The 143067-nt window shown below is 39.1% G+C and overlaps 9 protein-coding genes across 17 annotated transcripts in view; 3 read left to right on the top strand and 6 right to left on the bottom strand.

Annotated features, from left to right (window-relative positions):
* Nucleotides 1–1583, top strand: part of pdp1 (pyruvate dehydrogenase phosphatase catalytic subunit 1) — a 10932-nt gene extending 9349 nt beyond the window's left edge. For both annotated transcript variants that reach the window (XM_042490450.2, XM_088084540.1), the window contains exon 9: nt 1–1583. This exon is cut by the window's left edge and continues 605 nt beyond it. The gene's annotated coding sequence lies outside the window, so the exon portion shown is untranslated.
* Nucleotides 1584–36886: 35303 nt separating this feature from the next.
* cdh17 (cadherin 17, LI cadherin (liver-intestine)) lies at nt 36887–54782 on the bottom strand. The gene is made up of 19 exons (XM_088084539.1): nt 54686–54782; nt 52370–52426; nt 50957–51052; nt 50074–50211; nt 49749–49884; nt 48873–49031; nt 48395–48547; nt 46912–47117; nt 46661–46792; nt 46409–46559; nt 44973–45182; nt 44821–44897; nt 44551–44739; nt 43955–44199; nt 42377–42507; nt 41396–41620; nt 41191–41301; nt 39612–39728; nt 36887–37740 (listed from the first exon to the last, which is right to left on the bottom strand). The coding sequence occupies exons 2-19, from the start codon at nt 52415–52417 to the stop codon at nt 37655–37657; spliced, it is 2610 nt and encodes an 869-aa protein (XP_087940665.1). The 5' UTR covers nt 52418–52426; nt 54686–54782; the 3' UTR covers nt 36887–37654.
* On the bottom strand, nt 54713–65050 carry gem (GTP binding protein overexpressed in skeletal muscle). Its single transcript, XM_042490743.2, has 5 exons — nt 59514–65050; nt 58721–58797; nt 58226–58430; nt 56085–57784; nt 54713–54851 (listed from the first exon to the last, which is right to left on the bottom strand). The coding sequence occupies exons 1-4, from the start codon at nt 59866–59868 to the stop codon at nt 57501–57503; spliced, it is 921 nt and encodes a 306-aa protein (XP_042346677.1). The 5' UTR covers nt 59869–65050; the 3' UTR covers nt 54713–54851; nt 56085–57500.
* A 6872-nt stretch (nt 65051–71922) lies between these two features.
* On the bottom strand, nt 71923–88360 carry rad54b (RAD54 homolog B). The gene is made up of 16 exons (XM_042490443.2): nt 88223–88360; nt 87244–87415; nt 86968–87163; nt 79134–79358; nt 78018–78317; nt 77716–77878; nt 76745–76970; nt 76382–76468; nt 76159–76279; nt 75930–76069; nt 75549–75839; nt 74174–74337; nt 73812–74073; nt 73381–73447; nt 73086–73283; nt 71923–72371 (listed from the first exon to the last, which is right to left on the bottom strand). The coding sequence occupies exons 2-16, from the start codon at nt 87388–87390 to the stop codon at nt 72151–72153; spliced, it is 2808 nt and encodes a 935-aa protein (XP_042346377.2). The 5' UTR covers nt 87391–87415; nt 88223–88360; the 3' UTR covers nt 71923–72150.
* LOC121946037 (fibrinogen silencer binding protein) lies at nt 79535–86041 on the bottom strand. Its single transcript, XM_042490444.2, has 2 exons — nt 84132–86041; nt 79535–82554 (listed from the first exon to the last, which is right to left on the bottom strand). Exons 1-2 carry the CDS (start codon nt 84536–84538, stop codon nt 81999–82001), a joined length of 963 nt encoding a protein of 320 aa, XP_042346378.1. The 5' UTR covers nt 84539–86041; the 3' UTR covers nt 79535–81998.
* A 1273-nt stretch (nt 88361–89633) lies between the features above and the next one.
* rnf41l (ring finger protein 41, like) lies at nt 89634–95482 on the top strand. 2 transcript variants are annotated; one of them, XM_088084538.1, is made up of 7 exons: nt 89634–89690; nt 89796–90051; nt 90173–90379; nt 91206–91345; nt 93033–93195; nt 93290–93410; nt 94737–95482. In XM_088084538.1, exons 3-7 carry the CDS (start codon nt 90174–90176, stop codon nt 95130–95132), a joined length of 1026 nt encoding a protein of 341 aa, XP_087940664.1. In that variant the 5' UTR covers nt 89634–89690; nt 89796–90051; nt 90173; the 3' UTR covers nt 95133–95482. The 2 variants fall into 2 exon arrangements, with proteins under 2 accessions (XP_087940664.1, XP_042346750.2); XM_042490816.2 differs by lacking the exon at nt 89634–89690 and having other exon boundaries at nt 89699–90051.
* Nucleotides 95483–96791: 1309 nt separating this feature from the next.
* virma (vir like m6A methyltransferase associated) lies at nt 96792–119519 on the bottom strand. Of its 2 annotated transcripts, none has more exons than XM_088084535.1 (27): nt 119392–119519; nt 118793–118905; nt 116304–116390; nt 114369–114417; nt 114124–114286; nt 113878–113997; nt 111297–111545; nt 110065–110795; nt 109707–109844; nt 109389–109615; nt 108315–108842; nt 108052–108206; nt 107025–107107; nt 106283–106376; nt 104846–105234; nt 104598–104753; nt 103449–103684; nt 103115–103364; nt 102272–102489; nt 102057–102189; nt 101259–101399; nt 101025–101179; nt 99777–99873; nt 99062–99228; nt 98609–98958; nt 97277–97423; nt 96792–97186 (listed from the first exon to the last, which is right to left on the bottom strand). In XM_088084535.1, exons 1-27 carry the CDS (start codon nt 119452–119454, stop codon nt 96972–96974), a joined length of 5454 nt encoding a protein of 1817 aa, XP_087940661.1. In that variant the 5' UTR covers nt 119455–119519; the 3' UTR covers nt 96792–96971. The 2 variants fall into 2 exon arrangements, with proteins under 2 accessions (XP_087940661.1, XP_087940662.1); XM_088084536.1 differs by having other exon boundaries at nt 111327–111545.
* Nucleotides 119520–120567: 1048 nt separating this feature from the next.
* On the top strand, nt 120568–137974 carry esrp1 (epithelial splicing regulatory protein 1). Of its 4 annotated transcripts, none has more exons than XM_042489821.2 (16): nt 120568–120938; nt 122579–122737; nt 122831–122947; nt 123314–123425; nt 125105–125248; nt 125833–125887; nt 126019–126129; nt 126262–126394; nt 127090–127132; nt 127720–128039; nt 128996–129220; nt 129306–129546; nt 130564–130744; nt 132222–132363; nt 132818–132907; nt 136393–137974. In XM_042489821.2, exons 1-16 carry the CDS (start codon nt 120807–120809, stop codon nt 136525–136527), a joined length of 2340 nt encoding a protein of 779 aa, XP_042345755.2. In that variant the 5' UTR covers nt 120568–120806; the 3' UTR covers nt 136528–137974. The 4 variants fall into 4 exon arrangements, with proteins under 4 accessions (XP_042345755.2, XP_042345754.2, XP_042345757.2 ...); XM_042489820.2 differs by having other exon boundaries at nt 129306–129558; XM_042489823.2 differs by having other exon boundaries at nt 129306–129558; nt 132818–132940; nt 136393–136536.
* Nucleotides 137975–139800: 1826 nt separating this feature from the next.
* Nucleotides 139801–143067, bottom strand: part of epb41l4b (erythrocyte membrane protein band 4.1 like 4B) — a 33761-nt gene continuing 30494 nt past the window's right edge. Inside the window, exons 21-23 of one of the 3 annotated variants that reach the window (XM_088084533.1) lie at nt 142866–142986; nt 142555–142688; nt 139801–140824 (exon numbers count right to left, since the gene is read on the bottom strand). In XM_088084533.1, coding sequence (XP_087940659.1) covers nt 140761–140824; nt 142555–142688; nt 142866–142986 — 319 coding nt within the window. In that variant the 3' untranslated portion in view covers nt 139801–140760. The remainder of the gene's footprint in view (nt 140825–142554; nt 142689–142865; nt 142987–143067) is intronic. The other 2 variants (XM_042489724.2, XM_088084534.1) reach the window with 2 other exon arrangements.

The following is a 143067-nucleotide window of genomic DNA, read 5'->3' as shown; positions in this document are numbered from 1 at the left end:
TATAACATGCAGCCGATATCCGGTGGCAAGCTTTTCATACTCACTTCTCTGCGTGGCTGAAAAGGCGCTGTTACAAACTGATTTTTGTGCCAAAAGATTCAACCTTTTCGTCTGCTGAAAGACTCAGCGCCGGGGCTGAAATTAAAGAGATTCCAAAGAGCGTGAAGATTGTGACTTTACAAGTAAAGAGCCCGTGGTTGATGCGGCACTGAGTCGACCTGCTCTCTCTGACCCCCTTTACAACTCGCACTAAAATGCATTTTGGATGATCGGATTGCAAATGGATAGTGTTTGCCAACAAGTACAGGTATAAATGCACCCAAAAAGCACTGAGGACGGATTTTGATCCGATCGGCCAAACCACCTCTGGTGGAGGTCGTCAGGAACGCAATGTAACAACGATGTTTCTCACAGCAGTAGAATTTTAAGTGTGGCGGTAGCTAAGGCCGGGGCGGCACCTGCAAATTTTTTTGAGATTTTTTTCGTGTGTGTGTCCCTTTTTTTTATCGTTTGGTGTCCCCCTTTTAAATCAGGTAAGCCTGTTTCATTGTTGTTGACGTTGCTGATGCCTTCTAAATTTTCCTGACTGACAGGATAACAAAGAAAACTAAAAATGAGCAAAGATATATATATTTTTTAATTTGTCTCATTATTACGCCAATATTGGCTATTAAATATGCAGACAATATCATGACATGCACCTTATATAATTTTAATTAAAAAAAAACATTTTAAATTCTTATAATAGTTATTGACAAGTGGGGGCGGGTCTTGTCGGTTGTTTATGCTATTGGATCTCAATGTGGACACTCACTGGAGACGCATATTAACACCAGGTGTAAACATAATCAGGCACACTTTAATGCCAGGTATAAAGGGGGTCTTTGATATGGACTCTAACATTTTAACACTCTTTCTCCGTTTGTCAGATTTTCATGTTTGCATCCCAGGCACAATCTTTCTCACTTTCGAGGCTGCTCCTGCATTTGTTACGACACAGGACTGTTGCATCTGTTTGTTTTTACACCTTTGTGGAAGTCATTTTATGAAAAACTCTTAGTACTGTCCAGACATACACGTTTTGTTCTGCATTTACACTTCATCCTGTGAGTATTTGATGTTTACTCCAGCACACTGAGTTTTAGGTGAAACAGTGACTATCAGGGTTAAGTGAGTAAAATGAAAGTTTGTAGTTCTGTTCCACGTTTTGTGGGTATAAAAGGGACGTGTTAAAAGTTTGTTTTGCCTCATGTTGTTTATTTCTGACAGGTTATTAGCAGTTTGAGTAAAAGTTTGTAAAAGTTTGTAATTTAATTACTCATGACAGTCATGGTAAAAGCAGAAGCAGTCCTGATACTCTCCAGTTTAACACTTACGATGGGTCGTGGCTGTGTGTTCAAGCGTATTTAAGCCCAAATGAATGAGCAGAATGTAAAAAGAAGCTGTTTGAATATGAAGGATTATTTATTCAGCTTTTGCAGTATGTTACACATCTTTATCTACAGTTTTATGTATAAATTGTAACTTAAGTGGGTATAAGTTTTGTATATGGAATGGTTTAATAAAACACTAAATACACATAATTTTTACAGTTGTAGTTTTTGTTGTTGTCATGTATTTTAGTTGATACAGGTGAGGTGGTGAACAAGCTGTCACATCCCTGAGAACAACAGGATGTTCTGCGGACCTACAACCACCTGGACAGTCAGTGCATCTCGGGCTGCAACTGTGACGTCGGCTGGTGAGTCAGTCGTACTACTAAGTGTTCAATATTACTGTTTGTCAAATGTGGAAATGTCAAATTTTGTCAAATTTTGTGTGGAAAAAAATGACCTATTGTAGCTAGTAGAGACCTGTCACAGAATACAAAGTGGAAATTAAGGTCAGAAGAGGCCAGAAACTTCATAATTTAACATGTCAAAAAAATAGCCAAAAAGCCCATAGCAGTCAAAATGTCAAATTGTGTCAAATTTTGTGTGGAAAAAAACGATGATTTGCACAGCTGATTCTGTCTATCCACTAATACATCCATTTATACATCCATCCATGTTTTTTTAATTAGTGTTGTATTGCTACTTTAACTTCCTTTACCACTGACAGACAGTTGTTTGATCCATGAAGTTATTTTCGTGAAATAGTCAGATAACAGCCACTAGATGATGCTGCAGTATCAGAAAGTCTTAAACAGAGGTTGAACTTTTATGATAGAGCTCTGGAAAAATACTGTCAGTACTGGATATTTTCTGTAACAGCTGTATTTTATAACTTAACTGAATGAATCATTATACATTGTATGTTGTTATAAATGATGTATAAAATGTTCATATAGTAATTATAATAGCTAAATATTGAATATTAAAATACTGTTTCTTGGAAAGGCAAATTTATTTTATGCTTTCACTTTAACCACTTCTTCATCTTATTTTTTGGGATGTTGGCACACATTTGATCCCTTACTTACTGTTTTTTTTAATTTGTTAAGTTAAAGTTAAAACCAACACAGACAAAGTATCTCGGTTCTGATATCTTAATAATAGTAATCATGATGTGTATTATTTGTACTGACTATTGCGCTGTTTATTTTAGACAAATTCCTTGAATGGTCATTTTTTTTACATTGTATGCTATGATAGTATAGTATGGCGAAAAATGTTAAATTTTGACATGTCCGAAAAAATGGATGGAAACGACATATTATAGCTTGTAGAGTCGCGTCATGGCATACAATGTCAAAAAACAGGCCAAAAACTTCATAATTGAGCATGTGGGAAAAAATGGCCTAAAACTGCATAGTATAGTATGGTGAAAAATGTAAAATTTTGACATGTCAAAAAATGGCTGAAAACAACATATTATGCAAATGTTGGAAAAAACGGTAAAAAATGCCATAGTATGGTATGTCGAAAAATATCAAATTTTGACACATCATGAAAATGGCTGAAAATGACCTATTGTAGCTAGTAGAGACCCGTCACAGTATACAAAGTGGAAATTAATTTAGTATGTCAAAAACATGGCCTAAAAGGCAATAGTGTAGTATTTCGAAAAAAGTCAAATTTTGACTGCTCCAAAAGTGGCTAAAAACAGCATAGAATAGCTTGAAGAGGTGCGTATAAGTATAAAAAGAGGAAAAGTCCAAAGTCCAAAAAAGACAAAAACTTAAAAATTACTAAGCATAATTTAGCATTTCAAAAAAATGGCCAACAAGGCAATAGTATGTCATTTTTTTGACATTTTAGCCATACTATAGCCTTACTTTTTGGGCCATTTTTTCAACATGCTATGTCACAGTGTTTTTGGCCAGTTTTGCAGGTTTTAATACTATGGCATTTCTCATCACTCTATTTTATGCTGTTTTGAGGTGTTTGAAGCACTTTTTAGGACATGTCATTTTTTCACATTTTTGCCATACTATAGCCTTGCTTTTTGGGTCATTTTTCAATATGCCATATTATGGTGTTTTGGGCGTTTTTTTGCAGGTTTTAATACTATGGCGTTTCTCAGCACGCTATTTTATGCTGTTTTGAGGTGTTTTTAGCTGTTTTGGAGACATGTCATTTTTTTCACATTTTTTTCCATACTATAGCCTTGCTTTTTGGGCCATTTTATAAACATGCTATATTATGGTGTTTTGGGCGTTTTTTGCAGGTTTTAATACTATGGTGTTTCTCAGCACGCTTTTTTATGCTGCTTTGAGGTTCTTTTTAGTTGTTTTGGAGACATGCCATTTTTGACATTTTTGCCATACTATAGCCTTGCTTTTTGGGCCATTTTATAAACATGCTATATTATGGTGTTTTGGGTGTTTTTTGCAGGTTTTAATGCTATGGCGTTTCTCAGCACGCTATTTAATGCTGTTTTGAAGTGTTTAAAGCACTTTTTAGGACATGTCATTTTTTCACATTTTTGCCATACTATAGCCTTGCTTTTTGGGTCATTTTTCAATATGCCATATTATGGTGTTTTGGGCGTTTTTTTGCAGGTTTTAATACTATGGCGTTTCTCAGCACGCTATTTTATGCTGTTTTGAGGTGTTTTTAGCTGTTTTGGAGACATGTCATTTTTTTCACATTTTTTTCCATACTATAGCCTTGCTTTTTGGGCCATTTTATAAACATGCTATATTATGGTGTTTTGGGCGTTTTTTGCAGGTTTTAATACTATGGTGTTTCTCAGCACGCTTTTTTATGCTGCTTTGAGGTTCTTTTTAGTTGTTTTGGAGACATGCCATTTTTGACATTTTTGCCATACTATAGCCTTGCTTTTTGGGCCATTTTATAAACATGCTATATTATGGTGTTTTGGGTGTTTTTTGCAGGTTTTAATGCTATGGCGTTTCTCAGCACGCTATTTAATGCTGTTTTGAAGTGTTTAAAGCACTTTTTAGGACATGTCATTTTTTCACATTTTTGCCATACTATAGCCTTGCTTTTTGGGTCATTTTTCAATATGCCATATTATGGTGTTTTGGGCGTTTTTTTGCAGGTTTTAATACTATGGCGTTTCTCAGCACGCTATTTCATGCTGTTTTGAGGTGTTTTTAGCTGTTTTGGAGACATGTCATTTTTTTCACATTTTTTTCCATACTATAGCCTTGCTTTTTGGGCCATTTTATAAACATGCTATATTATGGTGTTTTGGGCGTTTTTTGCAGGTTTTAATGCTATGGCATTTCTCAGCACGCCATTTAATGCTGTTTTGAAGTGTTTAAAGCACTTTTTAGGACATGTCATTTTTTCACATTTTTGCCATACTATAGCCTTGCTTTTTGGGTCATTTTATAAACATGCTATGTTAAGGTGTTTTGGGCGTTTTTTGCAGGTTTTAATGCTATGGCGTTTCTCAGCACGCTATTTAATGCTGTTTTGAAGTGTTTAAAGCACTTTTTAGGACATGCCATTTTTTCACATTTTTGCCATACTATAGCCTTGCTTTTTGGGTCATTTTTTCAATATGCTATATTATGGTGTTATGGGTGTTTTTTTGCACGGTTTAATGCTATGGCGTTTCTCAGCACGCTATTTAATGCTGTTTTGAGGTGTTTAAAGCACTTTTTAGGACATGTCATTTTTTGACATTTTTGCTATACTATAGCCTTGCTTTTTGGGTCATTTTTTCCAACATGCTATATTATGGTGTTCTTGACCGTTGTTGCAGGTTTTAATGCTATGGCGTTTCTCAGCACTCTATTTTATGCTGCTTTGAAGTGTTTTTAGCTGTTTTGGAGACATGTCATTTTTTCACATTTTTGCCATACTATAGCCTTGCTTTTTGGGTCATTTTATAAACATGCTGTGTTATGGTGTTTTGGGTGTTTTTTGCAGGTTTTATACGATGGCGTTTCTCAGCACGCTATTTTATGCTGTTTTTAGGTGTTTTTAGCTGTTTTGGGGACATGCCATTTTTTCACATTTTTGCCATACTATAGCCTTGCTTTTTGGGTCATTTTTTCCAACATGCTATATTATGGTGTTCTTGACCGTTATTGCAGGTTTTAATGCTATGGCGTTTCTCAGCACGCTATTTTATGCTGTTTTGAGGTGTTTTTAGCTCTTTTGGAGACATGCCATTTTTTCACATTTTTGCCATACTATAGCCTTGCTTTTTGGCCATTTTATAAACATGCTATATTATGGTGTTATGGGTGTTTTTTGTATGTTTTAATGCTATGGTGTTTCTCATCATTCTATTTTATGCTGTTTTGAGGTGTTTGAAGCACTTTTTAGGACATGTCATTTTTTCACATTTTTGCCATACTATAGCCTTGCTTTTTGGGTCATTTTATAAAAATGCTATATTATGGTGTTATGGGCCATTTTTGCAGGTTTTAATGCTATGGCGTTTCTCAGCACTCTATTTTATGCTGCTTTGAAGTGTTTTTAGCTGTTTTGGAGACATGTCATTTTTTGACATTTTTGCCATACTATAGCCTTGCTTTTTGGGTCATTTTATAAACATGCTGTGTTATGGTGTTTTGGGTGTTTTTTGCAGGTTTTATACTATGGCGTTTCTCAGCACGCTATTTTATGCTGTTTTTAGGTGTTTTTAGCTGTTTTGGAGACATGCCATTTTTTCACATTTTTGCCATACTATAGCCTTGCTTTTTGGGTCATTTTATAAACATGCTATATTATGGTGTTATGGGCCATTTTTGCAGGTTTTAATGCTATGGCGTTTCTCAGCACACTATTTAATGCTGTTTTGAGGTATTTAAAGCACTTTTTAGGACATGTCATTTTTTCACATTTTTGCCATACTATAGCCTTGCTTTTTGGGTCATTTTATAAACATGCTATATTATGGTGTTTTGGGTGTTTTTTGCACCTTTTAATGCTATGGTGTTTCTCAGCACGCTATTTTATGCTGTTTTGAAGTGTTTAAAGCACTTTTTAGGACATGTCATTTATTGACATTTTTGCCATACTATAGCCTTGCTTTTTGGGGCATTTTTTTCAACATGCTATATTATGGTGTTTTGGGCGGTTTTTGCAGGTTTTAATGCTATGGCGTTTCTCAGCACTCTATTTTATGCTGCTTTGAAGTGTTTTTAGCTGTTTTGGAGACATGTCATTTTTTGACATTTTTGCCATACTATAGCCTTGCTTTTTGGGTCATTTTATAAACATGCTGTGTTATGGTGTTTTGGGTGTTTTTTGCAGGTTTTATACGATGGCGTTTCTCAGCACGCTATTTTATGCTGTTTTGAAGTGTTTAAAGCACTTTACAGGACATGTCATTTATTGACATTTTTGCCATACTAAAGCCTTGCTTTTTAGGGCATTTTTTGAACATGCTATATTATGGTGTTTTGGGTGTTTTTTGTATGTTTTAATGCTATGGCGTTTCTCATCACTCTATTTTATGCTGTTTTGAGGTGTTTGAAGCACTTTTTAGGACATGTTATTTTTTCACATTTTTGCCATACTATAGCCTTGCTTTTTGGGTCATTTTATAAACATGCTATATTATGGTGTTATGGGCCATTTTTGCAGGTTTTAATGCTATGGCGTTTCTCAGCACGCTATTTTATGCTGTTTTGAAGTGTTTAAAGCACTTTTTAGGACATGTCATTGTTTGACATTTTTGCCATACTATAGCCTTGCTTTTTGGGCCATTTTATAAACATGCTATATTAAGGTGTTTTTGGCGTTTTTTGCAGGTTTTAATGCTATGGTGTTTCTCAGCACGCTATTTTATGCTGTTTTGAGGTGTTTAAAGCACTGTTTAGGACATGTCATTTATTGACATTTTTGCCATACTATAGCCTTGCTTTTTGGGGCATTTTTTCAACATGCTATATTATGGTGTTTTGGGTGTTTTTTGTATGTTTTAATGCTATGGCGTTTCTCATCACTCTATTTTATGCTGTTTTGAGGTGTTTGAAGCACTTTTTAGGACATGTCATTTTTTCACATTTTTGCCATACTATAGCCTTGCTTTTTGGGCCATTTTATAAACATGCTATATTATGGTGTTTTGGGCGTTTTTTGCAGGTTTTAATGCTATGGCGTTTCTCAGCACGCTATTTTATGCTGTTTTGAAGTGTTTAAAGCACTGTTTAGGACATGTCATTTTTTTACATTTTTGCCATACTATAGCCTTGCTTTTTGGGCCATTTATTCAACATGCTGTGTTATGGTGTTTTATGTGTTTCTTGCAGGTTTTAATACTATGGCGTTTCTAAGCACGCTATTTTATGCTGTTTTGAGGTGTTTTTAGCTGTTTTGGAGACATGCCATTTTGACATTTTTGCCATACTATAGCCTTGCTTTTTGGGGCATTTTTTCAACATGCTATATTATGGTGTTATGGGCATTTTTTGCAGGTTTTAATGCTATGGCGTTTCTCAGCACGCTATTTTATGCTGTTTTGAGGTGTTTAAAGCACTGTTTAGGACATGTCATTTTTTCACATTTTTGCCATACTATAGCCCTGCTTTTTGGAGCATTTTTTGAACATGCTATATTATGGTGTTTTGGGCCATTGTTGCAGGTTTTAATGCTATGGCATTTCTCAGCACGCTATTTTATGCTGTTTTGAGGTGTTTAAAGCACTTTTTAGGACATGTCATTTTTTCACATTTTTGCCATACTATAGCCTTGCTTTTTGGGCCATTTTTTGAACATGCTATATTATGGTGTTTTGGGTGTTTTTTGCAGGTTTTAATGCTATGGCGTTTCTCAGCACGCTATTTTATGCTGCTTTGAAGTGTTTAAAGCACTGTTTAGGACATGTCATTTTTTGACATTTTTGCCATACTATAGCCTTGCTTTTTGGGCCATTTATTCAACATGCTGTGTTATGGTGTTTTATGTGTTTCTTGCAGGTTTTAATACTATGGCGTTTCTAAGCACGCTATTTTATGCTGTTTTGAGGTGTTTTTAGCTGTTTTGGAGACATGCCATTTTTGACATTTTTGCCATACTATAGCCTTGCTTTTTGGGCCATTTTATAAACATGCTATATTATGGTGTTTTGGGCGTTTCTTTGCAGGTTTTAATGCTATGGCGTTTCTTATCACGCTATTTTATGCTGTTTTGAGGTGTTTAAAGCACTTTTTAGGACATGTCATTTTTTCACATTTTTGCCATACTATAGCCTTGCTTTTTGGCCCATTTTTTCAACATGCTATATTATGGTGTTATGGGTGTTTTTTGCAGGTTTTAATGCTATGGCGTTTCTCATCACTCTGTTTTATGCTGTTTTGAGGTGTTTGAAGCACGTTTTAGGACATGTCATTTTTGACATTTTTGCCATACTATAGCCTTGCTTTTTGGGGCATTTTTTCAACATGCTATATTATGGTATTTTGGGCCATTGTTGCAGGTTTTAATGCTATGGCGTTTCTCAGCACGCTATTTAATGCTGTTTTGAAGTGTTTAAAGCACTTTTTAGGACATGTCATTTTTTGACATTTTTGCCATACTATAGCCTTGCTTTTTGGGTCATTTTATAAACATGCTATATTATGGTGTTTTGGGTGTTTTTTGCAGGTTTTAATGCTATGGCGTTTCTCAGCACGCTATTTAATGCTGTTTTGAAGTGTTTAAAGCACTTTTTAGGACATGTCATTTTTTGACATTTTTGCCATACTATAGCCTTGCTTTTTGGGGCATTTTTTGAACATGCTATATTATGGTGTTATGGGTGTTTCTTTGCAGGTTTTAATGCTATGGCGTTTCTCATCACGCTATTTTATGCTGTTTTGAGGTGTTTTTAGCTGTTTTGGAGACATGTCATTTTTTGACATTTTTGCCATACTATAGCCTTGCTTTTTGGGCCATTTTATAAACATGCTATATTAAGGTGTTTTGGGCGTTTTTTGCAGGTTTTAATGCTATGGCGTTTCTCATCACTCTATTTTATGCTGTTTTGAGGTGTTTGAAGCACTTTTTAGGACATGTCATTTTTTCACATTTTTGCCATACTATAGCCTTGCTTTTTGGGGCATTTTTTGAACATGCTATATTATGGTGTTATGGGTGTTTCTTTGCAGGTTTTAATGCTATGGCGTTTCTCAGCACGCTATTTCATGCTGTTTTGAGGTGTTTAAAGCACTTTTTAGGACATGTCATTTTTTGACATTTTTGCCATACTATAGCCTTGCTTTTTGGGTCATTTTTTCAATATGCTATATTATGGTGTTATGGGTGTTTCTTTGCAGGTTTTAATGCTATGGCGTTTCTCAGCACGCTATTTAATGCTGTTTTGAGGTGTTTAAAGCACATTTTAGGACATGTCGTTTTTTGACATTTTTGCCATACTATAGCCTTGCTTTTTGGGTCATTTTTTCCAACATGCTATATTATGGTGTTCTTGACCGTTGTTGCAGGTTTTAATGCTATGGTGTTTCTCAGCACGCTATTTTATGCTGTTTTAAAGTGTTTGAAGCACTTTTTAGGACATGTCATTGTTTGACATTTTTGCCATACTATAGCCTTGCTTTTTGGGCCATTTTATAAACATGCTATATTAAGGTGTTTTGGGCGTTTTTTGCAGGTTTTAATGCTATGGCGTTTCTCAGCACGCTATTTTATGCTGTTTTGAGGTGTTTAAAGCACTGTTTAGGACATGTCATTTATTGACATTTTTGCCATACTATAGCCTTGCTTTTTGGGGCATTTTTTCAACATGCTATATTATGGTGTTTTGGGTGTTTTTTGTATGTTTTAATGCTATGGCGTTTCTCATCACTCTATTTTATGCTGTTTTGAGGTGTTTGAAGCACTTTTTAGGACATGTCATTTTTTCACATTTTTGCCATACTATAGCCTTGCTTTTTGGGTCATTTTTTCAATATGCTATATTATGGTGTTTTGGGCGTTTTTTGCACGGTTTAATGCTATGGCGTTTCTCAGCACGCTATTTAATGCTGTTTTGAGGTGTTTAAAGCACATTTTAGGACATGTCGTTTTTTGACATTTTTGCCATACTATAGCCTTGCTTTTTGGGCCATTTTATAAACATGCTATATTATGGTGTTTTGGGCGTTTTTTGCAGGTTTTAATGCTATGGCGTTTCTCAGCACGCTATTTTATGCTGTTTTGAAGTGTTTGACATTTTTGCCATACTATAGCCTTGCTTTTTGGGCCATTTATTCAACATGCTGTGTTATGGTGTTTTATGTGTTTTTTGCAGGTTTTAATGCTATGGCGTTTCTCAGCACGCTATTTCATGCTGTTTTGAGGTGTTTAAAGCACTTTTTAGGACATGTCATTTTTTGACATTTTTGCCATACTATAGCCTTGCTTTTTGGGTCATTTTTTCAATATGCTATATTATGGTGTTTTGGGTGTTTTTTGCACGGTTTAATGCTATGGCGTTTCTCAGCACGCTATTTAATGCTGTTTTGAGGTGTTTAAAGCACATTTTAGGACATGTCGTTTTTTGACATTTTTGCCATACTATAGCCTTGCTTTTTGGGTCATTTTTTCCAACATGCTATATTATGGTGTTCTTGACCGTTGTTGCAGGTTTTAATGCTATGGTGTTTCTCAGCACGCTATTTTATGCTGTTTTGAAGTGTTTAAAGCACTTTTTAGGACATGTCATTTTTTGACATTTTTGCCATACTATAGCCTTGCTTTTTGGGCCATTTTATAAACATGCTATATTATGGTGTTTTGGGCGTTTTTTGCAGGTTTTAATGCTATGGCGTTTCTCAGCATGCTATTTTATGCTGTTTTGAGGTGTTTAAAGCACTGTTTAGGACATGTCATTTATTGACATTTTTGCCATACTATAGCCTTGCTTTTTGGGGCATTTTTTCAACATGCTATATTATGGTGTTATGCGTGTTTTTTGTATGTTTTAATGCTATGGCGTTTCTCATCACTCTATTTTATGCTGTTTTGAGGTGTTTGAAGCACTTTTTAGGACATGTCATTTTTTCACATTTTTGCCATACTATAGCCTTGCTTTTTGGGTCATTTTTTCAATATGCTATATTATGGTGTTTTGGGCGTTTTTTGCACGGTTTAATGCTATGGCGTTTCTCAGCACGCTATTTAATGCTGTTTTGAGGTGTTTAAAGCACATTTTAGGACATATCGTTTTTTGACTATATTGCCATACTATAGCCTTGCTTTTTGGGCCATTTTATAAACATGCTATATTATGGTGTTATGGGCGTTTTTTGCAGGTTTTAATGCTATGGCGTTTCTCAGCACGCTATTTTATGCTGTTTTGAGGTGTTTAAAGCACTGTTTAGGACATGTCATTTTTTCACATTTTTGCCATACTATAGCCTTGCTTTTTGGGTCATTTTTCAATATGCCATATTATGGTGTTTTGGGCGTTTTTTTGCAGGTTTTAATACTATGGCGTTTCTCAGCACGCTATTTCATGCTGTTTTGAGGTGTTTTTAGCTGTTTTGGAGACATGTCATTTTTTTCACATTTTTTTCCATACTATAGCCTTGCTTTTTGGGCCATTTTATAAACATGCTATATTATGGTGTTTTGGGCGTTTTTTGCAGGTTTTAATGCTATGGCATTTCTCAGCACGCCATTTAATGCTGTTTTGAAGTGTTTAAAGCACTTTTTAGGACATGTCATTTTTTCACATTTTTGCCATACTATAGCCTTGCTTTTTGGGTCATTTTATAAACATGCTATGTTAAGGTGTTTTGGGCGTTTTTTGCAGGTTTTAATGCTATGGCGTTTCTCAGCACGCTATTTAATGCTGTTTTGAAGTGTTTAAAGCACTTTTTAGGACATGCCATTTTTTCACATTTTTGCCATACTATAGCCTTGCTTTTTGGGTCATTTTTTCAATATGCTATATTATGGTGTTATGGGTGTTTTTTTGCACGGTTTAATGCTATGGCGTTTCTCAGCACGCTATTTAATGCTGTTTTGAGGTGTTTAAAGCACTTTTTAGGACATGTCATTTTTTGACATTTTTGCTATACTATAGCCTTGCTTTTTGGGTCATTTTTTCCAACATGCTATATTATGGTGTTCTTGACCGTTGTTGCAGGTTTTAATGCTATGGCGTTTCTCAGCACTCTATTTTATGCTGCTTTGAAGTGTTTTTAGCTGTTTTGGAGACATGTCATTTTTTCACATTTTTGCCATACTATAGCCTTGCTTTTTGGGTCATTTTATAAACATGCTGTGTTATGGTGTTTTGGGTGTTTTTTGCAGGTTTTATACTATGGCGTTTCTCAGCACGCTATTTTATGCTGTTTTTAGGTGTTTTTAGCTGTTTTGGAGACATGCCATTTTTTCACATTTTTGCCATACTATAGCCTTGCTTTTTGGGTCATTTTTTCCAACATGCTATATTATGGTGTTCTTGACCGTTATTGCAGGTTTTAATGCTATGGCGTTTCTCAGCACGCTATTTTATGCTGTTTTGAGGTGTTTTTAGCTCTTTTGGAGACATGCCATTTTTTCACATTTTTGCCATACTATAGCCTTGCTTTTTGGCCATTTTATAAACATGCTATATTATGGTGTTATGGGTGTTTTTTGTATGTTTTAATGCTATGGTGTTTCTCATCATTCTATTTTATGCTGTTTTGAGGTGTTTGAAGCACTTTTTAGGACATGTCATTTTTTCACATTTTTGCCATACTATAGCCTTGCTTTTTGGGTCATTTTATAAAAATGCTATATTATGGTGTTATGGGCCATTTTTGCAGGTTTTAATGCTATGGCGTTTCTCAGCACTCTATTTTATGCTGCTTTGAAGTGTTTTTAGCTGTTTTGGAGACATGTCATTTTTTCACATTTTTGCCATACTATAGCCTTGCTTTTTGGGTCATTTTATAAACATGCTGTGTTATGGTGTTTTGGGTGTTTTTTGCAGGTTTTATACTATGGCGTTTCTCAGCACGCTATTTTATGCTGTTTTTAGGTGTTTTAGCTGTTTTGGAGACATGCCATTTTTTCACATTTTTGCCATACTATAGCCTTGCTTTTTGGGTCATTTTATAAACATGCTATATTATGGTGTTATGGGCCATTTTTGCAGGTTTTAATGCTATGGCGTTTCTCAGCACACTATTTAATGCTGTTTTGAGGTATTTAAAGCACTTTTAGGACATGTCATTTTTCACATTTTGCCATACTATAGCCTTGCTTTTTGGGTCATTTTATAAACATGCTATATTATGGTGTTTTGGGTGTTTTTTGCACCTTTTAATGCTATGGTGTTTCTCAGCACGCTATTTTATGCTGTTTTGAAGTGTTTAAAGCACTTTTTAGGACATGTCATTTATTGACATTTTTGCCATACTATAGCCTTGCTTTTTGGGGCATTTTTTTCAACATGCTATATTATGGTGTTTTGGGCGGTTTTTGCAGGTTTTAATGCTATGGCGTTTCTCAGCACTCTATTTTATGCTGCTTTGAAGTGTTTTTAGCTGTTTTGGAGACATGTCATTTTTTGACATTTTTGCCATACTATAGCCTTGCTTTTTGGGTCATTTTATAAACATGCTGTGTTATGGTGTTTTGGGTGTTTTTTGCAGGTTTTATACACTGGCGTTTCTCAGCACGCTATTTTATGCTGTTTTGAAGTGTTTAAAGCACTTTACAGGACATGTCATTTATTGACATTTTTGCCATACTAAAGCCTTGCTTTTTAGGGCATTTTTTGAACATGCTATATTATGGTGTTTTGGGTGTTTTTTGTATGTTTTAATGCTATGGCGTTTCTCATCACTCTATTTTATGCTGTTTTGAGGTGTTTGAAGCACTTTTTAGGACATGTCATTTTTTCACATTTTGCCATACTATAGCCTTGCTTTTTGGGTCATTTTATAAACATGCTATATTATGGTGTTATGGGCCATTTTTGCAGGTTTTAATGCTATGGCGTTTCTCAGCACGCTATTTTATGCTGTTTTGAAGTGTTTAAAGCACTTTTTAGGACATGTCATTGTTTGACATTTTTGCCATACTATAGCCTTGCTTTTTGGGCCATTTTATAAACATGCTATATTAAGGTGTTTTTGGCGTTTTTTGCAGGTTTTAATGCTATGGTGTTTCTCAGCACGCTATTTTATGCTGTTTTGAGGTGTTTAAAGCACTGTTTAGGACATGTCATTTATTGACATTTTTGCCATACTATAGCCTTGCTTTTTGGGGCATTTTTTCAACATGCTATATTATGGTGTTTTGGGTGTTTTTTGTATGTTTTAATGCTATGGCGTTTCTCATCACTCTATTTTATGCTGTTTTGAGGTGTTTGAAGCACTTTTTAGGACATGTCATTTTTTCACATTTTTGCCATACTATAGCCTTGCTTTTTGGGCCATTTTATAAACATGCTATATTATGGTGTTTTGGGCGTTTTTTGCAGGTTTTAATGCTATGGCGTTTCTCAGCACGCTATTTTATGCTGTTTTGAAGTGTTTAAAGCACATTTTAGGACATGTCATTTTTTTACATTCTTGCCATACTATAGCCTTGCTTTTTGGGCCATTTATTCAACATGCTGTGTTATGGTGTTTTATGTGTTTCTTGCAGGTTTTAATACTATGGCGTTTCTAAGCACGCTATTTTATGCTGTTTTGAGGTGTTTTTAGCTGTTTTGGAGACATGCCATTTTTGACATTTTTGCCATACTATAGCCTTGCTTTTTGGGGCATTTTTTCAACATGCTATATTATGGTGTTTTGGGCATTTTTTGCAGGTTTTAATGCTATGGCGTTTCTCAGCACGCTATTTTATGCTGTTTTGAGGTGTTTAAAGCACTGTTTAGGACATGTCATTTTTTCACATTTTTGCCATACTATAGCCTTGCTTTTTGGAGCATTTTTTGAACATGCTATATTATGGTGTTTTGGGCCATTGTTGCAGGTTTTAATGCTATGGCATTTCTCAGCACGCTATTTTATGCTGTTTTGAGGTGTTTAAAGCACTTTTTAGGACATGTCATTTTTTCACATTTTTGCCATACTATAGCCTTGCTTTTTGGGCCATTTTTTGAACATGCTATATTATGGTGTTTTGGGTGTTTTTTGCAGGTTTTAATGCTATGGCGTTTCTCAGCACGCTATTTTATGCTGCTTTGAAGTGTTTAAAGCACTGTTTAGGACATGTCATTTTTTGACATTTTTGCCATACTATAGCCTTGCTTTTTGGGCCATTTATTCAACATGCTGTGTTATGGTGTTTTATGTGTTTCTTGCAGGTTTTAATACTATGGCGTTTCTAAGCACGCTATTTTATGCTGTTTTGAGGTGTTTTTAGCTGTTTTGGAGACATGCCATTTTTGACATTTTTGCCATACTATAGCCTTGCTTTTTGGGCCATTTTATAAACATGCTATATTATGGTGTTTTGGGCGTTTCTTTGCAGGTTTTAATGCTATGGCGTTTCTTATCACGCTATTTTATGCTGTTTTGAGGTGTTTAAAGCACTTTTTAGGACATGTCATTTTTTCACATTTTTGCCATACTATAGCCTTGCTTTTTGGCCCATTTTCAACATGCTATATTATGGTGTTATGGGTGTTTTTGCAGTTTTTATTGCTATGGCGTTTCTCATCACTCTTTTTTATGCTGTTTTGAGTTGTTTGAAGCACGTTTTAGGACATGTCATTTTTGACATTTTTGCCATACTATAGCCTTGCTTTGTGGGGCATTTTTTCAACATGCTATATTATGGTATTTTGGGCCATTGTTGCAGGTTTTAATGCTATGGCGTTTCTCAGCACGCTATTTAATGCTGTTTTGAAGTGTTTAAAGCACTTTTTAGGACATGTCATTTTTTGACATTTTTGCCATACTATAGCCTTGCTTTTTGGGTCATTTATAAACATGTTATATTATGGTGTTATGGGTGTTTTTTGCAGGTTTTAATGCTATGGCGTTTCTCAGCACGCTATTTAATGCTGTTTTGAAGTGTTTAAAGCACTTTTTAGAACATGTCATTTTTTCACATTTTTGCCATACTATAGCCTTGCTTTTTGGGCCATTTTTTGAACATGCTATATTATGGTGTTATGGGTGTTTCTTTGCAGGTTTTAATGCTATGGCGTTTCTCATCACGCTATTTTATGCTGTTTTGAGGTGTTTTTAGCTGTTTTGGAGACATGTCATTTTTTGACATTTTGCCATACTATAGCCTTGCTTTTTTGGGCCATTTTATAAACATGCTATATTAAGGTGTTTTGGGCGTTTTTGCAGGTTTTAATGCTATGGCGTTTCTCATCACTCTATTTTATGCTGTTTTGAGGTGTTTGAAGCACTTTTTAGGACATGTCATTTTTTCACATTTTTGCCATACTATAGCCTTGCTTTTTGGGGCATTTTTTGAACATGCTATATTATGGTGTTATGGGCGTTTTTTGCAGGTTTTAATGCTATGGCGTTTCTCAGCACGCTATTTCATGCTGTTTTGAGGTGTTTAAAGCACTTTTTAGGACATGTCATTTTTTGACATTTTTGCCATACTATAGCCTTGCTTTTTGGGTCATTTTTTCAATATGCTATATTATGGTGTTATGGGTGTTTCTTTGCAGGTTTTAATGCTATGGCGTTTCTCAGCACGCTATTTAATGCTGTTTTGAGGTGTTTAAAGCACATTTTAGGACATGTCATTTTTTCACATTTTTGCCATACTATAGCCTTGCTTTTTGGGTCATTTTTTCCAACATGCTATATTATGGTGTTCTTGACCGTTGTTGCAGGTTTTAATGCTATGGTGTTTCTCAGCACGCTATTTTATGCTGTTTTAAAGTGTTTGAAGCACTTTTAGGACATGTCATTGTTTGACATTTTTGCCATACTATAGCCTTGCTTTTTGGGCCATTTTATAAACATGCTATATTAAGGTGTTTTGGGCGTTTTTTGCAGGTTTTAATGCTATGGCGTTTCTCAGCACGCTATTTTATGCTGTTTTGAGGTGTTTAAAGCACTGTTTAGGACATGTCATTTATTGACATTTTTGCCATACTATAGCCTTGCTTTTTGGGGCATTTTGTCAACATGCTGTATTATGGTGTTTTGGGTGTTTTTGTATGTTTTAATGCTATGGCGTTTCTCATCACTCTATTTTATGCTGTTTTGAGGTGTTTGAAGCACTTTTTAGGACATGTCATTTTTTCACATTTTTGCCATACTATAGCCTTGCTTTTTGGGTCATTTTTTAATATTCCATTTTATGGGGTTTTGGGCGGTTTTTTGCAGGTTTTAATGCTATGGCGTTTCTCAGCACGCTATTTAATGCTGTTTTGAGGTGTTTAAAGCACATTTTAGGACATGTCGTTTTTTGACATTTTTGCCATACTATAGCCTTGCTTTTTGGGCCATTTTATAAACATGCTATATTATGGTGTTTTGGGCGTTTTTTGCAGGTTTTAATGCTATGGCGTTTCTCAGCACGCTATTTTATGCTGTTTTGAAGTGTTTAAAGCACTGTTTAGGACATGTCATTTTTTGACATTTTTGCCATACTATAGCCTTGCTTTTTGGGCCATTTATTCAACATGCTGTGTTATGGTGTTTTATGTGTTTTTTGCAGGTTTTAATGCTATGGCGTTTCTCAGCACGCTATTTCATGCTGTTTTGAGGTGTTTAAAGCACTTTTTAGGACATGTCATTTTTTGACATTTTTGCCATACTATAGCCTTGCTTTTTGGGTCATTTTTCAACATGCTATATTATGGTGTTTTGGGTGTTTTTTGCACGGTTTAATGCTATGGCGTTTCTCAGCACGCTATTTAATGCTGTTTTGAGGTGTTTAAAGCACTTTTTAGGACATGTCATTTTTTGACATTTTTGCTATACTATAGCCTTGCTTTTTGGGTCATTTTTTCCAACATGCTATATTATGGTGTTCTTGACCGTTGTTGCAGGTTTTAATGCTATGGTGTTTCTCAGCACGCTATTTTATGCTGTTTTGAAGTGTTTAAAGCACTTTTTAGGACATGTCATTTTTTCACATTTTTGCCATACTATAGCCTTGCTTTTTGGGCCATTTTATAAACATGCTATATTATGGTGTTTTGGGCGTTTTTTGCAGGTTTTAATGCTATGGCGTTTCTCAGCATGCTATTTTATGCTGTTTTGAGGTGTTTAAAGCACTGTTTAGGACATGTCATTTATTGACATTTTTGCCATACTATAGCCTTGCTTTTTGGGGCATTTTTTCAACATGCTATATTATGGTGTTATGCGTGTTTTTTGTATGTTTTAATGCTATGGCGTTTCTCATCACTCTATTTTATGCTGTTTTGAGGTGTTTGAAGCACTTTTTAGGACATGTCATTTTTTCACATTTTTGCCATACTATAGCCTTGCTTTTTGGGTCATTTTTTCAATATGCTATATTATGGTGTTTTGGGCGTTTTTTGCACGGTTTAATGCTATGGCGTTTCTCAGCACGCTATTTAATGCTGTTTTGAGGTGTTTAAAGCACATTTTAGGACATATCGTTTTTTGACTATATTGCCATACTATAGCCTTGCTTTTTGGGCCATTTTATAAACATGCTATATTATGGTGTTTTGGGTGTTTTTTGCAGGTTTTAATGCTATGGCGTTTCTCAGCACGCTATTTTATGCTGTTTTGAGGTGTTTAAAGCACTGTTTAGGACATGTCATTTTTTCACATTTTTGCCATACTATAGCCTTGCTTTTTGGGGCATTTTTTCAACATGCTATATTATGGTGTTATGGGCGTTTTTTGCAGGTTTTAATGCTATGGCGTTTCTCAGCACGCTATTTTATGCTGTTTTGAGGTGTTTAAAGCACTGTTTAGGACATGTCATTTTTTCACATTTTTGCCATACTATAGCCTTGCTTTTTGGGGCATTTTTTGAACATGCTATATTATGGTGTTATGGGTGTTTCTTTGCAGGTTTTAATGCTATGGCGTTTCTCAGCACGCTATTTCATGCTGTTTTGAGGTGTTTGAAGCACTTTTTAGGACATGTCATTTTTTCACATTTTTGCCATACTATAGCCTTGCTTTTTGGGTCATTTTTTCAATATGCTATATTATGGTGTTCTGGGCGTTTTTTGCACGGTTTAATGCTATGGCGTTTCTCAGCACGCTATTTAATGCTGTTTTGAGGTGTTTAAAGCACATTTTAGGACATGTCGTTTTTTGACATTTTTGCCATACTATAGCCTTGCTTTTTGGGCCATTTTTTCAACATGCTATATTATGGTGTTATGGGCGTTTTTTGCAGGTTTTAATGCTATGGCGTTTCTCAGCACGCTATTTTATGCTGTTTTGAGGTGTTTAAAGCACTGTTTAGGACATGTCATTTTTTCACATTTTTGCCATACTATAGCCTTGCTTTTTGGGGCATTTTTTGAACATGCTATATTATGGTGTTATGGGTGTTTCTTTGCAGGTTTTAATGCTATGGCGTTTCTCAGCACGCTATTTCATGCTGTTTTGAGGTGTTTGAAGCACTTTTTAGGACATGTCATTTTTTCACATTTTTGCCATACTATAGCCTTGCTTTTTGGGCCATTTTATAAACATGCTATATTAAGGTGTTTTGGGCGTTTTTTGCAGGTTTTAATGCTATGGCGTTTCTCAGCACGCTATTTTATGCTGTTTTGAGGTGTTTAAAGCACTGTTTAGGACATGTCATTTTTTGACATTTTTGCCATACTATAGCCTTGCTTTTTGGGCCATTTATTCAACATGCTGTGTTATGGTGTTTTATGTGTTTTTTGCAGGTTTTAATACTATGGCGTTTCTCAGCACGCTATTTTATGCTGTTTTGAGGTGTTTTTAGCTGTTTTGGAGACATGCCATTTTTGACATTTTTGCCATACTATAGCCTTGCTTTTTGGGGCATTTTTTCAACATGCTATATTATGGTGTTATGGGCATTTTTTGCAGGTTTTAATGCTATGGCGTTTCTCAGCACGCTATTTTATGCTGTTTTGAGGTGTTTAAAGCACTGTTTAGGACATGTCATTTTTTCACATTTTTGCCATACTATAGCCTTGCTTTTTGGAGCATTTTTTGAACATGCTATATTATGGTGTTTTGGGCCATTGTTGCAGGTTTTAATGCTATGGCATTTCTCAGCATGCTATTTAATGCTGTTTTGAGGTGTTTAAAGCACTTTTTAGGACATGTCATTTTTTCACATTTTTGCCATACTATAGCCTTGCTTTTTGGGGCATTTTTTGAACATGCTATATTATGGTGTTATGGGTGTTTCTTTGCAGGTTTTAATGCTATGGCGTTTCTCAGCACGCTATTTCATGCTGTTTTGAGGTGTTTGAAGCACTTTTTAGGACATGTCATTTTTTCACATTTTTGCCATACTATAGCCTTGCTTTTTGGGCCATTTTTTGAACATGCTATATTATGGTGTTTTGGGTGTTTTTTGCAGGTTTTAATACTATGGCGTTTCTCAGCACGCTATTTTATGCTGCTTTGAGGTTCTTTTTAGTTGTTTTGGAGACATGCCATTTTTGACATTTTTGCCATACTATAGCCTTGCTTTTTGGGCCATTTTATAAACATGCTATATTATGGTGTTTTGGGCGTTTCTTTGCAGGTTTTAATGCTATGGCGTTTCTTATCACGCTATTTTATGCTGTTTTGAGGTGTTTTTAGCTGTTTTCGGGACACGTCATTTTTTCACATTTTTGCCATACTATAGCCTTGCTTTTTGGCCCATTTTTTCAACATGCTATATTATGGTGTTATGGGTGTTTTTTGCAGGTTTTAATGCTATGGCGTTTCTCATCACTCTGTTTTATGCTGTTTTGAGGTGTTTGAAGCACGTTTTAGGACATGTCATTTTTGACATTTTTGCCATACTATAGCCTTGCTTTTTGGGGCATTTTTTCAACATGCTATATTATGGTATTTTGGGCCATTGTTGCAGGTTTTAATGCTATGGCGTTTCTCAGCACGCTATTTTATGCTGCTTTTAAGTGTTTTTAGCTGTTTTAGGGTCATTTTTTGACATTTTTGCCTTACTATAGCCTTGCTTTTGGGTAATTTTTAGTTAGTTATAAACATCCGAACACCACTCATTCAAATGGAAAGGTAAGCTCATTTTGCCTTATTAATCAATCTAGTCTCATAATTTGAAGTTTGCTACAGAGTAATTTTTCCAGGTGAAGAGGGACTCAACATTACACACATACACACACACACACACACACACACACACACACACACACACACACACACACACACACATCACAAGATCAAGTGTCTTTATAATTGAAAATTTTATTAAACTACTCATTGCACAGCAAAATTACTCCTTAAAGACTACAGATTAATGAGTTCAGGAATAAGTACGTATAAATGATGAAACAGTGAATACAGCAAGTCACAAAGCGAATAAAATAACTTAATGAACAACAAACTCATATATGAAGCAACAATAAAAATGAGAGGATGAAAAACAGTGAGGACCTGAATTAGATGTGACATTTGGACTTGATCAGGTGCACTGAAATAGAGCAAGATGATCAGGCAGATAAAAATGACGATGTCAAGGATCAATCAACAGCAGAGAGGCAACCTATCCCATAAAACATACTGGAAAAAGATCAGAAAATAACCCCAATTCATTAATGGGAGATCCTAACCGAGGTCTAACACTTTCTGTGTGTCCTTTAAGAGCATCAACACCATGAAACACAGGAAAGATCGTGTCACCTTCCTCAGACGTCGCTGTGACAGGAAAAAGGTTCACACCGGAAAGTTGCAGTGTGGTCTTTGTGAGGATCCTGGACGGGCAGCTCGGTTACACTGGTGCGGTTCTGGTGGCTGGCATCGGTTGGTTTAAATGTTGAAAATTCAGCTTGATTTTGTTCCCTCGATGTTTCTCTCATTCATTGTCCATTCATTGGCTCTTTTTGGCTATTTTTGGACGTTTTAATGCTGGTTTTAGGAAATGTCATTTTTTGACATTTTTGCCATACTATAGCCTTGCTTTTTGGGCCGTTTTTTGAACATGCTATATTATGGTGTTTTGGGCGTTTTTTGCAGGTTTTAATACTATGGCATTTCTCAGCACGCCATTTAATGCTGTTTTGAAGTGTTTAAAGCACTTTTTAGGACATGTCATTTTTTCACATTTTTGCCATACTATAGCCTTGCTTTTTGGGGCATTTTTTGAACATGCTATATCATGTTGTTTTGGGCGTTTTTTGCAGGTTTTAATACTATGGCGTTTCTCAGCACAGTATTCTATGCTGTTTTGAGGTGTTTTTAGCTGTTTTGGAGACATGCCATTTTTTGACATTTTTGCCATACTATAGCCTTGCTTTTTGGGCCATTTTTTGAACATGCTATATTATGGTGTCATGGGCGTTTTTTGCAGGTTTTAATGCTATGGCGTTTCTCAGCACGCTATTTTATGCTGTTTTGAGGTGTTTGAAGCACGTTTTAGGACATGTCATTTTTTCACGTTTTTGCCATACTATAGCCTTGCTTTTTCGGTCATATTATAAACATTCTATATTATGGTGTTTTGGGTGTTTTTTTTACAGGTTTTAATGCTATGGCATTTCTCAGCACGCTATTTAATGCTGTTTTGAAGTGTTTAAAGCACTTTTTAGGACATGTCATTTTTTCACATTTTTGCCATACTATAGCCTTGCTTTTTGGGCCGTTTTTTGAACATGCTATATTATGGTGTTTTGGGCGTTTTTTGCAGGTTTTAATGCTATGGCGTTTCTCAGCACAGTATTGTATGCTGTTTTGAGGTGTTTTTAGCTGTTTTGGAGACATGCCATTTTTTGACATTTTTTCCATACTATAGCCTTGCTTTTTGGGCCATTTTTTGAACATGCTATATTAAAGTGTTTTGGGCGTTTTTTGCAGGTTTTAATACTATGGCATTTCTCAGCACGCCATTTAATGCTGTTTTGAAGTGTTTAAAGCACTGTTTAGGACATGTCATTTTTTCACATTTTTGCCATACTATAGCCTTGCTTTTTGGGTCATTTTATAAACATGCTATGTTAAGGTGTTTGGGGTGTTTTTTGCAGGTTTCAATGCTATGGCGTTTCTCAGCACACTATTTTATGCTGTTTTGAGGTGTTTTTAGCTGTTTTGGAGACATGCCATTTTTTGACATTTTTGCCATACTATAGCCTTGCTTTTTGGGGCATTTTTTCAACATGCTATATTATGGTGTTTTGGGCGGTTTTTGCACGTTTTAATGCTATGGCGTTTCTCAGCACAGTATTTTATGCTGTTTTGAAGTGTTTAAAGCACTTTTTAAGACATGTCATTTTTTGACATTTTTGCCATACTATAGCCTTGCTTTTTGGGCCATTTTTTGAACATGCTAAATTATGGTGTTTTGGGCGTTTTTTGCAGGTTTTAATGCTATGGCGTTTCTCATTACGCTATTTTATGCTGTTTTGAGGTGTTTTTAGCTGTTTTGGAGACATGTCATTTTTTCACATTTTTGCCATACTATAGCCTTGCTTTTTGGGCCATTTTTTCAATATGCTATATTATGGTGTTCTTGACCGTTGTTGCAGGTTTTAATGCTATGGCGTTTCTCAGCACGCTATTTAATGCTGTTTTGAGGTGTTTAAAGCACTTTTTAGGACGTCATTTTTTCACATTTTTGCCATACTATAGCCTTGCTTTTTCGGTCATATTATAAACATTCTATATTATGGTGTTTTGGGTGTTTTTTTTACAGGTTTTAATGCTATGGCGTTTCTCATTACGCTATTTTATGCTGTTTTGAGGTGTTTAAAGCACTGTTTAGGACATGTCATTTTTTCACATTTTTGCCATACTATAGCCTTGCTTTTTGGGTCATTTTATAAACATGCTATGTTAAGGTGTTTGGGGTGTTTTTTGCAGGTTTTAATGCTATGGCATTTCTCAGCACGCTATTTCATGCTGCTTTGAGGTGTTTAAAGCACTTTTTAGGACATATCATTTTTTCACATTTTTGCCATACTATAGCCTTGCTTTTTGGGCCATTTTTTGAACATGCTATATTAAGGTGTTTTGGGTGTTTTTTGCAGGTTTTAATGCTATGGCGTTTCTCAGCACGCTATTTTATGCTGCTTTTAAGTGTTTTTAGCTGTTTTGGAGACATGCCATTTTTGACATTTTTGCCATACTATAGCCTTGCTTTTTGGGCCATTTTTTGAACATGCTATATTATGGTGTCATGGGCGTTTTTTGCAGGTTTTAATGCTATGGCGTTTCTCAGCACGCTATTTAATGCTGTTTTGAGGTGTTTAAAGCACTTTTCAGGACATGTCATTTTTTCACATTTTTGCCATACTATAGCCTTGCTTTTTGGGCCATTTTTTGAACATGCTATATTAAGGTGTTTTGGGTGTTTTTTGCAGGTTTTAATGCTATGGCGTTTCTCAGCACAGTATTCTATGCTGTTTTGAGGTGTTTTTAGCTGTTTTGGAGACATGCCATTTTTTCACATTTTTGCCATACTATAGCCTTGCTTTTTGGGCCATTTTTTGAACATGCTATATTAAGGTGTTTTGGGTGTTTTTTGCAGGTTTTAATGCTATGGCGTTTCTCAGCACGCTATTTTATGCTGTTTTGAGGTGTTTTAGCTGTTTAGGACATGCCATTTTTTGACATTTTGCCATACTATAGCCTTGCTTTTTGGGTCATTTTATAAACATGCTATGTTAAGGTGTTTTGGGTGTTTTTTGCAGGTTTTAATGCTATGGCGTTTCTCAGCACACTATTTTATGCTGTTTTGAGGTGTTTTTAGCTGTTTTGGAGACATGCCATTTTTTCACATTTTTGCCATACTATAGCCTTGCTTTTTTCGGTCATATTATAAACATTCTATATTATGGTGTTTTGGGCGTTTTTTGCAGGTTTTAATACTATGGCGTTTCTCAGCACAGTATTCTATGCTGTTTTGAGGTGTTTTTAGCTGTTTTGGAGACATGCCATTTTTTCACATTTTTGCCATACTATAGCCTTGCTTTTTGGGCCATTTTTTGAACATGCTATATTAAGGTGTTTTGGGTGTTTTTTGCAGGTTTTAATGCTATGGCGTTTCTCAGCACGCTATTTTATGCTGTTTTGAGGTGTTTGAAGCATGTTTTAGGACATGTCATTTTTTCACATTTTTGCCATACTATAGCCTTGCTTTTTGGGTCATTTTTTGAACATGCTATATTATGGTGTTTTGGGCCATTGTTGCAGGTTTTAATGCTATGGCGTTTCTCAGCACGCTATTTCATGCTGCTTTGAAGTGTTTTAGCTGTTTAAGGGTCATTTTGACATTTTGCCTTACTATAGCCTTGCTTTTGGGTAATTTTTAGTTAGTTATAAACATCCGAACACCACTCATTCAAATGGAAAGGTAAGCTCATTTTGCCTCATTAATCAATCTAGTCTCATAATTTGAAGTTTGCTACAGAGACAGACATGTCATTTTTTCACATTTTTGCCATACTATAGCCTTGCTTTTTGGGTCATTTTATAAACATGCTATGTTAAGGTGTTTGGGGTGTTTTTTGCAGGTTTCAATGCTATGGCGTTTCTCAGCACACTATTTAATGCTGTTTTGAGGTGTTTTTAGCTGTTTTGGAGACATGCCATTTTTTCACATTTTTGCCATACTATAGCCTTGCTTTTTGGGTCATTTTATAAACATGCTATATTATGGTTTTTTGGGCGTGTTTTGCAGGTTTTAATGCTATGGCATTTCTCATTACGCTATTTTATGCTGTTTTGAGGTGTTTTAGCTGTTTTAGAGACATGTCATTTTTCACATTTTGCCATACTATAGCCTTGCTTTTTGGGCCATTTTATAAACATGCTATATTATGGTGTTATGGTGTTTTTGCAGGTTTTAATACTATGGCATTTCTCAGCACGCTATTTAATGCTGTTTTGAGGTGTTTAAAGCGCTTTTCAGGACATGTCATTTTTTCACATTTTTGCCATACTATAGCCTTGCTTTTTGGGTCATTTTATAAACATGCTATGTTAAGGTGTTTTGGGTGTTTTTTGCAGGTTTTAATGCTATGGCGTTTCTCAGCATGCTATTTTATGCTGTTTTGAGGTGTTTAAAGCACTTTTTAGGACATGTCATTTTTTCACATTTTTGCCATACTATGGCCTTGCTTTTTTCAGTCATATTATAAACATGCTATATTATGGTGTTTTGGGCGTTTTTTGCAGGTTTTAATACTATGGCGTTTCTCAGCACAGTATTCTATGCTGTTTTGAGGTGTTTTTAGCTGTTTTGGAGACATGCCATTTTTTCACATTTTTGCCATACTATAGCCTTGCTTTTTGGGTCATTTTATAAACATGCTATATTATGGTTTTTTGGGTGTTTTTTTGCAGGTTTTAATGCTATGGCATTTCTCAGCACGCTATTTAATGCTGTTTTGAGGTGTTTAAAGCACTTTTTAGGACATGTCATTTTTTGACATTTTTGCCATACTATAGCCTTGCTTTTTGGGTCATTTTTTGAACATGCTATATTATGGTGTTTTGGGCCATTGTTGCAGGTTTTAATGCTATGGCGTTTCTCAGCACGCTATTTCATGCTGCTTTGAAGTGTTTTTAGCTGTTTAAGGGTCATTTTTTGACATTTTTGCCTTACTATAGCCTTGCTTTTGGGTAATTTTTAGTGAGTTATAAACATCCGAACACCACTCATTCAAATGGAAAGGTAAGCTCATTTTGCCTCATTAATCAATCTAGTCTCATAATTTGAAGTTTGCTACAGAGACAGACATGTCATTTTTTCACATTTTTGCCATACTATAGCCTTGCTTTTTGGGTCATTTTATAAACATGCTATGTTAAGGTGTTTGGGGTGTTTTTTGCAGGTTTCAATGCTATGGCGTTTCTCAGCACACTATTTAATGCTGTTTTGAGGTGTTTTTAGCTGTTTTGGAGACATGTCATTTTTTGACATTTTTGCCATACTATAGCCTTGCTTTTTGGGCCATGTTTTGAACATGCTAAATTATGGTGTTTTGGGCGTTTTTTGCAGGTTTTAATGCTATGGCGTTTCTCAGCACGCTATTTCATGCTGTTTTGAGGTGTTTAAAGCACTTTTTAGGACATGTCATTTTTTTACATTTTTGCCATACTATAGCCTTGCTTTTTGGGCCATTTTTTGAACATGCTATATTATGGTGTTATGGGCGTGTTTTGCAGGTTTTAATGCTATGGCGTTTCTCATTACGCTATTTTATGCTGTTTTGAGGTGTTTTTAGCTGTTTTGGAGACATGCCATTTTTTGACATTTTTGCCATACTATAGCCTTGCTTTTTGGGGCATTTTATAAACATGCTATATTATGGTTTTTTGGGTGTTTTTTTGCAGGTTTTAATGCTATGGCATTTCTCAGCACGCTATTTAATGCTGTTTTGAGGTGTTTAAAGCACTTTTTAGGACATGTCATTTTTTCACATTTTTGCCATACTATAGCCTTGCTTTTTGGGTCATTTTATAAACATGCTATGTTAAGGTGTTTGGGGTGTTTTTTGCAGGTTTCAATGCTATGGCGTTTCTCAGCACACTATTTTATGCTGTTTTGAGGTGTTTTTAGCTGTTTTGGAGACATGCCATTTTTTCACATTTTTGCCATACTATAGCCTTGCTTTTTGGGCCATTTTTTGAACATGCTAATTTATGGTGTTATGGGCGTTTTTTGCAGGTTTTAATGCTATGGCGTTTCTCATTACGCTATTTTATGCTGTTTTGAGGTGTTTTTAGCTGTTTTGGAGACATGTCATTTTTTGACATTTTTGCCATACTATAGCCTTGCTTTTTGGGTCATTTTATAAACATGCTATATTATGGTTTTTTGGGCGGTTTTTGCACATTTTAATGCTATGGCGTTTCTCAGCACGCTATTTAATGCTGTTTTGAGGTGTTTAAAGCACTTTTTAGGACATGTCATTTTTTGACATTTTTGCCATACTATAGCCTTGCTTTTTGGGCCATTTTTTGAACATGCTATATTATGGTGTCATGGGCGTTTTTTGCAGGTTTTAATGCTATGGCGTTTCTCAGCACGCTATTTTATGCTGTTTTGAGGTGTTTGAAGCACGTTTTAGGACATGTCATTTTTTCACGTTTTTGCCATACTATAGCCTTGCTTTTTCGGTCATATTATAAACATTCTATATTATGGTGTTTTGGGTGTTTTTTTTACAGGTTTTAATGCTATGGCATTTCTCAGCACGCTATTTAATGCTGTTTTGAGGTGTTTAAAGCACTTTTTAGGACATGTCATTTTTTCACATTTTTGCCATACTATAGCCTTGCTTTTTGGGCCGTTTTTTGAACATGCTATATTATGGTGTTTTGGGCGTTTTTTGCAGGTTTTAATGCTATGGCGTTTCTCAGCACAGTATTGTATGCTGTTTTGAGGTGTTTTTAGCTGTTTTGGAGACATGCCATTTTTTGACATTTTTTCCATACTATAGCCTTGCTTTTTGGGCCATTTTTTGAACATGCTATATTAAAGTGTTTTGGGCGTTTTTTGCAGGTTTTAATACTATGGCATTTCTCAGCACGCCATTTAATGCTGTTTTGAAGTGTTTAAAGCACTTTTTAGGACATGTCATTTTTTCACATTTTTGCCATACTATAGCCTTGCTTTTTGGGTCATTTTATAAACATGCTATGTTAAGGTGTTTGGGGTGTTTTTTGCAGGTTTCAATGCTATGGCGTTTCTCAGCACACTATTTTATGCTGTTTTGAGGTGTTTTTAGCTGTTTTGGAGACATGCCATTTTTTGACATTTTTGCCATACTATAGCCTTGCTTTTTGGGGCATTTTTTCAACATACTATATTATGGTGTTTTGGGCGGTTTTTGCACGTTTTAATGCTATGGCGTTTCTCAGCACAGTATTTTATGCTGTTTTGAAGTGTTTAAAGCACTTTTTAGGACATGTCATTTTTTGACATTTTTGCCATACTATAGCCTTGCTTTTTGGGCCATTTTTTGAACATGCTAAATTATGGTGTTTTGGGCGTTTTTTGCAGGTTTTAATGCTATGGCGTTTCTCATTACGCTATTTTATGCTGTTTTGAGGTGTTTTTAGCTGTTTTGGAGACATGTCATTTTTTCACATTTTTGCCATACTATAGCCTTGCTTTTTGGGCCATTTTTTGAACATGCTATATTATGGTGTCATGGGCGTTTTTTGCAGGTTTTAATGCTATAGCGTTTCTCAGCATGCTATTTAATGCTGTTTTGAGGTGTTTAAAGCACTTTTTAGGACGTCATTTTTTCACATTTTTGCCATACTATAGCCTTGCTTTTTCGGTCATATTATAAACATTCTATATTATGGTGTTTTGGGTGTTTTTTTTACAGGTTTTAATGCTATGGCGTTTCTCATTACGCTATTTTATGCTGTTTTGAGGTGTTTAAAGCACTGTTTAGGACATGTCATTTTTTCACATTTTTGCCATACTATAGCCTTGCTTTTTGGGTCATTTTATAAACATGCTATGTTAAGGTGTTTGGGGTGTTTTTTGCAGGTTTTAATGCTATGGCATTTCTCAGCACGCTATTTCATGCTGTTTTGAGGTGTTTAAAGCACTTTTTAGGACATATCATTTTTTTTACATTTTTGCAATACTATAGCCTTGCTTTTTGGGCCATTTTTTGAACATGCTATATTAAGGTGTTTTGGGTGTTTTTTGCAGGTTTTAATGCTATGGCGTTTCTCAGCACGCTATTTTATGCTGTTTTGAGGTGTTTTTAGCTGTTTTGGAGACATGCCATTTTTTGACATTTTTGCCATACTATAGCCTTGCTTTTTGGGGCATTTTTTGAACATGCTATATTATGGTGTCATGGGCGTTTTTTGCAGGTTTTAATGCTATGGCGTTTCTCAGCACGCTATTTAATGCTGTTTTGAGGTGTTTAAAGCACTTTTCAGGACATGTCATTTTTTCACATTTTTGCCATACTATAGCCTTGCTTTTTGGGCCATTTTTTGAACATGCTATATTAAGGTGTTTTGGGTGTTTTTTGCAGGTTTTAATGCTATGGCGTTTCTCAGCACGCTATTTTATGCTGTTTTGAGGTGTTTTTAGCTGTTTTGGAGACATGCCATTTTTTGACATTTTTGCCATACTATAGCCTTGCTTTTTGGGTCATTTTATAAACATGCTATGTTAAGGTGTTTTGGGTGTTTTTTGCAGGTTTTAATGCTATGACGTTTCTCAGCACGCTATTTTATGCTGTTTTGAGGTGTTTAAAGCACTGTTTAGGACATGTCATTTTTTCACATTTTTGCCATACTATAGCCTTGCTTTTTTCGGTCATATTATAAACATTCTATATTATGGTGTTTTGGGCGTTTTTTGCAGGTTTTAATACTATGGCGTTTCTCAGCACGCTATTTAATGCTGTTTTGAGGTGTTTAAAGCACTTTTTAGGACATGTCATTTTTTCACATTTTTGCCATACTATAGCCTTGCTTTTTGGGTCATTTTATAAACATGCTATATTATGGTGTTTTGGGTGTTTTTTGCAGGTTTTAATGCTATGGCGTTTCTCAGCACGCTATTTTATGCTGTTTTGAGGTGTTTGAAGCACGTTTTAGGACATGTCATTTTTTCACATTTTTGCCATACTATAGCCTTGCTTTTTGGGTCATTTTTTTGAACATGCTATATTATGGTGTTTTGGGCCATTGTTGCAGGTTTTAATGCTATGGCGTTTCTCAGCACACTATTTCATGCTGCTTTGAAGTGTTTTTAGCTGTTTAAGGGTCATTTTTTGACATTTTTGCCTTACTATAGCCTTGCTTTTGGGTAATTTTTAGTTAGTTATAAACATCCGAACACCACTCATTCAAATGGAAAGGTAAGCTCATTTTGCCTCATTAATCAATCTAGTCTCATAATTTGAAGTTTGCTACAGAGACAGACATGTCATTTTTTCACATTTTTGCCATACTATAGCCTTGCTTTTTGGGCCATTTTATAAACATGCTATATTATGGTGTTTTGGGCGTTTTTTGCAGGTTTTAATACTATGGCGTTTCTCAGCACACTATTTAATGCTGTTTTGAAGTGTTTAAAGCACTTTTTAGGACATGTCATTTTTTGACATTTTTGCCATACTATAGCCTTGCTTTTTGGGCCTTTTTTTTAACATGCTATATCATGTTGTTTTGGGTGTTTTTTGCAGGTTTTAATGCTATGGCATTTCTCAGCACAGTATTTTATGCTGTTTTGTCGTGTTTAAAGCACTTTTCAGGACATGTCATTTTTTCACATTTTTGCCATACTATAGCCTTGCTTTTTGGGCCATTTTTTGAACATGCTATGTTATGGTGTTATGGGCCATTTTTGCAGGTTTTAATACTATGGCGTTTCTCAGCACGCTATTTAATGCTGTTTTGACGTGTTTAAAGCGCTTTACAGGACATGTCATTTTTTCACATTTTTGCCATACTATAGCCTTGCTTTTTGGGTCATTTTTTGAACATGCTATATTATGGTGTTTTGGGCCATTGTTGCAGGTTTTAATGCTATGGCGTTTCTCAGCACGCTATTTCATGCTGCTTTGAAGTGTTTTTAGCTGTTTAAGGGTCATTTTTTGACATTTTTGCCTTACTATAGCCTTGCTTTTGGGTAATTTTTAGTTAGTTATAAACATCCGAACACCACTCATTCAAATGGAAAGGTAAGCTCATTTTGCCTCATTAATCAATCTAGTCTCATAATTTGAAGTTTGCTACAGAGACAGACATGTCATTTTTTCACATTTTTGCCATACTATAGCCTTGCTTTTTGGGCCATTTTTTGAACATGCTAATTTATGGTGTTATGGGCGTTTTTTGCAGGTTTTAATGCTATGGCGTTTCTCATTACGCTATTTTATGCTGTTTTGAGGTGTTTTTAGCTGTTTTGGAGACATGTCATTTTTTGACATTTTTGCCATACTATAGCCTTGCTTTTTGGGCCATTTTTTGAACATGCTAAATTATGGTGTTATGGGCGTTTTTTGCAGGTTTTAATGCTATGGCGTTTCTCAGCACGCTATTTCATGCTGTTTTGAGGTGTTTAAAGCACTTTTTAGGACATGTCATTTTTTTACATTTTTGCCATACTATAGCCTTGCTTTTTGGGCCATTTTTTGAACATGCTAATTTATGGTGTTATGGGCGTGTTTTGCAGGTTTTAATGCTATGGCGTTTCTCATTACGCTATTTTATGCTGTTTTGAGGTGTTTTTAGCTGTTTTGGAGACATGCCATTTTTTGACATTTTTGCCATACTATAGCCTTGCTTTTTGGGTCATTTTATAAACATGCTATATTATGGTTTTTTGGGTGTTTTTTTGCAGGTTTTAATGCTATGGCATTTCTCAGCACGCTATTTAATGCTGTTTTGAGGTGTTTAAAGCACTTTTTAGGACATGTCATTTTTTCACATTTTTGCCATACTATAGCCTTGCTTTTTGGGTCATTTTATAAACATGCTATGTTAAGGTGTTTGGGGTGTTTTTTGCAGGTTTCAATGCTATGGCGTTTCTCAGCACACTATTTAATGCTGTTTTGAGGTGTTTTTAGCTGTTTTGGAGACATGCCATTTTTTCACATTTTTGCCATACTATAGCCTTGCTTTTTGGGCCATTTTTTGAACATGCTAATTTATGGTGTTATGGGCGTTTTTTGCAGGTTTTAATGCTATGGCGTTTCTCATTACGCTATTTTATGCTGTTTTGAGGTGTTTTTAGCTGTTTTGGAGACATGTCATTTTTTGACATTTTTGCCATACTATAGCCTTGCTTTTTGGGCCATTTTTTGAACATGCTAAATTATGGTGTTATGGGCGTTTTTTGCAGGTTTTAATGTTATGGCGTTTCTCAGCACGCTATTTCATGCTGTTTTGAGGTGTTTAAAGCACTTTTTAGGACATGTCATTTTTTTACATTTTTGCCATACTATAGCCTTGCTTTTTGGGCCATTTTTTGAACATGCTAATTTATGGTGTTATGGGCGTTTTTTGCAGGTTTTAATGCTATGGCGTTTCTCATTACGCTATTTTATGCTGTTTTGAGGTGTTTTTAGCTGTTTTGGAGACATGTCATTTTTTGACATTTTTGCCATACTATAGCCTTGCTTTTTGGGTCATTTTATAAACATGCTATATTATGGTTTTTTGGGCGGTTTTTGCACATTTTAATGCTATGGCGTTTCTCAGCACGCTATTTAATGCTGTTTTGAGGTGTTTAAAGCACTTTTTAGGACATGTCATTTTTTGACATTTTTGCCATACTATAGCCTTGCTTTTTGGGCCATTTTTTGAACATGCTAATTTATGGTGTTTTGGGCGTTTTTTTGCAGGTTTTAATAGTATGGCGTTTCTCAGCACACTATTTAATGCTGTTTTGAAGTGTTTAAAGCACTTTTTAGGACATGTCATTTTTTGACATTTTTGTCATACTATAGCCTTGCTTTTTGGGCCTTTTTTTTAACATGCTATATCATGTTGTTTTGGGTGTTTTTTGCAGGTTCTAATGCTATGGCGTTTCTCAGCACAGTATTTTATGCTGTTTTGTCGTGTTTAAAGCACTTTTCAGGACATGTCATTTTTTCACATTTTTGCCATACTATAGCCTTGCTTTTTGGGCCATTTTTTGAACATGCTATGTTATGGTGTTATGGGCCATTTTTGCAGGTTTTAATACTATGGCGTTTCTCAGCACGCTATTTAATGCTGTTTTGACGTGTTTAAAGCGCTTTACAGGACATGTCATTTTTTCACATTTTTGCCATACTATAGCCTTGCTTTTTGGGTCATTTCATAAACATGCTATGTTAAGGTGTTTTGGGTGTTTTTTGCAGGTTTTAATGCTATGGCGTTTCTCAGCTTGCTATTTAATGCTGTTTTGAGGTGTTTGAAGCACTTTTTAGGACATGTCATTTTTTCACATTTTTGCCATACTATAGCCTTGCTTTTTGGGCCATTTTATAAACATGCTATATTATGGTGTTATGGGCATTTTTTGCAGGTTTTAATGCTATGGCGTTTCTCAGCACACTATTTCATGCTGTTTTGAGGTGTTTAAAGCCGTTTTTGGGACACGTCATTTTTTGACATTTTTGCCATACTATAGCCTTGCTTTTTGGGTCATTTTTTGGCATGCTATAATATGGTGCTTTTGGCCATTTTATCAGGTTTTAATGCTATGGCGTTTCTCAGCACGCTATTTTATGCTGTTTTGAAGTGTTTTCAGATGGTTTTGGGGTCAAAAGTCAAATTTTGACTGCTACCAAAAATTGTTGAAAATGACATATAATAGCTTGTAGAGGCGCATCATAATATACATTGTGGGAATAAAGGCCAAAAAGGACAAACAAATCATAATTTAGCATGTCAAAAAAAAAAAATCTCCAAAAAGGCAACAGTATAGTATGTCAAAAAAAAGTCAAATTTTGACTTCTCCAAAAAACTGCTGAAAACGACATAGGATAGCTTGTAGAGACGTGTAATAGTATTCAAAGTGGGAATAAAGGCCAAAAAAGGCAAAAAATCTCATAATTTAGCATTTTTAAAAAATCACCAAAAAGGCAATAGTGTAGTATGTCGGAAAAAGTCAAATTTTGACTTCTCCAAAACTGCCGAAAACAATATAGTATACCTATAGTATACCTTGTAGAGATGCATAATAGTATTCAAAGTTGCAATAAAGGCTAAAAAAAGGCAAAAACACAAATAATTTAGCATGTTAAAAACATGGCCCAAACAGCAATAGTACAGTATGTCGAAAAACAGTAAATGTTGACTGCTCCAAAAGTTGCTGAAAACAGCATAGAATAGCTTTTAGAGACGTGTCATAGTAAACAAAGTGGGAATAAAGGGCCAAAAAAGGGGGAAAAAACCCCTCATAATTTAGCATGTCAAAAAAATGGCGAAAAAGGCAATAGTATAGTCAGTCAGTCAGTCATTTTCTGTAACCACTTGCCCTTGTAAGGGCCGCGGGGGCAATAGTATAGTATGTCGAAAAAAGTTAAATTTTTACTTGTCCCAAAAATTGCTGAAAACGACATAGAATAGCTTGAAGACGCGCATTACAGTATGCAAAGTGGGAATTAAGGCCAAAAAAGGCAAAAACTCTCATAATTTAGCATGGCCAAAAAATGGCCAAAAACGCAATAGTGTAGTTTATATAATATAATGTTATTGTGTGATTTTTGTTGGACGACATTACTATGATGTTTTTTACTATGATCTATTTTCACAATTCGGATAACAAAGTATAATATGACATTTTTTTATGATTTTCTACGACCAGCTATCATGTGATGTTTTTTTCATTATTTTTGATGACATATTAGACTGTGACTTTTATTTGAATGATTTGATTTAGACAACATATATATAATGATGCTTTTTTGTGATTTTGGACGACATACTACATTATGACTTTTTTATGCCATTTTTGGTGTCATACTGTACTATGACATTTTTGTACCATTTTGAACAACATGCCATACTATAAGTTTTTTAGGCCAATTTGGACAACATATTATGGTGTTACATTGACATTTTTATGCCACATTTACCACCAAGTATTTCTATATTAGGATAAAATAGTTCCCCAGAACATCTGGGAGGGGGGCGGGGACAGTGGGGACAAAAACAATCACATGTGACTGTGTGGTGATGGTGAGGACTGAAGTCATTCATCACACAGTTTACTCTCCCTGTCTTTCCTCCACCTCTTTCCTTCTGTTCTTCAACCTTTAAACTTATCTAACCAGCTATCCAAGACTGTGTGTGTGTGTGTGTGTGTTGTTGTGGAAAGTGTTGCCGGGATACAGGTGTGGAGATGGTGCAGACATAAACACCGGAGAGGCTCCATGTTGAGTTTGTCATTACGAGGCTGCAGCACAGTCCACTCTGACACTGTTCTCTGTTTGGCTACGGCAGGCTGTTATATGACTCATCTCTCACACACACGCGCACACACACACACAAATGTGGCACATGGATAGGAAGGTTTCCACGGCCACGGCTGCACATGTGGCACCCAGATTCAACTTGCCGTGTGTGTGAGAGTGTGATTTCGTTGTGTGTGTTGTGGCCTCTTTGTGCTTCCTGAAAGCCCGCAATCATGCCAATTCTTCCTTTCAGCACAGCTCACAGTCTGCAGCTTGTCTCACACTGTTAAAGAGATGACTCAGAGCATCGCTGTCTGCAGCAGCACCGTGGCCTCGACTGCTCATCGACAGACCGGCGGGGAAGGGTGGAGAAAAAGACGGATGCAACAGTACTCACTGTAAGCACAGAGTAAACGTTAGTCAGACATCTGAGCGCAGAGAACAGAGAGAAAGTTGTTTGTATGGAGCTGAGGCGTGAACACTTACGTCACCTGTCACCTGGTACACCACGAGTCTGCTCCGACAAGCACCGCAAACACATGTTCTGCACACACACTCACACAGGCAGATACACACGGAGGTGAAAAGATCCCGGTTTCTTTGTTTATTGCCAAACAGAGCAGTGAAAACACAGTTATGATTTATCATAACACACTGTGATGTTCTGGGTTTCAGATGTTTTTCTTTACATTAAAGATATTTCCTGTCTTAACACAACATTCAACAGTTATCCGTCTCATTCAACACAAAAGCTCAGGGCTATAAACTAATGGAATTATGTGAGACAATTAAACTGCTAATGAAACAACCTGAGTCTGCGAGCGAAACTCAAATAAAATACGTTAACAAGCGTTAGAAATGCATGATTAGCACGGGGCCACCTGACAGCGATTATGTATGCACAGCACGTATTTATCAACTCTCTCTTGTAAATAAAAATAATCTTATGTAAATGCTTGTGTCTATCTTTGTGAGAATTAATTCAACACTCAGACCTTGAGAGAAAGGACACTGTTGGAAAATGAAGTCCTCACTTCTGCTGTTACACTGGTGAGGATAATTCTTTTATTTCATTTGTTTATTCAGCAAGAAAAATGCTCTGTGATCAACAGAAAAAAGTTTGTAAATGAGCCTAGAGGTCTGATTTCCATCTGTTGTTTTTGGTCAGACGTGAAAAAGGAACCATAAACAAACAATAAGGGGCATGACTTGGTTTGATGATTGAGGTTAGAATCAGGTTCAGATTAGGCATGAAGATGTGACGTTTAAAGTCCCAACAAGTATAAAAGTACAAATATGCATGTTTATGTTTGTGTGTGTGTGTGTGTGTGTGTGTGTATGTGCGTGTGTGAAGTCTCTACATCATGGCGTTCCTCTCTTCCTCTTCATTCTTCTTCTTGCCCCCTTTATTTACACGTTTGATCACTACAATGAAGACAATAACTGCAACAAGAAAAAATAAATAAAATAAATAAATAACAGCAACATAAAACTATATAATAACATGAGACAGTAAATTTGGAGCATGTCCTAGCTGACACTGGGTGAAAGGCGAGGGACGCCCAGGACACGTCACCAGACTATCACAAGGCCGACAGATACAGACAACCACTGACGCTCACATTCACACCTTACAGCTGATTTAAAGTCAATACTGAGTATCTCCCTGTACAGAGTGTCCATCTGACACTTTGGTTGTTCTAGATAAAACAGCTGCACAATGCACATTTTAAGAAGGCTTCTTAAAAGTTATTGAAACCAATCCAATGTCTGTTAGATAATATGAATAAATTAACTCTTAGTTCATCAGCTATTTTATTATTATTTATTCATCGTAAAAAATTAAGTAGAAAATGAAAAAACCTACTGTGAATCTTTGTTCTTGTCTGTTAACTTAAGTGTTTATTTTTGTCATTCTCACATCTTTTTTGGGGGGAAGATACACTTCATTAATGCGTAAACCATGTTGGCTTTTTGCTTGCGTAGCTCGCATACTTGCAGGGATGAGTGTTTTTGTAGTAAGCTTTGCACTGCTCCGCTCCTCTCTCCTTGGAGCAGGGCGGAGAAACGCGCTATACTTGAAGGCAAAACCCGAGACTCTAACACTGAGCTGAAATAAAAAGAGGATTCATACCTTCTGTAAATAACGTAAACACTGTAATACTGTGTTTTCGTTTATGGTGTGTGGTGCTCTTAAACACACACGAGTGCTGACGAACATTGTGCTCCCTGTTGCGTGCGTTAAAGTAAACCACCTCTGCGACAGCTGACATAAAACAAAGGATCGGATCGGGCTCTATAAGTTAAATATGCCCGATCATTCAAAAAATGCCTTAATTGGCCCAAATCCCAATGTTTGAGATCAGATCGGGACATCCTTACCAATTTAGCAAGCAATGTTTATTTGTATAGCACTTTTAGCAGACACCAGTCACAAAGTGCTTCACAAGCAAAACAAAATAAAACAAAAAAATCAAAATAAAACCCTGATAAAACATACAATAAGAGCAGATAAAAACACAGGATAAAAACTTAAACACTATATGCTGCCCAACTGCCTGTCTGAACAGGAAGGTTTTTACTTGCTTTTGAAAAGAGTCCAGTGAGCTCAAGCTAGCTGGGAGACTTTTCCAAAGCTTAGGAGCCGCTAATTAGAAGGAGCAATCTCCTAAAGTCTTGAGGTATGTCTGAGGAACACATAGAAAGCCCTGAGAGGAGGATCTAAGGGCTCAGCTGGTAGTATGGCGAAATAGACGGTCAGTTATATATTGTGGTGCATGGCCATGTAGGGCTCTTTACGTGAGTGACACGTTTCAAATATTGATTTTGAAATTAACTGGTAGCCAGTGCAACAAAGTTAAAATTGGAGTTATATATGACCACCTATAGGATTGAGCCAGGAGCCGAGCAGCAGCATTTTGGACGGTTTGTAAGTGGTGTAATGAGGATTTGTTGAGGCTGATGAAAAGAGAATTACGAATGCATGTATCAGCATCTCCATTTCGTTTGTTGATGCTTCGGACCTAAGTTTAGCTACATTCCTGCGATGAAAGAACCATGATCGAGTCAGCGTCATAATTTACATAACCTGTATGTCTTTAAACTGAAGCCGGAGAACACGCAGAAAACCCATGCTGACACGGGTTAGGTAGGTTTGACCCGTAATTTCGAGCACCAAAATTTTGTTGACATGTAAACAAACACACGTTTGACCTTGATCACTTTTGCTCACCTTGATAATTACCATGACAGACCTAATAAAGAGTTGATTTAATCAAATAACAGACTTTTATATGAAAGTTTGTCAAACTTACCGCAGAATCCCAGAACACCAGCCAGGATCCCGATGGTGGGTCCCAGCCCGTAACTGAAGGCACGATCCTCTGGTGCGATGTAGCAGTAGCCCAGCTCTGTGCAGTTACACACTCTCACTGGTGAGAGGAGAGAAGAAGACACGTGAGCCATTAAATGTTTATCAGAACATGATGTGCTATTTGTCTGTAAAGGACGCAGCTGAGGTTTTTTCTGTATATATAAATCACATGAAAAGAAACAAACCAACAATGCTTTATTTCATTGTTTTCAGGGTGTAGAGTGGTCGTCTTCTAATTGTAAAGTCTGCAATTTGATCCCTGGCTGCTGCAGTTCATGTTGAAGAGTCCTTGGGCGAGATTCTGGTTTCATGGTCGCCTTGGCTACCAGTGCATTAATGTGTGTGTGTGAATAGGTGAATGGTGCTTGTGTTGCATTGCTCTTTGAGTGCTTGCTGTGACTTAAATGGTGTGATGTAAATGCAGATTTACGATTTATCTCAGCCCTGGACATGCAAGGCAACCTGCATTTTACTGCTAAAAAATAAGAAATAAAATGCAGTCTCTAAACACTTACTAAACACCACTTCACTGTCTGTGGAAGAAAGCCACACACACAGAAGATAGAAATCTTTTTATAAACTGGTCACAGACAGTTGTGTTGGAGAGGTTCATGATTGTTTCTTTCGTCTTGTCTTTTAGTGACTGCTGGAGGGTGACCTTACAGATGGTCATGTGTTTTATTAGTTTTTATGTTATTCTGCTGATTGTTTGGAGCGTGTGCAATAAGATGCATAACAAATCTCTGTGTGAATGGACAATAAATGTAATCTTATGTTTAACTATTGTATTGACGGTGTGTGATATCCTTTTTTTTGAATTTCTTTTTTTTTTAGCTTCGTAGCTTTTTGCTTACTGTCTGGATAATTAAAAAAAAAAGAACAATCAAAAACATGAATAAAAGGGTATAAAAGAAAAGGTCACAAAATAAATTTTATGTTTTGCAAAAATGCTCAACAATTTCCTTAAACAGCTGGGCATCGTAATTTTTTGTAAATCTTACTTAAATAGGAAGAAAACAGAACATTTGTTAGGGATTATTTTCAGCAGCAGATTTATACGCATTTTGAGCTCTAGTGAGTATTTACAAAAGCAAGGAGGTGAATGGGGGATTAACTTCAAATAAATAAGAGAATATGTTCATGTTGGGAAAATATTACACATTGTAACAGTTTGGCTAAATTTTTTTAATTTTTTGTAAATATTTATTTCTACTTCTATATGCTTTGACTGTATGGATCACAATTTCCTCCTGGGCATCACTGACGTATTTTTGACTAATGTGTTTTAAATGTTTTAAAGACAAAATGGAGGTCAATGGCACACACAGCAATCGCCTATTATATTAGTGATGTACCTAATCTAGCCTCCTTAAGTAGAGAAATTTAAAAACACCTTTCTCATAGCAAACTTTGCAAAGAAACAACTCAATATAGTCAAGGTCAGACATTTTAGGGGACGTAAACATTACAAAAACATATTTTTGAGTGAAGGTAATTTTTAACTTAAAGAATGAACTCACCCTCAAACGTATGTGTGACTCCCATGCCTGCATTGTCTTTAACGTTAATGAGGAGTTTGAAAGTCCTGTCTTCAGTCGGTGTTTTCTTCAGCGTCAGCCTAGCTGATGTACCTGCACGACATGCAAAGGAAACAAGAAGAATGAAACGATTTGTACAACAACATCCTGTGATACTTCACTTAAATAGTGCGGGGTGTCGGCGTACCGTCGATACTCCTCAGATCCCAGTTGGGAGATTTCTTGCCGTGCTCAAAAGTGAAGGTGAAGGGCTCAGAGAAGGGGGCGCTGTCTTTGTCCTGGGCCTTGATGATGACAGGTTCGGGTTTCTTCACGCAGATGAAGGCCTGCTTCTCCTTCAGGGTGGGGATGTTGTCGTTGACGTCCAGCAGCCTCACAGACAGGACACGCTCAGCGGACATGTCAGGGTTCGCTTTACAGGGAAAGCAGAAAATTAATTCTTAATTAAACACTACTTTGTTATGATACTACAATGGAAAAAAAATATAAATAAGACCAAGTATTGGTAAACTGTAAAGGAACCGTCTGCATATATGTCCTTATTAACTTATTCTCATAATAGAAAACATTAAATATTCAGAAAATATGGGATCCTTTTCTTAGTGTCTTGAACATACAAATTTTGGAAAGTTTGACAGTTGTTACATTGGAAAATATACCAGATGAGCTGAGTTTATTTGGAGATGATGATTTGTTCCTCTGCTAGGATCAGGATGGAAGCCTTGCATAACCTTTTTTATGTCGATCAATAGTAAGATGAGGTTGGACATTGGTGATTACTAATGGCTGATGAAACATTTTTCCTATTATATTTCTTTTTTTCAAATTTCAATTTAATTATTTATTTTTCATATTTTTTTAAAATTTAAATGGACCTGATTTTTCCATGTTTTTGTGTCTAAGTGACAAATCAGAATAGTGCAGCCAGCAGCAATAAAACAGGCCGCAGTGTAATCCCTGCAGGCAACTGAGCATCTTCAATTAACTTCCACTTTAAGTGCTCACTTTTTTTCACTGACAGGTTCAGATTATTATGAGTGTTTGACAACATTATGGAAAGGATCCTAGTTGCTGAAAATTGTTTATACCTTTAAACCTAAAAAGTATTTTAAATTATTTTATAAACACCAAAAAAAAAAAACCCTGTGATATAAATATATTATCTCACCCTTCTCAAATGCAACTACGGTGACTTCGAAAGTGTCCACTGTTTCTCTGTCCAGCTTGTCTTTGGTTTTGATCTCTCCTGTGGCAGTATCGATCTCCAGCCAGCCCCGAGTGTCACCGTCCAACTTAAAACTGCGCACAAACACACATCAGGATTCACACAAAAAGACACACACACAGAGCGAGCAGATATTTGAAATAATGCACGACACATCAGGCTCTGAACGGGAGGCCGGAGGGAATAATGCTAGGCAAAACAAATCAATAGTCTCGTTTGGGTACACGTGATTGTCCTAACTTCATCCTGACATTTAAAAATAAAGCCAGTGCAGATCTAGTGGAACAATTCATAAGCTATGAAAGCTATGCGTGTGTGTGTTTGTTCTTCTATCATGCAGAATCTCGTTAAAGCTCGTAAACCGCACAAGAATGTGGACATAGCGTCAGCGTTGTTTCCCTCTGGTTCTAAGATGATGCTTTGAATACCATATTTGGGGATACGATTTGAAGCTTTTTGGATAGATGTGACATCAGGAAACAAATAAAACGAATTTAAGACCTTTAAGATTTAAGAAATGTTACAATTTTGTGTTTTGAGAGTAAAATAGCTTCAACTTTGTAGAGGTTTTTGGGGGTTTTAGGGGTTCTGCACTTTACAGCATGAGGCTGATGTTATTCTGTATTTCTAATGTTGTCAACAAATCTCATGGAAACACCAAAATTAACAATACATTAGTGCATCTGTGACTCTCGGCTGAAGACCTAAATCTCAAAACAAAAGGGATACTTTTTTTTAAAAAAAAAATCTCAAAGCTCTAGTTGGTAAATTATAAAAAAATATCTTTTTGTCATATTTGCTGAAACTGTCACTACATCCACACAGCTGTACGTGAGACAGCGTCAGAGTCAGTGAGATAAAATGTCCTCCTCCTCCTCCTCCTGCTTCTAAAGGCATTTGCAAGAATTTACCACAGCTTAACGAAAACAACCAATTAGGTACAAGGAGCCTAATCAAAGATAAATCAAGATCTTGTTACTGCATTGCCTCTTTCAACAACTTAACTTTCCATAAGATAGCCCTTTCTAATCGCTCACCACCAGATTCCTTTGACAAAAACAGTAATTTTACCTCGCAGAAGACGGGAGTCACTGGTCTACTGCTGCCAGGATCAGTTAGCTAGCTTGTGTTATTGTGTGATTTTCATATCTGAACTATCATGGCGTCCACAGCAGTACATTGCTTAGTTTCTGTGCCGGTGAGGGAAATAGAGGACTATGGGTAACACTGATAACAAAATTCTCAAAGATGGCTGATGGTGCATTAGTCACAATGTCATCATGCAGAGACCTATGTCAGGTCATGTAGAAAAACTTTTTAAGTAGGCTTGGGAAAAAAGCCATTTTGGCACTAAAGACTAAAATTATTATTGCTGGATCTGAAGACATAAAGAACCCTTTCAGTAATATATATCAGGCTCTGGGTGAACATACAACACAGTGCATGTTTAGAAGGATCAATGCATTGTTAATTACATTTTGTCTCATGAGATTTGTCTTCGTCTTATTTCTGTGTGTTTACCCGATCTCTTTGCCCTCTGGATCCTTCGCCTCCACAGTGAGCAGCACTGATCCCTTGGTGGTGTTTTCAGGCACAGTCACATCCAGGATGTCCAGACTGAACTCTGGAACCTCGTCCACGTCGGTGAGAGACACGGAGACGAAGGCTGTGGATTCGCTGCCGTACTCCAGACCCTTCATCAGCGGCTCTGGGTTACGAGCGTCTATCTGGAGCTTGAGGGTAGGAGAGGACTCAAAGTCCAAAGGCTGTTAGGAGACAAGAGGGTTAGTTAGAACAAGGAGACAAAGATTATTTTACGCAGTTGTAACTCTGCTTCCTGCTTATCCAAGGCATACTGGATTACAATAAAAGGCACATTACATTATTAATTCCTAACACAAGTCGGAAGAAGTCAGATCCAGCAGCTATAGATAAGCTCACACCCATGTGAACAGCAACAGTCAGGGAGAGTTTCAAACTTGTTGTATTATATAAGATTAGACAGTTTGTATTAAACTCCTATCCTATGAATAAATAGGACTTTTTCCTAAAAGTGAGTTGAATTAAATCATCTGTGTGTGTTTGTGTGGGAGACATGCAGAATGGAGATATCATACCTTAGCTACAACCAGATGGCCGATGCCTTTGCCGTCGGTCTCCACAGTGAAAAGTTCATCATCGTTGCCAGCAGTGATGTGAAACTCGATAAGAGAGCTGCCGCTGTCTGGATCATCAGCGTCTGTTGCTCTGATGGTGAGCACTGTGTGTCCCACAGGAGTGTCCTCTGCCAGAGTTTGACTGCCGTACTGAACACCGACACAGAAACATAAAGAAAATCAGCCAAGCACAGCGAGGAGTAAGAGACAGGAAGTGGTTCACATACTTACATCTGTCTTCTCAAACAGAGGCATCTCGTTGTTGACGTCAATGACCTTAACGACGACCTTACATTCTGTGCTGAAAGCTGTAAAACAAAGGGGTTAAAAGTGCCTCACCTGTTCATACAGGTGAGTCACATCATGCACGGAGTGTGTGTTACCTGGGTCGTTCACTCTGACATTGAGGTTATACATCTGATGGTCTTTTCGCTGCAGCGAGCGCAAAGCCTGGATCCTTCCAGAATCAGCGTCGATGGAGAAGGCTTCGGGTGTGGTGGAGGGATTTTGGGACAGGATGGTGAAAGTCAGATGAGAGTTCAGTGTCCCTTCTTGATCGTCATCGTGGGCCAACAGCTGTCCAATCAGGCTGCCTGCAACCACAAGAACCAATAATTGTTCTTAAAATTAAGGTCTCTTTTTACAGTAAGAGTTAATCCTACAGAAAAGATACAATCTTTAACCCAACTCCAAAATCTGTTAACATAACCCCCAAATGACCTGATCCAATACCTTCATATAAGGCACTACATTAAAAGTTACACAGAGTGGGAAAAGATTAAAAGAGACGCAACAACCTGGTTGTTTTTGTCTGGACTGCAGCAGGCAAGGAGAGCCCAGGTCCCACGGAAATACGCAGGATTACTTTTCATAGTGGCCAAACAATGTAATTAAACTGTTATATGACATGGCCAAGCCCAAAAAGACTTTTTCGTGTTGACTTGCATTATGAAAGAAAAGTCTGTCAATCAGTGGATACTTGTTTCACCATCAGGATTTTATCCATTCAGTCTGATAACATTTCTATAGTCTAAAGGGGCCACAAGATTATATTATTTGATCCTCACTGAAGTTAGCAGGGGGCTAAACTGGAAGTTAACACAAGTCTCTGATGCACATGCTGTATGGGACACACAGTCCCCGTCATCCCCAGATCATCCAGGTAATTTAATACGCAGCATTTGAACCACTTTTGCTTCACACACCACTAAGCAACTCCCTTCGGAATGAACTAGGCCCTACATTAAATGCAGTATCCAGTTCTCATAACATATCGACGCCTCCACCAGTCACACAGGGACGCACATCCCCAAACGGAGCCGAAGTGGGGAGGGTAATGTGAAATGATCTGTGTGTACAGCTTCAGAGAAATCAGGCCCCTTCCTCTTTGTGAGTTTGTCTAAGTGTACTGATTTCCATTTTAAAATGTATTTAAGTACATTTTGGGCTGGACCACAGCAGCAGGGCAAAGTCGTGAGTGAATGCCATCACTTTGTGTTTCAAATTGAGCAGTAGCCATCTTGTGTTTCATACATGGTGCAGCTATATATTAGGTTTTGACCCAGTGTTGTTATGTAAGTAATGGATCTGATCACTTCTCCTCAAAGCACTATTAAGTATAAATCTCGGAAATGTGGTAAATATGGACCCAAAAACACAAAACATAGTACAAATCAAACAGAAAAAGAATTATGAAGATGCAATTTAAAGCAGGAGAAAAGAAGTTAAGGAAATACTTTTGTTGAATGAGGCGTAAACTTCGAGCATATACAGCACTTGAATATAAATAGGTTATATGATAACCGAACACACATCTTACCTACAGGCTCGTCCTCCTGCACCTCAAACACACTCTCCTCGTTTGCACACGCAGGTGCGTTGTCATTCACATCCTCCACCAAAATTTGAATCTCCATGGGCGGATCCACCTGTTTGTTATTGTCATCCACTGCGAACACCACCAGGATGTACTGAAACAGAACCAACACAAAATCAGGAGTCAACTCCAGAGGAAAGGTATCATTTTTACACGACTTAAAACACGTTTATAGAGAAAAACTGTGTTGTGTACCATGTCCTTGTCTTCTCTGTCCAGCTCCTCTATCAGAAGTATTTTTCCTTCTTCTGTGATCTGGAAGGGGAATTTCAGCTCTCGCTCTTTCTGCACTAACTTGTAGATGGCGTTGGGATCATTAGACTGAACCTGGATCCAAAAAAGGAGAAAAGAGGCCACATTTGCATGGTCAGTTACTGGATATAGAGTTGGTATAGTAAGCGTACTTTAACTTGTCTGCATTTGTGCGAGTTGGTTTCCCACCACACCTTTGCGATATCCAGAGGGTACGTTTCCTTCAAGTGCTCTCTAACAGTTATAGGTCCAGGATTGACCCAAAGGTTTTGCTGTACGACGATGCGCACTCTGGCGCTTCCACTCAGCGCGGTCTCCGACGCTCCTCCGAGATCCTGCACGCGCACAGACAGGGTGTAGTCTGGGTCCTCCAGGGGGTCCACGTTCCTCCTCCTAATTTCTGACAAAACAGAGAAGGATGAAAGCTTCACTTAAAGACTTTTCTTTCTTTTTTTTTTGTCAGCCGGACATTGTATAAACTGGACAAATGAGGCTGACATGATAAATAGACACTGCACATTCGTTACCTTACTGAAGCTTCTATTTTCCTTTGTATTTATTACGAACAAAACAACTGAGCTAACAAACAATAATAATAATAATAGTAAACAATAATTAAAAGTAGTTTATGAAAATTACTGACATATTAATAACTGTGACCAGAGATATGCAGGTATGTGTGAGGAGGACAAACAAATAAATGACAAATTAATAACAAATAATAAATTAATAAATAAGAATCAATTGTAACAATAATGATATTGATAAATTGTTCAAAACTATTATTAGCAATAATAATAATAATACTGTTAAGATGAAACTAATAATTAAGAACAATCTAAAAATATTTTAATATGATTGAAAAATAAAATATTTTAATAATACACATATAATTATATTGTGTGAATAATCTTGTGTCTCTTAAATTAATTTCTGATTCTTTTTTTTCTCTCTTTGTCTCCCCCTCCCAATGCCATTTTGCTTCATTTTCACTATCTATTAGGTGTAATTGCTCATTTTGTACAATTTTGTACAGTTATGGTAACAGACTTTCTCTTCACCTCCCTGCACTCTTAATTTGAGTTCAATTCACTTGCCAAGAAAAAGACATGATGCACAATGAATTAAATATTAAATTTTTATAGATATTGTAATAAGATCCTTACCATGATGTCTTTTGGCCATGATAATCGTGCGGTGAAGGTCTGATATTGTGGCAGTCATAATGATAATAATATAAAAGTAAAAATAAATATGTAAATGGTGGTTGAACATCACAAAAACCTTTTAGCAGATCTCTAATTTCTGAGTGCTGAGTCACATGGATTCAATCTTAGTGATTGGTGATGGCTTAACCACTCTCCCCGGCTGAACTCATCAACTCGGCACCCAATAAATCACAGCAGCAGCACTAATCGCTGTCGTTTCCTCACTGCAGTCTGTGTTTATCTGCATTGACACCACCCGTCACTCTCACACACTCTGGCTTTTACACAGCACAAATCCCACGGCTGGGATCACTCATGACTTTTAAGATTTTAGAAACACACGTGTGAAACTGAACAAAGTATGTGGATGCAGCAGTTGTACGCTGCAGGATTAGTTCTTAACTTTTCATGAGATTTTTTTTTTTATAATTTTTTAATCATGAGATTTTTTATTCTGCTGGATACAAACCTGCTCTCTCCACGCAGGTGAAGAAGGGGTTTTCTTCATAGGGGATCTTCTGCACGGGACAGTAGTCGTTAAACTTTGTCTTCAGAGCGTCGATGCTCTGGTCTTCTCCTCTGCCATATCTGATGCCTTCTCTGGCTTTAAGCATCTGTTCTCCTGTTAAAAAGCAAACACATCAAATATTGTTCAGTTCAAACAGCTCACAGACGTAAACAGGCGTCTTCAAACACAGACTCATTCACATGCTCACACACACACACACACTCAAAGTAATCAGCGATCAACATCACGCGACACATTTAGGCAATCTGCCTCCAATCAGCGTTAATCTTGAGCACACAAGATGAGCTGTTTAATCTGGATTTGCAGTGGCACTATACTGCCAGATTACAGGCAGAGAAGGGCAGATTACAGACTTTCTCACCGACGGCGCACCTAGTTCTGTGCGCTGATGTCTGGGTTCGTGTCTGTGCGCCGTTACCTGCTTCTGTGGTGGAGATCTCTCCGGTGTTGGGGTCGATCTGGAACAGATGGATGTTTTGTTTGTTGGGGATCTGGCTGACCAGGCTGTAGCTCAGATGAGCGTTGGGAGTCTGCGGGTCGTCCCGATCCAACGCAAACACCTGGGCAAAAGGGACGCCTGGAAGGAGAAACAAAACTGATGCTTAAGTCTTATCCTACACAGAGACGAAGAGAAAAGAGCGTTTGAAAAAGAGAGAAATGACCGCATGCCAGTGAACAAAAAAAATACTACTTTAACCCATACGCATGCCAGAAAAACTACCCTGTAAAGGATTTTAACCTTTTGAAACCTGAGCAAACTGGCTTGATTTCTGTCAAAAACATGAAAAAAACAATACAATACTGTGTATATTGAAAACAATTCATATTTGTGTTTTTTCCATCTAAAAATATAGCTGGACATCACAAAAAATTTAATTTAAAGGGCTAAAATTCTGAAAATGAATGAATATTTGATATTTATAATTACGACTGATGTTGTTTAAAAAAATTAACTAAATAAAAGTAGAACATTGTATTCATGTATAATATTTTTTATAGCCTGATTTTGAAAAGCACGTTTTGTGCACAGAGCAATACAAGTGTGTGTGATATTAAAGCAGGCCCAAAGGGTTAATGACACTTACTATTTATTTTTAAAAAATTCCATTATTGTCACCTGCAGTGGTTTGTATGCTCTAGATTTTTACAGTTTTAAATGTGAAAAACCAGTATAGCTGTGCTAACTATTCTAAGGCCACTGTAGACATTTATATCAACCACTGTTAGTTTTAACATTTTTCTTTTTGGCATTAGGGATTTAGGGGTATCCCCTCCTTTTATTCATAATACACACCTGCTGGGTTGTTTTCTCTGACTAAAGCTGTGTAGTCGCTCTGATTGAAGTATGGAGCGTTGTTGTTGACATCCAACACATTTACTGTCACATGAACTGGACCATCAACAACTCTATCATCTGCCAGTGCCTCCACCTGGATAAAGACACACACACACACACACACACACACACACACACACACACACACACACACACACACACACACACACACACACACACACACACAAGTGTGTTTCAATGGTTTTAATACATGTTTTCTTGCAACTACAATCCACTACTTTAAATTTCTGTGTGCTTTTAAGAAGAGAGAGGAAAACGTTACCGCGATCACGTAATGGTCCTGTTGAGACCAGTCCAGAGGCGTCTCCAGGTACAGCCACCCTTCCTTTGAAATCTTAAAGTAGCCTTTACCTTCTCCACTCAGTCTGAAGCTGTCAACACCTGGATGGGTCACCCGAAACTGTCGAGGGAAAGATGGGAAGAAAGTAGGAAAAAAGGAGACTCGTAAAAACAATAATGGATTCAGTCATAGCCTTTTGACACTTCATTTGGTCACACACAAAAGGAAACAAAACATTTCCTCTTTGGGACTCAAACATTTATCAAAAAAAAAAACCACGTCAGACAGTCATGTCCAAAGTCCTGGGGGCCAACTGTTCCCCTAAAACTGATTTTAAACGGCCCTCATCTTGGCTTTCAAAATTATTAACACAATGTTGGTTAATCAAGCAAGATCACTTGGCTTTTTTTATTTATTTATTTTTAAAAACATGAGAAAAAACATGAAATTAGTAAGAAGTGACCAAAAATATGCCCAGAAAATTAGCAAGGGCTGATTATTTGATATTATCCAAAAACAGGGAAAAATGCTCAGAAAACTACATTTGTATATTGTTTTTGTTTTTTTTAATTTTACCTTTCTTGTGACTTTTGACTAATTTCTTGCAAATTTTTGCATCATCTCTTGATAAGCTGCTCATCTCGTCTTTTTTGACAGAAAGCAAGCCAATTTGCTCTCATGTTTTTTAACGTACAATCTTATTCTGGAAAGTAAAACACAACTACAGCTCTCCGATTAATGCAGAGGACTAAAAAGTACATAGTTTCCGTCTGAAATGTAACGGAGCATAAACCGATTTAAGTGGAACTCAAAGTTGTGCTTAAGTACAGTACTTAAATTGACTTTATACCACTGCGTGTAATACCTGATACACGGGATATGGCACCAGCGTTCCCTCTGGCACATCCAGCTCCGTGTTCTGAAACGGGCCCTTCTTTTCCTCCAGATCCTTCCCAGCAGCCTATCAGAGTGCAGACACAGAGGTCAAAGGTCAGTGATTACCGTACAGGCGGAGGTATAACTGAACCTCTCACACTCAACGCCCACATTTGCCCTTTTCGCTTTAGCTCCGTACTGTAGCCGAATGTAGTCAGGCATTGAGGGCAGGCTTTTACAGTCCAGTTATTTATTGAACCAAAATTATGTGACAAGAGGGGACACTTTTCCACTGTAGGACATGAGAGCAAAGTCTACACACGAAGGACTAACACTCGGTAACAATTCACACTTCTTATTGAGTGTTTTAAATAAGTCACTAAAGGTTTTCTTGCACAGGTTTCTTAATTTGCCAATATGCACACATGTATGGGCGAAGTATGAGACGATGAGCTCCGGGGCACAGACGTGCAGAAGGCCGGACCGCCTCTCCTGCACAGGTGCAAGAAACTCAGGTTTCAAAGTCATTTCTAGTCATTGCACATTTCTCTGCAGTTTTGTGTCTCTTTGTAGTTGTTGTCTGTCTCTTAGTGATCATTTAAAGTCTCATTTAAAGTCTCATTTAAAGTCTCATTGTAGTTGCTTTGTATCTTTTTGTAGTTGTTTTGGTGCCTTTTTGTGGTTGCTTTTTCCCTTTTCGTAGTCCTTGTGGCTTTTCTGCATCTCTTTGGAGTTGATTTGTGTCTCTTTGTAGTCATATGGAGTCTCTGTAGTTGCTTTGTGTCTCTTAGTAGTCATTATGTGTTTCTTTACAGTCATGTCAAGTCTTTGAGTGATCTTTTTGAGTCTCTTTGTGGTTTCTCTGTGTCTCTGTGCAGCTTTTTTGTATCTCTTTTTAGTTATTTGTCTGTAGTCTTTGTCTCTTTGTATGCAACTGTTATCCATGTCTTTTAGCTGTTTCGTGCCTTTTTGTAGCCATCTTGTGTCTCTTTGTAATCATTTTACGTCTCTTTGTAGTCATTTTTAGTTACTTTGTGGCTTTTTGTTGCCTTTGTCATTGTTCTTATGTCTCTTTGCAGTTGTTTTTCATCTATTTGTAGTCATTTTGTGCCTCTTTGTGATCACTTTGAGCCTCTTCCAGGTCATTACTTGTCAGTAAATTTTGTAGGTGAAGGCGAGGGGTTCCCTGAGTCTTGGGGCCCCTGGGCCTGTGCCCAATAGGCCGGTTTGGTAATCCATTCATGCACACATACACCAAAATATCCCATAAACTATTCATGAATAAATCCAAGCATGAATCCACACTGTTTCACACACCCTTTAACAGGGTCACATATTTGTGCGTTTCTTATAAATATGTATTGCAAGACATCAGTATCAGTTGGCTGCGTTATGTACTCACAATGCTGAGCAGGAGCGGGAGCAGCAACAGATGCATCATGGGTGTCATGATTGCAGCCTGGAAAGGAAGGAGAGAGGAGGAGGAGGAGGAGGAGGAGGAGATATGGGGTACATGCAGTGGTGTAGGAGAAAACAGGAGGTTGAGGAGGCAGAGAGGTGACATGAAAATGAGGATTTAAATTATACATTTGAATTCTACAAAGCATAATATTCACTGTGATCTGATGTTAAATTCACATCTCACACTTGTAGGAACAATGGAAATTGATGTTCTCTAGAAACAATTAACCGCAGTGACTTAGTATGTATGTTTCTCTGTTCATAACGAGTTATTGATTCATGAGGACAAAGTAAATCTGTCCTTGGGTATCTACACATGTACATGCTATCTCGATGTGTGTGTCTCCACCTACACAACCAGGTGAGCCACCCACCTCCACGCGCAGGAGAAACTGAAAGTCAGAGCACATATGCAATGCAAGACTCGGGTGATTTTCACAGTGGGTGTCGACATGACGCAGGTAGCCAAAGGTCAATTTAACCAAAGACACTTTACAGCAGCCTCAGAATAACATAACAACCTTCACTGTGTTTGTATGTACGGGTGTGGCTTTTTGTTTAAAAAGAATGAACACATTATACTATCTATGAAAGAGATAATAATCTAGCCTAGTAATTAGGCTTCAATTAATTCAATTTGAGCATATCTGGAAGAAGTAGAAAATGTGTATCTCCATGAAATGCCCTTCTTTTATTTTAATGTTTATTCAACTCTTTATTTTTACTCATTTATCTCAAATGTGAAACACTTACTTTCTCTATGTTTGTGTCTTTGTTTCAACATTATGAAAAACCTAACTACTAATTATGACTGTTATTGTTGCTAGTAAGTGAAACCAAATGAAGAAAAATGTCCAAAAATGACATAAAATAAAAAGAGTGGACACATTTTAGCCTTCTAACTCTCTACATGGGTGATCATAAGGCAGTGGGTCCCTGGGGCAACACTGCCCCTCTTACATTAGAGAAAGACACATAGACTTTGTGCTTTTGCCACATTTGTCGGTATTTTGCATCTCTTTGTGTTCATTCTGCACCTTTTTTATGGTTTTGGATCACATTAAGGTAATTTATGTCTACTTTAGTTGTATTGTATATTAATATATTAATTTTGTATCTTTTTGCAGTTCCTTTGCATCTCTTTGCAGCCATTTTAAGTCTCTGTTTGGTCAGTACATGTTAGAGTAATTTGAGTGACAGTTTGCAGATAAAGGCCAGGGGGGCCTGACTTGTAGGCCCGTTCAGTAATCCATTCACGTCTCTCTGACATCCAGAGTTACATCTGGAAGATTAAATGATAATTTCGTGTGTCATACACTTTGACGCCGCTCAGCAACAGCATTTTCAAGTGATTTAAAGAAGCTATAAATTCAGCCAGCAGCAGCTTTTGTGCACAGTAGTTTGAGTTAACTTAGCACAACACTACTTTAAATGACAGAAAATACTGGCTCATGCCAAACAAGTCTAACATAACATCAATGAAATGATAATGTTTAGCAAATACATCAAGGATATGTTGATTAATGGCCACGTTTGACATTTGTGGACGACAGGTGAGACAGAAGGCTGGCGCAGGAAAGTGAAGGTGACATTGAGTCGTGACTAATGACCTTTTAGTAGCACAGCACACTTTTAATGTCACCGCCCTGGTCACACTCCTAATTAACAGAACTTTAAATCTTACTTTAATTTTAATTAAGTCACTTTTAATTGTATTTCGGTCTCTGTGTCAATCACTACTCATAATTTAAAAAATTACAGATATCCACATTGACTTAACTGACCTCCAGTGAGTGAAAAAATATTGTTTTTTGAATTATTAAATGTATTTGTCCAGCAAAGGATTGATGGACAAAGTGGTAAAATCCTAATTATCTGGGTGTTGCAGGCCCTTTCTTTCTCCTTTAAGCACAATGACTGGATGACCTCTGTCAGTCTGCATTTCAGCGGCTCTGACAGCAATCTAATATCCTATACATACAGGTAATATCCTCCCCAAAAACAGTCTCTAGCAACAACCCAGGAAGCCACGAACAAGCAGAGCTCGGTTGTCAGATATGCCAACACCTGACGCTAAGGCCCTGCCAAAGTCAAGTGAAGATCACAGCACTTCTGCAACAAACTAAAAGCATCCGACACATCAAACAGCCTGGTAAAACCAAAAGTTAGTCCAGTTTGTGTCCTATTCATACCCCAAAATCTACTCTAAATACTTGACATTTCCAAAGCTGGGAGACAGGAGAGCGAAGAGACTTACCTTGGCGGAGAGATCGAGCGAGTCACTCCTCAGACCTCAGAGTGATCTGAGCAGCCCCATCCTGTCCTGTCAAACGTTAACCAACTGTTAACCAGCAATGTTTTATTGGATCTAATGATTGTCTAATCACCCTGCCCTCGGGGGGAGTTAGCCAATGAGGGATCACCTGGTGAAAGAGAAGGAGACAGGAAGAACAGAACAATGATATGCACAGAAATGTAAAATACAAGTCATCAGTACTTAATATTAGCCACTGATTTTCTGATATAGTGCTTGTAGAGTGAGTCTGTCTGGTGAGGTTATAGAAGCACAATAAAACTCATTAGTCAAGTACTTTTTAGACTGCCAGTGTGTGAACTGTGAACAAAGAAAAGTAAAATCACAGCAAAAAAGGAATAAATAACAGGAGAAAATTCACTAGGAATCTGCTGTTCAGCGTTTAAGTTTCTAATTTCCCCTCAGACTTTGACCTCTGCACCTCTGCACTGTTTCCTGTCAGATTTTCCATTAGTGGCAATGCCTGATAAGGAGCTGTGTGTAGACAATAGGACTAACAGATTACACTGACAATGCATTGCATCATGAGAATTCAAACCCATGGGGTCCTCTAGTATGATCCAGCAGGTCAAGGCACCTACTATAAAACCGGCAAATAGCAGATATAAAGTTGCACAAAATTTCCAGAGATAATTCACTGAATTGTTCTTGATGTAAAACTAATTTCTGGAATTCGATTCATTCCTTTGCTAAATCAGTTTTGGACATAGAGGTTGTTTAAACCCATGTATTTACTTATTAAAGGGTATGCACAAATTTCAATTTGATGGGAAAAATGCAGAACATCAATTACTATAACATATTTTGCAAAGAAATACATCCTTACTTTAGGCTTTTACTTTATGCTAGCCCATGCCATTTTTTGCTGTCATTTGATCCCTAATCAAGACAATCTGGTTTACTGAAGGAAACAAATGTTTTGTAATGCAAAATAATGGAACTGAAAGCATGTGATTGAAAAGTATGATTAATTGCAATTCACTATTGAAATTCTGCAAGTAATCACAGTTAAATATGATTTGTTTGATAGCCCAAGTATTTATCTATATGTATGTATATGTGTATGTATAACAGTATACAGTATATTTGATTTGTTGTATGTGTCAGCTTATTTGGGAATATTGTTGTGGAGGGTAGGGATGGACAGATATGATGATGATCAGTGTACTCTTATGTTTATATGTTCATTAACTGCTGATAATTGCACATATTTAAAATAAGATAATGAGAAAGTAAATTATTTTGATTCCGTGTCATGGCCTTGCCGTTAACTACTTTTCCACCTTTTAAAAAGTGAAGAGATGAATGCATCAGAAATGCCTTAAAGAGCGAGTTTCCTCACCGAGTGTTATGCTTTATCTTCATGGTCCAACCTCACATACAGTTGGGATTATCCCCGAAACATCCTGATGCACACACTGGGCTTTACAAGCTGCAGAAAGCTGTTCAGAAACAAAGCAGAGATTTTTGTGAATCTGCAACTGTAGAAACACAGGCTGTGAAGTGAGTCATCATTTCACAGCACCGTTACTTAACCAGAACCTGTGACTGCCGCTGTGTTGATGGTTCAGCTGAATACGCCATTAATTCAAATGGAGGTGACTCAGTTACATAAAGCACGGATCCATGTACCTAGTAATGGATATTTTGGCCAGTGTGCACCAACACCATCTGCCTGACACTCCCTGGACTGAACATGCAAACACACACGAACAAATACACTCCTTGGGCTCCTCTGAATGTTACCATAGCAACATACTGTATTTTACTGCTTTTCTGACAAAACGGAGTTTAGGATCTGAGCAGGCGGCGTCTGAGCAGGATGTTCGGTGTCACACTGTGACCCAAATCTCTGCTCAGTCCCTGAGCAGTCAAATCAGTGCACTAAATCAGCTGTCTCACACACACACACACACACACACACACACACACACAAATATAGAAAAAGGGGGACTCATTTTGTTTCTGAAAGTTCAGCGTTAATGTCACCTGACTCATCCTTTGTCAGCTCAGTTGTGTAAATGTGTCTCTTTTGTGTCAAAGCTGAGTCACCCAATATCTCATTAGTAAGATTCAGATGACAGACCATAGGTGACGGTTTCAGTGCAGGGGAAGGGGGGGCACGCCCCCCTCTAAATTAGGATGATGTCATTTTATTTCAATAAGCAAGAACAACAAGTAGCAAAATACAATACATTATATCAACCTGTTATTTATTTACAGTGAGTGCAAAACACAACATGTTATAAATAAACTCAGAAAAACCATGGAATGATCATCACGCAAATATGATCAATAGCTTACAACTGGTAATATCAGCACTTGGGGGATTGACAGGTCACATTTGGCAAAAGGACGAGGAAAGCTAGAAGACGAGGGAGCCTTTCTAATATTAATAAAATCAGAAACGTCCTTCTCTCTCAGTTTCTGCCGGTAATCTCTAAAATCAAACATTTATGCCACAAAGACATTTCATTTGCCGACTGTCCAGTCCATCACAGAGGCCGACAAAACTGAGCTCAGTCCACTTAAGACTGCAACATGTGGATGGTGGTGCAGAAATGTTGCAAACACCTCTCATGTGCACCGTGCTTGCTCAGCGTGAACACAGGACTGAGGTTTGAACCATCTGATTTTTTGCCTTTCAGATTCAGGCTTCCCTCCAGCCCAGGTTCACTTATTCTGATCTCCAGGCTGAAACTTGTTCACCTGCTCAAACGTTTGGTGCAAGGTTAAAAAACAAGAGTCTGTAGGTCTCCTACAGCACAGAGAGGTCGTGGCAGGACTTTGACTTCAGCCAGAACGCCACACTGGGATTGTTCTTTGCTACCACCTTGTCAAGGAAGCGTTTGGCCTTCATGGGAAGGCTCTCACGGCGTGTGCTGCAGCTTATGTGCCTGCGACGCTTGTTGGCTTCTTTAGAGTCTCGGCGTAGACGCAGCTGACGCACCATGCCGTGAAAAGCCTCCCAGACGTTGTGCTGCATGGCGGCTGAGGTTTCGATAAACTTGCAGTCGAACACAGCAGCACAGGCACGACCCTCTGAAACAGGAAGTCAATGATCAGGACAGGCACATACAGGGTCGATACTCATTTTTACCGATTAATTTCTGTGACTTTTCCATGACTTTGAGGCAAATTTTAAAGACCATGCATTCTCTGAAACGACCATTGATTCTTCTTATCGGTTCTTTTTCATTTCTATATAATAGCTTTTTTAAATATATGATCAAAAAGAAATTTTAATTTCATTTTTTAAACTATGTTTTAAAAATGGACTAATAAATCTACCTTGTACCTTGTATTATTTTTTTAAAAAAATCAGAAGAGGATTACTTAGGATAACTTTTCCAACAATTTTTCAAGCCTGGAAATTACAATTTTCAAATTTCATGACTTTTCCAGGTATTTCATTATTGAACAAATTCTGATATAGAAAACTGCCTCATCACACAGTAACAGACAGAGATTGTGTCTCCTCACCGCTGGCTGACACCTCTCTACGTCGCACCAGGTCACATTTGTTTCCCACCAGGATGATCGGGGTGTGCTGGGCAGGACGGAAGCGGCGCAGGGTTATCCGAAGTTCGGAGGCTCGCAGGAAGGAGGTCCGGTCGGTCACAGAGTACAGCAGCAGGTAGGCATCACCTGTCTGCATGTAGTGCTCCCGAGCCCATTCATCATCAGTCTGCAAAGAGAAACACGATTAGATAAAAGGTCTTACAGTGCAGTATGGGCCAATTTACACAAGTCATCCTGCTGTCTTGTTGCTCATCTCTGCGTTACCTTATGGAATCAAAAAAGATAGTTTAAAAAAAAAAAGGAAAGGCCCTGAAAGTTACTAAAATTTTATAGTAATTCTGTAACATAATTTGATGATGATAATTTCCTTGGCCATTTTTCATTGGATTTAAAAAAATAATCATTTTGTGAATCTATTAATTTCTTGCACTTTGTAGAACTTTTTTTTCCTTTTACCTCTGCATCCCATGTGTCAAGCAGAGTTATAGTTGCAGGTTCTCCGTCCACTTCAATTTCCTTTTCACAAACTTCATCTGGAATTATAAACACAAGGAAACGTTACATTAGTAAAATCATAGACTTAGACATTCTGTTAATAGTAATGTGTTGGACATAATCATTAGACAATCACTACAGCATTATATTATCAGGAAATTAATAACAATAATAATAACAATAGTAAACTTTACTTGTATAGCACTTACAAACCCAACGTTAATTAGCCCTTTGAAACCTGTGCAAGTTGGCTTTATTTCTTTGAAAAACAAAAGTAGAGGCAATGAGCAACTTAAGAAGAAAAAGTACAAAAAATACCGGAAAATTTAAAAAAAAAATAAGACAAACCAGCCAAACCAACAAACAAAAATGGAAAGGTATTAAAAGAAAAAAGGAATGACCCGAGGAAAGCGCTTAAATATGTACATATAATTTTGAACACTACAAATTTTAAATAATTACGAAAAGTGTCTGAGAGCACAAGAAAAGTGATGTTGATCCAGGTCTCAAAGGGTTAACAAGTGCTTGATGCTCAATACAGATTATAGTGCCTTTTGCCAGATTTTATGGTATTTGACCTTCTCTGTTTGTATAATATTAAAGTTACTGATTAAACTTGTTTTTAGGGATTTTGTTTGCTTTTGTTTGTATCCATCTAAAAATTATCATGAAAATAATAAATATCTGTTTGCCTATAACACTATCACACAATACTGTGATAACAGTACAATAAGTGTCATTATCTTTTTCTCACCTCCACATAGCTCGCAGTCGTCGCTGTCCATGCTGTCCGCCGCCCCGGCGAAGATGCTTGCAAACGCCGTCTTGCCCACCCCGCTGGCCCCTAAAAGCACCACCCGATACGGGCCCCCGGGCTCCGTGGGCTCCCCGGCGGAGTCGGTGGAAATGACCGAGTCTGAAGATGACCAGCTCCCGCGGCTCCCGTCCGACTCCCCGGCAGAGCTGTTGCAGGACTTGGAGCGGGAGATGCAGGCGGGGACGCGGGCCAGGAGGCTGTCGGTGAGCAGGTGGCTGCCCGGGTCGCAGATGCTCCAGCGGTGGAGCTCCGTCTGCAGGCGGAGGCTGTGCCGGCGCACACTGGACAGCATGGTGCCGGAGCGACGTGAAAATTAGATGAACTGTGGTGCTTTAACTTATATTAGGGTAAACACCCCAAAAACAAAGTAAAACTTGTCGACCTCGCCTTAAAGTCCCTTTAAAAGCGTTTCACCCGCTTCAGATACGCATCATAAATGTCCATCAGTTTCTTAGATCACAAAGCGGAGCATAAACTCTGTCCTGTTTATGAAACTTTGTTGTCTGCTGCAGTTACACTCAGAAATAATTTATCTCAACCTTAATGGGGCTGATAAAAACAGATTAAACTTTCTATAATCCCAAATTCAAACGCAAGGACGCGCATTAAAAACAAAGTTAAACTCGAGCATCGCAGACGCGTTTGGTTTGCAAATCCCGGAGCGACATTTACAGCTGGCTTCTTCGTCGTGTGTCTGCTGCAGTCTGTCAGTAATCTCCATCTGAGAGCGTCTACAGCTCCGATGGGTTTCCCTGGTTTATAAAGAGGAGGAGGAGGAGGAGAAATCTCCCAAGTGGAGCATGAGTGTTTATGTGAAGAGGTGGGTATTTACTGTTTTGACTCATTCGCAGGCGATGGGCTACTGCTCGGATTATATTTACACCAAAAGTGTATTGAATTGTGCAACATGGAAATTAAAATTAGTTTTAACAAATCTCTACATGGATGAGGTTTTGTGGAGATTAATAGATTTGCTCTTATATTAATAATCCAGAGACATGGGCTGGATTGGTGGAAATAAATAAATATATGAAATATAAAATGTACATTTATTGGTCTTGAAGAAGGACTATGTAACTTTTAAAAAGAGAAATAGCACATTTTTCTGCTTGAATATGAAAAGTTGACACTTTGCTGCTACAGCCTCAATTGCTTTGTTACAACCTGCATGGTGGCTAATGTTAAAAAAGTAGTGTGCTGCTTAAGACATTTATTTATTTATTTATTTATTTTTTAAACTATGGAGTAAAAAGCTGCAAATACTTCTGGAAATGTGTTGCATGACCAGAGAAAACAGAGCAAAAAGGGTTTTGCCATTTCCTTTTGTTAAATAAGTAGAAAACCTACAACTACCAGAATGCACTGTGCCGCATAAGACAAATAAAGGCTCCCGCCTGCAGAAAACAATATGGTGGCCTTCTAGTAAATAAAAAAAATAAACAAATAAAAAATCGTGAGTTACGGTTAACATTGTGCTATAATTTGCTTCTAAAAACACTTTAGGTAAATTTAAAAAAAGTAAACAAAAGGTAATAAAATGTTGATCCTATTTGATCTCAGAATTTTCAGACAACATTTCAACAAAACAGGAGACAGTATGGCGACCGCGTCTCAAATTCTCACAAAATTGATATTCTATTTTTGGAGCTGCACCACCACTAGAATATATATACCATTCAGTTCTTGATTGCACAACACTCTTGGAGCACAGCGCGTACTCTAGGCACAGACGGAGCAGCAGAACACTGTACAGCCAAAGTGAAACTTAAACATTTATTGTGCTGGGTCTAAAAGTTCACTTTCACTCACTCTGCAGCACAGAAGACAAAGATTTGATAGATTTTTATAGTTTGTTTTTTTTAAGAAAAGATATAAAACTGATCAGCTCTGACCGGATTAACTCATCAATTATCCATGTAGCGATTCTAACGCCACAAACTGCTGCTGAGGATGCACAATGACAGCTGGAACAAGCTCCAGCCCCCAACCCCCACTCTGCGACCCTTGAGAGGATAAGCGGATACGGCCAAAGAATGAATGAATGGATGGATGGATGGATACAAGGCATTATTGTGATTTCTTTATATGCTGACAAAATAAACTCAGTGGACTGAGATTTTCTCTGGACTCAAAATTTGTGTTGTAATGTTCAGCACCAAGTGGAAAAACTCATGTTTTGCCAGCAGCATCGATCTTTCCCTATTACACTTCTACCAGTCAGCTGAATGTGACATGAAGCTGTCAGGAGGAATTCTGAAAGTGGGGAATCACTAAAGTAAAAAAAGACAATGGCTTGATTTAAAGTGGATACACAATGCATTGAACTTCACCTGCTGCAGAGATGCTTTTTTTTTTTTGTTTAATCTTTTAACCCAGATCTGCAACACTAACAACACTACTTTGATAATCACTTTCAAGTCAGTTTTTAAAGTGAAATGTAGTATGAATGTCAAACATTCCCTATTTAGTTTCTTAATAATTTGCTGCTTTTCTTTGTCTAGATTTGCTCGAATAAGAAAGTTTTATCACCTTGACATTTTACTATTTTCTAAATTTTTTTGATCAAATAATTATTTTATTAAATAACCTGCAGTTTATTTCATAGTGTTGCTGAAGCCCATTTTATAAGTCACTACAAAATCAAGGGAAAATTTCATCCCATCTGCTCAGATTAGAGCTGATTTAGTTTGTATATGAATTATTCAATAATTTATGTCTCTTCAGAATTAATTTTATTAATAAATGGAGTTTTTGTGCAGGTGCCAATGTGAATAACTAATCCAAACCTCTGTTGCTGCTCGTCCAATTTAACAGATGATTAACAGACATGCTAGACTACAACTTGGGTCAATAAAGAAAGCATCAATTACTCCCACATCCTGTTTGCTTCAATCTTTTACTCAACAGCTGCTGAAGATCACACATTAAGTGTTGAGCAGGTTATAATAATTCAAAGAGCTATCCCCTGCTCAGATGAATCATTTTAACACTTTTGACATGTGCTTTTTAGGATCCATGCATCCATTTTTAGCTGTTTATCACGGGGTCGGCAGACTGAGCAAAGTACTCCAGACGTCCCTCTCCCCTGATGCTGAAGCTTCCCCAGGCCAGATGAGTACCCAGAAAACCTCTAACGGGAGGCACTTAGGGGGCATCCTGATCAGATACCTGAACCACCCCAACTGGCTCTTTTGGGCGCCCATCTCTTAAGACCCAGACACACCAAACCAACATAAAACAACCAGCAGCATTGAAGCCAACTGTTGAACACACCACGAGGACTACAACCGATGGAACCAGCACACGTTTTGGCCCTGATTGGGAGGAAATAACTCCATACCAGCAGACGGCAGTGGTCAGCAATCATCCATTCAAAAAGGGAAACCAAAAGACTGTCTTGACGCTAGCCAGCCAGTTAGCACATTAGTAACACGATTCAATGCAGAAAGAACAAGGCATATTTACAGTGCGCCAGTGAACAGTAACAGACATCATCAGGAAACGTTTCTGCTAAAGAGCTTGATGACTGAAAAATTATTTTTAAAAAATCTTACTGAAAATAACAAGTTTGTTTTGATTTCACTCCCTCTTGACTTAAGCTCTTTGGTAACTTTCCTCAGGCCTGTTTCTCTTCTCGTGAGCTGAGCTAAACAACCAAAAAAAAGCCGAAGAGGGCCAGTGGAGTGGGACACACCGCAAAGACTAGAGCAACACATACTCACTGATGGCCCAAAATTTAACAACCATCGGCCTCCCGTATCCGCAATCTCATTCTTCCTGTCACTACCCACAGCTGATGACCATAGGTGAGAATCTGTATCAACACTGTAATAAACATTAAAACTATCTTACACTACTGGCACCATTATTTTATGGTAACTTTACAGTATATACCTCAACTGTATTTTACCATTAAATTTATTACAGTATTCTACTGTTGAATGGGAAGTTTACAGTGTGATACTGTCGCTAACCTGCATGTGGTTTCTTCTTATTATTATTTTTTTATTATTATTATTTTTAATACTTCCTTTTCTTCATTGTTGTCATATTACATATTCTTATTCTGTCCCTCTCTTACACCTACTTTTGAAAAAAACATTCAGCAGCCAACTAAAAAAAGCATCAAGATTGATGTTGTTTTACTGTGTTATTATTCTGGACGTATAAATCGAAAGCTTTGCCTTCCAGCTCAGTTCCCTCTTCACCACAACAGTCTATCTCATGCTATGTTTTACCCTCACTCGTGAACAAGATCCCGAGATACTTAAACTCCTTCGCTTTGGGCAATAACTCTCTCCCAACCTAGAAAGGGCAATCCACCATTTTCCAGCAGAGAACCATAAAAGGTAAATAAATACGTCTGACTTAAGCCACAACCTCCAGGAACGTCTCAAAGACAAAAACACAGACATGTTACTGTTACATTAGCACAAACACAAGTGAATGAAGGAGAGTCAAAGAGATGTTGTAAAAAGTGACAGACACAAGGTGTGGCTCAAAAGTGATAACCGAGTTTTATACTGAATGACTAAACACACCCCTGCTTCATTAAATGGCGGATTTATTAGCTGCAGTTCTGCAACTGTCGAAAACAATGAAACTTTCTGTGGTGTCTTTTCAGTGTCAGAGAATATCTAAACATAGCTTTCTATCAGGATTTACTGAATAAAAGCTCTGAGCAGAGGCTTAGCATGTAAGCCAGAGTTCTGCTGCCAACAGCACCAGCATATTGTTAATGGGCTGGAAACCACCAGTTGGTATTTTGTGAATGATCCGTCCAGTAATGTACACAAATGTCCACAGAGAGAGAGAACATCTCATCACTCTGAACTCGTAAACATCAGATTGTCATTTGCAAAAGCACTTTGTGTGCGAGAGAAAGAACGGCCGAGAGCTAGGAGAGTTATTACAGTAATTGTGGGATTACACTGCTTTTTCGTCTGTTGTTTTTCAGGACTTCTGTATCGGGTTGTGGCCTCATCCACGGGACCTGCTGCTGTGTATTACAGCGCTTATCTGATCTGCCTGACAGATGATTGGGCGACATTAAATCCTTGTTAAGTGCTGGAGCACGACCAGGATCAGAGTGGAGCGGGAGCTGTGCTCGGGCTGGATGCAGACTGGCAGGGTCATGGTGATGGTTATAGATGGGAGCTGACTGCGACTGACCTCTTTCTTTCTATATTTCTGTCACTTTATGTAAAACACACTCTGTCCCCTAGAGTCAGTCAGAGAGTGGAGATAAAGGCCGAACAGCTCATGTAAGAAAAAAACACATCTGTGCCTTCATAAAGATGTAACATAAAAAACATAGACACACGTATTATTTTTTGCCCTGTGTATGTTTGTATACTGATAATTTTGTATTATTTATGTATATTTACATTTCTTAAAAATCTAATGAAGAAACCCCTCAGAGACTGCACTGACCTCAATCCCACCTAAAGACCCACCTTTTTAAAATCTGCTTTTAATGTTTGATTCATCCACATTTCATGCCTGTCTGTCTTGCTTTTCTTTATTCTGTATGTTTAACTGACTTTAATTGACTTTGTTTTTGTCTCTTTTAAATGTCTTTGAGCATTGTGAAAAGCACTCTATAAATACAATTTATCGTAATTAAAAATATTCTTTGAATATGAATAAAGGCTACAACAGCTCTTTACTCTGAATGCAGTTCAGCAAAGATATAATTAGCTTCTTCCATTGTATTTGGTTGCGGCAACTTCAAAGGGCTCAGAGAGGTTCACAATATAACAGTCAAACCAAGTTACTGTCTGTCAAATATAATAGACCTCTCATGGCTTAGTTATAAAACAAGTCACTCAACAGAGACTCCACCGCTGGAGCAATGTTAGCTCGGCACAAATCAGAAAACAATTTAGTCAATAGACTTTGCTCAAAGTCCAACTTTACAGGACACAGTCCATCCGTCATTAAAATGCACTGCAATGCCAGATCATTATTTTTGAAATACTTTGTGATTTTCTTGAGATACTACATAATTATTCTGAGATACTAAGTCATATTTGAGAAAGCTTCTGTCATTATTTCAAAAAAGTTTCTCATTATAATCTCTTACAGGATCTTTCCATATTTTTTCATCACAGTAGTGGAAATGGACTTACATAAATGACAACTGTTGTTGGTTGAGAAAAAGAAGAAGATTATTATGTTTATAGTGACCTGGTTTAATTTTTTTTTCACATCTTTTGGTTTAGATGTGGGCCAAGGACATATTTACACAATCACAGCGTTGGTCTATTTCAGCAGTAAAATTGCTAATAGCACTGTACAGCAAGATCAAGGAGGACAAATGCAGATGCACCTACAATATGAATATAAAGAGACTACAGCCTACAACAAGTCTGGCTTAAAGGTTTAACGCATTTGAGCTTCAGTCACATTTAATTGGTATCTTTGATGTGGGTCTGATAGTCTGCTAGTTGCACACATAACAGTATTTATCTGTTATTCTGCATTATTCTGTAGTTGCTGTACATTCAAGGCGATAAGTGAGAACAACATTAATGTTTGTTTTTAGGATTTTTAGGACAGTAAAAAAGCCGCACGCAATGTGAATTTTGTAAGTCTGATCCAAACCACATTTGGAGATTGTTTGAAATGCCATTCCAATCGGATTTCTATAGATGCGTGTCAGTCCGGACACTGTGGCCCCTTAAATCAGATACAAAAGTCATTTTGAACACAACATACAACTATTTTGTCAAATCCAGAGTCACAGATGTGCTGAGCATGTCCACACTGACACAAGCAGAGTATCAGATGCCAAAATAAATTGTTTGGAGGCTGAATTATTGGACCTCAATTTCTCATGCTTCCTTGTTGGTAAGCCACGACACCGGCTTTGCTACGTGCTACGTACGTACACAGAGAAATGAAGAGACAATAATAATAAAAATGAAAAAATATACAATTTACAGAAAAAACTACAAAGAAAAAAAAAAGTAACAGTTTCCCTAAAGGAAATGTATAGTTTTTAAGTCTATACCCTGAGTTAATGTTTTTTTGTTTGTCTTGTTTTTCAAGAAAAAAAGAAAGAACTGTGCCCTCTACCTCTAAACCTCTATAGACCTGTACTGAAAAGAAAATCAACAGCAAAGAGAGTGATGCAGAATATCATAAGTGGGGCAATCAATATCACTCATCTCATCTGAGCTGAGAACAATCCAACAAACTGAGCTTTAAAGGACAGGGAGCTCTTTCACCATGTTGACATGAAACCTCTGCACTGCTGAGGAGATTTGTTGCTAATAAATGACTTAGATTGGTCTCTTGAAACTCAAGTGCATCCAGTCTGGTGCCACCAGTCTTTAAGACTACATCTTTAAGCCCTAAAGCGCAAAAAGAGCAGGACTGCTAACAGCATCTAAAGTAAAGATGCTGATGCACATGCAGCTTGAAGGTCAATGACTCTAGGACTGACGATGAATGAAATATGAGAATCGTGGCCTCAGTGTGGGCTAATACCCGGAGCTTGGCCATCCAGCCTTCCACAGTACATTCAGATCTTCCACAGAGGTCCTGGGATCACAGGGAATAAACTTCCAATCTGTGATTCAGTCTCTCCATCAAAACAACTGCATCTCTTTCACCCCCCCCTCCAGCGGTGGAAAGTCATTCATTCAATCCTTACGCCAGGTCTTTGAGCGAGAGTCTGGCTGGAACACAAGGCTTAAAAGAGGGATTGGCAATGCGGCCAGCAGCGGCTAGTAAGAGCTTTATACAGACACACAGACAAATTCCAGCACATGCACGCACCAGCACATGGCCTCTGAGACTGTTGGAGGAGTGATTTGGATCAATATCCTGCTCGGACGTGTGACACTCATCTGCCGGACACGTGTCCAATAGCAAAGGGCTGAATGTGATCGCTCTGAAACAAACAGTATCTTACACGGCCAAAGCCAGGCCAGGGCAGCGGCTGTAGTAGTTGCTTGGGTGACAGTTGTTATGCTAGTACTGGTTTCTGTCTGAGACTCAAACGTTTCCTTGTCTGGACTTCTGGACTTTGTGTTGTTGTAAAGATACAGATCATTTTTAGCCATGATCGAGAAAATGTCACACAACCACTTTGGTCCAGACCTAGGCCGTAGCCTTGGAGTCAACACTGTAAAGGGGGACCCAGTCTGTCAGGCAGGCTGGTGGTCCTCCCTGAGAAAAAAAGTCAAAATTAATAGACTCCAATTCCTACTATTGAATATTATTTATCATGAGCTAGCAAAGCAACTGTCTACATATTAGACTGTATAAATAATGGATGTAGCTACCGTGATGTCACCCATTGGTTTGTGGACGGCCGTTTCGAGACCTCGAGTTCAGCATTTTGACTGTCGCCATTTTGGGTTTTTAGAGCCAGACGCGACCATATTTTGACGAGAGACAGCTTGTCATCTAAGCGACCCAGCTCTTAAATATGAGTAACTTTGGGTGATAAAAAGATGTAAACAGATGAGTTACATAAAAATTCACCCCCTGTGCAGTCGTCATGAATGCTGAAAAAAAGGGGGGGGGCTGTGCGGCACGTCTTCTGCCACTAGACGGCAATACCTGTGACCAATCACACCTGAAGCAGGTTTTTTTCCCTTAAGTCTAAATTCTTGCTTGTGTTGTACGTCGCTTTGGATAAAAGCGTCTGCTAAATGAAATTGTAGAATTGTAGAATTGTAGAATTGTAGAAATTAGAGACCAAAACTGTTTTTGTACCAGGCTGTAAACATGTTTATTTCTGGTGTAATGTTGGATATTTTAACATGGGGGTCCGAGGGGATTTATTCTGTTTTGGAGCCAGTCTCAAGAGGAAAAACAGTTTTTGCCACTTTGGCATTGGCTTCATTTTTTCAGCTCCTGCGTAAATTACACATGCAGCACAACATAAATTAGTGACATTTTACTCAGACTTCACGTGGGCAATCAGACAAATATAATAAAGACATTAATGTTAGTTAAATACGACCGCCGTCATACTATACTGGGATATGGAAACACTACTTGGACAAAATGCACGCTAAACTGCAGTTTTAATTGAACCGGTAGAAATAATAATCTCAATTTTCAAACTTAATTAATGATAATAATTACATTTGCTGATGATTATTCCGGACAGCTTTGCATAGGTCCCGTGGTCATAGAATTTTTTTTTTCATCAATATATGTTTGGTAAATATATGTAAATATATACTAGGGGGACCCTGGAAAACATTGTTGGGGAGAGAGACGTCTGGAGTACATTGCTTAGCCTGCTGCCCCCGAGACCCACCCCAGAAAAGTTGATGAAAATGGATGGATTAAATTTTCCTCATAATATTTCTTTATTTATTTTAAAAATAGGCGTTCTTCTTGTTGACTGTTGCTTTGTACTTTATTTCTTTTAGTATCTGTCCAGGCATCATTAAGCCACTGGTATCATTTGAGCACCAGTATCAGGTAAAAAAACCCAAATGATACTCAACTCTAATCCTTTCAGCAAATACCATATTGTTTCCAAAGAATCAATATGTCACATCATGATGAAACTTGTGACTTATGCCAATTCTTAGTCTTGTTTCACTGTCCCAAACTGATGAGACACAAAAGACTACATAATAAATATTTGCAATATGTAAACTGGTTATGGCACCAACAGTTTAAATTCAAACTGTGGCCACAGAGAAACAGCAGGTGTCTTCATAACCACCACACTGCCTCCAGCATGCCACACACGCCGATAGACCGCGGAGCTACAACTGTCATATTCATAAAGGGAGCGCTGAACATCCCACAGACCCATTTATTATACAACAAAGTTGTTTAACAATCACGCAGAGTGGTGAGCAACCAATAAGTAATAATAATAATTACCCTGTTTATGCAAAGGCGCATTGTATTGGACCTCAGTCATTCTGACAAACCCGAACACAAATCATATGGGAATCCAGGACACACACACACACACACACACACACACACACACACACACACACACACACACACAACTACACAACTCCCACGCAGCAGCTTTGTGTTGAAAAGCATGAACAGACCAGCGTTATGCAAAATGACAGACTGAACAGACGGACTATGGCCCACGTCAAACCCCCTTCCACTGACACTTCATCAAAAAGTGGTCACTACCTTAGATAAACTGACATTATAGCACAAAAACTCTGAAGAGGTGTTAACCGTAAGAGCTCAGATATTTCAGCTGTGTGTGTCATTCATCCGTCATGGACAGCCATGAACTAGATTATTTTCTATGGTCACTGTATACACATTCTCTTCATACCAGCTTCTGTGTCCCCTCAGCATGACTCAGAACATTAGAGTACCTCTCTTGTATGCTTATGTGGACATTAGAGCCCAGCTGATACATCGGTCAGACGATTTTATTGGCTGCTATAGGCCCATCACAGATAGGACGGTATCAGCTCACGTCGTTGGATACACACAATATGAAAAGTTTTTTTTTTTTTTTTTTTTTTTTAAAAAGAGCATTATGCAGAAAAGATGCTAAGAGTAATTTATAATTATTGTATACCCACTTAAGTTTTTTACTCGCCAATAACACTATAGCCACAGTGGACATAAAACATTCTTGGCCCTCAAATGCATCCAATCTGCCTCATACATACATGCATCTAAGGCCCTGTTCACACTTGGTATCAATATGTGTCTTAGATGATCAGATCAAGGTTTGTAAACGCACCAGAAGCGTCCTCTGTGCGTCGTGAGATCCAATAGCTCAGATCACATTTGGAGTGCCACATTCTTTCAGCAGTGTGAATGCTAATGTGTCCTAGGTCACAATCAATGACTGCCTATTCAGCTGACGTCCTTGGCGACTCCCTCCTGGATAATGAACCTTTGATGCTGACTGCTGGTAGACACTGCTCTGGGGGACTGTCCTTAGAGCTGCTCTACTCCCAGACTCATAAAACATCAGTTCAACATCTGTCCAGTGAGTACAAGCTAATACAGCAGCAGCTGTTAAATGACCCGACAAACTCAAGGCAACATCGAAACAGCTCGCCTCTGTCATTAACCCCATTAATAATCGTTAATTTCGATGCTAACAGATAGCCCTGACTGTGCGTGTGGGAGGACTTTAACCAGCTGTCCCAAGCACAAAGCTCACACTCCCACAGCAGAAGTCGCCTGGCAGGGGGTGCAATTGTCTCATGGTGAAAAAAGAGGAGAACAAGTGGGGCAAGAAGTGTCTGAGGCAATCAAAGCGCTGTTCACAGCTTTACACTGACGCAATATTTCACCCATTTTAAATATTAACAGCTGAAAGTGTGGGTGCAACAAACTCTCTGATGGTTAAATGAGTTAAATTCAAGAAAACATTCAGTCTTTGCCAATGTTACTAATGTATGTGTTCATTTATTGTACAGAGAGGGAAAGTGAGATTTAATCAGAAGTGGTCACTCAGGACACTTCTCGTTTCTAATACCAGGGCTGAAAAGACAAACTTTTTTATATATTTTTTTTTTATTAATATCTTGTCATTTTGCCTTTATTTGACAGAATAACTTTCGTGTGATAGGGTAAAACTGAGGGGATGACACGCAGCAAAGGGCCGTGGCCTGGAATTGAACCCCATGAACAGAAAAACTCAAAGACCTTTGCACACCAAGTCCAAACTTTTCATATGAGATTTTTAAATCTGCCAACTGATAAAAACTGTTGCGCACAAAAAAACTTGTACGCTGAATCCAATGAGTTTTATTTTTCTTTTCATGGCCAAAATTCACGTGCTACCTGAAGTTACCTCCCTGGCTGTCACCACCCGCCTTCTGTGTCTTACATTTGGCACCAGGGCAACCTGAAGAAGTTGAGCTCTCTCTTTCTCCATACTCACGCTCTCTAACTCTCTCTGTGTGCCGGTCCTTACTCTGCACTACACTCTCCTTGTCGTCATCATCATCATCATCATCCACCTGAATACTATCTGACCTGTTGAAAATAGGCCACCCGAGTCATGAAAAGATACTGTGCGCCCTGGTTCTCTCTTTTGTCCTGCAGGTTATGTCACATTTTCCTCACCACTTTTGGGTCAAACAACTCTCTGTAGGCTTTTGACAGATGTGGAAAAAATGCAAAAACTGAACTTGTAGCCAAACTTGAATGACGGAAAAAAGTTTCTAAATCTGTGCGTGACTGTGATTGGCACAAGGTGCAACAATTTCAAACAAAAAATACAAACTTGAACTTGTTCACCTCAACCAGGACAATGTTAATAACAGGTGTAAACAAGGCCTCTTCAATGCTCTGCTTTTCCCAGGGGGAATTTTTCAGTTGATAAAAGATGTTAAACTCCTTAAAAGCCTATTTATTGCACAGATTACTTTTGAATTTCATTTATTTCATGAAGTTAAACCATAAATTTCTTTAAATAAATAAAGAAAATGTTAAAGACATGACAAATAATCTCACAAAATTAACTTATTGTCGTCATGTGTTGTAGTCAGGCTGCTGAGGAAGCCCAGACAGCCTGAAGACAAACATGTAAAAGGAGAAGACGTATATGTGAGTGTGAGTCATCTGTATCCAGAGAGTAATCTACGTTTGTTTACAGAGCTGTGTGGGAAATGGTGGTCTGGAAGGCGAAGGTGATGTGGTTTCGTGCGTGATCAATATAAGGGTCTGAGAAGGAGTGTGTGTCACCAGAGAAATGCCTCCACTGCATTAGCTCGGACATGCTGCGATGTTTCTGCTGCACCCCTCCACGGTCGCCCTGACGACCGAGCTGGCACGGCCTATCAGAGACCTGCTCCTCTTCCTCCACGACAGCTGAAGATGAAGAAAAACAGCGTGAGAAATAAAGTCAAATAAGTCCTGCTTTCAAAACCTTACTGAAGCAAAAGTACAGAGGTATTATCAGCACACAGTACATTTAAAAAAATATATTAATTGTGCAGTAAAATGTCCAAAGTGTTTTGTTCAACAGTGTTTTATTATTTATAGAATATTTTGGGGTTAACATTACTGCTGTATTAAAGGATAAGTTTATTTTTTTTAACCTGGAACCTATCTTCCCATATTTTTGTGTGTAAGTGACTAACAAGAAAAACAGGTTTTGAAATTGGTCCAGTATCGAGCGAGATCGCTGCGAAACAGGCTGCAACGTAACCACTCACAGCATGTTTACAGCGTCACTTTACATCCACTAACGAGTGCCACTGATGAGTTCATATCATCATTCTAAGTCCACTTCTTTTTTTAAGAATTTTGAAATTCGGAGGTGGTCTTTTTTTCTGAGAATTTTGAGCTTTTAGAATGTTTTTTTGTGTCTTTTGTGCTTTTTTCTGCATTGGGTGCCTTTTCTTTTAATACTTAAAGTATATTTTCCTGATTACACTTACATTTGCAATGCAGGACTTTTACTTGGAAGAGAGTATTTTCACAGGGTGGTATTAGCACTTTTACTTAAGTAAAGGACCTAAATACATCTTCCACCGCTGGTTACATTTCATCACTGGTGTAAGGCGTTGCCTGTGTGCTTACCCTGGCCTGAGCCGTCCATGCTGCAGCTGCAGTTCAGCAGGTCGTGTGTTAGACAGAGTGTGTCTGTCAGGCTAAAAAGATCTCGCAGTTCACTGGTGGAGAAGCTGGTGTGCTCAGCTTTTTTGCCCAGGTCAACCACTGTCCCAGAGAGCCCCTGTTTGGACACCTGTCTCTGGAATATGCGCTCCTCAATAGTGCCTGTGAGCAAGTAACACACACGCAGACACAAAGCTCCACATGAGTCTGCTAAATGAAACACTGAACGCACTGGATTGTTTTGTTTATGTGTCCTGACCTGCTGTGAGGAGACGATAGATGTGGACAGTCTTCTTCTGTCCATCTCGCCACACTCGAGCCATTGCCTGGACACAGCAGAGGGGAACAGTTACTGAGGAGAATTACACACATGTGCACAGCGCCATCTGCTGGATATGTACGAGTGACAGAGTCTTGAGGGTGCTGCGCTCACACTTCTAGTTCAGATTTGGTGCGCGCAAAGAGTCATTTTTACACTGACTTTTTATATACAAACTCATTCATTCTACAGTTTTGGTGATGTCATTACTGGTACTGTGAAATTAAATTCTGATGCTAGACAGCAAGTCATGGAGCAATCAACAGCTGTTTCTGTGTATATTTATGTTCTCTGGTGTCACAAAAAATAACTGATTATGAGCATTAAGGCCCTTTACATTTTTGGCAGGTTTGTGAGTGTGCGTGTCTTACCTGAATGTCATTGGCAGGGTTCCAGTCGATATCGTACAGCACCAGGTGGGAAGCGCCCACCAGGTTGAGCCCCACTCCGCCTGCTTTGGAGCTCAGCAGAAACAGAAAGTTCTGAGAGTAGGAACTGTTAAAACCATCCACCAGCCGCTGTCTCTGGCTGGTGGGGGTGTGTCCGTCAAGTCGGCAGAAGGTGTAACCAAAGTGTACACACAAGTCCTGGAGCAAGTCAAGTGTCTGAGTGTAGTTGGACACGACAACCACCCTGAAGAAATACACACACTTTGTCAGTATATATAAACAAAAATGAAAAATGCAAAATGAAAAATGCAAAATGCAAAATGAAAAATGCAAAATGCAAACACCTGTCTGAAGGGCTGATTTGTCTGATAGTAGCCAGCAGGTCTGACAGAACCAGAAGTTTTCCAGAGTCAGCTGTGTTGAATCCACCTGAAGAGTAGGATTCTGGGAAGAGCTCAGCCAGGCCCTCGTATAAAGTGCTCTCCACTGAACCACTGTTGGTTCTTTCCTAAAAACCCAGAGTGCTCATAATTAGGACTGACAGCAAGAACTATTATCAATGCAGGCTACTTTGACCACAAAGATGATACTACAAGTTCAATACACAAAAAAACAACATAAAACATTTAAATAAGATTATTATCTTAATGGGATAGTTTGGATTTTTAACTGGGGTTGTATGAGGTACTTATCCATGGTCAGTGTATTCCCTATGGCGGTCAGTACTGGGATGTGGGCGATTAGTCGATTAGTCAATTAAACATCAATACTGTAGTCGGCACCATAAATGTTAGGACTACTAGACTTATTTTTAAAGTTATTATTATTTTATGTGATTGCATGCAAGCATTGAAAATGTTGTTTTCATAATCAGGCACTTTTCATGATTATTTATTTTCTGAAAGCATCTCGTTTGACAGAAATGTTATTTCTATTTAGTGAGTTGCTGTCAGAACGATATGCAGTGTTAATAATGCACAGTGTGAAGTGCCATAAACTTCAGCAGCATTTAAAACACGATTTGGTCACTGAAAAAATGTGATGAACGAGTTTAAGTGACTGTTATGATAAACAGAATACTGTTCTGGACAGAGATCAACTCACTTGTACTTGTTTTCTGAGAGTTTTCGTACTTGTGACTGGTTTGCGTTTAAACTTCCGTTTGAACGTCAGGGAAATTAGTCCCTTTTACGCACACTAATAGTTTGGAGAAGCAGACTAAGGCCACAAAAACTAAGCAATGTATTGATGTGGAAGGGAACAAAGACGAAACAAATTTTAGCCACTTAAAAATTCTTTACAAAAAAATATGATTGTGTGATTTTGGTAAATCTGAACTAACCCTTTAAAAAACTAAAGTCACATATTAACAAACAAAACCAGTAGAGCAGCAGCTCCTGCTCAGTGTGGTGAAAGTGGCTTCGAAGAGAGCAAAGATAACAGCTTCAGTTTCCCGTCGAAAAGAGCTGTCTGTCTGCAAAGTAAAGCTGTGAAAATATAAATATAGCATAAACTGATGTTGATTGTTTTGTGTGGTAAAAATACATTTTGGCTGCTACCCCTGTCCACACTTTTTTTGCTTAGCTGCAGTGTCAGTGCTGCTGCCTGCCATCTACCATAGTAGTTCCTCACAGATCCCCACTTCAAAAAATTCCTAACTGTCCCTTTAAGAGGCCGGATGCAGGTCTCACTCCCCCACCGACTGACAAAGCCCTTAACCTTGACAGTGGAGTGGAGCAGACCCGGGTGGTTACAGAGCTTCTTCAGTGCAGTGATGCAGGCCAGGTGTGTGTGAGTTTGCACTGAGCCCTGCAGGCAGGCCCTGAAGACTCTGTGGCAAAGGAGATGCTTGTACAACTCTCGCTGCAGAGGAGACGGCTCACAGAACAACGTCCAGTCGAGACGAGGAGGCAGGTAGCGGTTGATAATCTCCTGTGTCCGTCTCAGGATGAACATGCCAGTCAGGCGAGAGAGCTCCGCTGCACGCTCTTCTCCCAAAACGCTCTCCTCCTGTTGAAAGACACATCAGGTTTAACACCAGATAAAGTTGTCGGTATGCAAATAATTCCATCAAAAGAAGGAAGCAAGAAGTAGCGTCACCTCTGTGCAGGAGGGCTGTCTGGAGCGTAAAATCGGCTCTTCATACACTTTCCTGTACGCGGTAGATGAGCCAAGAATCCCCGGATTAACAAACTCTATAATAGCATAGAACTCCTGCAGGTCGTTCTGAACCGGGGTGCCTTCAAAACACAAGGGCAATCTGTTATAAAACCTGCACAAAAGGTCGAAGTGGTTTTACGAGGGCCTCCATGATTCTCTGTCACTGTACCTGTTAGTATGACTCTGCGGGTGCAGCTCAGGCTGCTGAGGGCCGAGGACGTTTTGATGCTGCTGTTCTTTAATCTGTGGCCCTCATCGCATATTATAAGACCAAACTCCACTTTGTGCACCTGAAAGCACAAGAAAATAATATTATAACAAAACAAGTACATGACATAAGATGATTTAGTTAAAACATCTGCATCTGACAGCAAGACACAAGGTGAACATACCTGCTCCAGGCAGCGCAGCAGCATTTCGTAGCTGATCACGAGAACGCTGTGCAGAGGGGATAACACAAACTGCTCTATCCTGTGGTCCTATGTCAACAAAGAATGTATATTCATAACTTAACACAGGGTTATCGAAGTAAAACTGACATTTAGTTATGAGGTGCTTTAAAAATAGTCCAGAAAAAATAAAAGTCATCTTTCTTTGGCTGTATTTTATTAGCTGTTTAACAATTCCTTGCTAAGTAAAGCATGATAAATTGAACCTAAAACCTCAGATCTCATAAAAATCTTTCCACTTATGCTGCTTAAGCTGCTTGTAAAGAGTCCCTTTCTGTAAGACAGAATCTCCCCGTCTCTTCTCACCTGATCTACAGTGAAAACGCTGATCCTCTCACGGCCCAACCACTTGTTAAACTCTGCACCCCAGTTGTGCACGAGGCTGCCGGGCGTGACCACGAGGACACGCTTAGCGACTGGTTTCCCACCATAAGGTCCTTGTTTAAGCAGCGTCCAGGACAGTGCCACGCTCTGGAGGGTTTTACCCAGACCCATCTCGTCAGCCAGGATGGCCCCGTGGCGACCCACAGCTCTGAGGCATATGAATAAAACATACGAGTATAAGAATCCTGATATGTTTGTGGTGTACAGAGAGGTAATTTTCTCATCTGTATCTGCTCAACTAATAATATTTTCACTATTATTGTCACTGTATTTGTCTTTGTGTTGTCAAAAATATCTATTCATTTATACATATCAATTCTGAATATTATATTATATATTATTACGGTTTCAGTACTCATTTTCCTCAGTATCAATACAGCGGTCGCTCTTATTATCAATGGTTACTAGAGTTATTCTAGTGTTCTTTGCTACAAACCAAAAAAATAAAAGTAGTCACTGTCATGTAACAGCCTTGTTTTTTTCTGTGTGTATAGTTGTGTATAAGTGTTCCTTTGAAGGGGGCTTTTTTTTTTCGTAATGCCAGATTTATTTCATCATCTTACATCTATAACAGATGAATAGTAACTGAAATACCAGGTAAAACACTGTTGTTGTTTTTTCAGAATTTCAACGACTGTTAATTAACAAAAATTAACACATACAATATAATATGTATTCTATAAACATGCCAAGTATTTCCCCTAATAATAACCAGCAACTTCAAGTGGAGGAAATATCTGTGTACATCGTATTATTTGTACTTTCCAGAATAATATATTCGGATTCAGGTCATCCCTTTAACAGCTGTGATTACTTTTCCTGCTGTGAGTCTAAAACAGATTTGTGCATTTAAACTGTCTTTGACCAAATGTTACAGCAGTAGGCTCCATTACCTCATGCCCATGACACACTCATAGAGGAAGAGCAGGCCGTCTCTCTGGTGGGGTCGCAGGTGATTAGTTAGGAACGGGTCGACGACGACATCAACGACAGGAAGCCCCGACTTGTTGTTTGACCACTGGTGGTTTGCAGAGGGACGAGGCATCACCAGTGCACCTGCAAAACAGCCAGAGATGCTGAGTATGTAATTACATGTATATTTCTGAAAAAAAGAAGTCAAGTCTTTGAACAACCCAAAATATGCCAAAGGGTATAACAATAATGATATATCATTTAGATTTATTAGTCCTCATACCTGGAGCCAGTGGGTCATGGCGAGGTCTGCAGGTTTGCTCCTCCTCTGATTTGGCCCCTGGATGATCAGCTCTCCCCAGCAGCGTCGGGGGGCAGAAAGGTTTGGACGCAAAGCGACGAGGGGGAGGTGGAGCAGACTTTGTGAGTGGCTCTTCTTTCTCTACCTGGACCTCTTGAAAGCAACGTCCCCGGGCGAAGTCCTCAGCAGAAATGACCCCCATCACCTCCACCTCCTTCCCTCCGATCATCAGGGTCTCTCCCTCGGACAGGGAGGCCAGCGTGGACACCTTGTAGCCACTTCCTACACAAAATCAAGCAAGAGAACGTCCGCTGAAGTCGTTCCTGTGTATTGTTAGAGAAATTATCTGAATGTCTTTAAAATGTTCAGATTAATAAGTCAGTGTTCACAGCTTGTTTTTGTCGCACCAAAGTGGCAAAAAAAATCAGCTGTTGCAGTTTGAAGACATAAATTAATAAATTTCCCACTTCACAAAATACCACATATTGTGTATAATATAAATCAGAAAATACAATCCATTCCTTGAACATATCAAAAATAATTATTTGACTGAAGTTGACTGAAGTTGAATTTCTAGCCTTTCTGCAGGAGTAAAGGTGTGAACTCAAGGTGTTGTCAATATACTCGAAGGTCACTGTTGTGTCTGGCACTAGCAGAAAACTGATTTAATTGTTGCAACTTCACTGTTGCAAAGAAAACCACATCGATTTCTGTTTTTCTGAGAGACTAGCAGTGTTATTTTTTACCGAGAGTGTCCTGCCTAGTCTGGCCCTTCTGTCCTGTGTGAGTATTTACCCTTCGGCAATAATCCGGGAGATCAGCACACTGTATTAAAAGCTCCCAGTAATTTCAATTGTGCAACATTTGCACTTTTAAAAAAACATATCTTTTGACAATGCTTGACAATGATCTCCTCTCCGATTTTTGCCTTAGTTTGATTTTTTTGATCCAGCACCTGTAAGATTTTTGGAAGTGCATACCCTCTATCCTTTTTGTTCCAAGTACTAAGCCTAACCATGACCTCTCATTGGCTGCATTCATGATGATAAAACATGACAAGTAAAACACTAAATGTAAACTGGGGTGTCTCTGTCTCACCTTTGCCAATGTCTTTTCCCTCCATGTCTTTCAGTGTGACTGTGCGTCCTCTTGTAACCAGGACCGCATCGCCCTCCCACCGCTTGTGCTTCCTACTGCTGGCTTTACACCACATCACACTGAAGTAACGCACTCCGTCCTGACTGCAGTTTGAGCCTGCAGCCCCAGAAACACAGACGGACCCCGCTGGAGGCTGCGGGGTTTGAGGAGGGTAACCGTTCGCTCCTGTAACACAAAGACACACAACACAGTGAAAAATCAACAGAAATATTGGAAACACAACTCACCAGCAGAGGTCACTGCTACACCGAGGCTGCACATCAAACTACACCTTCAAAGCAGCAAAGACGGTGACAGCGGAGGCCTGTTTGAAATGTAATAAACACAAATCTAGTCACATATTAACATACTTGTTTTAATGGAAATGATTGGACGTACGGAAAGAGTGTAAAAGAAACTGACAACACTTGTATACCAACATTACAATACAATCAATTTTGTAGTCACACACATTAAATAACAATAACATCACAAAACCGATTCCACATCTCCCTTCTTCTGATCACTGACCAGAAATTCAGCAAACAGAAAAAAGTTCATGACTTGAACAGATTTCTCTCACATTTATGTAAATTCAACCACTCACAGAACAGAATTTGTCATCATTAGCATCTTGTGTTTAAGGCCTCCGGCAGTTTAACTTTTACTTTTAATCCTAGGTTAGTGTGTTTGTTTGGAGAGACTATTTTTTATTATTTTCAACCAGCAGAATTCTCATTAAACGTCCCTAGTTGCTTAACTTAAAGTGCTACAAGGAAATGCATTTTTAGTTCATCACATTTGATTTTTAAAGTCATCTAGTTGAAGTTTTTTTTACAAAGAATGCGCTCAGCGATTAACGTTTCCCCCAGATATGATCTGTGCAGACTCCTACAGTTGTGAAACTGTTACCACAACTTTTTTAACCAGATCATTAAAGGGAATCTTCAGTATTTTTAAACCTAGACCCTATTTTCTCATGTTTTTGTGTTGACTCATAGGAACAACCATATTTGACCACTCAAAACCAGCTGCAATGTAACCCGTGTGGGCAAATGGGAAGGTTAATTTTACATCCACTTAAAATTCTTGTTTTTGTCACTGACAGGCTCAGATTGTTATTCTAAGTGTCTGACAAAATCACAGAGAGAACCAGAGAAATTAAATGTTTCTCTGTATCTTTCGCTTGTCTGTTTCTTACTGTGATCAAGTCTCAATTCTCATTCTGAAATCTCACACGAGAGGTGACGTGTTGCAGGAAAAACATCAGTGGAAACATTAGTGAGAGATGGAGAAGAGTTTGCTGTGTTGCTTTCTGTGGGTTTTTGTGCTGTCTTGCTTTGTCATGGATGAACATTTAGCTGAATTCAACAATTTAAAAAAGTTTGTCAGTTTTCAGAACGAGACCTCTCTTTAACGAGACTTGGTCACAATTAGAAACAGACTGGATCAGCCAAAGGAATTGAAAACGTTTCATTTCTTGCAAGGTCTTTCCCGTCTTGTTGTCAGATAATAATAATCTGAGCCTGTTAGTGGCAAAAACAAGCACATGTAGGAGACGTACAACATGTGCAATTTGGAGCTGCATTTACACTGAAATATCCCGCCGTTATGCCACCTCGCCATTCTGTAAATAATGTCCAATCACAGAAAAGGGGACAAAGTGGTCTCGCTTCTAAGCCAGAACCAGAGGTAGTAACAGCCTCAAAAAGAGGTCTTTATAAAATGTAAAGCCAGAAAGATGTGACCATGGGCAGCACAAGTATGACATTTTGACGACGTGTTTGTGTGCGACCCACCACAGGAGATTTAAAAAGCAGCTGTTAGCACTGCAGCTTAGACAAAGAGAAAGAAGTGCAGCCGTAAATGTTAGCAAACTGGGAAAACAATGAGGTTCAGGAGCTCTTTACCTTCCGAGCAGAGGATGAGATCAGCTGCCATGTAACAGAGAAGGAAAATGTTTATGACTGACATGGCTTTTGTTATTGTGTATAAAGCAATGCCAATGTGTAAATTTTATGTTAGGCAAGAGGCAGACGCTCTTGTGTTTAACATCACACCCATCATGGCTCTTTTGATTTTGGGATGCGGTAATGTGGTGTATAATCACACACTGGAGCAGCATGATGCTGCCATCGTTTGGTACTGTGTAAAAGTGTAGGGACGGTATAAAGGGGGGACTTCTTTGCAGCCCTGTAGCGTGCTCTCTGTGTATAAACAGCTTGGGATTACACTGGAGTCTGTTCTGCCACTGCAACTGCTGCCCTCTCTCTTAATACTCAACCAATTTAAAAAAAAACCTTGCCTCCTTTTGTCACTTATACACAAAAACAAAGAGACATAGTGTCCAGAATCAAAAATACCTAAGTCTCACTTTAACAAGATGCTATATTTCCAATAGATACATATTGGCGGCAGATCTAGACAGAAATTACCATCAGGAAATGGTACACTCCATTTATTACTACCAATATTCCCTTCTACATCAGGACTTCCACATTTATTTTTCCTACTCTGACCAGTCAGTGTTAATAATTTGAGCATTTACAAGTCTTGCTGCTGCCTCTGTCAATGAGAATGATACATTTTTTAACACTGACAAGCATAAACACAGACCAATGGCAACACAAGTCAGCCTTATTTTGCAATATGCAAACAGGCTTTTAGCGTCTGTACGAGGCACTATGTTTCCAAAAGAAATTCAAGTTCTGGATCAGCTCTCACACTGATGAGTGTGACTGCTCCACAGTTTTTTTCTTTACACTTAAATCTTCTCAGAGCCTTTCCCTTTCTAACACCGGACACAGATGTGTGTGTTTATGCTCGTTATAGAGGAATTGGCAATCCGTGTCTGAGTCGAGCAGCCTTTAGTTTCTCCACTTTGATTTTGGCTCTCAGAAGTTCCTCCTCCAGTTCCTGCTTCCTCTTCAGGCCCTCCCTCTTCTCCTCCAGGTACATTGCAACTTTCCTGTGATTTGCTAACACCAGCTCGTGCTCCTCTTTGGCCAGGTGCAGAGGGCGAAACCTGTCTGTCTCGTGGTGAGGGTAGATGTCGTTGGGGTAGAGGTCGTGACGTAAAGGTAGCGGCGAGGTGGAGAGGGGGATGTTAACAGAGGAGGGAACGGGAGACAAGGATGCTTCGTAATCATGGACGCTGCCCAAGTCCTGCTCCCCCTCCCGCTCCTGGCCTCCGTCCAGCCCTGGCCCAGTGTGTGTGGCGAGGATGGGGAGATCTGGCGGTGGTTTAACATCCTCTTCAGGGTCCAGCTGGACCACCTCATGAGGGATACTTGGGACAGCTGCTGAGTAATCCTGGAGTCCGGCCAGAGAGGAGCTGCTGCCAGGATGCTCGACAGGAGAGTTGTGCTTGCTGTATATTAATCTACGAACAGAACGGAGGATAAAAACAAGTGAGACTAGAGTGCTTAAACGGCATTTATTGAGTGTCTACATCGTGTTTATGTGAGGCATGTGTGGAGACCTCTGTCGGTGATGATGCACGCTAAATTAATGAAAAGATCAGTTGACTAATCAAAGTAGACAGCAGTTAATTAAGTGATTCAGCAAAGTAAAAATAGCAAACTCCTACTGCTTCCAGCCTCACAGATAATATGATGTCCTTGCAATTTCACATTATTGTTATTACACAATATTGTTTTTTTTGCCAATATCCATTATGCTGATATAAAAATAACTCAATTTGCGGATAACCGTTACCGATATAGATTTATCTACTTTCTTACCCACCTAATTTTAGAGATCAAGTCTCTTCTGTAGTGCAGTTAACATAATTTATGCATACCCTTATCCCACTGGCCCAGCAGCAGATACAGATATATTGTTATTGTATGTAACATTAATTCATTATGCAAAACAAGAAAAATACTTTGAGTTGATGTTTTGCACATGTTCACTTTGTAAATCAGTCAAATATATAAATAAATAAATATATGTGTGTGTGTTCATGAGATCAGCAGAAAATAGCAAGCTGACATGCCGATATTATCATGCATCCCTAATAATTATGCATAATTAATTAATTTGGGTACTTAAAATAATAATAATAATAATTTACACTGAAATTACACTCTCCCAAGCCAAAATCAATATATTTTATTATCATTATTTTTTATTATTATTTAACTTACTTTCTGTTGCATTGGACCAAGTTCACAACATTATTTTGGGCAACAGTTTTTAATAGGTTATTTTCTCATTGTAAAAAAGAAAAAACCTACATATATACACTACATGTGTATAAGTTTCATATGCCTGTTTTTGTGTGCACATGTGTGCATTTTTACATGTAGTGCAATTCTGTACGAGGTAAACTACTTAGTGGTTTGAATTGTGATAACAGTTTCTTTAATTGTATTTCTTCTTAAACCACATTAAAGAAAAATGACAAAAAAATCTACCTTGTACCTTTTCATATTATTTATTATTTACTTTGATTTTATTTATAATTTTTCATTTTTCAACGATTATCACTTTTGTTATCACATTGCTATATTTTTGTATTCTCATTATTTGATTAATTTTTTTTAATTTTTGGGGGTCCAAGGAGGATGGAGTGAGTATGATTGGACGTTTTTGTGTATATTTACTGAAAAAAAAAGAATGACGTTTGAATTCTTTTTTTTTTTTTAAATCCCTAAGATTCACCTCACACTTAATTGGCAATTAAATTAATTTCAAAACAAGACTTGAGCATTATCTATGTGGGTGCATAGCACAAAACAAACAAAAAAAAAAAATTAAAGGACAAACTGTATTTTCCTGTTGAGCCTGATGATGTAGATAGAGGAGGAAGGAAGGGAGGGGCCAAAGTCACAACTCCAATACCCAATCAGATTAAACCCTAATAGTTGAATCAGTATCATGACTACTCATTGTTAATGATGCTAAACTCTCACCTGATCCTAAAACGTGTGTTTGTGCTCGTGTATCAAACTGTACCTGCGCAGCGCCTGGTCCTTCTCGTGGATGGGCACATGGTGAAACAGGTGAGGGATCATCTCCATAATTCTCCTGGTTGGCTCCGAGATGCTGGCTCTGTACTCCGGCTGGGCGTGTCTCCGCTGCATCACTTCCTGCTTGGCTGACTCCTTCAGCCTCTTGTAGAGGGTCCTGAGGCCCTGAGCCGTACGATGGGGTCTGTCCCCTCCCAGAGCGTTGTACTGCTCAGCCACAGTGTCCCAACACTTGTTCTTGTCCACGATGACCGCGTGCTTGTTGGTGTGCTCCTCCAGGATGCGGATGTGAGGACGGACCAGCTTCAACAGGTCCAGCTTCTCGGAGAGGGTGAAGTTGGAGGAGCGAGCTTTACCCACCATACTGGACAGAAACACAGAGCTGGATGCCATCTTATAGCATTGCGGACTCACGCAGACCAAGTCAGGCCTATGGCTGTCACCGTTCAGCAGGCGCACTCAGTCCTAAGGCTCCTCACCCTTCCCACCTGTCTTTTTTGTCCCTGCTGCTGGCTTCTCTAGGTCCACAGTGATAGAGCCAACACTGGTCTTACTCCCTTAAATTTCTCATTTTCCTCCTATTTTTCTTCTGAATCAAACATAAGCTATGTCTAACATGTGCATGGACTCATACACTACTCCTGGTTCCCTCTCAGCCACGTTGCACAACAAAAACAGCCTGTGCTGCACACAATAAGAATCAGGCTTAACTAGGCCAGCCTCGTTTAGGCCCCCGCCTACCGCGGAGGGCTTTGGATGAATTCCTCCCAGCTTAGGCTGACGTAGCTAAGCCGCTTAAGCCCAGCCCGACCTACTTACAGCTCGGTCTCTCTAAACCCCAAACCAAGCACAGCACAGCACAGAGCACAGCACAGCCACACTGCCTCCACATTATAACACAAGCAGCTGCAGCAGCTCTGTCTCTGTCTCTGTCCAGCATAAACAGGGAAATCAGTCTTTAAACAGTGTATTACAGGTTACTACAGGTCACGGGTCTACTTCCCAAAAGTGAGATATAGCGCTGGCTTAACTAACTGAGCAGGGGGAGGGGTTTGTGAGCGCGCTGCGCATGCCCGCATAAACACGTTTCTATCCATTTTATGCCGAATGCTTAAAATGAATCAGAAATACCGATTGCTGTGATTGAAACACGTGTAGAGGGCGCGTGGGGAAACCGTGCCTAGAGAGCGAGCCGCGTGCGTTCAGGGAGGAAAACAGCGGCACTAGTTGCTCCTGCAGGAGGAGGGAGCGGTGGCTCACTGATCCTGAGCACAGTCCTAATCTGCCCGGCGCTGCCGCTGCACTACCCCGTTCATTTGCATAATGCTGGACCTGCTGTCACTCAGCTTCAGCCCGCCTGGTTTAACATCCACCCTCACCGCGTGCGTGTGTGTGCGTTTGTGTGTTTGTGTGTGTTATTATTAGTCACAGAGCCGGGACAGTCGGGCACTGCGGAATGACAGAGCGCTGTCACTTAAGGAGGCGTCACACGGTTTTTAAATGTAAAAAAAAGACTGAAACGCAACTGTGCTGAATGACAGGCACGCAGGTTTATAATTATCGTGCAGTCAAATCAAGTGAAAGCATCCACACTGTGCTGTTGTGATGGTACAGGTGATGTTTGACAGTGAATCTCAGTGTGTGTGAGAACAAATGTACCGTGGAGAGAGCTGGGCAGGTGCTTTATGGTTAAGCTTACAGGGGCTGTGAGTTAATCAGGGTTCCTGCAGCTTACAACAGGGTCGATTTAAGACTTTTCAAGGCCAATTTTCTACAAACCAATATTAAAGATGGACAATTTTATTTTGCCCAAATGTTAATTGGAGTTTTTGGGCCACATTGAGGATTTTCTTTTTTTTTTTTTTGAGAGTTCAAGAATAAAGTTGTAACATGATGAGAAAAACGTTGTAATATTACAAGAATAAAGTTGTAGTTTTACAAAAAAAAGTCATTATGAGAGTAAACTCTTAATATTATAAGAATAAAGTAGTAATTCTATGAGAAAAAAGTCATAATTTTACAAAAAAAATAGTAATGTTATGAGACGAGTCGTAATATTACAAGAATAAAGTCAGAATTTTGTGAGAAAAAAGTGGTAATTTTAGGAGAATAAAATTGTAATTTTACAAAAAAAGTCGCAATATTATAAGAATAAACTCTTAATATTATAAGAATAAAGTCGTAATTTTACGAGAAAAAGTCATAATTTTACAAAAAAAAAAGTAGTTATGAGAATAGTTGTAATATAACGACAATAAAGTCAGAATTTTGTGAGAAAAAAGTGGTAATTTATCCAGACTGTCTTCAGAGCATCTTAGAGATCAATTAGAGATGGTTTCCTGTCAACACCAATGCTACTTTTATCTACTTTTTCCAAATGTCCGTACTCATACCTGTATAATGTGCCATATGAATTTTATCCACTCGTGTTGTTAAAGTGTACTGTATATGCTTAACTACAGTATTGTGTATGTCTTTTTCACTACAACGCTGCATGGTTTAAACTACTGTACACACTGTTTTCTTTTTTTAGGACATTAGGTAATATCAGGTAAAACTGTAAATTAAAACTAGTTGGGGTTTTTTTTAGAAAATTGGGTTCATTTACATTTGTTTGAATATTGATTTATGCATTAGTGTCCCCTTTCAAAGAAAAAATAAATGAAATTTGCACAGAAAGGACGGATTTGTGTTGGGACAAAACATTAAATAAAATAACATTTTTGACTCCAGGACCTATCTCAACAAGGTTTAATTGCACATTCTCCACATGACTATTCTTGCCCCATACCAGGTACTACCCCAGCCTTTTTGTATCTTACCTGCTGGTCTGCTGTCTTCTGTCTCCTCTTCGGAGCCATTGTTGTGATGTTCTGTCTTAGCCTCATTTTCCTTACTCTCTGCTGCACTGAGAACACGAGCCAGAGCCCTTGACAAGGCCGGAGCAGGCTGGGCAGCTTTGGGCTGGACATCATACTCTGTTTTACTCGGAGCTGGTGCTGCTAAACTTCTCTGGACCTGCGGGATGAGAAAAGGATGATGAGAATCAAAAGACTACTGTGGGACCATACTTAAGGTTAAACCTTGTGAATAATTACCTTTTCCAGTGCATTGCCTAAACCAAGTTTAGGGGTGAGGGGCTTGGATTCAGCCAGGAGACTTGAAGTTGATGCTCCAGGAGGCACAAACCGAGGTTTTTTCACAGCATTACCCAGGAGCTGGCTGGGAGCTCCTGAGCGTCGCATTTTGTTACTGGCAACTCCTGATAATCTTAAGATAGAAAGCAAATAATATCAATACAATAATTAATGCTGGCAACTAATTGGGTCCTTTTCCAGCATATTATCATGTCATTTAGTTAAACACAAAGTATTTGTGAATATATGGAGTCACGTTAGAAATTATGCAAAATATTAAGATTTATCAGAAGATTAAGTGAATGATTACTGTCAGTGGACCTTGCAGTTTCTGAGCTCAAGTAATTATCTTAAATACTTTTTATATTTTGCAATTTTTTTTGCAATTGATGTACTTTTGATTTACTTTTCTTTTACTTTTATCATTTTATGTACTTATTTGTGTTATGTGTGAAGTGATTGCAAACAGCTGTATTTTACAGCATGGAAAATCTAAATGAAAATATTGTTGGGGAGGGAGGTGTAAATAAATAAACTTGATCATTTAAGCTCTGACGACAAAGAATTAAGAAATTAGTGTCTTAAAATAAAAGCCGTACAACGTGAACTGGGAACATAACGAGAGATTTTATGAAAATAAAACTAATACGACCCATTTAATCCCGCTCTTCTCATTAACTGATAAGGTGGCAATCAGTTTATCGAAAGCTGCCTACCTGTTTCAACCTTTCTGCGATTATTTGACCTTCGATACATCTTATTAACAGTAAAGTGTAAACAGATATAGCTTTATTAGCTTAAATGTTAGCTTCATTAACTTGTTGCATTACTGTCAGTAAGCTAGCTAACTCGCTCGCGACAAACTAGCAACACTACATTCACGGTTGAAACTCGGCTCTAACGTAACATTTAATAACGTGTCACGACGTGTCATACATACCCGGACGAGCTAAACGTTTGAAGAAAACATTTAAGGTCACAAAATGTCACTAAAGTCGACAAATATGAACTCTTTTTAATCCTTTCTTCCTGTATCTCTCCACTCTGTTCGGGTTCTCCCGCTGAATGATATGAAGAAACGTGATTGGTTGAACCTTGTCAGTGGGCGGGTCAAAACGAGTGGGGTGCGTTTGATTTCTTATATTGCAGTAGTTTATTTTGAACACTCTCATTGAATCCCGCAACTCGTCAGGACCTGAGTTATAAATCGAGCGCACCTTGTAGCTTTCTGTTGTGACCTCACTTCACCCATTCAACACCGACAGTAGAAAAAGAAAAACATAACAAAACCAATAACAAGCTTAAGGAAGTATTATTTAAGATATTACATATAATTTATTCAGTAAAGCTTCTGTTGGAAAGATTCAAGCTGAATATTGATTATTAATGTAATTTTGTGGGCTGGAAAAATGAAGTCCCCCCCCCAAATTTATTTACATCAGAATGCTTTGGATTGCTTTGGACAACTTTCTTTAAACAAAAAAAAAGAAATTTAAGATAAATGTTGTTATAAATATAGTTGATGTAATGTTATACTACTGGCAAGATAAGATTGGAAATAAGAAATTGTTTGTCATGCAACTTTTTACTGTTTTTTTTTTTAGAAAAATTTCATTACATTTCATTTCATTACATTATATTGACATTATGAAATTTGAATATATTTTTTTGTTTGTTTGGCTTTGAGTTTTTTCTTTGTATTTGATCTATTTTTAGTTATTTATGTATTTTTTTTTTGTTTTGTCCTTCTGTCTATGTGTCTGCGTGCATTTTTGTATTAATCTTTTATTCAATTCAAGTTCTAAAAAAAGCAGACAAGAAAGAAAATCTCCATAATATCTACATGTTGGTGGGGGTTTGCGTATTTTTTGCATAATATTTAATATATGTTAATTATTTTATACCACAGGATATTTTGTCTCGTTTCCACCACCCGCTTTGATATTATGAATTTATTGAAGTAATACTCACTGATTTAAAAGAATCAAAATGAACAGTCTTGGTAAAAAGTAGCTCGACATACATACTCAGGTACTATACTGTATATTTTTTGAGTATTTAAATTCCTGCATACCTTAATTAAAGAGGGAAATACTGCATGTTTTCCCCACTAAAAGGCTCTGAATGCTTCTTCCACCACTGACTGTGAGAGAAATGTAAGTTCATAGATTATAAAGGGCCTGAGATGAGTCCAGGGTTTTGGGTTGCTCTTTGAATTTTGTGGTCTGACAGTTGTTGTGTCATCTGACGTTGTGCAGTCTGTAATCCAATCAGGGAGAGAGAGAGTGTGTAATCCATGTTAATCCCACATCCAGAGAGCGAGAGAGAAACCCGGGATAGGGTGGGTCATTAAAACAGTTGAAGGACAGCAGTAATCTCTGACGGCACCACAACCGTTAGCTTTATTGGTGAGGCAGAGAGGAAAACACACTGCTGCAGAATCTGTCTGGGTTTTTTTTGTCTCTCCTGTAATTCTGCCTGTCTCTCTGATCTGATCTGATCTCGTCTGACAGCTGCTTGCCTGTGTCCCAAACCCTGGTTGTCAGGGATACCTTTCCATGGAGACGCACTCCCAAAGGTAGGGGAGGGCTTTAGGGGAAAGGAGACCCTCACCTTGATGGAGCAACAAGTGAGGAGAGAGGATGAAGAAGGAGGCACCGTGGTATTAGTGCAGAGGTAAGAGGGGAGGCCACCTGAGGGGGGACAAGTGGAAATCAACAGAAGGAAACAAGAAGAAACAGTTGGATGAAGTGAGAGTTAATCAGTCAGGTAAGAATATTCTTGTCAAAGTTATTAGTGATCAAAATACGAAGAAAAATGAGCCAACACCAAAGATTGGAGTTGTATTCCTTTAACTTGTGTCATATTTATAATGTGTGTGTTGCTGCAGGATGGGCTATGATCTGGAGAGGTTTGTGGGTTATGTCAATGAGGGTCTTCTGTGCTGTGTGTGTCGAGATGTGCTGGAGCGCCCCCTCCAGGCGCCCTGCGAACACGCCTACTGCAGCGCCTGCATCAGCAGCTGGCTGGTCCATCACCCCTCCTGTCCCGAGGACAGACTCCCATTGGATGTGGGCAGTCTCAAACCATTATACAGGTCTGTCTCTGCTTATGTGATCTTTTATTATCTTTGTAAATGTTCACTCATGAAGGGGAACATCATCTAAATCAAGAATTGCATTATGTTATTTCCATGGCCGAGGAAAAATCAATCAATATTTGTGGACGTGAGCTTTTCGCTCCCAAAGCTAGAAATCTATTTTTTCTTTTAATTCATTTTTTAGTTAGTTGATACATGGCTCAAGCATATTTAGAGATTCAATCAGGTAACAAATAACAAAAAACCCCACAGAAAACAAAGACAAAATCCATGCAGGACAAACGATATACAGTTTTATACATAAGGTGTATTGAAGCAAAGTATCACACAAAAATATTTTAAGTTTTACAAGGGTGTTTTTTCAGCTTTACCATCTTTCAGTCCGTGTAATGATTAGATATAATGTCCTATTTCTATTTTGAATTATTGTATTTTTGTTCGAAAGCCAGAAACCAGAGAAATAAGTCTCAACCTTTCAAGCAAAAAAAAATATACAGTGTCCAGAGTGTCTTAAAATTTTAAGTTGACTGAATTAAAGAAGAAAAATTGAGGTAATTTTCTAATGACTCAACTTATCTTCTCAAATTCAGTCGACGAAAAAAAAAAATTTTTTTCATGACACCTGGATAGTAGTTCTACTCTAGACATTAAAGTTGATCATATCACAAATCAGAGTTTTAGCAATCTAGTTTTTGGACTAATGGGAGAGTTTCTCATGTTTACTTATATTTTCTAACTGTTTTAGGCCAGTGGAATAATTTCTACTGGTCAGCGCTGCTCTCTGTGCTCACCCTTATTCCTCTGATACTGTTTTTGGTGACAGGTACATGCGTAATGACCTGAGCCGTCTGCAGATCCGTTGTGTGAATGTGGGGCAGGGTTGCGAGGTGGTCTGCACCCTGGAGAGCCTGCACACACACGAGGACGAGTGCGAGTTCGCTTTTGTGTCGTGCTCTAACACAGGTATAAAAAATCATGCTGAGCTCATCTGTTGTGCCATTTCTTATCTTTATTAGGGGTGTTTTTATGCTTCTTAAATGGTTATCAGTGTGGATGCGTGGGATATAAAGGAAACGTGACACCTGTGTTCGTGGGAGCAACAGGTGGTTTGTTTGTTGTCATGGCTACCTCCCAAACTAGTGCACCTATGGGACTCATTGAGACCTCACACAGAGTGCATTCAGGGTCAACTTTCCATCACTCTTTAATGAGCCGTTTGAAAGTGTGTATGTATGTACAAACATGCTCACAGTGTGTCTGACCTGTCTTTGGCAGCTGGAGAGTACATATGTTACCACTGTGGTAGGTAAAGTGGCAGAGTGTGTGTGCATGCAGTGTGGCTGTTTGCAGTGTCCAGCATTACATACACTTACAGTAACATCAGTTTTACACCAGATTCAACCTAATATTTCTGTCGCTGTCGACTGCTGTGATCTGTGAGAAGTTACTGACTCTAGTCAAAGATGAGACATAAGTGCCGTGAGGAGTGGAAAAGTTAGGATCATCTTGCCTATATTTTCAGGGGAAGAAATTAATCTCAGGTATTTTATTTTTTTTTTTAACCACACTTCTATTATTTATTTTTTTAAAGATATTTTTTGGGGCATTTTTGTCTTTAATTGATAGGACAGCACAAGTGTGAAAGGGGGAGAGAGAGAGTAGATGACATGCAGCAAAGGGCCGAGGCCAAATCGAACCTGCGGCTGCTGCGGCGAGGACATAGTCTCTATACATGAGGCGCCTGCTCTATCCACTGAGCCACCAGGCGCCCCGTCACACTTCTAATTTTTCAAGCAGTGGCTGATCTTCCTATTGGCAACATTACATTACCAAAAATAAAAACAAATAAATATCAAAGTTTGCAGATTTGCACATCCCATATACTTTTATTGTTAGCTATAGTTGTTTGTTTGTGTTGATTTCTCATGGGCTCATACATTTTCTAGGTGCGTCACTGGTTTCAAGAACATTGTAAAATAGCTATTTCTTCTTTAGAATTACAAAATAGCCAACTACTGTATTGTAATAAAATCAGAAGCATATTCCATTTACATTTGCAATGAAGCTAGACCTTTCAAGCCTGTGAGGTAATCAGAGACAGCTCTCTGGTAAAAACACACAGTCTTCACTTTTAAAAACACTCTGAAATGAACAGGGACAGCTTGTTTGAGAGTGTTCATATTGCATGTGAGACCAGTCTTCAAAATTTGGACAGAATTGGAGTTACTCGAGTAATTTGTAATATTAAAGGAGCACTATATGACATTCAGAGCATCGATGTAAAAGCAAACCACTATTTGTGATATAATGAGCACCTGAGTGAACACCATCACTTTGTCTCTAGCAACATCTGCTATAACCCTCAAACATTGCAGCTCCAGTTACATTGTGCACGCTTTTTATCCAAAAGACTGCATTCCAGTCTTCATTTAATATTGTGAAATCTGAATCACAGATATACCCTGAATGTCATGCACAGCTCCTTTAAAGTCAAGTAACTGCACCTCTTCTAGAGAAATGTTTTATTTCCTATGTGCTGCTATGACTTTAACACTGCTTTCATTTAAAGCTCTGCAACCAAACCAGGACTGTCTACCTGTGATATGCATTTACATATAAATGAGTGCACGTTTGCTTCGTGTCCTGTCAGGTTGTCCTGTGCAGGTGGAGAGGCGGGTTTTGGAGGCTCACCTGTCAGAATGTAACTTCCGCAGCAGGGAGTGTCCCAACGGCTGTGGCCACACCCTCCTCTCCATCGACCAATCACAGCATAACTGTGTAGCAGAGCTGCGCACAGAGGTGGAGATGCTCAGGTAATCCCGAAAACACAGATTAATACTACAGTTTGTAATAGTTTTTTTTTTTTTTTTAAGGTCATCATTTTGTCTTACTGAATATTTACGGCAGGGCAGAGATGCTGTGCAAGGTGGAGGAGGTGAGACGAGAGATGGAGTCTCAGTTGGACTCGCAGAGGAGACACATGGTGCAGAAAGAGTCGCAGCTGAAGAACGACGTGGAGGAGCTAAAGGTGACCTGCCAGTTCTTCTCATGTATTTAATCTCAGTTTATCAAGAAACGAACTGAAGTAAAGATTTGAGGTACTGCCAAAAAAGTTGAGTTCATAGGCGTAAATTTTGTTTCAACATTTATGGGGAATACATAATAAATGGGGCATTTCTGGGTCATCCCACAGGGAATATCGAGTGTCAAACACTTTATTTTCTGCAACCTGGTGAATTTTTACGCACTAATTTGTACCTTTTCTGCATTAGTTCAAATCGAAATGCCTTTAAATTTGTCAAAATAAAAGTCCTGCACTACTTCAATGTTTTTTTTGTTTTGGTTTGGGGTTTTTTGTGGGGGACACATGCAAATGTTCTTAATATTTAAGGAGACGTGTCCTCTGCATCCATCCCCCAATTATGTCTGTGCTTGAGTTCCCATTCAGACAGAATTTTAACACATTTAGAAAACAGCTCATATCAGCTATGTCATTTATCTCTTCAATCCATCTATGGCAAGATACTGCTGTGCAGAATGAGATTTTACACTAAAATCATGAAATAAAGAGCATTTAAACTACACATTAAAACTGTTTGTAAAGTTGGAGTTTTAGTACAATGAAAGATAAAAAAAAATATATTAAAGATTCAAAGTGGAAACAAATACAAAATGATTTGATCACAGAGCCTTTAGTCAGTAACACAGCGGTCTGTACAAGTGATAGTCCAGATAGGGTGCCGGATGGCCCACCGACCATTTTATAATCGAATAGAATAGAAAGCTTTATTGTCATTGTACATGACAGCATGAAATTTGGAGTACTACTCCTGATCAGTGCAGTTAAAATAGATAAATACGACACACATATCACTCACACTTTTAACCTATTTTCCCCACATAACACACACATCCTCTAATAGTGAAATAGTGCAGATATAAAATTATAACAATGCCAAGTTTAAAGAGTGAAAGAATCATGGCATAGATGGATGAAAATAAACTGATTCACACTGGGAATCTTTTTTTAATAATCTTTTTTTAATATTTTTTTTAAATGAATATGATGCCAAAGAAACATCAAAATTATGCCTGTTTATTTAAAAAACAAAACAAAAAAAAACAGGAGAGGATGTGACAGAGGTAGAGGCCCTGTGTGCAGCTAATGTCACACGGCTGACAGTAGACTATTAATTTTATTTTGGGAAGATTTTATTTATTTATTTAATTATTTTATTAACTGACCTCCTGATTTTGCAAAAGTGGCCCCTGGGGCAAAGCGAGTTAAGAATCCCTGCTGTGTGCAGGGAACTGTGTGGATAAGTGCTCATTTACCGCGTGTTTGTCTGTGCAGGGCCAGCTGTCCCGTGTGATGTGTGACATGCGCGCCCTGTTAGGAGCAGAGCGTCTGAGGAGACAGGAGCTGGCAGAAGCGGAGCTGGAGAAGAGGGAACTGCTGGAGCTCCTCAGAGACCTGCAGCCGACCAGGAGTCAGCATCCCGTCGAGCAGGCATCCAGAGAGCAGCATCAGCAGATGTCTGCATGGGAGCTTCACACCGAGCCCTCCAGGCACCAGCAGAGAGAGGCGTCTTTACACGTCTCCAGTCTGTCACTGCATTCAGCTCAGGCCATGAATACACCCGGTCCACCTCCATCACCTCAGCTGGGAGAGGGGACGCGTAAGGGCGGTACGAGGAGCCTGACTCTGGACTGCATCAAGAGGAAGAGCCGGGAGGTGACTGTCATCTGAGGGGACCAGACTGGAGGAAGATTAGTCAAACAGGGAGAGACTGAATCTTTATTTTTGTAACATTTGGCTAACAGGGGGATGATTAAAAAATAGTGTGTGTACAGTGAAGTTTTGTAGTTTCTGGAACGATCAGTTTTAGTTGCCTGATATCTGAGAGTTGTCAACCTGTTTAGTTGTCTGTGAAATGAACAATATGATTTGTCTGAAAGGTCTTTCTGTGCGGTTCTAGAAACTAAAGTGGTGTTTTGATTTTAGGCTAATGTGAAAGTGATCTGCTATCAGATCGTTGTGTAATGCCTCATGGATTTTGTATCCCTCAGGTTTGAATTAAAAACAGTCACTTCAAGTCACTTTATGGACTCAGGAACAAATTATTCCTGCTTACTCATTAGTGAGGAAAGTTTAATGTTTATTAAATTATTTTCAGGTGTCCTGCAATCACTTTGACACATGAAAATGTATAGTTTTTTAAAGTAATCTTTTGTAGGTTTGTTAGTCTGAAGCAAAGCTGTTCAAAGTGGTACCCATGAGAAAATTGCGGCCCTCAGTAATATTTTGTGTGGCCTGCAGTACTGACATGAAATGTATGAATTATAGATTGATCATCTGTAGTTCATTTCAATATCCTACATTTATCTTACTCTGCTACCATGTCAGGCCTTTGTCAGGTTAGGAATGACAACTTGTAGAAAGATGCTGTTTTTTTTGGTGACTAGTAGCACCTTTTGAGGATTGCAGGAATTTCTCCCGGTCATCGATGCTAGTGCTGTTAGCTAAAATCAGCGGTTTCAATGGACAACTCTGGAGGTTAATATAGAAATGAGATGAAAAAGCTACACATAAACCCTGTACGGTTTAAGAGAATAGGTTTCAGGAAAAATGGATTAACTCTTACATTATTGAACCTAACGTACATGCACAAAAATTAGCACATGTACGCAGGTGTTTTTAAACACGGGAAAACCTGCTTAAAGCAGGGGATAGACTCCTTTCCCATTGCTAGATGACCAGAGCTGTGTACACAGTTCTGCAGCAGATGAGCATGCCTTTCTGTTTATTTATTTAATCTGTTACTGGTGCGTCACATTCGATGTCACAAACATGCCGGAAAACAAGACAAATACGTCAGAAAGTAGCATGGTGGCCAGTGAAAAACTGTCAGAGGTTACCTTCCTTTAATTTTCTTATTCCGTCCATCTTTCAAACTCGGTGCAGACCTATTTGGATCAATGCTCGAGTGCTGCTTGGGTGCTGTTGCCGGTTCGAGAGCTAAAATTAATGCGTTCACAAGAGTGCTGTATTTCTATTATTATTTGTGTGTGTGTGGTGGGAATGAGGATTTATAGCGCAGTACCTCTCGGTCTCACAAATAGGTCCTTTGTCACCACTTTCACTCATTAAATATGAGAAACTATTCCTAAATCATCCTTTTAAATGGCCATCTTGAACTGTATGCTGGTTCTTTCAAACTAAATTCTTGCCTTGCACGTTGAAGAGCCCTTAACGTTGGCTAATTTTGTCCCTTTCATGGAGTTGTGTGGAACATTTTCTCAAGTTTTACGTTTTCGAGCCCGATAAAAGTAATAAGTGCTTTGAGAAAAGCTTGTTTGCTGACATATCATGGTCATCTGATGTCTGTTTGAAATCCAAAGTGTCAGCTCAGTTACTATGACCTTTATTCTCTGAATACAATTCATAACAAAACATAAAACATCAACACAAAGTCTGTACGTCGTTGTGACAACATCATCCCACCATGTTTCCATGGAGACAGTATATATAATATCCTGATTGGTCCGTACGTTGCCATGATAGGCTGCAGTCAGTGCCCAGGTGAATTCACCTGGTGAAGGAGCGAACATGTCTGCCCCTCCCACCCCCGCTCCCTCCCCCACCACTGAATTTGCTCCCCTGAGATCCTCTACCCCCTCCTCCACCTCCGCCGCCGCCGCCTCCTCCAGCGCTGCCACCTCCTCCTCCTCCACTGAGCCATGACAGCCCTGCGCCTCCTCTTCCCCGTGGGGCTCGGTCCCGTGGAGCCAAACGATATGCACCTGAGAGAGAAGAAGACATTTTAAGCTCAGTGTCCATAAACTCAAAGTGCAGAATCAAATTAAAAGTGTGCGTGGGTGTGCGCCTCTTACTTGCTGGAGGTTGTCTGGAAGGCAGCGGTCCACGTGTGAAGTTGCTCTGGCCTCCGCGGGGTTCACTGTAGGTTCCTCTGTGAGTGACAGCTGGAACTTGGCCGCTCCATGATGAACCACGTCCTCCTTCTCTGCGAGCGTAGTTACCTACAGAACCAAAACAGAGGATTCAGCTCCCTCTAATGGCCAATAATTGATATGACCTGGCTGTCTGAAAAAAACTCAAAGCTACTACTACTGTGCAGTATGCCAATAGTTTGTCAAAAATAATATTAACTTGAGTTACACAAGCTAGGTTTTAAGAGCTTTGACCTCATCTGATGTTCTTCATTAGTGGATGTGTGCTCAGTTATGTGACCCAAATATGAACCTTTGGTTACATAAGAACAGATGGTGCGACTGAGCCATGAGAATTGAGTAAACATCTGATGAAGACCATGAGTAGCGTTGGGTATTGTTCATATGAGAGTCAATACTGGTACCCGTACCGGATAGAGTACCTGGATTTTGGCACAGGTGCTCAATGTAAACTTTTTTAGGTACATTACTTACCCTGTAATGACAAAAATGTTCTATCTAAATAAGCTGCATGGGGTAATGTAGTAGACTAACGAGTTACTCTGCTCCTCCACTCTTTTCTAATCACACATAGAGCTGATCTTCTGTCTGTTTGAGTATATGTATCTGCACACAGCTAGCTGTAATACTACACTATTACTTCAATAATAAAGAAAAGAAAACAACTGTAGCAGATCGACACTGCAGTAACAGTTTTAACCCTCTGAGAAGCTGATGAAGCAGCCGACGAAGCAGCCAGTGGAGTGGCTGCGGAGCTCTACGGCCAGCTTCCGATTTGGGGCGCTTCCGCTATTTCTCTGAAATTGAACCCAACAGCTCCCCGGAGCGCCAGTGTCATCCTCGAAGCTCAATGGCTGGCTTCTGGATTTCGGGGCGCTTTGCTGTACTACTATCATTACTCGGTAGTAGTGATGTCATTTAGCTGATATCCATAAAGATACAGAGTTTGGTACAGAACCCTGCTGATGGAAGGGGTGTATTTGTTTTGCATATGTTGCGTACCCAACCCTAATTTAACAAAAAGGCATATATAAAAGGATCAATCTTGGATTTTATGAATCTAGATTGGATCATTCAAATAAAGATCAGTTTGTAATTGGTGGAGGAGATTATGTTTAACCCAGTCCTAAAGTGAAATGATAAAATGGCATGTTCGTAAAGCCACAAATTTGGAAAACCTATCACCAATAAATACACGGTTTTAAAAAACTAGTCTCATCAGCATCAATGGTGTGTGAGTCTGTGTGTACGTACCGGACAGCAGGACTCCTTTGGGTTGTGGTGGAGTGAAAAATCGAGTCTGGTTGTGGAAGGTGCCTCTGCCTCTGTTGCCAGTGAACAGTCCTCTGGTGGGGGGTTTGGGGGAGTTCTTTGGGGGCCGTTTGGGGGGCAAAAGTCCGAGAGGGGTTGTAATGTCTTTAAACTCTGCCGCCACAAAGTCATCCACATGCATACTGGGAGGACGGGAGGTGTTCTGTTTGCGCTGGCGGAAGATATCGTGGGGTCGGTTGAGATTCTGTCCAAACCCTCCTCGACCTCCGCGGCCGCGAGGAGCAGCCATGATGTGGGCTCTCTTAGCCGGCTCGATGTAGTCTGATTTACCGCTGCAGAGACGAGCAGGAGGGGACATTCAGTCAGTTGATTGAAACAAGAATAATTATGTTAGCTCTCTGCTAAAACTAACAGAACACATTTGAAAAACTGCACCTCGATGTGATGAAGGTCTCGTGCTTATGTTTGCCCAGTCTGAAGCCTTTTGGAGCTTTAGTGTGACCAGGAGAGGAGGGCTCAGACAGGAAGGAGCGCTCCAGCTCTGCCTTCAGGTCCAGTTCTGGACAACACTCCTGAGCCAGACCCACCAGGTCCACCTTCACCTGCCCCCCAGACAAAGTGAAAATCATTGTTTTGATTAGATTGGAATTAAAAAAAAGATTATACAAACAAGTAGATAGTCAAAAATAAGTAATATTTACAGACAATGAAAACATCAAGCAAAAGAAAATGGTCAAAAACATGATGACTTGGTCTACATATTTGAAAAGGAGTCAGAAGAAGTATAAACATTTAATCCCACCCCTTCTCCATAAGTAAATTTTAATTAACAGCTTCCTCATTAATTTATTATTGCAGAGGTGTTCATCAACATACAAACACACATAAGCTTCATAACTGCATGATAAAGAGTGCAAGGTTTAATAATTATGTTCTCATAACTCAATGCCATTTTATTTGCCAATTTGCTGATGTTTGGTTGATACATCGTGAATCCCTTATTACAATCGTAGCACAGCCTGACGTTCTAGCTGTTGCTATTTTGACCAAATACTGCAATTAGGAGAAAATAAGCTCATTTTGTAAAATAAATCTGGTTTCCAGTTTTTGCCTGAATGTCTTAAAAGTACAAGTACACAGACAAACTTACCATATCGAGGTCTGCTTCGATGTCATCAGTTTGGAACGGAGAGAACCACAGAGTCTTCAGCTGCTCGTCCAGAGCTTCTGACAGGAGGAACACCGTCCTGCAGATAATGATGCACAGAGGCACGAGACTAATGCACGCTGTTATAACAAGCACTCTAACTCTAACGCTCTCCTTTCAGGTCGACCAAAGAAGAAAATAAATCAGCTGCAACTAATTCAGAATTCTGCAGCACGAGTCATGATTAGAGCCGAAAGAAGAGCACACATTACGCCTGTTTTAAAAACTTTACACTGGCGGCCTGTTAGTTTTAACACTGATTTTTAAAGTCTTTCAATAGTTTAAAAGGCACTGCACGGCCTTGCACCAGACTACATCTCAGAAATGCTTTTAGTTTATGAATTAGGAAGGCCCCCTCAGATCCTCACTCTTTTTTTAGCTGTTCCACAGAGAAGAACTAAAACAATTTGTGATTCTGCTTTTAGCCATTATGTTTCAAAAAGCTGGAATAGCCTGTCAGAAGATCTGTGAGGAGCTGGAAATATTGATACTTTTAAACATAAATTATGTAAAAGCCTATAATTTTATTCTAGCATTTGTGTAGTGTCTTACTATCACAACTGTACGGTTTAAACTTATTCTATTTATTAATATATATTTTTTCTTTTTTTGTTTCTTCAAACTGTAAAGCACTTCGAATTGCATTTGATTTGTTTTGTGATGTATAGATAAAATTTGATTGATTGATGATATATTTATCATCCTTGTGCAGAAAGCTGCAGTGCATTCAGATTCAAATTCACTTTATTGTTGCATCATTTTATATATATATATATATATATATATATATATATATATATATATATATATATATATATATATATATATATATATATGGAGCACAATGATGTACAATATAAAGTGCACAGTATAAAGTAAATTACCAAAGTGCATTAGTGTATCACAATTATACTAAAAGGTATATTAGAATATATAATATTCCATAAAATATTAAAATGAGTAATTATCATAAAAACTATACTGACACCTAAATCAAACGACTTCATGATCATAATAACAGAATCTAAAAATATGTCAATAAGCTTATAGTACATGGTTGTCACCATGTCGTCATTTTAAAAGTTAGGCTTTACTGGCTGGATGGTAACTGCCTCCCTGTGATTGGTGACTGAATGAAGAAAAGAAGAAAAGAAAATAATTTTGATGTCAAAATCGAGGGCTTCACTGTACCTGTGATTAAACTGGGCCCCGAGCGTCTCAGGTGGTGGCAGGGTCGGCTCGGTGTCAACTGCAGGAGGCGTGTCTGTGGCCGTCTCCAGCGTCTGCCTCAGAACAATCACAGTCTCCAACATCGTCTCCAGTGAGTCATCCTCCTTACACAGTTTCTACAGGCACAGAGTCACTGAGTCAGTTAAATGTCGGGGCAACACTCACTCTGTAAAGAACTATACACACAATTTGTACCGTAATCTGTTTCTCTAAAGTAGGGAGCGGATGGGACTCGGACTCCTCCCACTGCAGAAGCGCTTTCATCTCAGAGCCCGACAGCAACCGTGGAGAAGTGAAGGCAGGCTCCTCGCCGGACCCCTGCGCCTCATCTACACACTGGATTAGAAAACAGACAAATCCAACTTTAAAGTACAACGTGCCACTCAAGCAAGAGCAGTTTTGTGCAGTTAAAAATGTAGATGTACCTTTAATGTGCTTGTGAATTCAAACTTGAAGTCTGTTTTCTGATTATTAAAAGCATGAAAATGTGAAAATTCTTCTTTTTATTTATCTTTTTCCTTATTTTATTCTCTTCAATGTCCAAATATTTTACTGTAACATGTATGCAACTGTGTCAATACAAACTGCTACAGGCACTATTTCTTTTTTTCTTTTACTCTCAGTACTGCTACATCTCTGGATGCAGGCAGTTATGTTACAGCCCTTTTTTTGTAGTTATCCCTCAAAAATGAAAACAGAGACTATGAGTCAATCTTAATTAAAACAAGGGAGATTGTATTTTTGGTATACAGTATTTTTAAAAATATTTTTTATTTCTTTAGTGCATGTATATCAATTTGTGGACGTAATAACAACACATTTTGGAATTTTAAAAACAGAAAATGTGCCATTGCAAACATCCAAATATGAACTGCTTCCTATAAATATCTTATTATCTAGAAACACTTTGATCGTATTTACACTCTTGGTACACACTGTCTTTACCTCTTTGTGAAACGTGAAGCAGCAAAAAAGAAAATAAACGGTACTGACCATTGTTTCCGTGGTGACGATCTGTCTGAGGAAGTCAAGCAGAGCTGAGAGCAGATCTGCTGAGTCCTTGTTGAAAGCAAACACCAACCTCTTCAACAGTGAGCACAGACCACTACCATGTTTCTTCAGAGCACTGAAACAAAAATAAAGTGTCATCAAAGTCTTGTTTTGACAAAGAAAAGAACATTACGCCTGGCTAGGGAATAGTTATTTACACTTTGAGGTGGTAGAGTCCATAATCGTGCTCGGTGAGGAATGTCAGAGTCCTGATACAGGTGAGGAGAAGTGGGACGCTGCTCTCTGAATTTCCCAAAACCTCCAACAAGGCGTTGCACACCAATGTCATCATCTCTCGCCCAGGAAGTGCATTGGCCAGCTGCTCAGCCTCGGACATGCAGCTCTCACCAGGCGGAGAAACCATCAGAGAAATGTCCTAGTGAAAATGGAGATGCATATTTGTTACGCTTTGTCCTTTTCCCGATAAAGAGTTTGCTCACACTTGTTGTCTGCCTCACAGTTTTACTACTTTCTATATCACTTATTATTTTTAGCATATTTATTTTATGTTTTACTTGTGCAAAGAGATGATCCTCTCATATGATGCACTTTTAGCATTTTTATTTATCACTTTGTGCTGTTATCCATTCATTTACCTCTTCTTTACAGTTTGAGTATTTTTTAAAATGATTATTATTTCTATTGTCATTATATTTATTTACCTATTTATTTGTTTGTGTATTTATTTAATTATTAATTTATCTTTCTTGTAGGTTTATTCTGCCTCTGGTGTTTCTTCACTTATGGTAGCGTTTCCTCAGTTCCTGGTACTAATGGTATTTTCTTTGTATTTTTACTCACATGCTTGTGCGCTTGTATGTGTATAAATGGGGGGGGATTTTGGTTTTATTGTATAAAGCACTTTGTGTTACAGTTCAATCATAAAAAAGTGTTATACAAATAAAGTCTAATTGATTGATTGATTAATGTGCACTATGCCAGTTATTCTCAACCAGAGGGCCTTAGAGTGCCATCTAGTGGTCTGAGGAGGTTCTGCTCACCTGGTCACACAGTGACTGTAATATTGTCCCCACTAGTTCGCTGCATTGTTGCTGCTGTAAGGAGTGCTCAGCTGGAGGAACCAACAGAGACAGCAGCGAGGGGAACAGTTCGGCCAGCTGTTCATCTCCGGACACAGAGCCGGACAGCAGGTGCAGCGCTGCGCTCTTACACGCTTTCTGTGATACCAGAGCGTCCATCAAAGAAAGCAGGCGCAGGACCTGGCCCCAGCACACGCTCTTCCCCTCCGCCCTGCAGTTAGCACAATGCATAAACTTCAAAATTCAACAATCACAACATAGACAAAAACACCTGAGAGTGAGTGTCTTCACTCACGGCTGCAGCTCCTCCAGCAGCAGCTCCAGAACAGTCTTCATGATGAGAGTCGCGGTGGGTGAGGACAGGTCCGCCAGCTGAACACACATCCTCCTCAGCATGGCCAGGAGAGGAGGGCAGCTGGTGGCACACACACACCGCAGCGCCTCGGAAAACACTTTCCACTGCACCCGTATGTGCATGCTCCACAGCTTCCTTGTGTTTAAGGCCACAGCCACGTCTTGGACTGAGATCACCTGTGGAGCCAATTTAAAGTCTGTTAATATAAGCATGTAAATAATTGGTAATCATCAGAGGGTGAAAAAAAGTGAAGGACAGATGCGTGGGTGGGGCTAAATAAAACTTTATAAAAGTGCAATTAAGAGAAAGAGAGAGATAACACTCATTTTACGACACCCGAGGATTACAGCACCGGCTTACAAACACAAAACCTCTCTAAAACAACCCAGCAGGCCACCAACATTAAGACATTAATATTTTGTTGAGTGTGCTGCTGCTGATGATGACTGGAGCTTTGCACATGGGAAAGCTGTTAGAGTTCGTCTGGTCACGCATGCACGCAAACTGTGCAACTGTGTGGCTTGTGTTTATCAGGCAAATGTGCAACTGACTGTTGGCGGAGAGGATAGCAGCTCTGGAGGTTACAGAAAGTTTGCAGATCCGGCAGGGAGTTGGGGAGTTTGGGATCAAACAGCGACACAAAAGGATTGAATGCAGGTAACATTTTATCGGATACATTTTGATACTACCTGGCATCGAATTAATTCACACAGTCTACAATTTTTTTTAATTTAATTTTTTTCTTTCTTTTTTTTAGTTATGTTTTTACTAATTAATGAATGAATTTATCTTTTTCTCCCCTTTCTTTCTCTCTAACATACCAGAATGACTGGCTTATAGGCTTATATGCACAAGCTCTCTCTTTCTCACATTCACACACTCACACACACACTCACACACACACACACACACACACACACACACACACACACACACACTTCCTGCATACACTAACTTCAAGTCATGTTAGTGTTTATTATTTTTGTCAGTGTTCTATCTTTTGTCTTACAATAAAAAAAAAGAAAAGAAAGTATCAAGTGTCGATGCTCAGCCCTACAGATGTTTGACCAGTAGGACAGAGAAAGTTACCTGAGTGCTCTGCATTGGCAGTGGAAGAGGCAGCAGCTCAGACAGCAACGTCAGACCAGAGAAAAGACCTTCAGGAGCTTTCAGCAGTGAACCCAAAACCTCCTTCAGCATCAGAGACCAAGTGTTGCTGGCCAGAGTCTCTTCCGTATGAGTCACCTGCACCAAAACATGCACAATAATGATGACTAATAACCCATTTTGCACAACATTTCTTCACTAAACAAATCTGCCTACGCTGATTCACACACCTCTTCATTAACACCCTGTGTGAAGGTGAGCAGTACATCCACGATGAGCGCCTGCACTCTCATCTCCTCTCCGTCTAGACGTCCAGACGCGGGGATGGAGCACACGATCATGTGGAGTGTCACCAACACGCTGGCCACGCGAGTGTCCCTGAATTGGAAAGCTCCTCCGCGCAGCAGCTCCGTCAGCATGGTGCGCAGCAGTCGCAGCGTCCCGATACAGATACTGAGGATCATGCAGCGCTGCGGCGTGGGGCCCATGTGTCCATGCACACGCCATGGCTGCAGCAACACGCTGCACAGCTTCTGTAGGACACGCACACACGTGTCCAGACCCTCGCCAGAGAACAGCTGGACTCCTGATAGGCTCCACTTCAGATCCCTCTGCTGACCTTTAGAGAGGGAGAAGACAGAAGGAAAAATGTTTGCAATACTGTTCAGCAACTCTCTCTTGTACAACTGTTGCAGTCAACATTACTGCACAAGGTAACCAGTTATACAGCTTAAAAGTAACCTGTGGAGTTATTGATCAGTAGTAGCTATGAGTCCAGATTCCTGCCAATGGTCTCCTACTATTCTATTCATCTAAAGTAGGGGTCGACCAAAATTGGTTTTTCAGGGCTGATACTCGTACCAATTATTAATAGTTAACCGATATGCATTTGCATTAAAATTTAAGCATTTTTGACCACTCGAGAATAGATCAAAATTCCTCCCAAATACTACATTAAGAGATCAAGACCTCGAGGAACACCTCCTGAACACTAATGTTGTGCTTTGTTATCAGTTACTTTTAACACTGGGAGACTTCTATAAGAATTTTTAAATAATTAAACGAATTTCTGTGATTGCCTGGTGAGCACTTTTGTTTTGGAAACTGCTGAGAGACCTCTCGATCTTCAACGTAACTATGAAAGCCACCAGTGCTCTGAATTCCTGAGGTCTCTAGTTAGTTGTTGTAAAGTTTCATGGGGTTGTGGTCAACCTAGAGGTTGCATTAGGTTTTAACTTTCAAAAGATGGTCTCTCAGTACAATGATATGGCTACTTTGGGGAGTAACATTATCACACATGAATAAAACTGGGTTCACTGAATCCACAAGAGTCTCAGCTATGTCATCAAGACCAATTCCAGAAGTGTTTAGGGACTCCAGTATGCATGTTTTTTTTGCCAAAAAGTGTATGGAACGAGCATCGACCGGGCATGTCTGTAAAGGGGAGACTTGCAGGCACGTGTAGAACACATGTTCACTCAGAAATCTTAAGGTGAGGAGTTGCAGGACCACGTTCCAGCAAAGTGGAAGAGGGCGATATTAAAAAAAAATATAAAAATTAAATCTTAAATAATAAAATAAAATAAAATAAAATAAAATAAAATAAAAAAGAACAATGTGACAATAGAAAAAAAAAGTTTTGCAAAAATCATGTTTGGTGTCTTTACCCTCTACAGCAGGCGGGGCGCAGGCGATGTGACAAAGGACCCTGAGAGCAGTAACCAGTCCAGTTCCGTCAGCAGTCAACACATTTTCCACATTCTGAAGTCAAAAGAAGACAAATGTTTAAAATGACACACAGTGCTGTTATTTGCATACAGCCTTGACTTAAACGTTCGTCAGATGTTGAGCAGTTCTGACTTGTCGGTGAAGCTCTGCATTCCAAGGAGATATACAGAATATCCGTTGGCTCTAAGGTACAAAATTAGATGAAAACTTATAATTGGGTGTGTGACTTAAAGATGTACTTCTTTCTTTAGAGACAATTTAGATTTTTATAGTGAACAGTCCTTATACGTTTCGTAAATCAGCCATCTCGTCAGCTGGCCTGGTTACAAGTGGTGACAACATTGTGCCGTCTTCCTCTGCTAATAACACTTAATAAGCTCTATAAATCTTGATCAAATAAAAAAAACTGTGCTCTATGAGTCCCTGTGGACCTTGATTCCTTCACTAAAAGACTGAACGGCTTCCCTGAATTAAATGTTATCGACAAATCATTGGCAGCTGCCCAAACACTTCCGGCACCAACTGAAGAGATTTATCACTCACTATCTTAATATGACTCAGGGATTATTAGGAGTGTCTGTGGGTGATATAGGGAGATGAAAGCTCACGCAGTTACTGAAAATGAAAATGTAGAGAAACGTTTTTCTTTAGCGGCACGTATAGTGAAGGACAGATCTGTACCTGTTTGATGTAGTCTATGAGGGTGGGAATGCTGCCAATCTCAAAGCGAACCTTTTCAAGAGGTTCCAGCCATTTGCTGAGCTCTGAAGTTCAAAGAAAGAACAAAACATTATTACTGATAAAGACCAAAACTCACCTCATAAATTCTCATATATGGCATGATACTTAAAAGAGGACCTATTGTGCTCATTTTAAGGCTAATATTCTATCCTTTTTTATAGTGTTTCTCACTCTGCATGTGAGATTCCACTACTTGGATTCCCATTATTAAAAGTTTAAGAAGAGGAACTTTTTAAAACTATTTAACAAAATATGATGTTACTAGTTATTTTGAGATTTAACAACGCAACATCAGAAAAAAAACAATTAAATTTCCCATAAAATCCTATATCCCATGTCTGAGTGTTTATAAGACATTTGAAAGATTAATTTAAGTCATTTCAATACCAATTAAGGCCTTATTTTTCAATTAATTAAATCAATGCCTTAAGATTTTTTAAGGATCCGCACTAAGTAGGGTTGCAAACTGTAAGCACTTTAAGCATTGATTGGTTAATCAGTATTTGAAAAAAACATCCAAACTTTGCTTTTTTTAAACAATGTCAAATGCGTTTTTGCATATATTTTGACAGCATTTCAGAGCCTATCGATTAATTTCGTATGTTCAATCCTTAACGACCGATTAACTGATCATCAATTAATTGTTATCATCCCTAGCAGAACCCTGCTAATGTGCCAACAAGCTAACTAGCATCTTGAGTCTATGCCAGAGTACCACCACCTGCGAGTATGGAGAGTTAATTCCTCTCATGACAGCGAAAACTGTACGTGCTAGTTGACCGTTGGCTGTATTCTTTGCGACACAACAACAGCAGGCGACACAGCAGTCGGCCTTCATCACTGCTAGTTCTCTGATATCAGTTTGGCGTTTATGTCGGCCTTAACAACCTTCAAAGTAACACTGTATATGAGACACAAAATACAGAAAAGCATAATAGGTCCCTTAAACAACGTTACAAGTATTTACCCTGTAATTTGGCGTTCAGATCGTCAGCCTTGGCTATGGCGAGTAGTGGGGCAGCGTATTGTTCCATCATCCGCAGTTCATTTGAGGTCTGAGCTACTAGTAAGACCAGCATGCAGGCATAGTTATACGTCACTGCTTTGCGAGCTTTGGCCTCACTACGAGAAAAAAAAGACAAAACATGCTCAGAAATCACGACACAGGTGCCTGAAATAAAACCAAGTCAAAGAGACTGAGACACAGGGAGAAGGAGAAGACAGCTGTACCCCTGTCCGTCCTTGCTGTGGTGCTGGAGCAGGGTGACCAGACACGACAGGTTGTTGTCCAGGCTGAAAACGTGGGCCACAGCGTTACGGCCGGTCTGTGTGAAGCTCATCAGGTAGAGCGCATGGAGCATGCCCAGTACCTCCGGGTTGTCACCTTCCTCCAGCCCAGCTCCTCCGTCTCCTCCTGTGGCCACATGGCTCATCAGCTCTGACACGCTCTGCAGCGCGTGCAGCGCCTGCATTAGCCACACGCCAAAGCCCTCCTCACCAAACGCTGGCCCTGTGACACCCTCCTCTCCCCCTGTGAAGGCGGGCTCCTCGCTCTCAGCTTCTGCCATCGATGCCAGGAGGCGCAGCAACAAGTTTGAGGGCGTGGGCTGAGCGAGAAGGAAGAGTAGGCCGGATTGGGTGAGGGACAGGAAGCGTAGGAGCTCTCTAACAGCTTGGGTGACACCCAGGTGGCCGGCCGCCGCGGCTGCTGATAACACCGCTGCTGTGCTCTCCAGGAAATGGCACGCATGCATATACCTGAGAAATATGATAATTAGGAATCAGTTAAGGAGGCACAACTACATCCAGCTACATATCTGAATGTCTGCACTTGGGGTTGACAGATTATCAGCCTGGTCGATTATTGGAACCAATATTTGGCATTTTGCTGATTATCTGTATCAGCGTTTTATTTTAATGATCGTGGAAAAATTAATCAATTAGTGTCAGCATGGGAGAAACTTTTACTTTGTAAAACCTTAAAGAGCTATTTTTATTCATTAGTTGTTTTTTTTTTATTTAAATTGTCTTTATTAAAAGTTACAGGGAACTTGCTGTATATGATGGTGAAAGTTTCAGTTTTGATTAAACATTTGCTAAGGGCATTTAAAGGGCATTTTTTGTGTTGGGGTTTGTTATATTCAAAATTCTAAATATTAACAGAAAGATGTTTATTTTTATTGTAAATGCATATTGGTTCAAAATGTCAGTTATCAGCCTCATTAACCACTAATAATCGGTATTGGCTCTAAAAAAACAACATCAGTCAGCACTGTGAGAGGTCATATGTTCAAATGTGTGTACCTGTACAGTGTCGGGTACGGATCGTCCCGCTCCTGTGGTCCTGTTATTCTAGCAGTCGTAGGAAAGGCTTTCCCAGGTGGCTGCACCATACAGTGAGGGGCCGCCTCCAGCAGGTGATGCAACTCCTCCAAAACCCCAGCCAGCCTGTCAAGCTCCGCCTCGCTCACAGGGGGGGAGCTGAGTGATGGTTCCTCCTCCATGGGGCTCTCAGCTTCCTCCATCTCCTCCTGAGAATAACAGCCGTCATGATTATGTTAAAAAATGCACTTCGAAGTTTGTAATATACACATAAGAATGAGATTGTCTGCGTGCATCTACCTGTTGTGGTTCACTCAGTGCTGCTGCTGCACGCTGCAGGTCGACTAGGACCTCGTATGTGTGGATCTTCTGTAGTATAGCGTTGCCAGCTGTTATGACCCTCACTGTTTCTTCACGCAGGAACAGCTGGACTAATCGCTGTAAAGGGCAAAGAGCATAGTGTTAGATATTAATGAGGTAATAATTCATGACATTGTTCATTTAGTTAGTGTTTTCTGCAAATGTGAAGGGCGGGCAGTGAGTCCTGAGCATGTGAGGTGGGTTAGCTTCTGAGTCAAATGTTAAATAATATATGCATACCATGAACGAGTGCTGACAAAGAGAGCATCTTCAAATTTGCATACTTTGTGATGCTAACCTGATAGCCGCTCTTCTCCGACTCTCCTGCATGCAGAAAAGCTTCTGCACCTGCTGGAGCGCTGGTCAGAGCGCCCAGAGCTCTCAGGATACTCAGCTTCAGTGTGGAGGAGACATGGTCCGCTTGAACCAGCTCCAGCAGCACATTCAGAGCCCCTTCGCGCAGCAGCACGGAGAGGCCCTGTGGGCACTCTGCAAGTTGTGATGCTAGCTTGGCACCAGCTTTCAGCTGTCTGAGGTTTATAGCAATTGGCTGTGTGAGAGCGATCTCCATATTCAGAGCTTGGAGCGTCCACTGGACTAAAACTCCAACGGGTTCCTCCATCTCACTCTCTCCTTGTTTCACTAAATACGCCAGCCCTTTGGCCAGCAGTGCAGGAGCCTCTTCCAGAGCGGTGACCCAGCGGGCGTCTCTGTCATCTCCGATACTAGCTAATAGCTCTTTTAGTTGGGTAACGGCCTCCGCCTCCTCTCCACCTGCTGGTGCTTCTGTTCCTCCAGGGTCCCTGGGTTCCTCCACACTGGCTTTCTCAAACTGGGTGTCAAAGCGGGTCTTGTATGGAGGATTGAAATAGAGCAGGGGTCTGAGTTCTCGCTCGTACGGGTCATACTGGACAGGTGGGACGGATGCCAGGTCCTCGGGAGTGTAGTCCATGTCAAAGGTTGGCAACTTGAAGCTTCCGTTATCCAGATCATCCTCATCGCTTGAAATCTGCTCATAGCCGTCATCACCTGGAAGAGTGAGCGAGACAAAAGAGAGAGAAGTTTGACAACAGCTTAGCTATTCTAATCACAAACCATTCTTCAAATATTAGCGTGAAATGGATGAAAATGGGGAGGCCAGCGACTGCTACATATTCCCTCGCTCATTCACAAATTGATACACAGAGAAACCTACTCACACCGGCGCCTCACTGCAAACATGCTGGGTTAGTTTGACATGCAGGATGTGACTACAGCACAAGCATCAGCCATGGCTGCGAGGATGACCTCCACATGACGGCTTATGCGCGTTGATCATAAGCCTTCAGAGTAGCCTGGGGGTCAGCTAGCTGAGAGTTTGGAGCGCCCAGCGGTTGTAGATGGAGGCAGCATGCCACAGCACACACTCTCGCCACTCAGTCCCAAATGGACCCCGTGGCCCCCGGGGGAGTCTGCAGCACCGAGGGCTCCACGGCCGGGCATCCATTTGGGATTGCAGTCTATCCTACTCTCACAAAATAACTCCCCTACCTTCCTCCATCTCCTCTTCCTCGTCCTCACCCTCATCTTCCTCCTCCTCTTCTTCCTCCTCTTCTGGAATGCTCCCCTCCGTCCGTGCATCTTCCTCCTCCTCCTGCTCCTCCTCTTCCTCCTCCTCATCGCCCTCTTCCTCTTGTTCAGCTTCTGAGTACGTTTCATCAGCCGGCAGCGATCGTTCAGGTGACACGGCCTCCAGGTAGTCGTCACGGCCCTCGCATGGCTCCTCTTTGACCACGCCCACTGTAAATGTAAAAATAAAGATAAAGGAAACCATATGTTCACCGACCATCCCCACAGGGCACACATAAACATTCAAGCTATTTATCTACGTAAGTAGAGGCCTACTAATGCAAAACACTTTTAGGATCATACTGATGTTTTTGCATGTTTTAACATAATGCTTATACTTTACATCAGGGACACTCAACTTACTTTTCCTTAGCGTGTTTCTAGGATTTAAGAAGATTTCCAGGATTTTGTTTATAGGATTTTAGGACATTTCCAGGATTTCAGCACAGAAAATGCTAGACTTTATTCAATTTAGGACGTTTCTAGGATTTCCACATGTTCCTATGATTGTAGGATGTTTCTATGATTTTAGCCCTCGGGCCATAAGCTAAGTCTTACTGCTGTACATAAATGTCAGCTTTTGTGCAAACATAATACTTATATATATATATATATATATATATATATATATATATATATATATATATATATATATATATATATATAAGGTTCTACTGGCAGGCATCCACTATTTTTCATTAATTTTGGTACATTGTGAGAGTCAGCATGCAGAGACGTGCAAAGGAACGCATTGTAGTGAACATAATGTGCCCTTTACCTGTACAAGAACACTTAGTTTTCAAATACACTTAAAGCACAGCAGGGATTTACATCTGTGTTATGACAGGGCTACCTGTTGAAGGTGTGTCTTTGGCTGATAATGTGCTTGTCTTGAGTCGATGACATTTAAAGGCAGCAGGCTGATCTAAGGCTTAAAGTCTGTTGTTATTTGGCTGTAAGTGTTTTTCTGTCACACAGCATGGCAGGTAAAAGAAGTTTACCTGTTGGAGGCGGGCAGTTTGCAGAGGTGCAGTAAAAGCCTGATGTCTGCAGCTCTTCATCTAACATCTCACTGTGGCTCTTTCTGTTTTTACTCTTCCTTCCTGCAGTATTAGTAGACTTGTTGGGGAAAAGCTGCTAACAAAGTTCTGCTAATTTGGTGATGAACACTTTCATTTCCTATAGATTCTTCACATAAAAGTCCACACAATAAAACTTGTATTGTGAAGCAGCAAAATAAGGAAATGCTGGGTTTTAATCAGCAGTAACTTCACATGCTCAGAACAGACAGACAAAAAACTGGCTATATATAGGGCCATTAGCTTTTTTTTGTCAGCCACCTTAGTTCTCCAACACGCTTTGCACACAGGAGAGGTTTCAGTTCACTGCTAGATGCCATTAACTCTTATACACCAGATCTCTACGGAGAACCACTGATGCATCATTTAATTATGCTGATGCTTAAACCAGACGGATACTTAAACTACTGCAGCATCTGTTACTGGTGATAATCTAACAGATAGTAACAGTTTTTTAAGTGCTGTTAAAAATATCTATTGTTTAAATCCTCATTTTCTGTAGTGTCGATACAGCGGTATCAGCTGCGCTCTCTGGCTCTCTCATGTCGTTAATAGCCCCTCTTACACTGACTGCTCAAGGCGGGAACACTGTGTCATTATTCCGCCTCAAATTTATGTATAAAAGGTACTATCACAAAATGGAGGACCAGAGTTGTCCTGCCTTTAAGCTGGCAGCAGAGACAGTAATTGCGTCAAATTGACGTCTGTGTAAATGGGACAGTCGGTAGGATGGGACAAGTGTGACGTTTTGACGTTATCTGTGTGCGACCCACTGCTGAGAGATCTAAAAGCAGCTTTTAGCAGCTAACAGCTAACTCAAAGAAAAAGAACAGCAACCAAAAATGTCCAGATTGGAAAACAATGACGTTCAGGAGCTCCTTACCGTCTGATCAGAGGACAATATCAACTCCTATATGACAGGGATGGTAAATGATTGTTATGTCATTGTTATTGTTTAGAAAGTGCTGCCTGACGCGTATGTTTAATTCCAAAAAAAGATTGACACTGTTGTTTTACACATCACGTTCTTCGTGCCTCGTTTGCTTCCAGAACACCCACATGATATCTATATCACGCACTTTGGTGGCATAAGGCTGCCGTTGTTAGGAACTGTAGAAAAAAGCAAAGCCGGCATAATGAAGGGTCTTTTTGCAGGATCTCTGTGTAAATTGAGTGATTGCTCATGACAGACATATTGCTATTCTCTGCTACTGACCAAGAAACGAAAAGCTGTCAACGTCAGTCTAGCTTTGTTCTGTTTATCTTCATATGAAAAAAATGTAGTTTTTGCCCTCAATGTCAGATTTTCCCCCGAGGTATAGAAAATGGTGTCAGATGTTGATATTTTTCAAGGTACTGTATCAAGGTTTGAAGTTCCAGTATTGTGCCAGCACTGTGTGATAGCAGAGAACTGCAGTTCTCACCCGTCACTGGGACCTGCTCTTCATCGTCATCATCAGGGGGCGGAGGCCCAGGTGGAGTTCGAGGCCCTCTGGGTGCTGGTCTGGGTGGGCTGCCATTGTACTGGTCATCTTTTTCCCACTCTAAAAAAACAAACAGAACAATAGTTGGAGAAACAAATCACAGAAAATAAGAGATAACCTGTTTCGGTTTCAATAAGTAGGCGTGAAGGCAAGAACGTCGGGCAGTTTTGGCTTAATGATGCCAACCTTGTTTAATGATCCGCTTGGGCCCGCTTGGCTGTTGGGGCGGCGGGGGTGGAGGAGGAGGAGGTGACGCTTGATCGTGTCCATGTGAGCGATCTGCTGTCCCGTACACCGCTACAGTCAGGCTGGTGTACCAGCCACGCAGCACGAGGCCATCTGTATTCACCTGTGCGCACAAACCCTATTCAGTTATTCACAAAAAACAGATTTAAAAAAATATAATCTTGTTTGTGGATATTATCATTTACCTTTCCACTGGGTCTGAACACGATGGACTTGTTCTCATCGTATTCCAGACTGAGGGCAGAAAGCAGAACAGAGCAGATTAAAACATCAGTGTAAATATGCAGCGAGGCTGAAGGATTCCTGAACTCGTGTATGTTTGTTTGTCATCTTAAGAGATTTCGGTGTAAGAAAATAGCGTGCGACTGCAACGGAGCTAAGCAGCAGTCTGTTAAGTCCTAGATAAACCTCTTTCCAAACAGCACTAAATTGCTTTGTAATTATGTCGGAAAAATACTCCCTCATTATGCCATACATGTCTGTCTTTTATAAAGGACATAACCTTTAAAAAGAAGCAGCTTCTTCAGGTTTTGCCACAATAAGTGAGACTTTAAAAGGGACTTTCAAGCTGAGAATGAAGATTCAGCCTTCTTCTAATCGACATATCGTCACTGCCGGGTGCAGACATCAAATCTCTACATTTCACTATTTTTTCCTTTTTTCATAAATTAATTATATTGGTTCCTCTATACATATATCAGTGGGTTTTACCATTTCTCAACCAATGAAATGTATTTTTAAAAAAGCTTGTGACCTCCTATCTCCACTGGATCCCTTATAAAAAACTGTTTTTTCTAATTCCTGAAAAATATCAATTTTGGTGACAAGAGGATTTTGCCCAACAGCAGCAATATGCAAACTGACTATGTGGGCGTATTATATTTTTAAGGGATCACAAATCAATAGGTCGGGAGCCCTTCCAGGATGGTGCGGATTGTTGATACCAATATTTAGTAGTTCATGAGACCGATAACCGATATTAGGAACCAATATGCATTTACAATAAAAAATAAAAATCTTTGCTTCAATACGTAGAATTTGCAATATAACAAACTTCAACACAAAACTTGGTTTAAATTCCTTTAGCAAATGTTAAAAGAAAACTGAAACACTAAACATCATATATGTGTGTGTGGGCGCACATGCATGTGATAAGGACTTTAGGAATAAAACGTCTCGCCTAAAATGTTACAAAATGTGGTGTGAAAGCTTTTTTCTGCCTTTTTGGTAAAGTGACTGAGAGCACTCAGATCAGTGTGGTTTTTATGCTCACTGGAACAAGTTTCCTTCAGTTTAAATATTTTTAGTTCTAAAAATGCAAATCTGCAATGAAATCCAGCATTTTCAGCCAAAACAATCAAACAATTAATCTTAATCACACACGAAAAATTATCATATAGTGGGTTCAAATAAGGCCAGGAAGTGTTGAAACATGCCACCCAACACATCCGTACAGTGATATTTGGTGTCACAAAAGGCAAAATGCCAAGAAAAACTCATCTTGTGAAAAAAACAAAACAAAAAAAAAAACATTATCACTTTTGTCTGGATCACAGAGACAAAATGGATTCTTGAACAAAAAAACACTACAGTTAATTTAGTGTTGGACATTTAGAAGATACTTAAATAGCTATCAGACTGGTAAAAAAACCTGTTCCCAACTTTCAACAACTTTCACAGCAGAGATAATAACTCGGGTGTGTCGTATTTACAGTTTTGAACAACTCTTACACAATGGACGCCTTTAAACACAAGTTTACGCTCTGATGCTGCTGTGCACACCTCTGTTATTATGAGGGTGAAGTGAAAACGCTGGACTCAATCATTCCACTATTTATCTATTTTGCAGGAACCTCTAAGTTTTTGCGTCACTTTCAGCTACTGTGAGGGTGGGGTTGAGTTTCTGGAGAGACAAGTTAGCCAGCTTACGAACAAAGAGACTTGAATATGGGTGGGTGAACACACACACACACCCACCCCGACGGCCTCTGAGAACCATGACTGGTTCTACAGGTGAGACAGACATCCGCATCTTAAGCACTTTTCAGATTTGACCTGGAAATGCAGCCATGGAGGCTCGGCTCGGAGGAACACCGAAACAAAACAAGAGTGATTCTGACCTGCCCAGTCTGTGGAACGTGGGGTTGTTGGGTTTGGTGACATTATTGAAGAACAGCTCCAACTGGAAGGCGTGAGGAGACGTCTCCCTGGAAAAACACACACACACACACACACACACACACACACACACACACACACACAAACAAATTACTATGGCTGTCAGGGCTCAGTCCACTTCTATCCATGAGGTTTCATTGAGAATTAAGTTTACATCAACATAAGGCGTCAGGACAATATAGACTCAGAGTCCACTTTATTCGGTACACTTGTGCAGTCTATTGCAATTGCCCTAAATTTGACCTTTGAGAAGTTTATGATGTTCTGTTTTTGTTGACGGAGACTTGAATCGCGACCCTACGCTTCCCTGCCGACAGAGCACATTTTTAAAAATAATTCTACTAATGTGATAATATTTAAAGATTTTTAATATTTTTTGGGAAAATTCCCAACAACTACAGAAAAGCAATCATTGGCAATACAACTGTTAGGCCTCCCTTCAACAATGCTTATAAAATATGCATAAAAAGAAAGTGTGTGGGGGTGCTGTACTAGACTACAATATATTAATGATTTGACGGGGTAAAATATTAGAAACACAAATCCAGTACCAAACCACCACTACCTAGGATTTCATGCTAAAACATATAATACAATTTAAAATGTCCCACATGTTAAAGCAGATGAAGAATCAGAAGCACGGCAAAAAATAAAAAGGATAAAAACAATACAAAAATACATATTATATAAGATAAAAATAAAACAGTATAAAAACTATATACACCTTTCATTTATACAGACACCTTCTATAACTGTGTCAACACTAACTGAACATTATAATCATGATAAAAATACGCTTCATAGCAGAACAGTTGTATTAGATTGAATTAGATTGTACAGCTGTACCTCATGAATCCACTCTTTTTTTCTTGAGCTGTATATTCTTATATGCTTCATATTTAACCGTATTGTGTCTTTTTTTCCGCAATCTTGTAGGTCTTTAACGAATGTGGATTAATGTACGCCCCTCCCTTCTTGAATAAATACATTTGAAATTTGAGTGTATGATATGAAATAATACACATTTTCAACAGAAAATATATTAGCACCACCATATATGCCACCATACCATTTGTGTCGTTTTAGACATATCACTTTAACATATTTGGGTGTTTCAGGCTATTTTTGGTAATGAGACATTTCGGCATCAAAGAGATAAAAAAACCTGGGTTCATCTGGAACTTTGTTAGATATATTAGGCAAAATGAGTATTATCCATGATGATCTTTGCATCTAATTTATTTAATCATGATTTATACACCAGTTTCAATGCTGTGGTACATAATGACACAAACCCTGATGGAGAATTTAATCCAAAGCGCCCACCTCTAAACAACGCAGAGTCCTGATCTGCTCTGTTTTTTTACATTGTTGAGTACTGAGCCCATTCATTCAGTTAAATTACATCACACATTACCCAACAGGCTTAGCGGGAATCGGGATACACACAACAATGGAGCTCAGGTGTCAAACTACTTTCTTACAGGCAAACACATTCAGCTCAGGTATCTGTGGCAAACAATCATCGCCAGAGGCAACATGTCATTGGTGATGAGGTTAAGTATTTCCTGCAACTGTACAACTCCTCTCTCTCAATACGAGTCCGATACTTGGAGTCTGAGTCTGCTGATACCAAAGAACGACATCATACCAGTTAACGGTGTGGGAAAAATTGATACAACATAGTTTCACAATATTTTTGCGTGGCAATAGCATATCAATACACAGATGCCTAGTATCAATTTTTAAAATCATATAAATTATTAATATTAAAAATACACACTAGATGCATTTTGCTGAAATAAATTTATGTCAATACTTAGAAATTGCAATACAGCACACTCCAACACAACACTTTGTGTTAAATGCTTTTGATGAGTGTTTAACCAAAACTCAGACTTTCAGCATCAAATACGGTAAATTTTCAGCAACTTTTCTTTTTTAAAGTTATGTGAAAATTTAAATTAAAAAAATGAATAAATAAAAACAGCTCCCCAAGGATTAACAAAATAAAAGTTCCTCCCATGCTGACACTTTCTTTGCATTTTTTAATTAATTAATTTTATCAGTGATGATTAAAATAAAATGCTGATACAGACAATCTGCAAAATACCAAACACTGACCTGAATAATCTGCCAGTCTGATAATCTGTCAACCCCTAATCTTGAGTATTCCCTTGTTAAAAGTGATTGGGATGGACTAATCATTAGAAAAACCTCTCATAAATATAATTTAGATTATTTAGAGCTGAGTCAGCACCTCTCTAAATCAGTTTCAACAAAAACTGAACATCACAACCTTCATGAAGGACGACTTATTGCCTTGGTTTATTGGCCTGCATTAACTCTGTCTAGGTGGACCTGATAATCTGGTAATCTCGTGTACTGTATGGCAGTTACTCAGTGTTTGTAGGTGTTACATTGCATTTACCCAAATGCTCTGCTGTCAGGTAAATTGCTGTGAGCTTTAATTCCTGGAGGGATGACCCGCACCTCCGTGATTAGCACCCCGCATGGAAACCGCACCACATCCACGTTGGTCAACTGAAAAGCATTACACATCATTATTAAAACACACATTTAGATAACACAATGTCTTCACTGACCACACAAATCAAAACTCATACTGAGGAGCGAAACAGTCACTTTAGCTGCCCGCTCTGAAGTAAACATACCCTGATAAAGACTTTACACTTAGCATTAGCCACTCGGCTAACTAGCAAACAAACTGCGCAAGGATACAAAACAACAGTTCCGTGGCGTTGTGTCATTGTGTAAACAAAACTACTTTTAAATAATAAATTAAGTACAGCTAGGTGTACATTTGGGCGACTATCAAGTGCAATAAAGGCTGTGAAATGCAACGTTGTCATAACAATCATATGCTGCTAATGTTAGCCATGTTGACATCGTTAGCCTGGAAGTTTAGCATCATTCTCAAAAACTTCTGAATATAACTGATATGAGTATTTAACGAATGCATTTATCGAGTAAATACATAGATAGGTGGTAATATTTGAGAAATATTACCTCTGCACTCTGGTGCTTAAACGTATCTAGAAAAAGGAGCTCCGTTGAAGAGTCCCCCGCCATCGCTTTCTTGCGCTCTGTTCGGCCCGCCGTACACTTCCGGGAGGGCGATTACTTCCGGAGCATGATAGTCTACAGCGCGAGCGCTGCGACAAAATAATAATAATAATAATAAAATAAAACAAACAAATGATAATAAGAAAATATCAAACATACTTCTTTTGTTCTACATACAAAATTAAAGGGACATTCAAAATTGAAAACAGGATCACTCAATCAATAATAATAATATAACAACAACAACAACAACAACAACAATCATAATAATAATTATAATCTTCATTATTTTTGATCAAGTGAGCTCATGTTTTATTGTTGATATTTATAAGGCTATTTTTATTTCTTTTTAGAAGAAGGAAAATAATGGGCTATGTAATAGTTATAATAGTAATAGTTTTATATATATATATATATATAAATACAAATCTCTTTATATATCATATAATAAAGTGCATTACAATAAATTTGTAGTGTTTTCCAATCAATCAATCGTCATTATATCATAATTTATTTAAGACTCGGGGAATCAATTGAGGGAGACCCTCATTTTCAGTTATGCCTTGCATAAACAGACATCAAACAATGAAACAGACATAAACAATCATTAGGCAAATAAACGAAAATAAACAAATTAAACAACCAAAATGACAACCAGTCAAAAAAGAAATAAAACTTAAAAAAAAAAACCCCAATAATAACCATATATAAAATCTAAATTAAAGAAACAGGATAATAAACATGTTATAGTGTAGATATAGGCATATGATTACAACCATTTACAAACAGAAAATAGATTAAAATATATATAACATTTACATAATAAATACATATATAAATACATAAATATTAGTAGCGAAATTACTTAACTATTATGCAGCCCGGACGTTTTGATATTTCAGACGCCGATTATTCCACTTAGGTAACAGGTAACAATTTTACACTTTACACCTGCCTTGACCCATAAATTATCACACGTAATTAATAGTCTATTATTCATAAAAGTACAAATATTTGTGTCCTCTGTGGTCTGCCACGTCCTAATCTGTAAGCCACCTGAAGGAGGGAGGGGGCAGGTACAGAGTCACGTGGTCACACAGGTAGATGCACTAAAAAAACGGGGAACGTTCAGCCATTACTCCGCGATGGTGACTGCGGGAGGCTTCACGTAAAATTCAACACGCGACGAAACTCGGATTTACGGACCTCACCTTTGCGATCAGGTGTCAAAGTAAAGGTGTTTAAACCTCGCGTCCCCGCGTGTCTCCTCTCCGGCTTACCTGCAGTTACCGTCCTTTACTTTAGTGCAGTATTAGAGTAGTTTTTTTCTTTCTTTTGGGGGCTGTGTCTGTGTTCAGATGACGGCGCAGGTAGACTACCTGGTGGTGGTTTTCACCGCCACATCTGGCGCGAGCGGAGAGCTGCTGGGGTCAGACGAGAAGGAGCTCGTGCAGTTGGTTTGGCAGCTGGTGGATGTAAAGAACAAAAAGGTAAAAACTTTTGACTGCTTATTACAGCCGATTGTTTTATATAAAGCAGGAAATGTGGCGGTGAATAAAGGAGTGGGCAGGTAAACAAGATTAGATGTAAACAGACTCAAAACAAACGATAGACATTTATAATAATGTTATGACTCAGGTGAGTAAACATTTATGAGCAGAGTATAAGCTCTTAAGTTTTTCAGTGTAATGGGAGGACAATTGTTTTCCACAGGCAGCTAACATCAATCATATAGTGTCAGTAACCCTGGAGCAAACACTTTACTGTGCCTGCAAATTATATATATATATATATATATATATATATATATATATATATATATATATATATACCTAAAAGCCACACTTGAGTAAAAGTACGGATTTCATACCAGTAAATGACTTGGGTAGAAGTATTAGAGTAAGACTTGATTAAAAATCCTTAAGTATTTCATACTGTGCTTAACTCTGTGAAACCTGGACAGACATCACTTTTCTTGTGCTGTCTTCAGAGACCTATCAGGAGTATTTATATCTTTGAACCTTTAGCAAATTGGTTTGAAATTGGTCTTTAAAAACATAGGAAGAAACACAAAAAGCAACTTTGCAAGAAATGTTCCACATATAGCAGGATTTAGTAGGTTTACAAAAATATCTTATAAAAGCTAGGAGGAAAAATTCCATAAAATTAGATTCATTATTATCACAATTACATATTTAAAGTTATTTTTCAGAGACATTATTGCTTTTTAAAGAACAAAAACAATTTAAAGAACAAAGTCCATCCCTCCTTTCTTACCCATTTTGTAGTAAGTGACTACAATGTTTAGGGGAAATGGTTCAAAGTAAAAGAAATGTAATTGAGTAAAAGTGACAAAAATTTAGTTATTTATGTGAAGTACAGATACTCCAAAAGTTTTGTAACAAAACTGCCGTTACCTTGTTTTATCACACCACTGTTTATAGTTTAAACACACTGTTTTTAACATATAAATATCACAGCTGTCAATGTGGAGTATGCTCAGTGGAGTAATGTAACAAGTAACAACATTGTGTTACAGCACTTAAGCATTTTCAGGAGTTTCTGTACTTTAGTTGTTATATTTTTGTCAACTCCACTATATATCTTCAATAAAATGTATACTTTTTGTCTATACTTTACTGTATACTTTTACATTTCCTCTAAGCATTTTAGTTACCTACAACAAAATAGGGCAGGAAGGGGGGGTGAAAAAATGGATTTTGTTCTTTAAGTCCTTAAGTTTTAAAAAGACCTCATATTTCTTCATGTGTAATGTATACTCTCCATGGTAGAAAGACATCCACCACTGAGCATGCTGAACATGCAGCCAAAACCAACTACCTAAAGTAGATAAAGCAACGTGTATAATAACAATTTTACAAATTTACTCTATACATTTCATTGTTTGTTTATTTTTGTGCGTGTACATAGAGAGTAACAAATACCAGAGTCCTTATATGTGTGCACACTTACCAATAAAGTTAATTCTGAATATCTTCTGCTAATGATGTCAACATTATACAATATAATATCACAGACATTTGATGCTCTTATATTAGCCTGTGCTTCGTGAGTTTCTATGTAGGCTTCAGTTTCAAGCCTGACGAGTCTTTTTTTCACTCTGAACCAGTTGGGCAAGCTGAATGAGCTCCTCATAAAGCCTGACCTCTCAGACTCGACAGAGGAAAAAGAGCAGGAGGATTTGGTGGAGGAGAGAGAGGAAGAGGAGAATAAATCCGGAGCAGATGATGTCTTCACCGCCACGAGTCTTGAGACAGCGTTAAACCTGGTAACAACCTCACTGGAAGTCACTCACACAGTAATTATGAAAATGCCCGAGGACAGATTATGAATTTCTTCTCCACATGTTTGATTTTTGCAGTTTCATCTACAGCTGACAAACGAGGTGAACAGCGCAGGCGCAGGCACGTCGGTGTGTTTGTGTACAGACGGGCAGCTCCACATCCGCCAAGTTATTCACCCCGAGGCCGCCAGCAAGGTGAGCGAGCGTGGTGCGTGAAAGCCTCGCAGCCAGGGCGGATGTTCGCTGGCTGCTGCAGGAACCTGCAGTCACCAGGGGATGTGTTGTGTCAGCGCTCCTGGTTGAATTTAATGCAACAATCAAAGTCGATCACACAAACCTGTCTAATGACACACGCCCATGCACATACCATACCTGTGCACATAAAACACCAGCGACTTAATGAAGCTGATGAAATTCTCCCGCATGTCCTACACCTGTGTGAAGTGTTACACAAAGATTATTCCACTGGCTTAAGCAAACAGCGATATGATGGCAATAAAATGGCAGCTGTTTACTGGGCCACATGTTCACATCCTTTCATCTTATTTCCTCCCTCTCCAGAACATCCTGGTCCCAGACTGTTTCTACTCTTTTGTTGACCTTCGGAAAGAATTCAAGAAGCACTTCCCCACATCTGACCTCAAGGCTTTGAATGTACACATCATGGCAGAGTGTATCCTTTATTATGTTATTATACACTGTTATACACGCTGCATTTAATGTCTAACTGTATTTATTTTGGACAGTTTTTGGTTAGAATTATAACATATATTGCTCAGACACACACATACGTATGAAAAGTTTATGAGCCTCGGGGTGTTGGCTGCAGGACTAGAGGTTTTGAAATGCAAATAGGGAAACAATGGCAGCACCTTAGTAAGAGCTCAGTGAACAAGTGTGTGTTTAGCCAACAGGGCAAACCCCACACACCCACTGGAACAGGATAACTAACATCTCTGTGTGTGCGTCTCCTGTCCCGCTTGCTGTTTTTACCAGCCGTGACAATGTTGCAATAGCTGGTATTGTTTTCACCTTGAGTGTGTGTTTGTGTGTGTGTGTCATCACTGTAAGATGTGGTGTTGGAGACACTTGTTGTAGCGGGAACCACCGTAGACACTGTTTTGAGTTATTTGCCAGGTGTTTATATGTCTATCTGTCTGATTGTGTTGCCACTATAGCGCCACAACTGTGCAAGACTCAGTCATAAAAACTATGCAGGTGTGTAGATGAGATCGCAATAAAGGCCGAGTTTGAAGACGGGCGTGTCTGAGCAAGGGGGCCAAAAGTAAGGGGGTGAAGTTGTGTTATATTTACCCCAGAAGTCAGATCTGGGAATAACACACACCCCAGATGACCGTGTTCCTATACATGTTGGAAAACCAAGATGTTTTTGGCAATACCAGTTTATCAGAACACATTACGCTGTATTTTGAGCATATAAACACTAGCAGTGTGTCCACAGATAGAGGTAGGACAGTACTGTGTGTAGTTCAGATTTTTTTTAAGTGATACTTATCAACAGTCAGTGTATCACATAACATAGACATCAGTCACTGCTCCCAGTTTGGAGAAGCAGGCTGGAGTCCAAAGGTAAGCAATGTACTGGTGTGAATAGAAACTACAACAAAATGTATTTTAGTCACCCAAAAAAGTCCATATCAGTTTAAGTGTATGTTATATTGAGAGTATTTTACTGCTTCACTGTACTGTCAAATAGTTTCATGACTTCAGTTCCCCATTTATGCTCTCATCAAAGCAACCAGATTCCATTGAGAAAAACAGTGATTTAACATGTCTCAACACAGGAGCTACTGGTCTACCGCTGCCTTGATCAGTTAGTTGGTTTGTGTTATTGTTTGACTTTGTTGAACCTGAACGAACCATTTTAAACGCCAAAGTCACACAATAACACAAACAAACGAACTGATGGAGGCAGCTGTAGAGCAGCAGCTCCTGTGTTATGTGATGTTAAATCAATGTTTTTCTCAATGGAGTCTGGCTTTGAAGAGAGCTACTATATAGTGCCTTTATTCCCAGTTGTAAATCTTTGTCTGACATTAAGGTAAAGCAGTGAAAATACTCGCAATATAGCATAATATAATATAACTTTTTTTATGCTGTAGCCCCCTCACCTTACGCCCCTGGCCCACATTTGTTTTGTAATTGGGGAGTGCTGCATCCCAGCTGGAGTGATTTAATTGAAAAATGCTCTCTAATTTAGCCTTTTTTTCTGTTTTCTCTTAATGTTTATTCACTTTACACCTGTCACACACCCACACATACAAACTGTTTTAGACTGTTTTCATTTGTCTGGCTGTGTGTAGTCTGCTTTCCTTGACTGCCTCCCTGCAGCTCTTAGTATACCTGTTGATTTGCCTGCCATGTGGGATCCCTCAGCCATGCTGGATCCGTCAGCCATATTGCCCGCAGAAGCAGCAGTACAACAGGTCCAGATTATGGGCAGCATCGTCCTCGCTCTGCTTTCTGAGCCACTCAGTGAGTATACCCTGTATGATTTTACACAAAAGTGAAACATTAGGGATTTGTCAGTTAGTTTGACATTAAGGCTTACTCTGTGTTTACAGGAAAGATCCGAAAGTAGGCCATTTCAAGAACACTGCTAAGATAATAAAGAGCAGAAACATTAATAGAAGACTTTTTTTTTTTGTAAATCTGATTAATTGCTGTAATTATTTCTCAAACAAAAAATCAAATTATCTGATGCTCTTAGCCTCTTCATTGTTTGTATTCTGTTTTTTGTGTCCAATATGAGAGTAAACTGAATATCTTTGGATTATGTACTATTGTTGCTTTGATTTCTGGCATTTTTTCACTATTTTCTGATATGTTTTATGCCAAACAATAAATCAAAAACAGAGATAATAACTGACTGATTAAAAGTGAAAAAGTGAAAAGTGAGTTGCAGCCAATACGCAGTTTGCTCTTTATGTTGAAAATCCAAAGTATTGTCTGCATTTTGCCCATTAAATTGTCATTGTGTTGATTACAAAATTCTACAATTACATTCACTTATTTGATCTAATTTTGGGAAACCAAACTCTGTTGCTTTGCCATTACAGACCACACGTTTTCTACCCAGGAGAGAGTTAATGAGAAGTTTGAGAGCGGCACTTGGTAAGTAAAGTTTGCTCAAGATAAATATTCTTTTTGTTCTCCGTCTCTGAAACCACCTCCAAGTCCACTCCTGCTGTGCTCATGCCTCTGTGTGTGTATGTGTGTGTGTGTGTGTGTGTGTGTGTGTGCAGCAGTAAGATGGAGAAAGTGGGTGACAACACGGTGATCAGAGCCAGAGGTCTGCCGTGGCAGTCGTCTGATCAGGACATTGCTCGATTCTTCAGAGGACTCAACATTGCCAAGTACGTTGCTGCTACATTAACTCTCATTTATGGAGGATTTTGTATCGATTAGTCGATATGATATATAGCAAAACCTGCTGTTGACAAAAGGTTGAACTTCTTCTGTAATTCTCTATATGTTGTCTTGTGTAGAGGAGGTGCTGCCCTGTGTCTTAACGCTCAGGGGAGGAGGAACGGAGAAGCTCTTGTTCGTTTTGTCAGTGAAGAACACAGAGACCTGGCGCTGCAGAGACACAAACACCACATGGGCAACAGATACATAGAGGTAACTCGGGTCACACTTGAGTCACAAATTTGATAACTTTAGATTTGACGACACTCGACTAGACAAAATCAAAGAAGACTTGATCTGGACTTTAACGCCAATGACTTATGACTTTACTTGGACTTCAGCCATCTGACTTGAAGATACTTGATACCTTCGCCCAAATCCAAAGATTAAAAAGTGAATTATTTAAAAAGTCGAGTTTTAGGAGAAAACCATGAAAGCCAATGCTACGTTACTGAGCGCCAGTTGGGGAAAAATTATACAAAGATGATTCTGTTTGCGTACAAAAACGACTCAGTGGTCAACAAAATTTCAGTATGCAAAACTTACAATTGGAGACAACTTCCTACAACTTGTTTTAACAAGTAAATACAACTTTTAAATGCATTTGTGATTTTCGTAGATTTAATATATTATTAATCTTACATTTCTGCCTTACATTTGGTGACGAACGCATTAAGACTTTTTCAGGACTCAAAACTTTAAGTTTACAACTTGATTGCAAAACATGAGACTTACTTGGGACTTGCAAAGCATTAACTTGGTCCCACCTTTGGTTGGCATTGATTACGTGAATAAACTACACCATCTAGACCTAATCTAATCACCTATGTGTTTTACTTTTATTCAGCACAGCTACACCTGTAGTGACAAAAATACTTAATTTCTGTCTTGTTTTCTTCTTTTGGCAGGTTTACAAAGCTACAGGAGAGGACTTCCTGAAGATAGCAGGAGGTGAGAACAAACAACCATGTGTACTATACAGTATTTTACCGGGAGCAAACAAAGGCATTTCATAAAATTAGGTTTGACATTACAATACAATTGGACCACATTAATTAGGATGCACAGATGTATCAGCTGAAATTTGCCTTGTTGACTGCCATCAACCTTAGGGCTGTGTATTGGCAAGAACCTGGCGCTATGAAAACGTAAGGCTTACAATTAAATACACTAACATATTATGTGATACTGTAAACAAGGCACATCCTTGTCAATATTTACAAGCGACTTAAGAAGTGGCAGGGGACTTTTAGTTTGAATTTACAGCATGAATTGATGCGGAAAATTTACAAATGGGGGATTAAAAACTCACCAGAATGCATGAAATTAACTGTTTAATGCTCAAAGTTTTTTGTTGACAGACCCGTTAACCCTCTTGTTTTATATGTTGAAACAAAATCTACACCCTCAGTATTTTTAACAGAAGAAGAGCCATGGGAAAGCTCTCTATATCATCTCAGAATGTGTCTCAGGGAAATAAAACTCAACTTGTAACTTGGTGTTAAATAAGTGTGTCTGTTTCCTTGTGTGTGAGCCAGGTACCTCCAACGAAGTAGCGATGTTCCTGTCCCGCGAAGACCAGATCATTGTGAGGATGCGAGGTCTCCCCTTCACCGCTACACATGAGCAGGTGCTCACCTTCTTCTCCCCGGGGGAGGGCCTAAAAGAGACGTGTCCGGTCAGCGGAGGGAGGGACGGCATCCTATTTGTTCGCTATCCAGACGGGCGTCCCACTGGCGATGCCTTTGTTTTATTTGCCTGTGAGGAACACGCCCAGTGTGCCCTGAGGAAACACAAGGAAATCCTGGGAAGAAGATATATCGAGCTGTTCAAAAGTACAGCAGCAGAGGTCCAACAGGTACATCAGGGTGTCCGCCTGGATGTGGGTGTGCTTCTGTGTGCAGTGTGTACTTGTGAGAAGTGTATGTGTGTGCGTGTGTGTGTGTGTGTGTGTGTGTGTGTGTGTGTCTTTTACATACTTATTTTAAATTGAGGTTTGTTTGTTCTTTTTTGTTTGTTTTCTGAGGGCAAAAAGACACAGTAGAGAGTGACAATGTGTGGGAGTGTTTCTCCTCAGTCAGTCGTATTGGAGTAGGGCTTATGGGTGGGAACCTGCATAATAAGGTGGACTGTGTGTGTGTGTTTTACTTAAGCATGTAGGTACACACAAATACTGTGAGAAAGATCTCTCTTTCTCTTTTGTTGGCCCTCCTCAGTCTTGATCCTCCTCTCGTGAGATGAACACACATGGACTAATTTTCTTATCTTCATGGACAGATAAGCTCACAGACCCACATTCATATCTATGCAGCTAGGCTTCACCTCGTGGTTTTATGTTGGACAGAGAGACGGAGGACTTTTATTGGTCCTCTCCAGAAATGCAAACAAGCCAGCTTCTGTCTGACGTTGCAACACACCTTTAAACACAACGTGGACATGTCTTTGCTGTGCGCTAAATGTTGGCCTCGACTGAGGCACACAGAGCCAGAGACACACAAGCAAGCAGGGACAGTGAGTGTGTGTTTAGAAATGAGCAGAAAGGAGAATCGCTGCTGACCAGCACAAAGTAATGCACTTCTGATGTGAATGGCCAGGAAACTGCTGACGGGCAGCTGCACAACAATTAACATATTGGGGCGTTTCACGTAAAACGTGAAACCCACGTCATGGATAGCATTGCTTGTGCTGCGTTCACAGACCTGCAAAAACCTACAAATTTAGAGAAGGGAAACACCTACCTAAACTACACTGGATCAGTTCTGCCTGTCAGTTTTGCTGCAGGTAGAGAACATAATTTCTCTCTGTGCGTTTCAGGTGTTGAACCGGTACTCATCGGCTCCTCTGATTCCCGTGGCCCCGGCCCCCTTGGTGTCGATGCTGCCCTCAGTTTCTCTCTTGCCTCCTCCTGGTGGTGTGAGGGACTGCCTGAGGCTGAGGGGTCTGCCGTACACAGCGAGCATAGAGGACATCCTCACCTTCCTGGGCGAGTTTACACACGATATCAGACCACATGGCGTGCACATGGTCCTCAACCAGCAGGTACATGCAGCAACCGCACTGACACACCCATGAACTCACATGCCCTCTGACACACTGCTGCAGAGTGATTTCTCTCTGTTTCCAGGGTCGTCCATCAGGTGACTGCTTCATCCAGATGACCTCGGCAGAGCGCGCCATTCAGGCCTCGCAGCGGCTCCATAAGCACATGATGTCCAGCCAGCGGGGGGCCAACAGCCGATATGTGGAGGTGTTCCCCTGCAGCGCGGAGGAGATGGGCCTGGTGCTGATGGGAGGCTCCCTCTCACACACACATACACACACACACAACCGGAACAGGAGTGGGACAGGGCTCAGCCCGCCGCCATGTAAGTCCAGACGTAAGTGCTGCTGGGAGCTGTGGGTGCTTCGGGACTGCAGGGTAGGTGGGCTCCTGCCGTTGGGGGCAGGGTTGCTGGGTTTCCTCCAATCTAGTACTGTGGGGGATAGAGGACACCTGGTCTGAACAGGAGGATAAAATATTGTGAGTGTGTGTTGGTGTGTGTGTGTGTGTGTGTGTGTGTGTGTGTGTGTGTGTGTGTGTGTATCTCTTTGTAATTTAGTGTGATTAAATTACCCATCTGCATGCACTAAGAAACCTCACGTGATAACTGTTTGCTCTACCTTTTCACAACAATCTGATTGTAGTTCTTCAGCGGCATGTTTGTTCCTTAATCTAATTCTACCACTGCTTGATCATAAAGATCTGCCAGGGTTGGAAGAGTGTAAGCAAGACAGCGAGTCTGTAACATGTCAAAATGGCTTACAACTCTCCAGTCTTATCAGATTGGTAGTGGTAGTTGTGGGGTTTAGCCTCAGAAGACCGGCGCACCTCAGGTGTGTGCGCGTCTCCTGTGCTTGTCCAATCAGTGGAGCTGTGGGAAAGGTGGGCAAAGCTGAAACGCTGGTGCGTAGAAGTGTTCTTTGTTGTCCGCGTCTATAGTCCTTCACCATAAATGTGAAATTTTCAAAAAGAGGACAAATGTTTGTGAACTGCTTGATATGAAGAGCAGATTTTACTTGAGTGGGTATGGCACTGATAGGCCCAAAAGGTAATGCAACTGGGTCTTATTGCATAGTAGTTTTACTGCAGAATATATCCACAATTACTTCTCTGTCTCTGTCCTCTGAGGGCAACGTTGCTCTCATTTTGCCATACAGGATATAAAGATGCATTTATCAATTAGACACGTGTCAGGTGCTGAGTAATGGTGGTCATTGTTTGCACGTTTGCATGAGCGCCTCTCTCAGAAACAAACAATGACCAGACGTCACCACTAGAACTCTCTGTCTCTGTTTGTCTGTTTTTAAGTGTTTCTCCTCTCCCTCTGCTCTCTCCTCTCCAGGTTTATCTCCACCGTCCTACTCCTTCGCCCCCGCTCCACCTATCATGTCTACAGAGGCTGCTGCTGCCCTTTATCCTCCCATCAGTCAGGTGCTGCTCGCCCCTCGCCCCCTGCCACCGGGACATGCCTACTACCCCGCCTCAGCTCAGCTATACATGAACTACGCAGCCTACTACCCCAGGTACACAGCGATGGTTACAGGTGGACAGACACACATGCTGGCATCCAACTGCAAAAAATAGTTTCATTCTCCCAATGTTAAACCAGTCCTCAGATTATGGATGGGACGATTTTATCGTGAATCACAATAAAAAAAATACATTAATCGTGGTGAAATTCCTTTATCTGGATAATCGTTATTATATAGAAAACAGTATGTTGCCAACTTCCTTTTCACAAACTCTCGTATTACAGCCAAACAATGCACCAAAATATGTTTCTGTTATTAGCATGCGTTTTGGTAATCTGAATGCAAGTTGACAGCCAAGACACATTGCCGTTTATACCTCTGCCTACCATGCATCTCCAGCTGACCACATATGTTCCGATTTCATGCACAGTTATTACGTCCACACGTATGCAAGATGCTCTGCAGCATACACACTACCCACATTAACGGTTGTGTCAGTGCAGCTGGAGATTTCACCATCGTTTTACCATTTAAACAAAGTTTAAAGGAGAGAGAGAGCGAGAGAGACGCAGGTCTCCCGAACAATCTGATTTCATACTCTTTGTATCCGTGGTGGCGGACATACGAAAAGGCTGAACTACGATCAAGCAACAGCTCTAGAGCCAGATGATGCAAAACACAGATTTGAGCTGAGAGATGAGCAGGGAGATGTAGGCACTGTTTAGATGGAGGAAAGTTTACCACATTTGATTCAAACATACTACCCACATTATTATGATACAAAACAGGTTGAAAATCAGTGAAGTGTCCCTTTAAGAGCCAGCAGACTTCTTTGACCTGAGCTGAACCTGTCAGACAGTGTTAAATTTCGAGCTGTTTGAGTAAGTGAATACAGAACTAAACCATTACTGCATGTCTGATTTCATGAGCCCTCGGTGTACATTGGTATTATTATGATAACTTGAAGAACGTGAGTGCACTAAGACATTAAGAGATCTAATTACATGTTACGTTATGTATACCGATGAGCCCTTTAAAAACTCACTGTCGCAACGACAGTGAGTTTTTAAATTGCAATTTTACAAAATGTTTCTATTCTAAATATTTCTATTTTTTTCATTATGTAATAACACAAAGAAGGTCAAAAACTGCTCTGCAATTTACTTGGATGGCAATAAATACCAAAGTACTTAAATGTGGTGTATTTTTTATTGTGTGCATACACAAACTCCACATGGAGCAGTAATGGTTAAAATGCATCTTGGCAAGGAGAAAGGCAGGGACAAGGGTAGTTAATAACTGAACACTGTGGTATCACAGTACTTGGTAAACATGTGTGACCTCCCCGATCAGCCCTCTGTCATTGAGAAAACATTTTATAGACGACGCCCAAAGTTACGCCCGGTCTTGTGATTCGTATCTGCTTTGTTTGCTGAGAAACATGCAGCCTTTTAGTCATTTACTTTGTTTTCTCTTTATAGATATTTTCATGATAACAGTCTATGCCTGCTTGCTTGTCTTTTTCTAGTCCACCTGGCTCACCCAACACCGTAGGCTTCTTCCCCTCCCCCTCCTCCCTCTCCTCTCCCGGGGGGTTGGTGCGCATGCCGGGTTTGACCTACAACAGCAACGGAGTCAAAGACCTCATTAATGCAGTGCAGGGATACCAGGTAAGAGAGCGTCCTCTACACATATATGCTCCATCACAGATTATTAACACAGCTCCTATACATGCAGAATCCTGTGTGCCTCCAGCGCTCACAGGCCTCTCTGTAGGATCCAAGTATTGAAAACTCCTCCTGTTGTGGGTGTGTATTGTCAGGCATCCACTGAGTTTGCCCAGAGGCTATCAAACGAGTTTATCCTGTCTACTCTCCCTGTTCTGTCACACATGCACTAGTGCTTGCTGAGACTTGAATTGGAGGAACTCAAGTCTTTTTTAAACTTAACAGAAAGTGAAGAATCCCAGAGATATTTACACTAAATTAAGAGACAAACTTAGTGCGGTATTTTTCCTCCTCTTTCACCCCCATGCTGGACTTTTAAGGTCCATGTGGCCTTTTGTGGTTGTTTGTCTCTCAGTCCCCTGTCTCTTGTCATTCCTCCCCCTTCATCACAACACAGTATGCTCCCGAGGATGCTCTCGTGCACGCCCACGGGGCTCTGCACGCTCACGACCCGACCGGGACTTTGCTTACGCAGCCCAAAGAATGGGTGTGTATTTAAGGTGTCTGAGGCAGGTGGCAGGTAAGGATTGGCTGAAGGCTCAGTGAGGGGAACTGTAGTTTAGATTGTAGCTGTGGTTTGGGTCATGACTGGTCATCAGGGGGTTATAGGGCTCAACACGACAGCGAATTTTCCACTAACCACACACAGCAGCAACAATGGACACATTTTTGATTGGGTTGAGTGGTAAGAGGAAATTTCTTGGATTTTAATCAATTTTGGGGTTTTGTTGTTAATCCTATTATGAAAGCGTGCTTCATCTTCATCTAACGCCTCTAAACAAGAAGGCTAACTGACCGTTCGCTAAACCCCGCCTCCGGACTGTGATGTCCAATCATAGCTTATCCAAATAGGCACAGCAGACCTGTCAAACTTTCTTGCTTTTATCAGCTTTTATCATAGCTCTGTATCTTTTTCTTAAAAAAAAAAAAAAAAAAATATATATATATATATATATATATATATATATATATTTAAAAATCCACGATGGTGAAGTGCTGAAGTGAGTTTATTTTTATTTTTTAACAGAAATATCCCCCTGCAATCCCTTCCCTACTCATAAAGGCAATAAATAAAATGATAAAATAATACACATGACTATCAAGTAAAATTTTAATTAAAGAGGTAATAAAATACAGTATAGAAATAGATTTAAGAAATATATAATTAAAGAAAAAAAAGGGATAAACTGGTAATACACAAGATCAATCATATCAGCTTGACCCACTCTAGACAAATGGGATAGTTTTTATTGTTTCAAATAGGAAATGAGATGCTGCCGGTGTTTGTAGAATTTCTCAGCTGAGCGGTGTAGTGTCTTTTTTTATCACCCTTCTACAACCAAAAGCACATCAGTAAAAGCTTAATGCTGTGTTCACGCTACAAACGACATGGCAACAGGCTACAAGTCATTTTCAGTGGAAGTAACAGATAACATGAAGCGACAAACTTACGCTCGACATGTCACTGTGGATGAGCTTGACACGCTCCAAATCAAAGCTGAGCTGGACTCAAGTTTTTTCAGAGCTCCAATGACGCAATGAAGCATCAGCCAATCTCATGAGTCACAGGTCATTCTGCTCAGTTAGCTCGCTTTATGTGCATAATAGCTTTACTTATCTTATTGTAAATTCTGCATCTATTCAGTTGTCAACTGTGAGCAAGAATGTAAATAAACTTAAACTCGAAATTGCGTTGCACAAGGGGCTCAGACATCAATCATTTATTTGACCTAATACAAATTTTAAATGACACACAGCCACGGTGCTTTGTGGCAAGCAGCACGCACAGGCGTGTGACAGCGTCACAATACTAACGACCAATACTTCAACAGGGACTCAGAAGTACTGCAGCCGACCACTCGTAGTGTGAACACAACATAAAAGGATGAATTACACACTGTGTTTACCTGAGCTGGAATCATTAGCATGTGATAAAAGTAGACGGTTTGAGCTGGTGCACGTCAATATTTTAGGGGAGAAGATTACTACAACTCCCAAGGTGCATTTGGGCAAGAAGCTTTTCATCCCTGTGTTTTAAATTCTGTCATGTCTGCTGCCAACTGCAGGTGGAAGCTACAGTGGGTGCTGTTGAGAAAGTATTTATGTAATCTGCAGTTTCGTGACAACAAAGTGTAATGAAGTGAAATTTCCTACTGTTTGATTAATCTCTAACTGGATTATTTTCCATGGAAACTCTAGCTTTGGCTCATGGGTACTGTAGTATGTAGATGGATAAAACAGAATTTCTCAGAAACAATGTTCAAATAATTGAAATTGGCAGTCCTATCGTAAAACTACACATTTTTTACATTATCCCACAGAAATCTGTGTTTTTTTCTGTTTAAGAGAAAGTTTGGTATTTTTTAACCTGGACCTGATGTCCCCAAGTTTCTGTGTCTAAGGGGCTGATGGAGACAACAATTCAAATTTGTCCAGTATTGAGACAGATATGCTGCAGCCCCAGCAGCAAAACCAGCTGCAATGTAATCTCTGCAGGCAACTTTTTCACAGCAGATATTTTGACTGGTCATAGTAAGAAGAGCACAGGTGTATCTAAAAACATTTATGATGGCTGCTTCCACTCAGGCGACATCCTGGTATTGTGCATGAGCATGCATTGGGCATGCTCGATAAAATAGCTTACAAGGTAATTACCATTGTTAATGTTATCAATTTCACCAGTTTTTCCTGCTACAACAAGTCAAAACACCACTTGTGAACTGTCAATTTACATCCACGAAAAGTGTTTGTTTTTGCCGCTGAGATTGTTATTACAAGTGTCAGAGGAAAGACACTAAAGAGAGATGACACGTAAATGTGGGGTCTTTTCTGTAATGTTTTAAGACAGTCATAATAACAGTCTGAGCCTGTCGGTGGCAAAAATAAGAACTTTTAATGGATGTAAACTGGAATTACGCTGCAGCATGTTTTGCGTTCTCTCTCAAAGCTGGACCAGTTTTAAAATCTGCTGTCTCAATTAGTCAAATCAGCACACAAACATGGGAAAATAGGGTCAAGGTTAAAATATTCATGTTTCCCCTTAACCCTTTGAAACCTGAGCAAATTCATTATCAATTCAAAAGTGTGGTAAGAAGGCAATGAGCTACATATCAAATGGCAAAAAAAATTAGCAGGAAATTAGCAAAAAATTTACCCAAACAAAGCAACAAAAAAGAAAAGTAAAAAAACAAATGACCTAAAGAAAATGCTAAAAAAAAAGGATGTTTTTTAAAAAATGTAAAAACATTTATAATTTTAAACATACAATTCTAATATGTAGATATATTGTGATCTTTTTTCTTTTTTTTTTTTTTCAATTTGCGGAACATTTTTTGCCAAGTTACCTAGTGCCATTTTTCCATGTTTTTCAAAATTTTTTTCCATGTTTTTAATGGGAGCTCCCCAGGAGCAGACCTATATCTTTTCGCATTTTGGTTTATCTTGGATCCAGCACCCACTTCGGGATGTGCACGTCTTATTTTTGAATCTCTTTCTAAAGATATCAAACTGATTTTCTCGGTTTTAGGAGGTTTAAATAAAAGACTTCTGAATGCAGCACAAGAAAACTGATGTCGCTCCAGGTGTTAAAGGGTTAAGTAACACAGAGGATAATAGTGAAATTTTTTTTTATACATAAAAGAAGTGAAAAACACATATGCCCCTCTCACTTCACAAATCGTGAGTCTGCCGGAGTTGTAAACGTTGCTGTGCAAGAATGGAAAGCTTGACAGGCGTAGCAACAGTAACTAAGGGAGGCGGGGATTAGTGAACGGTCAGTTGGTGGTGCTGTCGTGTAATAATAGGTAATAGCAGCCTTCAGGTGGTTCAGAAGGTGATGGGTAACATCTGGTGCTGGTGTAAGGGCTTTTTGTCGGACCGTGTAACACCGTGATAACACTCTACCGTCTCTCTCCCTTCTTCTCCCCCCTTCCTTACCCCCAAACTCTCCGTCCTCTCCTCCTCCTCCTCCAGAGTCCTGCGGAGTCCGTTTCCCTCCTGAGCAGCAGTCTGATTGGTCAGTCCAGCGGAGGCGACGCTCCTCTCATGTCCCTCCCCGCTCTCATGACCAAGCCGGCAGGGCAGTACCTGGACCTGACCCTGCTGTAGGATGACAAACACACAAAGGTCATTTTGGTACATGTCAAAGACTTGTAATGTATTGTTAGGTTGTTTTCTTTTTTAAAAAATAGTCTTTTAGATGTGTTATTTATATCTTTAAGAACAGAAATTAATGTATTTTATACCAAAATCATTGTGGCCTTAGCCAAAAAAATAGCAGTTTTTGTCTTATATTGCACAGTGTGTATTTTAAAAGCTTTATAGAGATTTTTTAACATGTTATATTATAATCACTATGATATATTTGCTAGCCAAACTAGAGAAGAATGACCTAGCAGCAGCCGAGCTTAATCTTTTCTGTAAGCTTTTCTGTGAAGAGTGAAAGTGTGTGTGAGTGTGTTTTAGTGTGAACGAGATGAAAATGAGTATTATGCATGGCTGTGTCGATACGTCTTAATACTCAGTCTGTTTATGCAATACATTTTATGTGTTTATATACTTTGATACAGTACACAGTGATTGTATGGAAGCTTTAGTGCATGAAGAAGTTAGTCGTAAAACTTTTAAGATGTTTACATTATGCCAAATATCAATGCACTGCTAATCAATAAGACTACTGATGACTATAATAGCAGTATCTTTGAATGATACCATACTGAACATGTTACACTGTGAGTTTGTCGAATCCTTGCAGCAAGCTTCACTCTCAAAAATGTGACATCTCACACTTATTCGCCCCTCCTGCCCTCCTCTATGTGCCCTTATGGGTCCGTTTCCATGTTGTGTAATGCCAATGTTGTCTTCTTGTTTTGGACGAACATTTGAACAGAGGACAGCCCCAGTTCTCTGTAACCTAACCACAAGGACTCATGTCACAAGCTCTCGTCTGACTGAATGAATCTCAGCAGACAGAGGTGGCTTCTGACAGATTTTAGTACATATTTTATTCAGATAAAACTGCAAAGACGTGTCAGTCCATCACACTTTCCTTTTCTTCTTTCCACCATCTACACCGATGCAGAGGAATGTAACGGAGCAAACAGGGTCAGAAACCACTAAAACATTTCTCTTTTTCACTTCATCATTCAGAAAGTAGACAGAATGCAGTGGCGCCCCCCAGAAACCAAAAGCCGTAACTGAATTTCAGGAATTTGCTCACGCTGCTGAAGAAAAGTAGTTAAAAACTATGTCACTATGAGAGTTAAGTCCAGTTCAGACCAAAGATTTGCGATTAGATGAGGTGAAGGTGGGCCATGACCTGGGTGGCCATGGCTCACCTTCACCCCCCTTTTGAGCGCCACTGATGGAAAGTTGAGAAGGAAAGCAAATGAAGGACATTTCTGACGTGTATCGTGTGAATTTAATTGCCATTTTTGCCCTGCAAAGTTGCTGTTTTTGTTGCTGTACACACTTCCTGCGGCAGGACTTTAAACGCCTGCTCGGGACGTCCTGCTGTGGCAATGCTGAAACAACAATAAACATAACATGTGAAGTCTGCCGGCTTAGAGGTGTTTGATTTTGCTGTTTGCCTTCACTCCTCTTCACTGTGTACTTATTGTCACTGTCTGTACTTTGGGAAGGTTTGTGAAGAGCAGGAGTGCAAACACGCAGGTGGAGTTGTCTGATGACAGAATTTGGCCGGAGGCAAAACTGTGGGAACTCCCTCACGCTGTCTTCAGAGATTACCTATGTGATTCCCACATACACACACACACACACACACACACACACACACACACACACACACACACACACACACACAAGCTTTAGCAAAGAAACTATTGTCACTCAGACACACTAAACACATTATCTGAGAGGACGTCTCTTTTTTAACGGGGTGGAAAAGTGAAGAATAGAGAGTGCAGGAAGGGGGAAGAGAGAAGGAAGGCAGACAAAACCATGCTGGACCCCCTCAGGGCAGATTTGGCATTGTGTAATCCAATCTTGTGCACCCCACCCAGCCTGATCCCTTTTAAACACACTCGTTTATTCTCCCACTCACAAAAAACACTGCCTAAACTGGCATAGCAACACCATTAGTATCTATGCAACACAGCCCAAAATACTTTTTTCTCTTTAACTTTTATCACCTCACTGTGTGTTATCTACCGTGGGATAAATGCAGTGTGATTACACAAGAAGTTATTATTTTATAATTTGTCAAAAAGCGTTTCTTTGCATGTCAAGTACAAACCCTGACATATAGCTGCAAGCGTTTTAACCTTGTTTAAATGTTTGTGTAGTTTAAAATGAGAACTTGCACAAATTTGGAGAACCACGTATTACAGATTAAAGAATTAGAAAGACATTTAACTGTGATTAAATATAATCCAAAGGACTTTAGGGACTGTTTGAAAATTATTGTCAGAGGAGGATTAAGTTGGTTTTTTTTTTTAAAGGGAGTGCTGTTCAACTGATTTATTATTTTTTAAGGTTGAGCAAGCGAGGGTCTTTAAAAGAGAAAATATATATATTTATTTATTTATATATATATATTTTAATATTTTCTTTAAGCTATTTGTTTTTTAGTGTTTTCTTGGAAATGTGTCAGAATCAAAATCAGGTGCATTCAGCTACTCTACTATTTCACTGTATGTTTTAGCGCACTACATTTATCTGAAAGCTTTAGTGGCTAGTTGCTTTATGAGACGTTCACGTAAAAAGCTGGAGCCTACTTGGTAGCCTACTAGAATAATAAAATTGGATATTTTTTCCCTTCACTCGATACATGCTGCTGCTGTAATGTTTAGCACAATTGCGGCAACTTCTAATTCCACTCCAACTTGGCATTTAAGGATTCAGTATGTTAAAAAAAAAACAAAAAAACAAAAACATTTAGGCAAAGGGACGCTGCAGGTTAACAGCAAATACTGTACACGTGGGAGGGTCTTGCTTTTTTTATAAAGTCAAACATAAGGTTTAGCCCCTCTCCTTAACCACAATAATTTGCATACAGTCCCTTATTACATAAAGCAGGATGTGATGGCGTTTGCTTTGAGCGTCTTGTTTGTTGGCTCGTCCCTATAATTATCTGTCAAGGTCCCCATTAATTCTGTCATTTGCAGCACATTCTTCATCTCGTACCAACTCTCCACTGCACTTTGCCTTGAAGATTAATTATCTAAGTGGTTCACTGAAGGACAGAAGAGAGCTGCTATTACAGGCTGACTCATTGCACTGCACCTGATAGGTGTGTGAGGGCAGATAAATCAGTAATACCCTTTATAACAACATTCCCTCACAGGGTGGGTGAGGCTTACATACACACTTACCGAACAGGCACGCAGGGCGAGGCCGATCCACATTCCCGTGTCAGTGTGGAGACCAAAGATGCTGCTACAGAGTTGTCAAACTGATGATGTGGCCTTTATTAAGATCCAGCCGTGGGGAGGAACAACACAACACATACAGTACAGCAGCAGGTCCTCAGCCGCCTCAGATGTGCTTGAAATAAAGTTGTTGAGCAGCAGGGTTATGCTTAAACAGTACGAGATCAGTTTTGCATTTTGACCTGTGATGAAAATGTAGAAAAATAGTGATCTGTGCCTCATTACGACCTTTCACACCAGATCAATGTGCTCAGCTGCAGGTTTGTCTCCTTCTGGTGGTTACAGTGGGATTGCAGCTGCGCGTGTAAATCCAGTCTCAACGCCTCCTACAGCCAGTCAGGATTCACTTTCAGCTCACTGGGTTCAAAAAATTACTCAAAAGCTGCACGTTTTGGAATCTTAAAAATGGATATTCGATATACAATGACTGCTCTGTTATCAGCATAGTAATTACAACGCCTATTTACATTTTGGAAAAAACAATTTGAAAGTGAAGTGTAGAGATCGGTGCTTCAACAGTCGCTGTCTGAAATACAGTTTAGGCATCAACGTGGACACGGTGTCGGTAAAAGTTAAACATAACCCCAAAGTAAATCCGATAAATATCTCATCATGTAACATATTTATCATGCAGGCAGCACCAGTCACATGTGTAGCTCGTCTGTAACGTGTGTGTGTGTGTGTGTGTGTCGGTCAGTGAGTCTGTTTTGTTCTCTCTCACTTTGTTTTTACAGTTTGATGAGTATAAAGAATCGTCCCTCTAAAATAACATCTAAGCAAATATAACAATTGCCTTTATGCAAATATATATTTATAAGTGCTGAATGTTGTATGCAAATGTACAAATGTTAATTGTAGCCAACGACTTTGGCTCCTCTGTTCACACTTTCCTCATTTAACTGCGGGTCTCCTGCACTTGGCGAAAATGTCACAGGGGTCAAGGGTCAAGGTCTCACAGCTCCGTCATCAGGAGGGCTCTTAGTATCTTCTCCCGGTCCAGCCTCATTTCCTCGCCGCTACAGACACAGACAGATATGAACCTCATGTCATTTAAAGACAACAAACAGTAAACTGTTGCATACAATTATCCATATCTTCTGGGAGTGTAAAAGACTTCAACTCTTCTGGAAAGAAATAAATGACCTGACAGTAAAGATAATGGAAACTCCTTTGGACATTTTCACCAGCACGGTACCTCTTTGGTACAGAACTGGACGAGACGATGGACCGCATATCTGTGAAGAGGACTGGTTTAATATCCTATGTGGCACAGAAATGTATCTTATTTAACTGGAACCACCAAAGGCCACCAACATTCAGTTTGTTTAAACACTTTTTGAGTGAAACTTTATATCTTAAACAGTGTACTTATACCTTAAAAAATCAGTTGGAAATATTTCTGAATACATGACAACATTTACAGACTTCTGACCACGACATATTGTTATATGACATGCTACTGTTACCATTATTGCTTTTTCATTTCTCTCCCTCTCTCTTTCTCTTTCCTTTTTGTCATTGTAATTTATTTACGACATCTATTGCACGTCTGTCCATCCTGGAAGAGGGAGCCCTCCTCAGTCTTTCATCCTGAGGTTTCTACCATTTTTCCCGTTACAGGGTTTTTTTGGGGAGTTTTTCCTTAGACGATGTGAGGGTCTAAGGGAAGAAGGATGTCGTATGCTGTAAAGCCCTCTGAGGCACACTGGGTTTTGTGATAATAAATAATAATAAAATTGGCTGGACTTGACTTGACCTAGCCGGCTAGACTTGATCTGATTCTGCATGGAAAGAAGACATATGTTTTGTGACTATAGTTTACCTATTGATGTATTATTATTTGATTTATTTATTTATTTTTTTGTCATTTTATTTCATTTAGTTACCCATTTATTTTTAAATACTTAACGAATTTTTTGTTGTCCTTATAATCATTTTGTCTATTTGTACTTACAAAATCAGATGAGACAATTTGGGACAAAAATCAAAAGAGCCTATGTTTACATTTTGCCAGCCAAGTTTCACAGTCAGTGGTACGCTAACCGGATAAAAGGATAATTTAATTCTTTATGTGATTATGACAGATACTGAGGGAGGATTAGTGAATAGAATAAAAAAAAGATTCAACCAAAGAACAAATAAAGGCTAAAAGCAACCGACAAAGACAAAAGTCAACCTTGGTTGATCATCCAACAGACGGAGACAATTGCAAGATTTAAAAATGATTCAAAACCAAGCCTGAACTGGCTCTCCGCCTCCTTGACAGGTACATAATATGTCTTGTTTTATTTATGGAAAACATTGCAATATGTGGTTCAAACAACAAACAAAGGTTACTTTATCACTATGCAGCATGCAAACAGCTGTGTTTAAAAAAGTAAAATAGTATTGAAAATTAGTTGTGTCTTACTTTCACTCACTTCCAAAATAAATGCACCGACTATCCAAATCAAGATTTTTACAACACGAGGTGGTGGTGCTCATAGGAAATGCAGTCTTCATTGTGGTAAACAAGATTACCTTACCTTAAATTCGACACAAAATTAAACATCCTTGTAGCTGGGATAAAATAACCAACGTATTGATCAATAATGGAAATAACTGTTGGTTGCAGCAGTAGTTAAAGGTATGCATCTTCACCACTCCACCACCAGGAAGCCCCCAAATGTTTACTTCAGGTCTCTGGAGGAAGGTTTTAGCAAATATAAATGTTTCCCAGAGAACATGGAGAACTGAGGCGTGTTACCTGTCGTTATGGGCAGCGAGGTAAGGGGCCAGGTGAGGGATGGAGCTACGGTAGTAAGAAGGGGAGAGATGGGGAGAAGGCGAAGGAGAGGGACAGCATGGACTACCCAGCTCCAGTGCTGGCATATTATCCACCTGGAATACACACCAACATACACACACACACACACACACACACACACACACATTCATGTGCTTACTGACAGGTAACGCTGCAAGGCTGATTTAATCCCCCTACAGGTGGAGTGTAGTTCATTCAACAAACATGCCTCTGTAATGGCTATTTAAGGTGTGTGTGTGAACGTGTGTTACCTGTGGGTATATGGACGGCTGGATCTGTTTGTCCAATGAGCTGGTCGAGCCCGACTTTCCTGTACTCTGGGAGGAGATGGCTGCAAGTGCTTCTGGGAGATTATCTTCATCTTCGTGGTTACTGAACGAGCAATACATTGAGAGACACTGAATGACTTTCATGACCTGCAGGCTGATCTGAATAAAAATGACATTTTTAAGA

Source organism: Plectropomus leopardus, chromosome 11, assembly GCF_026936395.1.
Source record: "Plectropomus leopardus strain MGB_pleo_1.0 chromosome 11, ASM2693639v1, whole genome shotgun sequence".
Lineage (NCBI taxonomy): Eukaryota > Metazoa > Chordata > Actinopteri > Perciformes > Serranidae > Plectropomus > Plectropomus leopardus.
The sequence above is the reverse complement of the archived record's forward strand: the minus strand, read 5'-3'. Positions and strand labels throughout refer to the sequence as shown.

Bases quoted from the DNA above. Each gene is read 5' to 3' on its own strand.
- cdh17 (XM_088084539.1), bottom strand. From the start codon at position 52,417: ATGACACCCATGATGCATCTGTTGCTGCTCCCGCTCCTGCTCAGCATT. The intron at 42,508-43,954 runs GTAAACACACAG...GTTTGTGCGCAG, and splicing joins CCAGAGGGCAAAGAGATCGG to TTTTAAGTTGGACGGTGACA. The intron at 39,729-41,190 runs GTGAGTTCATTC...TCCTCTCACCAG, and splicing joins AGTCACACATACGTTTGAGG to TGAGAGTGTGTAACTGCACA.
- gem (XM_042490743.2), bottom strand. From the start codon at position 59,868: ATGCTGTCCAGTGTGCGCCGGCACAGCCTCCGCCTGCAGACGGAGCTC. The intron at 58,798-59,513 runs GTGAGAAAAAGA...TTATAATTCCAG, and splicing joins CGACTGCGAGCTATGTGGAG to ATGAAGTTTGTGAAAAGGAA. The intron at 57,785-58,225 runs GTGAGGAGACAC...TTCCTGTTTCAG, and splicing joins TAGAGAGGTGTCAGCCAGCG to AGGGTCGTGCCTGTGCTGCT.
- LOC121946037 (XM_042490444.2), bottom strand. From the start codon at position 84,538: ATGGCATCCAGCTCTGTGTTTCTGTCCAGTATGGTGGGTAAAGCTCGC. The intron at 82,555-84,131 runs GTACAGTTTGAT...TTCTGTTCGTAG, and splicing joins AAGGACCAGGCGCTGCGCAG to ATTAATATACAGCAAGCACA.
- rad54b (XM_042490443.2), bottom strand. From the start codon at position 87,390: ATGCGACGCTCAGGAGCTCCCAGCCAGCTCCTGGGTAATGCTGTGAAA. The intron at 79,359-86,967 runs GTAAGATACAAA...TTTGTGTTACAG, and splicing joins AGAAGACAGCAGACCAGCAG to GAGCGAACGGTTACCCTCCT. The intron at 74,074-74,173 runs GTGTTTGCATTT...GTATTTCTTCAG, and splicing joins CAAATCAGCCCTTCAGACAG to GGTGGTTGTCGTGTCCAACT.
- rnf41l (XM_088084538.1), top strand. From the start codon at position 90,174: ATGGGCTATGATCTGGAGAGGTTTGTGGGTTATGTCAATGAGGGTCTT. The intron at 90,380-91,205 runs GTCTGTCTCTGC...TTTTGGTGACAG, and splicing joins AGTCTCAAACCATTATACAG to GTACATGCGTAATGACCTGA. The intron at 91,346-93,032 runs GTATAAAAAATC...GTGTCCTGTCAG, and splicing joins TGTGTCGTGCTCTAACACAG to GTTGTCCTGTGCAGGTGGAG.
- virma (XM_088084535.1), bottom strand. From the start codon at position 119,454: ATGGCGGGGGACTCTTCAACGGAGCTCCTTTTTCTAGATACGTTTAAG. The intron at 114,287-114,368 runs GTAAATGATAAT...TTGTGCGCACAG, and splicing joins TGTTCAGACCCAGTGGAAAG to GTGAATACAGATGGCCTCGT. The intron at 109,845-110,064 runs GTTAGCATCACA...TGCCCTTTACAG, and splicing joins CGGAGAAGAGCGGCTATCAG to CGATTAGTCCAGCTGTTCCT.
- esrp1 (XM_042489820.2), top strand. From the start codon at position 120,807: ATGACGGCGCAGGTAGACTACCTGGTGGTGGTTTTCACCGCCACATCT. The intron at 126,130-126,261 runs GTACGTTGCTGC...TGTCTTGTGTAG, and splicing joins AGAGGACTCAACATTGCCAA to AGGAGGTGCTGCCCTGTGTC. The intron at 132,908-136,392 runs GTGTGTATTTAA...CTCCTCCTCCAG, and splicing joins TTACGCAGCCCAAAGAATGG to AGTCCTGCGGAGTCCGTTTC.